We start from the raw sequence: 144,179 nt of genomic DNA, 5'->3' as shown, positions 1-144,179 counted from the left end.
GAAACCACAAAAACTCTAGAATACTGATTATTTTGAAAGAAAACATGCATGTGACTTCTACTTCATACATAAGGGCTGTTAGTTTTCTAAAGTGTCACTAAAGTAACTTCTCTGTTACTTCTCTCTCCTGTTTGCAAAGGCAGAATATCTCTCTGCAGCACAAAGGAAGCAGCTAAAGTCAAGATTAGGTGAGGAACGTGTGGAGAAGCACTGACCTGAAGGATCATCTCATAGCTTTGAGCTTCAGAGCAGAAAGCTTCCATTACTCAGAGGGATTCTGAATTTGGTATTCAGCAGATAGCAGCCTATTCACACTTGGGAAGCTGACACTAGGAATAGTCAACAGGTCTTGTTTGCAGTGTCTGCTCATCTCCAGGGACAAAGGCTCTTCATTGAACAGCAGTACCATGACTTTCCTTAAGTGATTATCTGACCCATAGGAAAAGCTGTTTAAACAACTATGTGCTACTGAAGAAGCCCAAAAGGAATTGTTTATACTTTCATGTCCTTTTATATACTAGCATTGAGGGTTAGTATATGTCTATGGACACCAGCATGCTAACCCTACCAGGAGAACTGATGCTTAACACCCATTGATTTTTATCTCTTTGATCACAGAAGACAGCCAAAAGCTTCCTATCCTAAACCTAACCTTGGACTTTAGTAGATTCCTAAAGAAGGATGCATGGCATAATGGCACTTTTCTTTGTGATAAACGAACCAGTTTAAACAATCCAATTGCCTGTGCCAGTTAAATCAGTGCCAACCAAACATCTAATCCATCTTCTAGAAAGCATTTTTTCAAAGAAGAATGCTACAGAATATTAGAGGCTTTCTTTGGTTCTTTTTTCTTTTCAACACACAGCTGAACTTCTGCATTTTCATTCAACTCACAAAATGTAGAGGATGAGCTAAGAAAATAAGTAATGATAAAGACTACTTACTTTATCATTTGATGGGAAAGACATTGTTATTTGTTTTATTAAACAGTGCATAATTAAAAGTCAATATGCAAGAATGTAATAGAATCTGTGTTACTAGTCAATGTTGTTTTGTCAATGCCAAAATCTAATTTACAGGAAATCAGTAATAAAATGTTTAGTTTCAACATTATCTGAAAAATGATTTGTAATTTATGAAAATAAATCCATATGGCTTTGGGTCAGCAGATAAACATCTGTAAGCAAAGTTCATGGGAAGGTGATCTAGCTTAGGCACTGAACTGAGAAGTGCTATTCAGGGAAGACAAATTATAGTTTACTTCTTCAGGTCTCTAGCACATTGTACAGAAATGAGCTTAGTTCCTTTGAGAGTATCTGTCATATCCAAGCAGAGAAGAATACCTTAATAGGCTGTGCCCATTTCATAATGCATACAAGAAAGATGTCTCCAGAGGAAGAGTGTTACGTTTAAAAGTTTCTGAGCACAAGCTTGTTAAGAAAGTTGGTGGTCAATTATAGAAACTCATCCACTCAATGAATTACTAGTGTTTGTTAGTAAAGCACCATTGCTGTGAAATAATTTCATTAACTATAACAATATGTGTGCTGCACCATGGTAGCACACCCTGGTCTTCATTTGCTCTACAAGTATAGCAGCTAGTTTTTTAAAGTCTGACATGACTCAATAAGTGGCAACTACCCAAATCAAAGAAAAAAACCCTAGTAATCCTAAGGATTTTACTTGCAAAGGATTTTAAAAGGAAATGATACCTATTAGTTCTGGTTCTTGACAGACACATGTAGGATAATAACAAAGGGAATCTACATATTGAAATGGGATACTTCCAAACAGTTCTTTGAAATGCCTGAAAATATTTCTAAGAGAAATTGTTTATGCCAAGAAAGGCAGTCTTTTTTCTATTATTGCTCAAGGTGCCAGGCATGGTAGGAGCTAACAGACAGAGCATGAAGCCAGACCCATCCAATTCCTGCATGGATTGGAAACAAGGTAAAAAGCCATGCCTGATTTACAGAGCTCAGGCTGAGATCTTGATCTAAACCTTCCCACTGCCTGGGTAAGTCTGAAATCAGACTCCTTCTTCTGGACTTCTCCTGAGCTTATCTAGGCTGAATGAATGGGTTTTTTTGGTGGTCCTTCTAAGCAAACATGAGGAGGTGATTTGACATGCAAACAGCACAGCTCTGCAGCAGGAAGCACATGAAAGATAAGAGGCATACTGCTGTAAAGCAAGCACCAGAATTTGTTTGCATTTTGAGCAAGGACATAGTAATTGAGTGTACAGTGTTACAACACTGAGCTAATGGTCCACATTTCCTGGATAGAACCTATAGAGATGGGAGAAACCACAGGGACTGAGTGGACAGATGGACCCCCTTTGATTCCATTGATTCCTTCCACAATCATATTTAGCAGGCTTTGGGAATATTACAGCAGTGTTAACCTGCCATAACAATACTTAGAGCCTGAAGCACTTTCCAGCCCTGCCCCAGTTGTCCCTAAGAGACAGAATGAAATGCCAGGGCTTGAGGACAGACGGTGTTTAAATTTTGTATCACTAACATCCTAATCCTGTTCTAGAAAAACAGGTTTCCTCTGTGATCACTAGTGGGAAGAACCCATTTTGGAAACATATTGAATCTATACATGAGCTTTGAAACTCTGCTGCTCACTAAAGGTGAAAGAGAGGAAAGGGGAGGTCAAAAGAGATGCTCAATTGTTTAAGTATAGAGCAGTGGCAAAGAATTATCCTCATCTATCCTCCCTTTTTAACCTTCTGTATACCCCACAGAAGTTTACACTGAGCTGCAGTAAATTTCTTGGATCCTTCCTCTTCTCACCCACCCTCATCCCCTTCCATTGGCTGCAGTTACCACATCCTTGCAAAGACTTTGCAAAGACTTCCAGTCATAGTAAGAGAGGAAACAAATTATTACTTCTCCAGCACAGGAGCAGAGGCAGCATGCTGGTTTGCTCTGTGGGCCATGCATATCTGTGCTCTCATTAAAGATACAGTAGAAATTTCACCCTACTGAAGTCATCAGGAGTTGGCACTGGATTTTATCCTCTGCAAATGACTGTGCTACACCCTTTTAATGCACTGCTTAATATCTCAGCATCCCCAGGCTAGCAAGACCAGGAATTTCTAGTTTGGAGGAGATTATCTCACAGATGGATTAAGAGGCTTTAGTAAAATCCTCCCGTTATTTCAGATAGGACAGCTTAGCAAACTATGCTCCACATTACATGAACAAGAGCCTGCCTGCACATACACAGTGACCACCTGTAGCCTATTGCCTGCAAAGTGTCTTCATGAGACTTGCAAAAGCTCAGAGACAAAATACTCACCATCAGGGAGTCCGCTTCTGTGTTCAGCACGTTCCCTGCTCCCATGGCACGTCTGCCCAGCTGCATGTCCAGTTGCATGTTGGCTTTGGGAATATGTCCCAGGAAATGTACACAACCTTGCACCAGCAGCCCCACCATGTGTGTAACAGCCCTAACAGAAGATCTATCTTAACACCGTGAGCTGTAGAGATTATTGCTTTCCAATTGGATACAGCTGTCCATACAGCAACATGTGGAGAACAATTCTTTGAAATGTTTTTTTTTCTTCTCTGAGCTTCTTTCAAAGTAGAATTTGTATCTGAAAGGTCCCCAAGCCTGTAAACTGGCCATTCTCTTAACCCAGCTGTTTTGGAGACACCAGACTTTTCAAAACACTGGGAAACTGATTTTTTATTCTTCTTATCTGCAAGCACTCAGCTACTTACAAGAAAATGTATTTTTCAAATGTGTGCAGCAGTGATTTGACATCTTTATGTTAAAATTAACTAATTTTATAGTGTTACCTTCTGGCTGCTGCTCATGACAATTTAGTTTGCAGTTACAGCCCATTATAACAGGGAAGGGCTGCAAGAGGGTGTTAGCAGCCTATTTAGGATATAAAGCATCGTGCAGTACACAGATTTAAATTCAGGTGCAGTATAAGGTCAGCCTTGAATTGTATGTATAATATGTTTGTCAGACACCCCATGTGTAAAACTGACAGCTCTAACCTAGTTGCTACAGGCTGTTTTATACAGTTGGGTATATTATGTCTCTTTGACTTCGGTGATGTATACTTGAAAAGAAAATTGTTTCATTTTGAGGAAACTTGGAAAGCCACAGTCTATTGCAGTAAGGAAATAGAACATGAACTTTCTAGTTAAAAAGCCTATTTGGAATTAATTAACATCAGCTCATGCCACAATTACATGCAATACGTATACATTAATAATAATACTAATAAAAGAATAATTAAACTCATATAATCCAGTTTTCTTTTTGTATAAATTTGACACATATAAGGTCTGGTTTTACTCTGCTACGTTAGAAACGTGAGCTGAATGTCTTCAGCACTCTAGATTCTGCTGAGTGCTTGATGGTTCTAAGAGCAGCTCACAGAGACAGCAGTTCCCACAGCTCTGTGCCTCCTGTCATTCTTGAACCTTGTGTTTACTGCATCATGCTGAAGTGCACACACACCACGCCAGGACAAAGGGGCTAAATTCCCGCTGCTAACTTTAAGACACAAGTTGTTTCCCACCACCACCATTTTATGAAGCTGTGGCCTTACCTATTTCCAGGTGATCTGGCAATAAGTAAACTTTGTTGTCTCTGTTTTACATTTAGTCTCCTATAACATGAACAGAATAATCCAGCCATTGAGTGAAACATGAGTAGTCCATGGCAGAGGCAATATAGCAGTAGAGATCATTTGAATTTAAACACTAGACCACTTATCAACTACAGTAATCCTGACTTTCAGAAAGAAAAGGATAGTGGAAAGTGAAAGAGTAGCTTAGAAGAAGCATGTTGATGAAGAAATTGAGGCACGGAGTAGCACTGTAGCTTGCCAAAGTCTGGGGCAGAACTGTTTTCCAATATACTGCCTCAGCAGAAATCGCACTCTCTTACACCACGTGCAACAACCAGGTTGAAATGGAGGAGGGAACATTTTACAACAGTGGCAGAAATGACAAAGGTATAGGATCTGAAAAGATGAGGACTGACCAGTATTAGTATATTATCTCTTCATTATGCCCTAGAGCTTTCTTCTAGAGAGCAAGTACTGTTTCCTATCAGTTCTCACTCACTTTCTCAGAAAAACTGGAGGGTGATTTATCAGGCCATTGCACATTGATATAAAAAGTCCAGCTCTTTGCAGAGTGGTTTGAAGGTACCAAAGTTTTTTATGAGTGCTCTCGGGAGTTAGATTCTCAACTGGTGTAAAACAACACTCAGTATTTCTTATGTAAGTCTTCTCAATATCTTTCAGTCACCTCCCTAAAAGGTACAATTCAGATTGAATATTTATCATCCTTCTATATTTCTTATCTTCACTTTAAATTGGAAAAGAAAATAACAAGCTGTCTGCCGAGTAATCAGTTGCTATAGTAAACATTTCTTTAGCATACAATGCAGTACTTATCTCTTTCTCTTTAATTAAATCTGTGGCTGTCATTTGTCTATGCAGAGTAAGTGTTCTCATCAACCAGAAACTTAACTCCACCAATTAACTCTTTGGGTTTAGAATAAATTAGGAAAGAGGTTAAACTAGCCTTGACTTTCCTCAGGCAGTTTTCTCCTTTCCCACCTTACTGCAGACCAGTCAGTCTACTCATGAAGTAGATGTGAGTGTTACTTTCAAACATTCAGATAAAGGAATATTCAGATCTGAATTGCTAATGTGTACAGATAGATAAAACAAGTATTGAAGTTATAGGTAATTTCTTCAGCTGGTCCAGATTACTGAAAAGTCCTTGTACATCAGAGAAAATGGTCAGGCTTACATTACCAAAGTGTCTTCTCCTACAGACTGAAGAGTATGAGCAGTATACTGTCTTGAGAAAGTCTCCAGCAAAAAATGTGGCCAAGGGTAAGTTTTCCTACCATTAAGAAAGTGCCTGGAAATGAATTTTAACTGAAGGCTCTAGCTTCTAAACATAGGCATTGCTTAGAGATGAGGAGCCCAGACAGCAGTACACAACAATGATCTTCAGTGAAGTCCTTCTGTTCCAGTGTAGAGAAACTGCCCCAATAGTACAACACTGTGCTCAGTTACACAGCCCAGAAGCTTCACTGAAATTGATGTAAATGAGTGATGTCTCTAGCCATTATTCATAGAGGTTTACGACCTCATTCTGCTCCCAGATATGTGCAGACATTGGCTCAATATTATACCTGAAACACAGTTTGTTTCTAAGCTTATGGCTTCCAAATGCTATGCTGGACCCTGAATAATCCAAAATCGGACTACTAAAAGTGGTAACAAGATGGCACTGGTTGTAAAATATTGCCTGAATTTTTGTCAATGCACTTTACAGATATGTTTTCCTCTTGTGTAACACTTCTAACAGTTCAGTCACTCTACAGAGTTAGTGTATATTCTTGCTACAGAGACATGGAAGACATTGTGTTGTTTCACAGTTGTGTGCTAGGGCCCATGGGCACTGATCTAATTTCACTGCATCACAACAAGGCATCTGCAATATCACAGCACAACCTACAACTGAGCTGGAGTTAGCACAGCCACCACACTACTGGTATAACCCTGTCGTTTCAATTCTTTACGCCTTTTTCACTAGTGAAGTCTCATCTCCCCAGTCCAATAATGTCAGTTAATAACTAGTAACAGTCTCAACAAAAATCTATGGAAAGTAAAAGGAACAAATTGGAACGACAGAAACAGAAGGCCATATTCCTGATCCAATCCTAAGGGTTTTTAGATTCTTAATCTGAGGAAAAATAAATAAGCCATACTGTTCAAACTTCATAGTGACGTTGCTTAAAAATTACATCAGTGTTACATAAAGTTTTAGGATGATAAAACCAAAATGAACCAAAGAGTGAGAATTTCTTTGGTTCAAAAGGTTACAGCTCAATTGAATTGACATTTGGATGTGCAGTTTTTGGTTTCCATGAAAATAATATTTCCCGTTCAATAAATAACAGTGAACTGTCAGAAATGCAGGCTTTGACAGAAAATTTACCTAACAGAAAGATTACTTAAACATAAATGGATGATGGTGTGCTTAAGAATAAGCTCAAATGGGTTTGCTGGGACATTAAAAAAATGAACAGCAGTCACATGGCACATCAGGAATCTGCACATCTCTTCTCCATACTGAATTCTACTAATACTTTTAGTTGTGCAAATCCATCATCTGTTCCTGAAGTAGTGCCCATGAGAAAAAAAGATACTATAACTGATCAGTACAATGGACAATACAGTGGAACCTCCTTGTAAAGGTTTCATGCATTAAAGATATTTTTCATTAAGCATCTCCCTGACTTACCTTTTCCTTTTCTCCACTTACTGTGAGAAAGTAAAAGATCAGCCCCATGGAATCCAGACAGTTGAAGGAGCTTGCAGAAGGCTATGCCACCTGTGTGTACCCAATTGCATTTTCAAGCAATCTGCTTGGCAAGTAATGCAGTGAAGCAGGGAATACAACCCTATACTATCTTCTCTTCAAGGACCTCAATGTGTTACAGAAGCATAAATTAATTAAGTCTCATAACACCTGGAACAGGCAGGTAAAAGATCTGGGACTACTTTATCTGTCCTAGAGCAGGAGCCACTTCAACTGTTTAACAGTAGATTGCAACAGTACACATATGTGAAGAGAAGGGAAAGAATTAATATGCCAACAAAATATTGAAGGGAATTTCATTCAGTCTCATTTTTTATTCTTACAAAAATGACCCCAAAGCTTCTCTAATTCATAGTTACTCGGGGGCCTCTATTTTGTCTCCCATCAGCTTCTCCAGAAGCCAATGTTGACTGCACTACTGAGACACAGCTTCTGCACCAGCTCACAGACAGGAACTGCTGACTCTAACATCAATTAGGCCTTTAACTTGAATGTTTGTACTGCACCTGATTAATTCTTAGTTGTCTTATTCTGTAAGTTGCAAAATAGATCGTTGTCTCAGCTACAGCACCAATTTTTCAGTGCAAGAACATTAGATTTGCACAATGGAAATGGTGATTAGTATCTGCCTGTTCATATTATCACTTGACTATTGTCCAAACAAGCCTTACTTTTTACTTTTTACTTCAGTAGCTAAGATTTTACAATAATCCAGAAAAAAATAACTAAAAATTAAGCTGCTTTATGAAGATTTAGACTACCCTCACACTATTTTATTTCTCTCATAAAAAGCATATTTAATTGTAAGCTGTACCACACAGATGAAAAACATGTTCACAGCTGCCAAAATTATTCTACATTGATGCTAAATAATATTTTTCTATCATTTTTACTTAGTATATAAAACTTATAACTTTTTTTTAGGAAATGTTGTATGATGGAAAAGGAAATACGTTTATTTTTCTAACAACTTCCATGTTTTTTAATCAGTTCAATGTGAATTCAATACAATCAGTCTTCTCTGGATATTGCTAACCTTATTGAAATCAATTCTTCAAAAGTGAAGGCAATAAAAAATAAGAGAGAATGTAAATGTCTGAGTTACAATCAATGGAAACAGTTCCACAGTCCACTTCCGTTTCTGGGAAACAAGCTGACTGGAGGCTCTGCCTTCACACTTCTGCAAAGGTGAAAAGCCCTCTCCCAAATAAAGCACTCAGAAGCGACACACATGTGCAATTCAGAGTCTGGACAGTTATCAAAGTTATGTCTTCTGCTCTTAACATAAAGAAATACACAGCTTTCCTCTCTCTTTGAAAACTGGTACACAGTGGCTGCCTAAAGCCCTTCAGATGATTTCTTTGTCCTCCATGATAGTCTCATAAGTAAACACAAAATTCTTACCTAAGTTCATAACTAAAACACCGTGAATGCGAGGACTTTTGTTTATGATTTAATGAGAAGTTATATAAAATACTGTCAGGCAATATACAGAAGTAAACAGCTTTCACAGTTCCCTGTTGTTGGAAAACAGTCAGTTGTTGATAATTTGATATGGTGATGATGCACCACAATTTTCAATGACCGGATAGTAACAGATCCAGTCAGCTGACTGCAAGCCTCAGCATAATGACTATTGAATCACAAGGGATAAGAGAAGGTGTCCTGCCAAACTTTGTGCCAGTTCAGTTCCATCCCTTTACTTCTATAGAATGATTTTCACACAGCCACAACTATAGGCATAAAGATAATCCAACACTAGAGCAAAGAAATTAAAATAGAAATTCTCTGCAGGGTGGTATCAAACACTGTGACTGATGCTTTAAACAGGCAACAGAAACAAATCTTCTGGGATAACACGACTGTTTAGATTGCCATAGGACTAATTCTGGATGCTTTTGACATTGTCCATGTAGATAGCTTTCATGTCCATGTAGATAGATTTCATACTCTACCACTTAATTCAAGACTCAAATTTGGGCCAAATATTACTTTACACAATTTCAAGTTCAGGTTCTTGTCCTTTTGGTTCAGGGTTTTGTCATGTTGGAAATATTGACGGTTTATTTTTAAGTGTCCTGAAAAGGAAAATAATTGCATGGGTAGGAATTTAAAATGCAGGGTTATCTAAAGAAAATAGTTTACTTCATGATAAACCATTCTGTCAATACTTTAGCTGAACTTCATAATTCTTCATTCCAGTGAAGAATATAATAGTCTGGATCTCTCTCAGATAGAACTCATTTATTTTTTTTTATAGGCGGAGATTTTCTGCCTATTTTAGAGCCTATTTTATAGGCCTTTGCTCTTCTGCAGAAATTTGCCTTCTCATCCACTTCTCGGTGCCTGGATCTCAAACAGCATTTGTAGTTCACATCATCAACTTGCAACGTGCCACTTCCACTAGGGAAAAAACATTACTTCTTCCTTGCACTTAAGAAAATATGTTTATTCTTTACAATAATTAAGAAAAGCATTAGTAGCAAATGGACTAGATGTATGAGAGCATTCATGGTTGACATATGATCATCAGAGGATCTGCATGGCTCTGGAGCTGCAGGATACTACAGTGTAAACCAGTGCACTGTTGTCTGTTTATATTTTGCTAATCAAGGATGGGGCATAGAGGAATAGTATTGATTCTCCTTCAACTCTTCTTCTCCGTTTGTCTCAGTCTGTTCAAATCATCCAGAAAATGTAGCTCTAGCAGCAGACACTTCACAGATGTCAGAGCCAAAGCAAGAGATAACAAAACTAGCTGCATCAAATTTACACAGTTGAAGATTCCCTCTAGCACAAGGTGTATTCTCAAGGTGTTAATCTGGCCACTTAAGTTCATTTTGTACTGACTGAACTTAATGGACTGTAAAATCTGTTTCACTATAAGCAATTCTTATCCAAACCTAAGAGGTAAAAATTATTTATTCTCCCTTTTTGAAGCCAATGCCAAAAGACCTACGAGCTTCCTTGCAAAATGAACTACACTGTTTTCTTTCCTTGTGTGATGTGACCTTCTCCACTTGAGAGATTTTTATATATACAATTTCTGAAAAATAACATGAAAATATTATAAACAAAAAAGGGCATTTATGGGCTTTCTCCTCCTTCCTTCACAGACTCCTGAATTGATTCTCTTCTTGTTTTCTTCAAATCCATTAGTAAGCCAAGAGTCAGCCATGCCAGTATGTTCATGTATGATTTTTTCTGAAGCCCAGAAAAAAATCCTGGATTAAAGATGATTGTCTAAAATAATTTGGCAGTGGAACAGATATCTTCCTTATGAAAGATTTCTCATAATTATGAGAAAGATAAAGTGAACAAAAAGTTGATCCCTAGCAGCAGTCATTGGGAGGAAAGCAGGAAAACCAACTATGAAGATAGGAAGAAGCTTGTCTGCACTGAATGCAGAGTCCCAGAAGCATTCAGCTGCTGCAATGTTTAGCTGCATTGCAAAGTAGTTGCTGAGGACAGAGATACAAGAAAACCCACACAGTAACACAAGTGCCTGTGCTATATTGGGTTCATGTGATTAGCACAGAGACTCACCTGGAATGAAGTATTACCTTTAATAAAGGTAATATCCATGAGTTTATCTTCAGAATCCCTGCTTATTGATTAGCATTCCATTTTTTTATGCATTGCAGGCATTTTTTGATATTTGTATCTTCTGAGAGTTACAGCTGCACTCTCAGTCTTCACTTGAAGGCATCCTCATCATTGAGAGCTTTTTCTGAGAAATGGCAACCTCTTCCCTCATCCAGAAGTGTGATTTTTGAATGGAGTGCAGTTAGATGATTTCAGCTGAATGGGTGCCTTTTACAGCTAGACTCTTACATCTTTTACACTGAGTTCTTAATGTCTTTTTGTGATAGCAAAAGCCTGAGTCTATTTATTCAATTACCATGTGTCTGAGCCTACAGGCTTTGCATACTTCCGCCTAGCTAAAATAACTCGCTCCACTGCTGAAATCTAATTGAAAGAGTTCTGTGCAGTCCCATTATGAATTATTCTACGTTATGCTAAGAAGACTAGAGGTTGTGAAACTAGTTATATCAGCAAAGCTGGCATCTGATTTCATTAGCTTACATTGTAATTGCCTTACATATGATGGGCCTGATGCTACCACTCCTGCTCAGAGAAAATTTCTATTGTCTTTGTTTTAGAGCTGTCAGTTCCATTATGGGAACTTATGACTCTGATCCTGCACTTCATACTACAATATGAATCTAGCTGCCAAAAATATCCCAAGCAGTCATAATGGGACAAGGAATACGGAGATGCCATATATATGTCTTACAGGAAAATGCTTCTCCTAGTCTAGCTAACTCCAGAAGTAGCTGAGTTCATTTTAGACGACTCTTAATCATTACAATCCTTTCATTCCTTAGAGGAGCTTCCATGAAGGGAAGCTAGGTGTTCAACACAGGCATGGTCAAAACGTGGAGAGAATGGTTTGCTCAGCAGAAACAATGTCATTACAAGAACTGTCTGAATTACCCCACGATACTACAGGTAAAGCAAGACTAGTTGCCTCCGTAACACCACATATTGCCAGATAACAAAGACAATTCTGAAAGCAGAACACACGGGTCAGTGATGATACCAAGTAGTGACAAAGTACAAACGTTTCCAATGCCATCCTTTTCTAGGAATCTTGACCAATGTGGAGTTTTCCAGTAGGATTTTGGGATGTGATAAGGCTAATATTAGCATCCCTGTCCCCTAAGATTTTTTGAGCATTAATGTTAATCACTATAGTACTCAAATAGTTGATCAAGTTTTGTCTGTCTTCCAGTGGGAAAGCAGAGTGGAAATGGGATCCCCTGTCTCTGCATTTTGCAGGAAAAAGGATGCCATATATCAGTTATTAAGCTTCACTGCGATTTATGGCATATGTTTGCCATGCCAAATGAAGACATTATCCATGAAGATTCTATGATTTATTACCTGAAGAGATGATGCATCACTGAAGAAAAGGAAACTGTATGAACTGAAGGAATAATAAAAGAAAGATAAGCACTAGCAGCAGCAAGGTTGCAAACATTTTCTTCCTCTGCCTACAGGAATTAACCTTCCTAATCCACGCACCTCTTTTAGCTCAAGGAAAGGAATTGGAGTTCACAAGGATTTCTGCAGGCAACCTCAAATTGCAGCTGGAAGGAAATTCTTCTATCAGTTTCTTATCACTGTTCTCCAGTTCAGCGTAATATTTGCAACTGCCTTTCGCTCTGTTTAAATTCCCCGAGTCTCTGCAGAAGCTATATCATGAAAAATAATGTATCCATCATTTCTGGAAAAGTTGTGAACTTTAGTTCACCATTTTTTTCAGCAGTTAAGACGATCTCATTCCTTCTTCTAGAGCTTTGGAAGACATGCACTTGGTCTCTTCATGTGCTGACTGACTAAGCAGGTAGAACTCCTGGAGATTTAGACCACTAGACCATAACATCACTACTAAGAATCACAGTAAGTATCACTATCAAACATCTCCCAAAATATCAAAATCAGTTCTCTCACAATCCTGGGATAACAGTAGTACAGTTGTCCAGAACACATAACATTCTGTATGAGCTCTCCTTTTAAGTATTTTCTTTGAAAGTGTAGAAGAAAGCATAAAGTTGCTGGCACATTTAGTAGAATGCCACTCAGTTGCCTCTGTCTGCTACTGAATGCCTATAAATTATTTTGATGTAGTAGAAATACAATCATTTCGGTAAAAAATAATTGGGAATCATGAGCATTTTTCAAAGAAAAGCTATATAGCAGTTTGTCACAAACCACCCACCTTGCTGCAGAACACAGGGTGCTTATAATACATACTGTACAAAAAGGTTAAATAGCTGAAGCATTAAAGTAGTTTAATTCAATATTTGCTGTTGTTTCTATTGTACAGGTAGAAGATATCAATATGGCTGGGTACATTTTACTTGATTCAATGTACTCTTGGAATGTTACTTTAATTTATAGAAAGCTTCCAGTTATCCTTGGATTATTCAGCTTTTTTTAAAAAAAATGCTTTGCTGTGCATTTTTACGATGGCAAATTCTTCTGGAACACACAGTATAATTGAGCTGGTCAAGCAACTATGGTTTCCTATAGAAATACATTCTAATGGGGTATAAATTATTGAGTGATCTTGAGGAAAAAGGTGTAATTACATACACAATGCAATATTCCCAACGAAATCTCAGGCTAGGCTTGAGAAAATGAATTTTCAAGGCATTTGACCATGAAGTTCAAAATGTAGAAGAGTGAACCTGAAAAAAAAATCAAAATAGAGCTCCACAGCAAAAAAAAAAACCAAACCAACAACAAACCAGCATTGACATCTGTACAGATGGAACATCACTAAATAAATAGATGCATGTGCTCAGGTCAGGTGGAAAGCAGCTGAAAATAAACAGGCTGGGGTACATCTGAGAAGAACAGCCACCCAACTCAGTTGCAACAGGAAGGCTGACAAAAACACTTCTTTATGACAAGATACATCTTTGCCACAGAGTATCTTGCAAGGAATATCCTCCCACACTGTGTGGACAAGAAAGTGAGAAATGATGCTGAGCAGTCTTATTAAACAGTTCTCTGATGGAGCTGTAAGTCACATCATAAGGTGAAAGGAAACTGAAGCAGAGTCCGTGACAAACCTAAATAACTGGCAGCATTTGTTAGATAAATGGAAGCAAGTGACAACAGACAACAAGCCAGGCTATCTCGACAAAGGCTTTGTATTTCTAAACTTTCAGGTGGCAGAAAAAGACACCAAAATATTTAAAGGCTTTTTTTCCCAGAACTATTGACATGTTACTAGGCAATGTCAGCAAATAAAGAAATATTCTCTTTTTCATTGTAAAGAGAGATATTATGCAAAAGAGGGTTACTAGGAATATTCAGTTATTAGCTAACTTTTATGAAGCATTTGCAACTAACCATTTCTATACTATTTTAGTGCTCAAAATACATTTTGGACACAGAATTGTGGAAGGCAGATTTTACAATGAACATTATTATGAGTGCCAAAAAGACTGCTGGTCTGAGACAATTTCCTATGACTTTGCTTGAGTAGTGACACTTGGGTAGCATGTTGGAGATGTTGAGTATTTCTCACCAGTTCACTGAATCTAAAAATGATGAAAAGCAATCCTTGAATAACAGCTATGAGAGGAAGGAAATCATGGCAGTTCACAGGCACCTTCTGAGCATAAAATTCCAATTAAATAATGTTAATATACTGCACACCTAAAGTTATCTACTTTGCTCCAATCAAATCAGATGTAAGGTCTTTATTAGCTATATTTAACGAAAAGAGTGCAACAAAGGTGAAAAGGGAATACTTCATATTTTTGTATACTTCACAAATATAATCTATGGCTATTTAGCTAGGGTAAATTGAGTCTGTTGGTCCTGACGTGAAACTTTACACTATTTTCTCCTCCTGGAAAAAAAAAAAATCCTCTGTGAAATTCAAATCTCACTCCTAGATCATAAAGTCAGACCCAGTGACACAAGTACCAGCAATACCCTATCAACTTACATCAATGATTGCAAAAGAAGTTGAATGTTCTCAAAGAAAGGGCCATCTGCTTGATTCCAGAAAGACTTCTTGCTGTATAGCAAGGCATTGATGGCAATACCATTGACTACACTAAAGCCAGAACCTAGCAGAATATTGATCTGCAGGTTCAGAATGCATTCTTAAGATAGGTGTCCATCTAAATATCAAGCAGTAAAAACCTACAAAATATGTTCACTGCTTCTTAGTAGACCTTGCTATTGAATTTTTCCACATCCCAGAAAACTTGTACTGAGCTTATGCAGTTTATTGTGGGAGTAATAGAAGGAGTGAATAAAATAAAAGTACTCTATCTTCTGTGTCATTCAAGTGCAATCAGATTTGCTCAAAGAAACAGCACTGTAGCAGTCTCCATCTCCACTATTAACATTCAGGACTTCCTCCCAGGTTTGCTATCTGATAAAAAGCCTCTCCATCTGGAGTCTGATATTAATGCATAACTCCCAGAAATGTGCCGAGAAAAGTTCATGCTATTCAACTAAAAAATATTAAACAGAACATGAAGGGAGGATAAAACCCTTTTGGGATAAAATACGATTTCTGTTTCATTTGGAAAGAGTAACAACAGAGCACAATCTCAAGGGAAATTGTAAATTCTCCAAGGAATAAACAAAATAGCTGAAAACTTTAGAGATTAATGATATTTGAATAAAAGGTTTTTAACAAATTAAATGTTCACAACAACTCTGCTGTTTATTTAGGCCTCAATATTGTAACAATGTTAGATTGTAGCATGGAGATAAACAAGCAATGAACTGCAGACCTCTGGACCTAAATATATCAGCTATTTCTGCTTGAGTTTAATGACCAACCCTGCAGCTAAAAGTGGTAACAGCATATCATATGTGGATTGAGACCTGAGAGGATAAGGAAAAGGTACTGACTGCTGGCCAATAAACACTTAATCACGTCTATCCATCTCTCCTCGGGTTTTACACTGTTGTCCATCACTGTACCATCTGAGCGCCTCCATGTAAAATCAATAGCAATAGTGAAATCCCTGGAGGATGGCACAGAAACTCTAGCATATCTCCTCTTCTGGGTCAAACTCTGTGTTTGCATAGACATATAGTCCTGTTCTTTCATTTTAATGAGAGTATTCATGAGTACTAAGTTAAGGAGACTATCCATAGTGGTACAAACATTAAATTATTCCTCAAAATACTGTTCCTAACAGGTTCAGATATCATTTTTCTTAAAACTTGGAAAAACTAGTTCAAAGTATAACCCATAATCTCATAAAAACCCTAAACCATTTTCTCTGAGTTCCCCAAGAAGTATTAATTCCTTCTGAAGAACTTTGTCTGATTCTGAAACTAATGAAGTTTAAATGGAATTCAGCGCTGATTTGCATCAACTGTTTGGCAATGTTTTACAGAAACATTGACATTTAAAGTATTTCTGTTGTATCTTTGAAGAAAGACACACACAATGTCTTTGCACACTCTCTATGATTTGGTTTGAACATTTGATGAACGAATGATTTTATAGTTTACTCACCAGCTGCACCTTTTTTCCTCATTTATGCTTCAGTGCTGAGGTGAGGGAGCCCTGGTACAGGCTGCCCAGGGAGGGTGTGGAGTCTGCTTCTCTGAAGGAGGTGGGTTTTCAAAATCTGTGTGACCTGATATAGGTAGATTGGCTTGGGAGGGGAGGTGTTGGACTAGATTATCTCTAAAGATCCCTACCAACCCCTGATTCTGTGCGTAATTTACTGTCAAAAAAGGCAACAGACAAATCCAATAATACTCTCATGAAGGGATGCCTCACTTCACAGAGGAAGCAATTTACTGTCTTTTCAGGAGTGCCTGAAGGAGCTAGGTATATTTAGCCTAAAGAAGAGAAAGCTAAGAGATACGATCACTTTCTAGAACTACCCGAAAGGGAGTTGTAGTGAGGTGGGGATTGATCTCTTCTCTCCATTAATGAATGATAGAAAATGAGAAAATGGGCTTAAGTTGCACCAGAGGAGGATTGGACATTAACAAGAACTTTTTCACCAGTTAAGCATTGGAACAGGCTGCCCAGGGAGGTGGTGGATTCTCCATCCCTGGAGATGTTAAAAAGATGCACAGATGAAGTACTGAGGGATATGGTTTAGTTTAGTGATAGGCTTGGCACTGTGAGGTTAGTGATTGGATTCAAACAGTCTCAAAGGTCTTTTCCAACTGTAATGATTCTATGATACCTCCTTTGTCAGTGATAGCCAGTCTTGTATCGTTGTACCTAAATGATGCTAACATCAGCTTCTGTCCTGCTTATAACTCCACTTCATTTTTCAGCACACTCAAGGGATCAGATCAGTTAGGAATAGATGTGCTTACATACTCATATGGACTCAGCTTCATTTACTACCCTATGCAAGACTGAGGTTCAAAAAGTTTGTACCTACGTCTCCCTCTCTGTTCACTGAGAGATGGCAGCAAAAGGTTCCTTTCCTAAGTCTCAGAGCTGACACAGTTTCATTCAAGCATTTTGTGAAGGCAGGAGCTAGCTGTCTTTTCAGATGGATGACTGAAAGCTTCATTTTAATTGCTAGTTTTCTTCAAGAGATAGAGTTTGTCTCTTGCTATTGCCACATTTGAGGAGCAAATAAATGTGACCATTAATGTATCAAACTCTGCCCCCATGAGCTGCCTAAGCTTTTGTGGCCTGCTGGACTGGCATACTAAGAGCAGGCCAACGGCAGGGTTAAAGGTACCCAGTGGAGAATTGTGGTAGTGCCATATGGAGCTGCCTTTGACATTCTGGCCTGTAAACCAAGGTAGAACATATGGGTAAATGAATCCCTCAGACCTTAGAAGAACAGCAACAAAATAGTAGCCTACAGAGGATATTTATATAGGGGAACTGAAATTTTAGAGTTAACAAACAAAAAGACTTGAGGCAAGGAATCCAGGCTTCCTACTGCTCACTTTGAACAAATATGCCAGCTCAAAAGGCTTAACAAAATTAATTTATCAAATTCCATCTGATTGTTCAGCTCACAGTTGAAATAACAGTTCCTTGAGAACAGAAATATTTTCTAAATATGTTCCTTTTCTTTCTTTCTTTTTTTTAAAATAGATACTATTTGTTGTTTTCTTTCCATTAAAAGTCCAGACTAAAAATAAACTGGACTTCATTGCCAATTACATCAGGAAGAAAAAAAAAGTAATGGAATGTCAGTGTATTGACACGAATCTTAGATTTTCATTAACAACAAAGTTAAAGTGTAAGATATATGTCACTAAAGCAGTGGAAAGTTCTTAGCTGAAAGCATCAAGACTCTATACTGTGAATGGCTACAGTTATATCCATTATTTGAAGAACAATCTAATAAAGCCTAATGGTTGAATAATAGTAGAAGACTGAACAGAAACTACTTTAAACTCACTGTCCCCAAGCAGAAAGTCCATGTTCTTAATAAAGCCTGGAACAAAAGCTCCCAGATATGGCTTTAGAGCTACCTGGCTATTGCATCAAACCTGCCCAATAGCCAAGAACTCCTCCTTTCATAGATCCTCCTTAGCTATTAGCAGAGAGATAGCCCTTCTCTTGTCCTCTCTGTTATCCTGATGAATTCATGGGATCCTGGGGGGGAAAAAAAAAAGATAGCCTGAGGTAGCTCCCACTGCAGTGTCTGCAAAGGCAGATGGGATTTACATGCAGGCTGAGTTTAGACAGCCTACGACAACTGTAGGTATGGACGTAAAGTTTTTTATCTGAGCATCTGTCACTCCTGAGGCTGGTCAGTTAAATTACCCTGCAGATATGAACAATCTTCTTGCACTGCTGTGCTGAAACAGAGGAGCTTTTCCTCGGCATTCATTTCAGCATTAAAATAAATCCTGCTAATAAGTTGTTGGATGGGAATTGAGTTCTTAAACCTCACAGACTTAGTTTTCTTAGTTTTATGGTATGTACAATTGTATGGGTATCATTTCTCTAGTCAAATATTTTATAGATTTGTATTAAAAGAAATTTTCTGGATGGTTGCAAGGGAAACTGGTCTGTTACATTATCATTTCCTGGGCATAAAGGAATGCTGGATATGGATGGAGGAATTTTTCTGGATTTGTCTCTTTAAATTGCCACTAACATATATAGTAGTAATTTATCATCCTCCTCGTCTCTCCCTTCGGGAAAAATGGTACCTGAAAGGCTCCTCCTGTTATGCAATGTTCTCTAAGCTTCCTCTCCCTCAACTCCACACTCCTAAAAGAGTTACATTTACTCATATTTGTCTCTAACCACCAAATTTCTTCCTAAAAAGTTATTGAATTTTTCTTTAGAGTATGTCTCAAAACTGCAGAAGGAATCATAGAAAACAATGAAAACATTACAGCATATCCCCTTCTCCACCACCCTGCAATATCTGTAATTAGAAAGTAATTGTATTACTTTTTGTTTTTCTCAGTCTTTCTGGAATAATTCAACCTTCAGCAAAGAACATATCTGTGAATATATTTGTTCTAAACATAGAAGTAAAATGTTCTACTGAAAGTTAAGTTGCACTCTTACCTACAGCATTCCCTACTGTGAAGGTTACCATTTAAAAAGTCTGTTTATAATGCACCATCTGCTTGGCTTCTTTACACTTGCTTTATTCTTTATTGTGTGCTGTAATTAATGAGGCTTTCTGTATTATTACCACAATAGCTGATGTTTTTCTTTATAAATGAGAAGCAATAGTTCCCTGATGAGAATTTCAGCTTACTTCAACAAGTGAGGGGAATTGCCTTAAGACAGGACCGTTGTTTACGTGTCATTGTCATTCTGAGCAGAAGTCTTAGCAATACTGTAGGCCACTTGCCTTGAGACATCATGAGCATTAAGTTACAGATGAGCTGGATGAAGTTAGGATGGCAATCTTGACTGTAAAGGAGATTTGTCATATGTGACTACTGTACCCTTTAGCAGTTAACAAAAGAAACGAAACAAGGTAAGTTAACACCAAATTTCTCTATGAGCTCTTACTTCATCTTCTTTCTGTAGCTTCGAAATACATCACAAAGATAAGGACATGCTGCTAATGCCCTTTTGACTAAGAGGACAATTTCTGTATACTCTTGCTGCCTCTTTTGTTTTTGTGGGGTTTTTTTATTACAAGCTGCAGAACATCTTATCTTTCTGGGGAATGACTGAGTATTTTAGATATACAAAAGCATAATTCTTTGCAAAAAGAGCAGAAATTGCATAACAAACACACATTCTGGTTTGGTTTCACATAGATGAGGAAGCAGAAATGTCACCACACATGAAACAATCCCTGGCTTTCAGTTCACCAATAAGCATATTATCCTAAAAGGAACAACTCTCATTTTCATTAACTTTTGACTTTGTCTCTTTTCTTCAACTTTTGTCTACAATAAACATCCTTTATTCTGCAGAATACAGCTGTATATATCAGAGTTTTCTACTCTTAGCTAAAGCCTAAGAGATAATCAGTTGAGGCTAAAATCATCTCTGATAGTTTCCTTTCAAAAACTTAACAGCCTACCTTCAAAAACACATTTCTCCATCTGCCCATCATGAAAAATCATTTCTGATGGTCTGTACTCACTGTTCATCAAGGACTGATTTTCTCATTTGGGTGGAGTTTTAGGGAGCTGATTGTCCCTCAGCCTTTCAGGTTATTAATATAGACCTGTTCAGTCTGATAGCACATATGCAACAGGATAGGACTGGGCTACATTAACAATTCCATGTAATTTGATCTGTGTTATATGTAACTAATCTGTACATGCTTGCTAGCAATCTCTGGAATATTAGGTATACTGAAACATTCTCAGAATTTTTAATAAGCAGGAAGAAACTAGAGGAATTGGGAAGGAAAGTGACACAGAATTCCTAATGTCACAAAAAGAAACAGTAAAAGAAAAATATTACGTGATATTTTGGTACATATTTTAATATAAATCAGTAAAAAGTCTCCATTATATATATTATATAATATATATATATATATTATATATATATGTACCTACACACATACACACACACATATGTATATGCAGACACAGATCTTCCGTGCTTTATATGATGGCAGAAATCTTTCATTTATTACACCCACTAGCCTGAAAAGAATGACAGACTTCAGCAGGATATGTTGGCAATGAGTTTGTATAAAGTGCAGTAACACTGCTTAAGTCTGTGCTTCTGACAGAAGACAGTATGAACCTAACTGCTTCTTACATTGAAAGGTGAGAGTTAAAACAAAGACTCGTTGCTATTCTTCAGGAACTCTGGACAAGAGATGAATTTCTTCTTAAGCCTGTTTGTTGACTGGAACTTATGCTTATATGCTGTGTCACAAGATAGTGATTAGCACTAAAGCTAAGTGATTAATTTGTAACAATTATTGCCTAGAAAATTCTTCTCCCCAGCAAACTGATATATTTTGCAAATTCCTCAGTTGTTTGTTGTTCTGAAGCACTGAATTAATACTGGTAATTTTCAGTTTTATAGGGTGGTATAGTTGTGATTCAGTTGAAACGTGGCAGTTGCATGTGTCATCCAAGTCATGCAGTACTGTTCTCTTTTAACGTCTGGCAATATTATATGCAATTATTGAAGGAAATAATTGTAACACACATATAAATTCCATGAGAATTTGGGGGAGTATTCATTGGTAATATTTAAATTCTTAAAAATTCTTTCAATTATAAGTAACACTTCATGACTTGAGTATTCCTAAATTATGCACTTGCACTAATATCTGCAGGTGAATTAGTATGTTTAGTATTTTGTCTGGAACTGAACATGGGCCATAGACACTCTAATAATTATGCTCTCAGAACCAGGAGAGATAAGAAAATTTACTCTTGGCATTTATCCCTTCAAACTCTGTTATTTGTCAGGAAGTCTACTCCGAGTTCCATCAAGTAAGCCACATGTAGCCTTGAGTAACACTGATTCATTTAAGTATATAGCTTCAGACTCATTAAAAACATGTTAAAAGTCTAAAGTAGCTAAATCTAAAGTGAATAAAAGAGTCCATTTTCTCAGAATACTACACTTTAGATGAATATTACCTTAATTTTAAACATAAAATCATCACAGCCTTTAATGAGCTGTCCATGTAGATTTTCTGTTGTTTCCCTGAATTTTTATTACAGTATGTATTTTAAGCCTAAATGACTCTCAAAACAAATCACATACCTCCTATGGCAGCTGTTTTTAATTAATTGGTCTTCACTGGTTTTCTACTTAAGACAAAATTCAACATTTTCTGAAGCACAGACTGATAGTACAAAAATAGCCATTGGGGCAGAATTTTGATTGCAGATTTGCTTGCATGAGCAACATTCCCAACTTTCCTAGAGAAAAAAAAACCCATTAAAATACATTTAATAATGACAAATAAACCACATAGCAGAAGCTATACCTAGCAGTGTTAAATTTAACAGCTAAGCCTGTAAATGCTACTTTACTAAATCTGATGGATACTAGAACTATCAGTTGCTTGGAGAAATTTTATTCCAATTTCCTTTTTCACGCAGAATGCAAAAGAGGAGGTTTTTCTAGGCTTTGCTACAGTCAAGCTGATGGCTAAAGCATTCCCATTTTGATCTGTTTAACAAATGCATATTAATTAAAAATATGGTAATTCCTACATAGTTTGTTGAAGCTATTAAAAACACAGGCCACGGGGAAGTTCTTTTTTATTCCTCCTAGCTATATAAGTAAAAAAAAGCTTTCTATTATTGATTCCTGAAGCATGAAAAACCTGTGGTGTACAGGTGTACAGGCACAGAAGATTTGTAGGTATGATTATTTGTGTGTGGTCATATCCATGAATTTATAAGACCAGCTGAATATATATTTCTATATTCTATGATTTTTGTTACAGATTGTGACAATCTTTATAAGCAAAAAATTTTGGAGTTATTCTGCTTGCAGGCTAGAAAATGTTTTAGCAAAATGAAGCTTTTCCTCAGGTTGGAAATGATAGGGTTTCTTTTATTGAATAAAACATATCTATGTAGAAAGAAACCACGAGTTTGAACTCTCCCTACTAATCTTTCTGTATAGATACTGTCCCATGATACAGCCTTTGCTTTATGACAGATTTCCTTTTTTCTCTTTGAATTTCCATGGAATTAGTAAACACCATTCAAACAGCAAATACTAATGCAGCTTATCTACAATTCTCTTCTCTGTGTAAAGGAGGTGACACTTGCAAATGTTCTAGGAATTCTGGTCAACCATTTAGGCTATATAGTCACATAAATACTTACAGTCCACTGTGGGCATGGTCGGTTCTTAATCACGTTTTTATCAGGCTCCTACAGCCCTCTTGCACCTAATTTAAAGGGACCTCTAAAACATTCACAGCCTGTTTTTTCTACTTCAAAACTTTACATTTTCACTACACTTCTGTTTTTGAAGGGCTGATACATTAGCTGGTAATTGCTACATTAGCTAGTGAAAAAGACACCTGAAAGCACCCCTTACCAGTTCTCTCTATAGGAAGGCTGCTCTTCACTGGTAGGTTCTAGTCCAAAGGGAACAGATTAAAAAAGAAATCACAACAATATATATGTGGTTGCACTTGTAGATATTCTTCTCTCCTCACAACAGGTCTCAGAGCTGAGCCCAGAGAGCACATCAACAGTGAAAAAAAATATATATAAACTTTGCTCTTTTTATATAGAAGCATTTTGGGAGAATTCATGTTTAACACTTACATTCTCTCACTGCAAACCCTTGATGATGATACTGTCCACTAATGAATGACATGGCAGTGGAGGAAAAAGTAATAATTAAATAGCTTTATGTCTAAAAAATGAAAGAGTAAGAAATAACAAAACACTGTCTGGAGAAATGGAAAGAGGTGTAACCTGGAAGGGAATATCCAGGCAGTGAGATGATGAACTGTTGAATAAGAAACTCATGCAGGACATCCGGTAACCCAAAATAGCCTGTACTCGGTCTGACAGCATACATAATGTCCCCTATATCATATTGCACAGTAGGTAGTACACACCAGCTCTCTGCATGGTATGAGGTACAAGCCCAAGACCTACATTATATAGACAAGTGCTATTCCAAGATCTCATTAAGGCATTGAGATCTTTACAAACTGCCAGCAATGCAGTCTGTCTACAGCTGGGACTGGAGACAGCACAGCTTCACTGGGTGTAACTGCTCCTGTCACCAGCTAGGGCACAAAATCCTCCTTTATCTTACATGCTCATAAATATCCACTTACGTGGTCTAGACCACAAAACAGTGAGCATATGCATCAAATACCATATTAACAGTTGTTACCTGTTTTATGTTTAGGCAGTTCAGTTTTCTTCAGTGGTGCACTCAGGCTTTGTTCTAAGATTTTTTACACAGTGCTGAATTTCTTCATTAGGCTATTCAAAAAGATTTCATGAACTTGTATGAGCACTGAACCACTTGCTGTTGTCTGACCAATGTATTGAAAGTGAAACCTGCATCCATGCCAAAAGATTTTATTGAAATGGGAAACACAGCAAGCAATCTACAAAATCCACTGAAATAGTACCCCATGACCCCAAACTAGGTAGCATAAAGCTACTTTCAAATCAATACTTAATTCGGCAGAAAAATCAATTTCCCTCTCTCTGCAATCCATAAAATTCATCAGGAAAAAATTACCCCTCACATATTAGCAGCCTTTTCACCCTACAGGTTTAGAAATTAATTACAATAGACAATTTCAAGCCCTGTAACAGGTTGGGAAGACACGCTATAAGGTATTTTGTAACCTGTGAATTAAAACATGAATTAGATGTGGTGTGAACACCTACAGTTTTCCTAATTGGCCTAGCCTCCCATTGGTAAAGACAAACACTGCTTTTCTAGCTACAGGTCTCCACCATTTCAAGCAATATCCAGGTTTCATTCCTGGAAAATGCTCACCCTTTTGCAGATACTGTGCAGGACATGAACAATCCTAAGTAATAAACCTTGTCCTATCAGCATCCAAATAATTCCTCTTAAGGCAGCGACATCTTGCCTTTATTCTTCCACATGGGTATTCCAGCCCTGCCGTGAGATAGTTAAAGAGCTTTACTGCACTGCACTCACGGATTTCTATCGGTGCCCTTGGGTATGGATGTTCTACATTTGACTGTCTGGATTATCTCTTCATCTGAGAACTTTCGTTTACACTTTAGATAGCTTGCTATCAAATATGTTTTTAAATATAATGGCTTACTGTTAAATATGGTTTTAAATACAATGTACAGAATAGTATTGATCTAGCCAAGATTCTGCTTTGTATTTAATAAATCTGTGTTTCTTTTCAGGATGTTTGCCTGCGTAAGAGATTGAATTGCTTAGCACACACATGACAATTGCTTTGCTGCTTTCTATCCTCCATTTCTTTCCCCCAAGTAACTCTTTATCTCTCTTTTTTTTTTTTTTTTCCAGACTGTTAGACATTTCTTTCCTGAATTTGGATTGTCTACACTTTTTAAAGGCTTGAAAGTCTTTGTGGGGATATAGTCACATCTTATCAAAGAAGTCCAGCCTCTGAGACATTGTTTTCTTCTACTCTATCCCACAGCTCAGATCTTTACACTTCTTGTATTCACAGTCCTATATTGCCTCTGACAGAAGTTCAATACAATTGTCTTTCTACCCACAATATCAGGGTTCTCAACATTGCTGGAACTGAGTGTTACAGACCTACAGTCTATCTCTGCTGAGAAACCTGAACTCCCTTGTCTGCCTTATTATACAGCAGGCCGCTGGCAAAAGGTAGCAGAACATCTCTTGTAAATTGATGCATCACTACTACTGTTTTCGGCCAATTAATTTATGTCATAATTCCTGAATGTTTCCTTTTTACACAGAGTCAATGGTTAGATATCAAAAAGGAGGAGCATTACTGTTACTATTGCTCCCCCGGTATTGCCTCTCTCACTACAAATCTCTTTAATGTCAGTTGCTTCACTATTTTTTATCTTTATTCCTACATGTTATTATTTAAAGTCTTCCCTGTTTTAGGCACTTCTTTTCAGTTTTTAGCTTTAACTATATGCCAAAGTTATCACACAGTGTTAAAATGCACCAACTCAGCTGCCCACAGCACCAAGCAGAAAACGTAAAGGCTGTTTTAATGCTTCACTTTGCTCTTTTGTTCATTATCACATCTAAGTTCCACTTTATAGAGCAGAGGTGCATACAATTTGAAAATAAAATAAAAAAAAGAGATACAGCAGTAGACAGAGCTCATCATTCAGCATTTGCTGAAGACAGTGCAATGAGAGCATTTGATCCCACCTAGCCAAAAACCACTTCATCTTGCTTGCTTTCAGGATCTCTTCCATTGCATTAAAATAACTAATGGAAATGTTGTGGCTGTATGCAATGACTAAACTCAGTGACATAGGAGGTAATTCACAATTCTAATGTGCTCATCCTTCTTTTGTTTTCTAGACTTCAACATTGTTAATCTTTTGTTACCCTTCCCTCATCCATTGCTATATTTACCACTTATTATAAATTCTTCTTGCTTCTACATTTGGACACCAGCAGACACAAAGAGAGGGAATGAGGAACAGTAAATTGGGACAGCATCATAGACTGAGAGGTACTTGTACATCAGGACTCACACTGTACAGTGACACCGTAAAACTCAGTGTCTCATCTTGTTTCCCATTCTTTGGTCACCTGTAGTGGGACTATTTTAGTGAATTTGTTGCAGTTTTACTACCCTCTTGCATTATTCTCGAGGATGCTGTGTATAGTGTGTGTTGTGCAATTATTCTCTAGGAAATGTACAGGTTCTATAGCTGACAGAAGAATGTTTACAAAGTAACATGCACATGATGAAATGTCTTTCAGTCCATTGTCTATTTTTTTCTGAAAAAGAGGCTGCAACCCATCAAGATCAGTGAGCAAAAGGAAGCAGAGGTGTGAGAACTCACCTGACTCATGGGTACTCTACTTAAGTTGTAAGACTAATTATGTTAATAAGAAAAGATGTATTTGATGCAATTCTATTTCAGTCTAAGTTACAAGAGTATCCTATCCATGAAAATATAAATGCTCCCTGCTTTGTTGCTGTAATAATGGTTCTATTCCTGACATATACCAGCCTGAGCTCAGATATGTCACTCAGGAAAAATTAAGGAAAAAACCCTCCATTCAGCTTTGCTAGCTATAATCAGTTTGTATTTTTCAAATGGTTTTATGGCTAAATGTAAAGTTAATGATAAATAACCTTTCTGAATACACCATCCATGAGCTGGGTGTGTCATCCATCCTCAGCGAATAATGGTTTGGGAGGTAATCTCTGTGTACGAGAAAACGAACATACCGTGTCACTGCAACCAGAACTGCCGCAATGAAGAGGAAATTCAAATCCACTAAAAACTACACTTTATCTGTGGTAACTTTTTTGTCTTTAACATGTTTTCACTTAAATGTTATCAACTATTTAGGCTTATGGATAAGTTCTTAAGAGTTATGCCTTCTGGGAAGTTTTTTTTTTTTAACTTAATTGCAAAAACATTACTGGTTGTTTTGCATTAAGTAGACTACTGCTAAAAAGCTTAGCTACAGTTTAGCTTTTTATGCATCTTGGGGAATATATGAGAAAGGCACCACTCTCAAATGCTGCAAACCCATGGTAGATACAGTGAGGGATGTTTGAAAGCCTAGAAGGAATGTCCTTTGAAATCAAGGTTTCTTACTCCATTTTATTTTGCAATTCACTCCCCTTTTCATTTGTGAGATAGTGCATTGGAAGTATTCCTTAGCTGTTCCGAAGTACCTACATCCCATGTGAGGTTCCTAACAGTAATTCATGAGTACCTCTTCTCTCACACATCCTCACACATATACTTGCACCCCATACCTCAGGAAAGCTGTCTCTTGCTTACTCTGTTAATTACTTCAGAGCCCCATTCAATCTGAATTTCCTTTGGTTTACACATGCATAGAAAGAAACTGAATGTGAAGACAATCAATCTCTATTCATTTTCTCCTAATAAAGATCAGGTGTCTTCTACTCTAGATATAACCCCCCCCCCCAGTTTTGGTGACTACCCAACGTTCTGCCTGCACAGTGTTTTTCCATTTACTAAATCTAAACAATAAAGAATGCAGTAAAGAAGGTTCTCCACTATTTATATTATGCAGTGAAAATGTTCCTCATAGCATGTAATGATAGCATTGCATGGAATACACACACATTATCTGAAAGCTTATATACCGTATATATATATAAACCTAATGCAGTCAGCCATAATAGCTTGTATAACTAGGAAACACTGTGCTTACTGAACCACAGTCATGAAACTAAAAATGAAATAATATTTCCTCCAACACCAAAGTCAGTATATAATATTCTGAAAGAATAAGTACACAGTAATACCTGGGTTAATACTGGGTACCATACATTATTGCTCAATGCTATCAAAAAGCTGCATCTTCAGATTCTTTATTGAAACATATTACATAAATTGTCATGACAAAGACAAAACTGTTCAATTTTGGATTTTTCTAGCACCTCAGTTTTTATGAAATGGTATATTTTTTCTAATAGAAGTATAATTTATTTGCTGATTAAATTCCAATAAAGGAGTTGTTCAGTCCTGATTTTTTTTTTTTAAACACATTCAAAAGTATAAGTTCTAAGCACTGACAGGAATGGTCTCCTGTGTTCCCCCACACATCCTGGACTAGGAGATAGGGATTTAACTGTTTTGTTTATCCAACTATTTCATCACAAATCACTGAATAAATAATGTGTAGCACAACTAATGTCTACATATAATGCTAAACTCTGCATGATTCAATGTAGGGGAGTTTTATTAACTGTTATAAAATTGCAAGGGTAACTGTTCTGCTGCTCTATTTTGGCATTTTTTTTCAAATTGCCATTGTTAATTGGTAATTTGTGTGAACTATTTAAAAGTCAACTCTCCATTACTCATAGGTCGATAGGTGCATTAACCAGAAACAGAAATGCTCAATGTGCTCACATACAGAATGTATCTATGAAGACCAGGCCATTGACTCTTGAGCTTCCTTCAGATTGTAGACAGGCAATGCCTGTGTCTCCACCAACCCCTGTGTCATTCCCGATTCATGGAATGAAGTATTTTCACAAATTTTTCTTCCAGGACTCACTTTCATGAAACCATAGGCCAGATTAAGAACCCAGATATTCAATCAGGGCTCTGGTCTCAAGTACTGTCCCCAAGGTGGGCCTGCATTCAGTGTCTCAGTTTTGCTAACAGTAGCAGTGGAAAAAGAATAAATAGGTGTTTTACAGGGTTCAGATTGAAGTGTTTATGAGGAGTGTGATGGATCCCAGCAGGGCTTATTCAAGGTTATTAGTCTGAGTTAATTTACTTTTTCCTATTTTAAAAAGTGTTTAGTCATGAAAAAAAAATGAAAGTCGAAAGATCAGTACCTCTAGCACTAGTACCTGCAGTTCAAGGCTGTCACCTCACACTAGCCAGCCCCCCTGCCTATTGTTGCCTCATTATTCCCAACCACTGATGTGGCCACAGAGCCCCTCCTGCTCAAATCCCTCCCTCAAACCCTCAAATCCTCCAAATGAAAGCACCAGACACCATGAGGCTTGGCAGTTATCCCACAACATGCCCGTCCCTCACATGGCCCTCAATCTGTCCCTCACATTGCTGCCCTCATTCTTGCGCCAGCCCTCACACCGCTGCCCTCAGTCTCGTGCCCATGCCTCACACCGCTGCCCTCAGTCTCGTGCCCATCTCTCACACCGCTGCCCTCAGTCTTGTGCCCATCTCTCACACCACTGCCCTCAGTCTAGTGCCCGACTCACACCGCTGCCCTCAGTCTCGTGCCCATCTCTCACACCGCTGCCCTCAGTCTCGTGCCCATGCCTCACACCGCTGCCCTCAGTCTAGTGCCCGACTCACACCGCTGCCCTCAGTCTCGTGCCCATGCCTCACACCGCTGCCCTCAGTCTCGTGCCCATCCCTCACACCGCTGCCCTCAGTCTTGTGCCCATCTCTCACACCACTGCCCTCAGTCTCGTGCCCATCTCTCACACCGCTGCCCTCAGTCTAGTGCCCGACTCACACCGCTGCCCTCAGTCTCGTGCCCATCCCTCACACCGCTGCCCTCAGTCTCGTGCCCATGCCTCACACCGCTGCCCTCAGTCTCGTGCCCGTCCCTCACACCGCTGCCCTCAGTCTCGTGCCCATGCCTCACACCGCTGCCCTCAGTCTCGTGCCCGTCCCTCACACCGCTGCCCTCAGTCTCGTGCCCGTCCCTCACACCGCTGCCCTCAGTCTCGTGCCCATGCCTCACACCGCTGCCCTCAGTCTCGTGCCCGTCCCTCACACCGCTGCCCTCAGTCTCGTGCCCGTCCCTCACACCGCTGCCCTCAGTCTCGTGCCCATGCCTCACACCGCTGCCCTCAGTCTCGTGCCCGTCCCTCACACCGCTGCCTTCAAGTCACGCGCCCTGTCCCAAGATGCCCTCCCCGCGTCCCCCCGAACCCCGCCCCTGCCAGCCCCTCACATCCGCCCCCTGGCTCGCCGGCGGGGGCTGTGCCAGTGCCACGCCCGGGCGAGGGGTGGGCGCTGCGGGACCGTGCCGAGCTTCCGCCTGGGAACGGGGCAGGGCGGAGACAGCGGCCGCCGGGAGGCCAAGCGGCACGGCAAAGATGGCGGCTCCTCTTGCTGGGCAGGCGGGGGTTGTGCTGCGGGACCTGGCCCGGAGATCCGCCCGTCTGCGGGGCAGCTTCCCGGTGAGTGAGCCTGGTCTCTGCCGCCGCATCCTGCCGGCTCTGCTCCTGGACCGGGCGCCGAGGGAGGGCGGCGGGCGGCGCACCTGGCGCGCAGGGGAGCCTCTCCTCGAGCGGCCCTGGCTGTCCGTCTAGTCGACCGCCGCTTCTCGCCTTTCCCCCGCGGCCGGTGGGGCCTCCCCACTCGCAGCTTCCCTCTTTACGCAGCTGTGGCTGGCAGATGAAGGGAGACCGCTCCGGCTGTTGCTCAGGTTCCATCGCCGGGAGGGTGCGCTAAGCCTGAAGCAGCGCTGTGTTCTTGGCGGTGGAAATAACCAGAGCACGTGGCCTTACTCGCTTGTGCGTGGCGCTTTGCGGGATCAGGGCCAAGGTCTGGTAACGGCGCTGCAGCCCCGATGTCCACTGTGCGTGATCGGGGGTGACCAAAAGTGTGACCTGAAGCGCCAGCTCTGAAAGCCTCCCAGCACCTGAAAGTACTTTTCATTATTTCAGCAGCAGAACTAGGTAACGCTGTGCATGAAATATTATCATTTATCTGAACACCTTTTGGGTGGCAGCATCAGTTTGGCTTGACTTTGTGCTGGTGGCCAAGTGAGGTGGCTGGAGTGAGGATGCTCACTTGTGTTCACCTGGAAAGGCCAGCTGTAGCTCTCTCATAAGTATGATGGGAAAGAGTAAATGGGCCTCTGTGAAGGGCTCACTTATCAAGAGCTCTCTTGAGGTATAATGGGAGTTCTTTATTCAACTCAACAGCAGACATGTTAAGGTAAAACAAGATATGTACATTCTAGACAGCTCTGGTGCCAATGGCAACCAGCCTACTTTGGCTTTTTATCAAATGAGCAGTTGAATGGGAGCCTACTTTGAGCCATACTTTTGAGCCTATGTGTTTTCCTAGAAGGAAAAGCCTCTGGAGCAAAATATTTTTCTGGCTGATTATGCTCTGCAGATGCCGCTGCTGGGGTTGTTCATGGTGTACAACTTCATGGGCCGACTGTTAGATAAAGCAGGGTGTTGGTGCTGGACGAAACTTGTGTTGCACATCTACTTTTGTGTGGCTTATCTTTTAACCTGAAGAAATTTACCCAGTTTGCTTTCAAATCTGAAATTTTTTGTGCCCACCTTTCCTTTTTTAATGGTATAGTATTTGGTAATTCAGTACATTTGAGTAATGGATTTAATAGATACATATATATGCATATACAGACTGGGAGAGAGTGTGTATGTGTGTATATATCCCTACACATAAATGTATATATACATATATTTGTCTATATATAGTGTATAAAAATATCTGTGATCAACACAGCAATCCTGTCAGTTCCAGCAGTGCTTGTTCTGTATGTGTTACATTGTTGAATATGCTTTCCTGCCCTCATGTCTTACGTGGCTCTGATCCAACAATAAGGAACTCTGAGGTAACCTCCCTGCCTTGTGCGCATCCCCACAGTTCATGTAGGGCTCTGATATGGAGGGCATCTGTAGGGCCTGAGTATGGAGTGCTGTCTGGGTAGAGTCATCCCAGAGTGAAGTGCTTTGGTTAGGCTTAGTTTTGAGCCCTGTCTTTATCTGGTGCTGCAGTGTGGATTTGAGGTAGAAACGGAAATTAGGAGTTCATGCTTTATTCTGTCATCTCTTAAAGCGTGGACTGATCCTGTAAGTTAGCCCTCTGAAATCGCTGGATCTCACTTCAGATTATATTCTTGGGATATTAAGGTGGACAAGTTTTACACAAAAAAAAAGATACAGGGATTTTTAATTACTTATGAAATAGAGATATCGAATTTTTATTACAAATTACATTTTATTATTGTGTTTCTGAATTCTGATAGATTTTTGAGACCATCTCCCAAGGTCTGTGCTTTACAAGTAGACTATTTTCAAGAGCCATGACAATACTCTATAACAACAAATCAAGTTCATCAAAGTAAAATGCTTTCCTGTAGAAAGGTCTCTTTTTTTTTTGCCATGTTACACTTCAGAATTCCCTTTTAAATAACCTCATAATCTTCCACTGTCTCATACTTTAAACTGCAAATAAATTCATCAGCCAGAGTCTGGATTTCTGTACTACAAAGTAGGGTAAAGCATCTGAGTAAGAGTACTTCCATTGAAAGAGTTTTTCCCACTTGAATCATTCATTGCTTAGCTCAGGCTAGAAGTTACATTGTTACATTTACTCATTCATTTGCTCAGCTCAGACCAGAAGTTACATTGTTACATTTATTCATTATTTGCTTAGCTCGGACCAGAAGTTACATTGTTACTTTTATTTGATTCTTTACAGTAAATAACAATATTTGTCTTCAAAGACTGTTGTGGTAGAGATAGAGTTACTAAATGTTTTGGTAACCCTGTGTGAATAGATACTTGGTGAAATTTAAGAACATTGCTCCTAACCTTTGTGAGTAACTGTTGAAATGATGTTCGTTGCAAAAGTTCTTATTATTTCAAAACTGTTGCTCTTGTTCATAGCTGTGTTGAAACAAGCTTTTTGAGAAGTTTTGTTGTGTGTGGTCATTATAATCTACCAACATTTTTTCTATGTAACTTCATTTTAGGGATGGACTAAATGACACTTGGTCCTAGTGGATGAAAATATTTTATCACCCTGCTTTCCTCTTGGCTCTTTACCTTTTTATAACTGTTAAACATTTTTTATGCTGTTCTGATAGATTCAGTTCTTTGTGCTTTTGGAGTTTAAACCTTCAAGAAGATAAAAGATAAATTTCAGTTGTCTGCAGTGCATGTGGACAAGCGTATTTAGACCTGCTCTTACTGGAGCAATATTTGTAAAGAGCTGTGACAAATGCTCCAGGGACCACTCTGCAGCAGAATTCAATCTTGTTGGCTAGCAACAAATAGGCTCCATTGAAGGCTGTTTATTTGAATGGGAGTTGGATTGGGCCCTTTGGGAGAATGCAGGATTTTGAAAATAGCTTCAGATGCAGTGGATTTCAGCAATGAATATAAATGAGAAACAATTAAATCAGAATCATAAAAAATAAATTCTTAAGGTACCTCTCAATTTTTCTAATACAATGGGCAGATTGACTGATGCATTATGCAGCTCTGTCCTAGCCTTCAAAATGGTCCTGACATCGTATTTCCAAATTTCATGCATGTTGAAAAAACTTCTAAAAAAAAGAAGGTGTGGGGGGGAAATATGGAATTAAACAATATTCATGTTATAAAACCTGCAAATGCTATATGTGTTACAAATAGGAAACTGTACAAGATTGCTCACTGCAGATGCCTCCAGTTCCTGGACTTGAACACATATGAAGACTCGTTAATACTGAACAGAGAAAGTTCTGTCTTTGTTAAGAAGCTATCAGCTGTGAGTTTAATGATCTTCCATTCAACAGAAAACATTACTGAAAGTAACTTTCAATTTGTCAATACAGAAGCTTCTTCAATGCCAAATTCTTACTATCTTCTTGGCTTTTGTGTTTTATTGGAAATTTCTTGAAGGTTTGCCCTGTTTCCCTATTTGGATTTTCCTGGCTGACACTCTAGCTACAATTTTTAAGACTTTACATATAGAGGCAGGAAATACATGAGCCTGCAGACTTTCACAGTTTTTCTGTAGGTACCTAAACAAAATGACCGGAAAGCCCTCTTCAAACTAGATAAAACTGAAATGTCAAAGTGAAGCAGATGTTTGGCCTGAAATATTATCAATGCATGTGTCATTTTCTTAAAACTCTTTTATTTGGTCCTTTTGGGTGATGATTGCCATCAAGGATGCCACGAGGAATGTGTTGAACATGTAGAGATTCTTTTGGGAATACAGAAAATTGAGATGAGGGTTTAGAAAGATTTGGAGTTTGTTTGTTTTCTTAGAAGCAGATAATTTCTCCACTGTATTTCCACCTCTTTTTTTGGAAGGTTCATTTTCAGTAAAAATTGGAAATTTATGTATTTATTGCTTAGAGATGTGATTCTCCCCTTCCCTGTTTTGGGGACTCACAGGTAGACTTTCAGGGTGATTTAATCCAAGATGATTATTTTTTTTTTATTGCTGTTGATCGTATCTGTAGCAAGTAATTCCAGTCATTATTAGTTAGCTAATACAGTCTTCCTATACGTTTGAGCAGCTTTGAGCATATATCCTAAGAATTTTCTCCAGAAAATTTCCTTCTTTAATACCCTCTGCTGCAAAAGCCAATTTCTAGCCATCTGTGAATCAGTTAGTTTTATACTCATCTCTTTCCTACTCTGTAGCATTTCAGTAAAACACGGGACATTGAAATCAAGTTGTCTGTGCAACTGGTTATGACAGTAACTTTGGAACTGGTAATTAAACATAAATCCATAATAGCTGGCTATTGATCTTATATTAACTAGATAACACAGCAGGAGTAAGCATGAAACTAAAAGAAATTAAGATTGACTGTTGTGAAAAATTCCTTAACAGTGGAGGTATGCTGTGCTGTTGAGGCATGCTGTCTCTTGTTGCATGAGTTACTCTTGAAACAGATTCTGAATTGTAATCTGAAGCCCTTCTTTAATGTGATCATGGAAATAAGAATCCAAGATTGGTGTGGGGTTTTTGTTTGTTTGTTTCTGAAGGTGATGTTATTGTATAATTAGTGGATCCAGTAGGATCTGCTCGATGATCCTGCTGGGCACAGAGGTGAGACTGACTGGCATGTAGTTTCCTGAGTAAAAATCGATCAGCATATCACGAGATAATGGTACTCTAGTGTGCATGAACATTTTACCCCTATGTATGTATTCCCTCTTGTTCTTGTATTTTACTTGCCAGCAACATTCAGAGAAGCTCTTTTATTGCTTGATTTCTGGCTGCAACCTTTGAATTGAAATTGAGCTATTAGCTGACTCACAGCATTCACTATCATTTCACAAAGAGCACTGTGTGGTGGTCAAATGCTTTATTACTGGCTGTATGTGCAGGGTGTATGTCTAGGGACACAGTATGTAATCGCTGAGTCAGATCTACACCTTTTTTGGATGGTTTCTGTGCTTCAGACAGTGGGAAGTATCTGCAAAACTGGAGGCAGCTGGTGGAAGCAACCTGTGACTTGGCCAAGTAACCATCACTGTGGTCCCCATTGATACAGAGCATCCTTTCAGGGAAGGAGACAACCTGAGAGCTCTCCTGCTTTCTCTTTGTTTTATACCTTTAGTTTGGAGCCTCACAAGAATATTACGAATTTTAAGGCATTGTAGACAACTGATGACTTAGGATCCCACTTTTCTCTCAGCCTTCCTGCATGATGTATTGGTTTTTATTATTATTTTACCACAAGATTAAGTTTCTGAAAAAAATATCAGCCAGCATCAGGCATATTAAAAGAACAGCACAAAGGTTACATCTTCTGCCTGAGTTAAGGGACTATTCTTCAACTGTGGAAATTAATAAGTTCCATCACACTCTGAGTAACAAGGCTTTGAGGAAAAGGTTCCTTTCCTCAGAGCATGCTGCCCACAGCCAGTTAGAGATGGAAAGCAGTTCCTCGCTGCATATACTCCAGCCCTAAGGGATGTTCTGAGGGATTTTGATATGCTGCATAGTGCCTTATTGATTGCTCCTTGAGAGCAAAGTAGTTTAAATTTACCTCTATAATTTCTATCTTTATATAATGAATGATTTGGATTTTAGTTTTCTGCTTTCCATAAAAAAAGGGTACAGATTCATCTTGTTTACAAGTTAAGGACCAAAGGTTGCATGCACATCCTTATCAGCTAAATTAGTTTGTACAAGAGGCATTTCTATGTTGCAACTTTGCAATGTGCTTTCTGCATTTGTACAGTGAAGATGTGACTATGTATAAAGCACCTAGGCATTTTAAATTAATCAGTTTGCTGGTTTGTCTTAAGGAAGGTGGAACAGGGAAGATAGTGACGTTCGGGACTCAGTGGGCAGTAATTCAGATTGGAATAAAAGGATTATTTTAATTCTTTTTAAATGATTATAAATGGAAGAGTTATTTGAAAATGGATAGATATTTTGAGTGTCAGTAGCAGCAACTTTAAACACCCATTCATACAATGTGCATTTAGAATATTTCTGGAGCAATAAGCAAGCTCATGGGAACAATAACTGGGAAAAATGGAAACTGGCAAGGTATTACAGAAATGGATAAACTGAAGAATATAAGCAACAGTCTCAGTTTGTGTCAGGAGGAAGAGAGAGTCACTCTAACTGGTTTATCTTTGATATCTAGTTCTTCTCCATTTAAATTCTTTGTGACATGCAAAAGTGTTGTAGGAATTGTCAGGGATGGAGAATTGAGGGGGATTTTTGATCATGTTTGATAGAGGTTTGTCTGCTTGTCCAAGACTTCTGACTAAAAAATATAAAGCTGCAAATTAAAAACCAGACAAAGTTTACTAGTGGAATACTTCATCTTTTGAGATCTTCCTCTGAGTGATCCATGGACAAAAGAACAGTTTAATTTGACATCTGCAAATTTAGTGGCTGCCAAGAAAGCAGTTATTGCCTTCTGCAAATAAAAAAAAACCCACCCAAAAATTTGCTCATATACAATCTTGACATAAAAATGTCTGGAAAATTCCAGTTATGAGCAGTTGTATGTGCAAATTATAGATAACAATGATAGGTGTCTGTAAAAGATATATTTGTAATAATTATAGATAAAAGGGCTATTAAAAGCAACCACATACTTTTTATTGTCCACATTTTACTTGCTTAAGGTCTGAAGATGGCATGAGAAATTTATTTTTCCCTTAAATTTTCTAACTTCTTCAAATCTGTCACTCCAAACACATTGGAAATGGAGAATCTATTTAATTGAATTCTTTCATGCCGAGTTTCAGTCTGCATTTGTTTTTCAGTTAAATGGCTCAGATTATAAGAGTCTAAAGTAGTGCCATAAATTTGGGGAATAGAGGAACTTGCTTAAACATGATATCAAATGCATGAGGGAGCAGCTAGAATGCATGGAGCTCCATCTAGGGAGGGCTGATGACCCAGCTGAGAAGCCTATGGGTCAGGATTAGCAGGCAAATCAGTGTTATTGACCCTGCAGAGCTGGCACTGCCCAGCTCGTGTGGGAGGTTGGCTGGGGGGCTTCTGACTGGTTACAGATTGGAATTCTGCCAGCATCCAAACAGATCTTTGTATTACTTTGCTGTCTCTTACAGACAGCCACTTAAGGTCTGCATTGGTTTGCTGGTCACCTCTATCACTTAGTGCCTGATTCACGTTAACAACTGACAGGTAGACCTTGTTTTTAAAGAAGTACTGAAGGATTGCACTCCTCTACTCCCTTTTGATCAATGATTAGCTTTTATGGTACACCCAGCTTCCATGTGTCTGCAAGTCTCAGTCATTCCAAATGCCCAAGCACAGAATGTGCTTGTGTTTCCAGGAAACAAGCATTCTGATTGCTTTGTTTTAGAGATGATTTGAAGCAGGCATTTATTTGCCTGGAATGTTTGATCAGGGATTGTTAGAAATGTAGAAATCCACTTCGGGGTCAGAGTCTTTGATGATGAAGAGATGCTGCTGCTGCTTGTAGCATCCTAGGCTTGCTTTGAGGTTTGAGAATGGCAAAAATGTCAACTTCCAGTGTGAATAATGGGGAAATAATAAAGAAATGACGTGCAAAGGAAGGAAAAATGTTCATAACTTCTGACTTCCCATAAAAGATTCTCATTATATATTAATTATTCTAACAGTTTCTGATTTCTCCCCAACTGGGCTCAAGCAACTAGAAGGCTGTCATCTTGTATGTTTGTTCCTTTGAGTTTGGTTCTTGTCAGACCAGAGTCTAATGATCTAATTAAACCCAAGATTTATTAACGATGAAAGATGTGAGGCATTGATATTTAAGCAAAAATTATGTACCAGGCTTTTTTTCTGTTTTCTTTTTCTTTTTTTTTTTTTTTGATACTTCAGGATTAGTCCATTCTGCACTAATTTGATAAAGCATCTGACATAGGCATGGAGCAGAACTGTTTCTGTAGATACTTTTCTATATTTCCTATTCTACTGCTGTGGATATTTTCATCTTTATTGCCTGGGAGTGTTGTGCTGCTTAGTGCTCAAAGTTGTAATCTTCCATGATGACTGGTAGCATGGAAATGACCGTGATTTGACTTCTAAGTATTAAAGAGCTGAAACAAAAAAACTTATGTTTCATACTTGCTTTTTTGTTATGAGAAATGGAGCTCAAATTGTCTAAATTGACATTTTATTGATGTTTTTCTTACTCATAGTGGCTCCTGACACCTGAAAAAGCATTCTTTTAAGGTATGGTAGGTGTTAAACACTTTTTTGATAGATAGGATTAGTTGAGACAGGAGTTCAGAAACATTTCTAATCATCCCATTGACCATGCTTTGAGTTTCCTAACGATTCAGGAAGCCTAATTAGGATGAAGTGCACAAAAAATTGAAAATGAGGATATGCAGAAAAGCATAGTTTTGTATCTCATGGTTAGAGCTAAAAAAGTTCTAGATTTTTTTTTTTCTGTGGTTATATTAATATTTAAAGCATTTCTTCATAGTTGCATAAAAGTGTAATTTTAATCTTGTGGAAAATTAGGAAGTTAAACACATTCCCCTCAAGATCTTTCTGTTTTATGTGGTGAAGATAGCTTATTTAACTTCTTGAATATATAGTGCATATCACCAACAATCTTCTTTTATTTGCAAAAGCAGGGAATGTCTTACAGTATTTTGTGCAACTGATTTTGCAGTTGTGTATGGTAGTAAGTTTATTTTCATCGGATACTTCAAAGGCCTTACTTTTTAGGTCAGGAAAGTATGCTTTTCCTAAAGCTTTGAAGTTTTAAATAAGCAAAATGAACATAATTTTACTACAATTAATTACTAATGCAAAGCAGAGCTACTGGTGGCTAGCACATTGACAAAAGCAGTAATTGAATCGGTGAATTCATGTTCTTATTTCTTTTACCTAAGCAAAGGCTTTGAAAATTGATTCCAGAAGTCTAAAGACTCTGCAGGCATATTTGCTTCTTGAGTACATGGGGATACACAATAAGCATTTTTAATTCTGTTTTATTCTGCTGAAGTTTACCTAAGAATGCAAGAGAAGCATGTTTTGCAAATGTTTTCTGAAGTAAGTGGGGAGGATGTTGCTTGCCCATTTGAGTGGACTAGCAGCTTTGTGTTTGGGCAGAGTACTTTGTTTTGACATACTATTTTTCCAAATGGAAAGCTTTTGTGTTAGCTCATAGACTAAGGAACCAGCTGCAGTTCACCCAGGTTTGTAGAAGCTGCTAATGATTCACTGCTTAGGTGAATGTTGGTTGGATTGGAGTATGTTCAGCTCTCTTCAATCAGCCCTTAAATGCTAAGCAGAATGCATCAGAACTTCTTGGTGTCAAAAGTGTGCTGTTGCTTAATTTACAGCACCTTCTGTTTTGGTATTTGCATGTAAATAGGAGCCTCAGTATTAACCTAGATGGAGGGTTATCTGAAATTTGGTGATGTCCTCCTGAATTTTGGGGTCAATTTGTAGCAGCCTGTCTGAAACAACTGAACAATAGGCTGGCAAGGTATGGGAAACAGAGTAGCGAAGTCAGGGGTCTTGCTGTTAAAGAGGATGCTACTGTCTCCTCTCTTACCTTTGATGATATAGTCCTCACAAAACTGCACTGCAGATACTGAGATCGTGCAGGTGGTAGCTGCTATGATCTGCCTTGTAGTGCACAAGGATGTGGGCTCAGATTCTGGTTTTCTGAGATAAGGAGAATAAGGATAACAGAAGGAGCTCAAGCCTGACCCTGTGCATGTTCCTGGTAGTTTACAATGGAGCTTAGTGGGTAGGAGAGTGTATTTACAGAATAGCTGTCGAAATCCCTGTGTGTAAGCAAGCTGTAAATAAGCCTATAGAGAATGATCATTACTGGAGAGTTTTAAATCTGCAATGAGTGAAGGACTTGCTTCAAGTTCATTCTTGCTTCTGCTTCCTTGCATGAGAAGTAAATGGATAAATCAGAAAGCTGAGTTTATAAATATGATTTAAAGGCACAGAATTAATTGAATTATGTAATTTCTTTTATTTTCTAGATCTAACAACCTAAGTGAATTCTGCAGTGTAGGAACATCACATCATGCTGTGTCATTTCCAGAGGAGTGCAAAGGTTAAGTGTGAGATCAATCGGCTTGCAATCAGACTGATTATAAAAGGACAAGGACGAGTACATGGTAAAATCAAAAGGACATAGTAGTACAGAAGGGTATAGAGACAAACCTTTGGGAACTCTTGAAGTAAAAGGACTTCTTGCAGTAGACAGCTAGCAGGAACATTCAGAAGAACTGTTAAGAGCTGCATTATGATGTTGTTAAAATAGCAGTTCAGGATTTTCAACCCCATTTTCCACCCTGAGTATGTTTTCAAGAGACTGGCAATCTGCAATACTGTCAAATATCCAAGACATAACTGAGATGCTTCTAAAACTTTGTCTTTTTCATGTGCATATTGCTGTGACTTAGGAAAAAGGGAAAGGTTTCTGAATAGATACTATTTCAATTTTTTAAATCCAGTCTAAGTGGCTTTGTAAATTTAAGTTTTAAAATTGTGACTAATATGTGAATGAATTTGATCCTCTCTTCTGGAGTCCTCTTCTGTTTCTGTGGTATTTGTTGAAGCACAGTAAAATTGTAATGTTTCATGTTGGAGCCTCCGTGGAAAGATTTAGAAGGTGAGTTTTAATGAAAGAGATAAATAAAGCGAAGAAAGCCTTGACAGCATCCTGCAACTTCAGAACTGATGGATGTACTCCTGATGTTCCTCTTGCCCAGCTGAAGGATCTCACCATTGAGAAAGGAAAGAAAATGCTGAATGAAAAATAAAGGCAGATGTTTAAGAATCATTGTATGTTTCTATACAGAATACTGATTAATATGTCATTACAGTTAAATATATATTTTTAGGGGCAGGGAATGTTAGTTTAGAGGTGGAAGAGACAAATAAATCCTATTGGGGAAGAGTGAGGGACTTTGACTCATGACTCCACTTTTGAGTCAGATCTGGTAGGCTTATTTCTTTAGTTAAATCATTCACTCTCCCAGGTTAATTTTAACATTCAGGGCAGGCTGTTCTGGTTGAAGGTGAAACTCTTCTGTTTCTAAATGTTTTCTGCAGGCTCTTCTGCTTGGAACTGTCCTGTATTACACATAAATACTAGACCTTCTTATTCTGACTAAAAGTGCATGCTGCTCAGTCTCCCGGCTGACTTTGTGCTTTCTCTTTAAAAAGCAGAAGCTTGGCTTATACTGCCATGTTATGTAGAGAGTTTTTTAGAGGTGTTTATTTGATATCAGTCACTGTTCATTTCTGTGATATTACTGAAATAAACCTCCTTTGGCAACACCTGAAATTTGAAGGAGAAAGTAATACTGTTTCTCATCTAAATTGCATATGAATAAATGATTACAAATTGTCAGATATTGCTTGTAGTGAATTCTTTCTTGTGTGAAAAAACAATTTCTGTTTTCTCCTTAATTTGGGAACTTCTTAAACTATCTTAAGAGATAAAAAGAGAGACCAGGTACAGCCCCAACACAAGCAAAGAGAAATTATGAGTTGAAAGTTTAATGGCGGCTTTTGTTTTCATGTCCAAGTTGCACTGCACTAAATCTGCAGATGGACAAGCTTTTACTATGCTATTCCTGTAGGCAGGTTAGAATTTATTAGTAACAGCAACAAAAAGGTACACCAGGTGGTTGTGTGGAGAATGCAATGTACCATATTCTTCAGTGTCCCTACTCTGAGTCCTTCAGTGTCTGCCCTGATGAGCTCAGTAGACCTGGTGTATCATCTCAGTTTCTCAGCCAGCCACTACCTGTTTGAGCAGAAGCGTGTTAACACATTGCTCAATTCAGCGTGTCCCTCTGCAAGGGTTTATAAAGTGCTGACGGTTGGGCAACTTGTCTTACTTGTGCTAGGGGAGTCAGAATCCCTGTGTGTAAGTTCTCGTGCCCAGAGATGTTAAGTCTTCTGCTGCAGCAGTAGGTTTTTTGGTCTGTAAAATTCTGAAAGCTTGGGCCTTTTTCAAAGAGCTCATCCCGAGGACTCACTCATTACCAGGCTTTTATTATTCCTTTAAATAGCATATAGTATGTTCTGGTTTAATTTGTTTTGAAACAATTCTGCCATACTTTATTATGCCTTATTGAACTCATCAATACTGCCTGTGTATCTGTCTACTAAGTATTCAGTAAATTAGAGTATTCATTAATCAAATTCTCTTTCTGTTAATAATTGGTGACTCCATGTTTCTCAACAGACAAGTGATGTCAACTGGCATTGATTAGTTTTTATTGTGTTTTATTATTTACAGGTAGGTAATCCATAGTTTATATCCTTGCTTTATTATGTTGTGTTAGAATAATTACTGCTGTCTGGCAATGGAAAAAAAGTAGTTTCTCTTAACTAAAAAGGATGAGATGACTAAATATACTTTGTTTAGCTTTACAGTTAAAATAGCTTCCTTTTCTAAAATTGACATATTACTCATGGAAGGAAGCTCTTCCCTTTCTTTCTTGGATCTTTGTCACCATCCTGATGTTTCCTGCTGTGATCCACTGTGATTCTTAAGATCTCCAGCTATATCTGTGGAAGAGTTAAAAATCTAGTGTTGATGTTCAAGGTCAAGATACAGGCTTTTGATATAAACTATAAGAAATAAGCAATTTCTAACTGCTGTGGACAAAATATGTAAACTCTGGTTTTGTCAGGAAAAGACTTCTTCCTAAAGTAATTCACAGAATCTGTTTTATCCTTTTACATCACAAAGGTCTAGATTGAGACTTGGATCAAAATGCTCAGTGTTGGATGAAGTTGATATTAATTCCTACTTTGGAAGTTCGAATCATTGATTTGTGGTATCCAACAGGACATTACCTGAGAAGGACATTTGCAGTCCTGTTTTTCATAATACACCTGTAGGTATATCAATCGTCTTTGGAGAGAATGGGATATATGGTTTGATTTAATGCAACAGACATTATAGCTGACCACTCTTACCATGAGTCCATTTTCTTTTGTATTTGAAATACTTGCTTTCAGACAAAATAAAGTGTGAGAATCTCAGTGTGTTTGCTTTTTACAACTTTACATTTGTGATAAACTTCTGTTTAGTGTGGTGCTGTTTTTCTAAATTGTTGGGTTTTGTCAGACTAACTCTGGGTATTTATTCTTTACATCAGCACTACCAGCAAACTGAAATAAGTGGTTTAGTTTTTCAGTGGCTTGTGTGGTATATTTCAAATATATGACCTAATAAAAACCTGCAGTGGTTTATATGAAGGTATGCCATTTAGTTGTATTTCTGATGTTTCCTTTTTGATAGGAACTTCTCTTACAACTTTGTCAATTACAGTAGCTGTATGTCAATACATATAATAAAGGTTTATTTCTTATATTGATGAATGGTATACTGTTTCATTGCTGTCATCTTTGTGTATCTATTTTCTTTCTTATGCTCTCGAAATTGTGTTACAGGTCAGAGTGCACAAATTGAATAAATTGGAATGTTATAGAATGTCTTGGGTAAGCAAACAGTTTTTGGTGAAATTCTTTTAGATCAGATACACTAAACACACTTCTTTTTTATTTTGGTTACAGAATCCATCTAAAAGACCTTGCAGACACCATTGTTTTTCTGTCCAAATGACTTATTTTCAGTATAAGCATTACAATATACTCCATATTTATGGAACTTGGTACTATGTACGTTTGATACATAATTAACATCCATGCAGAGATAAGTTTGCATTGGTAGAGCTATTTTATACTGGCATAAAATCTATTAGCATGGTTAAGCTGCATTATTTCAGTTGAGCTGGGTGAAGAAAGCAGTATGTGTTTATTTTATCATCTTTACTGTCAGGTGCTTTTAAGAGATACAACCTTGTTTCATGATGTTATTACCAGTTTCCACTCATACTATGAGTGAAGAAGACTGTTGGATGTCACTACAGTGTGTATTCCTTTTAGCAGTCGTGCAATGAAATGCATTAAGCTAGATTAATGTAAAGCGAGCTGCTGAAGTTCTGTAGTTCTGAATTTCTGTGTGTCAAGGGGTATTCAGTTATCCCAGAAATTTGCTTGGTGGTGCTGATGATGGTATTGGTTTTGATTTCTTTACTAGTGCTGATTATCACTGCATTCTCTTCTTCTCACTAGAGTTATTTGGCTTTTTTCAAAAGTACAGATTTTACTTGCTAAGACAATATAACTATTTAAGATAAGAGTGGGGTTTTTTAAGTGAAATTGTCTGAACATGGTCACTGCACTCAATATGTCAAAGTACTTGGTTGTGTATTCTAAGCCAAGGTAGTTCCCTGCAGAATTAGGCGTGAAATGGCACAACTGTTTTTGTAATTAATTTTCTTAAGACCAAAGGATCTTGATTGTAATAGCAATTAAATTTTGAATCTTTGTTTGTCAGACTTGTCAAAAAGAACAACTGAATGGTTAGTTTCTTCACATCCTTTTTGCAGAAGAGCATTAAGCGATCATTCATGTTTAAAAAACATGGTGCTTAACAGATAGAATTCTGGAGTTAGATTGCAGAGCCTGCCTGAAAACACTGCCCTCCAGCCCTTGTTGCCATTAATAAAAGTTATTTTACTTTTATTTTGCTTTTTGGAAGAATGCTATGTTGTAGTAGTAACTTATGAGTTGAAAGGTAAGTGGAAAGTTACAGGGATTGATAGTACTGCTAGCTAAAAATGTTTCTATCATAAGCTTCAGTTCTGCTGACACAGGTAATTGTAAGGCTCTGCTATGAGCTGATTCAGCTTCAAAAAGACACTGATTTTTTTACATGCATGTGTGTCACCATGGTATTTTCTGCTTGTTGTTTATTAAAGCTTGTCTAGTTATCTTGCCTGCTTATCTGCTCCAATGTGTCACTATTTGGTATCAGCTGCGTACATGGTATCATGCTGTACAGCAGTCTTTATGTGAAATCATCAGTCTTGGAGTCAACCTTAGAGGTTTTAATAGGGAGACCAGAGTGAAGAAAACATCAGATGAAGCTAATACTGAGCCTATAAATAATAAATAATCAATAGTTAAGTTTGATAAAACTTTCATTTACTGATGCTGCTCTTGGTTTATGGTTATACGGAACATTTATTTCTAAGCAGAGTTTTGCTGAAGTAATTAACATGCAATTTGCAAACTTTTTTTGTGAATACATTAAGAGAATTTCTCCTGGTTTTGTGTGTGATCTTTTTTTCAAAAGCAACTCTCAAAAGGTAGCTCCTGGGTCATCTGAAAGATGTTGCACATCAGAGTAGTGAATGCTACGTATATAAGGACAAAGCTGTCTCATTGCATTGTTTTCTAAATCTGGGGTTTTTTACTTGTATTGAAGCAGATTTCTGCTATAAAATGTACTTTCACTCCTGTTTAACTGTGTTATAATTTAGTCTGTATTACTCAAAATATACAAGTTATTTTTTTTCTTGCTGTGTGTCAGCTCAAGAATTGGCAAACTGAGTAGTGGAAGAATAATGCAAATACTCTCCAAATACATTATTTGTGCAGAACCCATGGCATTTTATAGGAAAAAAAATAAGAAGGTGGTAAATAAAAGATTATGCAGGTTATGTGAACAATCAATTTTTTTCTCTTGCAGTAGTCAATGAACCACCAATACAGTTAAGCTACACTCAACCTTGTTAAGGTGGTCAAAAAGAGATGTTTCATTTCATGATGTGTATGCCACTCATTTTAATGATGCTGGATGTACATAATTGGACCAAATGTGGTATCTGATTATATAAAGAAGTAACTTTGAACTAAAAAGTTTGTTCAGAACAAAATGCACAGTTACTACTAACAGTAGTTTTTGGAAATTTTTGTCATTCTCTAGACTTTTGGTGCATATTAGTGTGATTCTGACTGGTAAGAAAAATCCTGGAGGTTGAAGAAGGGAAAGGAGGTTAGAGGTGAATGGCACCCATAGAAATTCTTTGTGCTTTTGGAAAATGATAAATAATTCTAGCCAGCAGGACACAATCCAATGGAAAACATGTACTTGATTAAAGTAACTCTGCATCTCATTTCATGTTATTTTTCAGTTGAGGTCCCAGTTCCACTGTACTTGAGTTTTGGGATTTTTGATGCTGCTGTCATGCTCTAAGGGAACATCATCAGTTGTAATAGATCACTGTTAAAGGATATTAATCCCTTTGATAGGCATTTACATTAGAAATTTAATCTTAAGAAATATCTTATTAGGAAGAATTTAATTCCTCTTTAAAACCTGATTTTAAATAGTGAGTTATAGAAGAACATTGATATATGCTACTAGTGATGTTTTTCTTAGTTTTATGAGTTGGTTCGATCTTAAAGAGTTACGATTTAAAATAAAGAAAAAAATCCTCCTTTCAACTTACCTGCCATGTCTGAATCTCAAGTAAGAGCCACTCATGTATACAACATATACACAACACACATAAAGAACTGATATGAAAGCTGTCTTTTTCTGCTAGTAATATAAATCTGGTGAAAGTCTTCAGAGCTATGAATGATATTTTAGTGTTTTAATAAGAACTTTCTTACAAAAGACTAAATCCTTTAGTTTGATTTTTTTCCCTTTCTTTTTTTGTTTTCCTCCTGCATACCATTCTGTGGAAACATACTGGCTGGATTTTCATTCAGGCTTGCTAGAGGGTTTTTTCTTTGTTATAACAATAGTAGCTAACATGCTAAGATGTAAAATGCAACTTAAAAAAAAAGGTTTTGAAAGATATATTTCGATCTAAAGCCCTTCTTTGAGCTGTTCAGAGCTTGACAGAAGCCACTATTCAAGGTTAAGGTGCATTTGCAGTAATAAGAATGTGTGTAAGTTTAGTAAGGAGTTTTTAAACTTTATTTTTGTTGTTAGAAAAAAATATCTTGAGGTGAATTTCTAGTGGAAAATTTTTTGGTTCTTGCCTGTCATCTTATAAAGATGAAACATGAGATGTCACATAGGGAGTCAGGTTTTACTGAAGTCCACATACTACTACCAGTCTTCACCGACTGGCATGACACAATGTATTCCTTGTACTCCAGTGCAATGTTGCAATAAAGAAACAGATAAAACACAGATGTATTTTAAGCTGTTGGAACATACTGTGTTTCAACTGTAGACAAAGCTGCATGGAAGGATCTGAGAGAGGTATAGTGTTTTCCAGTATCACTTTCTGACTAGTATGTGGGGAGAAAAGATTCAAACATGGAATAATCTGGGAACAGAAGATAGTGAGAATGGTAATGAAAAGAACTTCTTTAAAAGGCAGCCTCTGCTTTCCTGTGCTTTAGTTTTACATTTGATTTGTTTTCCCCCCACTCCTTTCAGATTGAAATTATTTTTTTGGGTGGTAATTTACAACCTAATTCCTCAGTCTGTTTCATGAGAGACAGGGCCACATTGGTGTATCTAACTGATGTTTAATGGTACAATTTAAAAAAACCAGGTTTTTGATAAAAGTAGAGCTAAAGAATGGTAAAATAAATAATACCGAGACCTGTGACACGGGAGTTTTATCCTATGCCATCTTAAAGTGTCCCCCAGGTAAGTTTCAGGTGGAAGGGCTGGATTATGGCTCCCTGTAGAAGACAAGTTAAGGGAAATTGCTTTCTTTCAAAACTTTGTAGGCTCTTCTGTGGGCTGTCTTAAGTCTTCAGCTTTTTGCAGTAGCACTGTTACAGTCTGTCTCAGGTGTATATTTGAAGCTGTTCTCAAATTCTTATGAGTGCTTGGTATAAATGTATTTGGGCAGATTGAGAACTTCATCAGGCAAGGATTTTATAAGATTCTTGTACTAACCTTTATGTTGTGGTCTCTAAAATTTTTCAGATATTTATTGTAATCAAACAATCTTTGAACTGGGGAAACGTTCAGGGAATTATTTGTTTACTCACATTTGTAATATTTCCTGGTCACTTTTTTTGTGCCTTAAGCCTAAAACACATATGTTTGCTTCTGTTTTTATTTTTCAATACAGTCTTGAAAGACTATTCATCTTCACAGATTCAAAGCTTTTGCTTTATTTCATCTCTTGTAACTGCTTTATTTTGCCTGCTCTTCTCAAGACGTGATGTGTATACAGCAAGTGCTTTAACGCAAGTTTTTCATCTTCCTTGCTCTTTAGAGCTTCTGATATAGACTCAGTCACAGTTGATTTCTTAAATATATTGTACTCTTGTATACAGCGGTATGCTTCTCTTCAGTGTGCATAAATGTATGCATTATATGCATCTATCAGAAGTGATGTATTCTGAAGTCCTTATTACAATATTGTTTTTATGGGTTAGTCTTCAGAGAAATAGTGAAAAAAGGAAATGATTGTCAGGGATCAAACTGATATCCAGTGATGCTAAAAGCTTTCTGAAGCCTGATAGAAATTAAGGACTCATGGCACCAGCTTTTGATTGCAATTCTATGGCCTTTTTTAGTAAAAGGCTAGAATTGACCTTCAGGGTCCCTCATGGCTCCTTGTGTTAATCCCTTTGTGGAAATGATCATGAAGAGCAAACTGTTAGAGCCTAACAACTTCGAATAGGAAAAGAGATGTTGACGGTTACAAAAGTTACTTTAAGTTTTGACCCTATACTTGAAGGCATTGCATAATTGTAATAACATATTCTTCCATGTTAGTCACAGAAAATATGAAAGTACTGAGGTGCATGTGTGATGCCTAGAATCAGAGGTAGCTGTAGAACATACTCACAATATGTCATTTTATTCTTCTAAAATATATTAACCAGGTTATGGTTAAAGGAATTTAAGAGATGTCATTCTGAGCTATTTGTGACTGTTTTAAGTTCTGTGGGGGTCACTCCTACAGAAAACATGTGGTTATATACTGTAGAAGATGGGTTTTGTATTTCTTTATGCATCAATCTCTTATGCTGTTTCAATGGGAATAAATAGGAACAGACAAGTTTTTGCTTTTGATACAGCAGAGCATTTAAAACTCCAGTATTGTGAGATGGGCATCTAGTATTGAAAAACGTCAGCATGTGGGTTTTTTCTTTTCAGTATTAAGATGGAGTAGCATAATATCTTTTATCATGCTGTTAGAGATTCAATTATTAGTATAGTAAACAATCCTCCCTAACATCTAAACATGCAGTGCTAGCTTGCATACTGTGCTGCTTGCTTCAGGAAAAAGCAAAAATTGGTTGTGGACTGGCTGCCAGAAGGACAACAGTTTGTCTCTCCATGTGGGAAAATCATCTTTTGCCATCACAGAAGGGGTTTATACTATTGCCAGGAGTTGGCTCCACCTTTGCCATGATACCATTGCCAGCAGTCAGTGACAGCTCCTTAGTTATTGCTTTTGTCTGTAAAAATGTATAGTGTGGAGAATGTGTCCTCTATTAAAATCATTAAGTAATGATCCTATGACTCTTATAGTCTATATTCAGTGTTTGCCACCAAGTTGAGGGAATGTGATGGTTTTGTGTGTGTGTGTGTATATAAAGTACATCAACTAAGCATAGATAGCAGACACTGAAAATGCTTATGTTACTATATATTAGTACATATATGATGCTAATTCCATATCAGTTTTTCATTAAAAAAATCACAAAAGAATGAATTTGTTTTAAGATAACTGTCAATATTTTTATAGGACATAAAAACACAAACAGATTTCAAAGTTCAAGCCAAGTTTGCCAATCTCTGTTGATGTTAAATGCAAGACATTTTGTCTAACTAAGATCACCCAGTGAGCCTTGTATAGCTTTTAAAAATATCTGTAGCTTTCAGAGGATTTTTGATGCACAAATGTTAAGAAAAGGAACTTAGGTAAATCAATACATATTTTACCTTTTCTCTGAAAGAATTTTATTCAGCTGCTGGTTTGAGATACCTATAAGGCAGAAGAGCTCAGCTGGCTGTCTCATGAACTGTTCTTAATGAGCATTATGTTATTTTCCCCTCTCGTTTTTCTAGGCTGTTCAATTAACCCCTAGACGATGGCTGAACCTGCAAGAGTACCAAAGCAAAAAAATAATGGCAGACCATGGGGTTACAGTTCAGAGATTCTTCGTAGCTGATTCTGCAAATGATGCCCTGGAGGCTGCTCAGAGACTAAGTAAGTAGACTGGTAATGGGAGGAATCTGTTTCACTGGATAGCAACCTGGAAAATAAATTGTTTTCTAATAAGTTGTATACAGTCTTCAAATTGATGCTTATTGAAATGATTGGATATATTATCCACACCATAAGTGTATGCTTAACTTCATATGTAAACAGCAGTATTTCTTTAGCACTGTATTTCTAAAACATTTTGTATGCAGTATGTAACATTGGAGTCATTAATTAACATTATTTTTGTAATTTTGAATAATTCAGATTAACATCATGAATGATTGCTGAGGAAAATTATTTGCTTTATACTTGATATAGTTTGAGGAACTGAAGTAAACGAACTGTGTAAAATTTTGTTTTCAAACAAAAATTTGCTCCATTAAAAAGCAAAGGAAGAAAAAGGTTGTAGACTCTCCATATTAAGAGTTTTGGAACCCAGTTGGACATAGGCTGCTTTAGCTGACCCTACTTTGAGATGGTGAATTGGACTAGGTGATCCCCAGAGATCCTTACAGCCTCAACTGTTCCGTGATTCTGTGAAGAAATAAAATATGTGCAAGGTAATTACAGACGTGTATGTGTCCATATGGAGAGAAAAGAAAAAGTGTTTTGAGTTACCTGTCATCACAGAAGGACTTGATAGTGTCTGGGAGAGAAGACCATACTTCTGGAACTTCATTTTGGTTCTCTACAACATATTTATTTTAGTGTGGTGAACATAAGATGATGACATGGATCAGAAATGAATTTATGTAATATGTTTTCTCTTCAAAGGAAATGCATTGAAGTATGTTTGTCACTCAATTTGAACTCTGAAAGAAGTTTTCTACTTTTTGAAGTTGATAGTAGTTTGCATAACTTTCCTCTTTTCATGTACCTTTTGTTAATATATCACACATCAAAGTGCTAGAGGCCAGACATTATTGTAGTCTAATTGTGTAGTAACAGGAACTTGTCTTGTTTTAATATTTTACATAATGCACAAGGCACTTAATTAAATGCATTTCAGTTTTGTACCCTGGAAAGTAAATTAACACAACTTATATCAAAGACCTCAAGTAGCTGAATAGGATTAGCATAATGACTTGCTAAATCTCTGTAACTTTATTGAGTTTATAGATTTTTGAGTAATCAAAACCTTGTTATGACAATGGGCATATTTGAAAATATATTTGAAAGAAAAACTTAAAATGCAACTGTTAATGGTCATTTGACAGTGCAAAATGAAAAATGCTGACAAAGAAAAGCTCAGAGAATTGAAGGTTTTCTTCATGTCTGGGTGTCTGAGAAAATCAAGAAATGGTAACTGAAGCTGTGGCAGGTTTTTCACAAACCTTACAGCAGTTAGTCTCCTCATGATTGGACTCATAAATGGATTGGTCCATCCAATAAATATTACTATTCTCAATCTCTATAACTATTTGGAGAAATAAATGGCACCGTTAAAGGCAGTGAACCTTTTCTGGTTTATGATGCCAAATTTATTTTAAATAACCTCTGTAGCCTGCTTGCTTTGCAAATCACAGAAATATTGGTCTATAAAAAAAGTGTTGAAGTTTAAGTGATAAAAAGTTAAATATGAAAACAAAAATCGCATTTCTTCTTTCTAAAGAAACTTTATCAGGTAGATTGTATGTATTTTAACTGTGTTGGCTTGTTGCCACTTCAAAAATTATGTCAGTAGTACCTTTCTCCTTTTTATTTCATTGCATTCAACCATCCTACATTCCTGGACATGAAAGAGCTGTGGTTTATAGTGTGGAAGCTATTTAATGTTGAAATGATTGACACTCCATTGATCCACTAAATAATTAACAACATCCTTGTAATCATTCTCATAGTGTGCTGTTGTACTTCTAACATGCGCTTTGAAAGCTAAACATGAAGAACATGAGTTTTGCTACTGTGGTCATTGTTGTTGCAAGATTGCATCAGATTTATCTTCTTTATGATCCTTCAGGCTAGTAGTATCTCTGTCATTCAGGTTTATCTGTACAATTTGTTACAAGCTGATGTCTTTGGAATATGCAACAACACAAAGTAAAGAGCAAACCAAAAATCATTCAGCCTACAGGAGGCACAAAATATGTCAAAATAAAATGGCCAATGGAGGCAGCTTTGGGATGTTCTTGATACAGGCATTCTGCCTTGAAAGATGGTGAAAGGAGAGGCCAATCACCTCTGCCAAGACTTGCTCAAGAATCTGGGTTTTTAGATGTTGTATGCCACTTTACAGCTGTCAGTAACTTTTGTTTCTGCAAACAATAAAAGATGCTTGCCAACTTTAAAGATAAAAATAGAATAAAGTTATCAAAACCTGAAGGTTAAAAGTCTAGAGTTTTTTCCCGTGAAAGCTGATTCTTTCTATTGACCTGTCATTAAGAACACAGGGGAAAGAATATTTTTCCTTGATGATCTTACGGCGTTACATCACTCATGTGGGGCCTGTATGTGTGGTAAAGGGATATAGATATAGGGATAGAAGTTGCTGACATGGAAGTCTTTACAAAGTATAGTATTCACAAATTGATTTCACCAAATACTACACCCTTGTCAGAGCTGTCTATAACTGCTACAGTGCCTGTAGTCACAAATTCTGCTGTTGTTGAGTTTCCTGTTGATACAATGGAAAGTGATGGAATTAGATAATTTTTGCTGCTGTCTTCACTTGTCAGGAAGGTGTTAATAAATGTATTCTTGAAAGGGTTTGCCTCTATCCAGTATCAGCAGTTTTGTTGTAATTGGCTCATTTCCCCTGTTATTCTCTATTTATTAATACGTACACTGAATACACTGAATGATAATTGCCTCAAAAGTTTCCAAAACCAACCACCAGCAGAAAAGGCGGTCTGAAAGGAATTTTTAATGGGATTAAAGGATTGGATATTTTACTTCTAAGGTAAGAATGGCAGATGTGAAGAAAATTAAAATGACATCATTAATATTGACTTCAAAAGAAGTTGTACACAATAAGGAATACAGAATTAGGCCCCCTACGTGCTAAGCAAATTTCAGGTGTAACTGTTGTAGAGAAGACGATATTTACAGAGTACTAAGAAACACAGCCACAGACCAGATTTGTGTTTCATGCTAGAACTTGTAGGTATTCATGAGAGGAAAGAAAAAGGTGGTGTCCTTTTTTCCTACAACTGTATTATGTTGCTTGTTCTGCCATCTGAAGAAACAACCTGTAAACAAGTTCTTACAGTTCTAGTGCAGTTATTTAACAGAGCAAAGTGAAATATTTGGGAGCTGAGTCCACATTAAGGACTTGTTTAGCTAGAGGAGGCCTTTCCTTTTTTGCTGTTACTTTTCCTCATACCCTAGTACAGATACAAGGAAAAAATCCTTACCTGTGCGTTCGTATGCCCACATGGCTAGGGTATGTGCATTTTCAGTGCTTGCAGGGCATTGTCTCTGAGTCCATTTTCTTTAGCCTTCTCCACTAGAGGCCCTTGAGTCTACTTCAACTCATGCACCATTCTTTATACTCTGCCTGATGGGAAGTTATTAAGGGAACCATCATCTTAAACTAGTAGGTGGATAAAGCTGAGAAAGATTATAATTATACTGGAGGGTCTTACCCTAGGTACTGTTGATTGGCTCTTTGAATCAGTAGAAAGCTTACAGAAGTGGTTGAAAATGCTGACAATCCTAAATGGATGTGAGAAGTTTGGCATGCCTTTCTTTTTCTGATTTTTCTTTAACAAAAGCAGTAGAGTGCTACTGGTTGCCATTTAAAGTGTTTCATTACATTTTGGAATCAGTCAGGTGCAGTGTTCACACTCTGTCACAGAGAAATGCAATTGAATTGAGTGCAAGGCTTTTTTCCACTCTTCTTTAAAAAAATGTATAACAAAATATAGTCTCTGCATGTCCTATTTCTATTGCCTTATGCATGAGGGAACTCATAAAATTCGGCTTTGGACTGAAGGCATGCTTTTTATATCAGGCTGGAGAGGTAAACATGTATTTTATAAAGAACAGAAGAGGTTTATTGAAACCTCTTTCAGTGAGGTCATTTGCCTGTCACTTATTACTCACTATTTTTTAGAATATTGAAATATCTCAGCCTTGTGATCACCAGTCTCCTTCTATCTCAAACTGCTGAATTTTTCCCTTGACTGTGTTTAATTTAGATGGAACGCTGCATTTTTAGTTGTTTTTAGATCCCTTATCCACAAATTCATCTCTCCAGTACAAGTTGGGGAAACAACTTGAAAGCAATTATGTTTAGAAGAAATCAAAAATTGTTCTTTAGCTTGATAATGTCCTTTTTTTGTATAGATTATGAAGAAATTGTTGATGGTAGTGCTGTTGTCATTTAATCTAAGCTTTTATGTTAGAAAAAAATGAAAAAGATCCTTGAACCTGAGGTTTCTGAGGATATTAGAAATGTGAATTTAGATTCTTTTTTTTTTTTTGTATACGAGGAAGAGCTTTTCTATTATTATCTGTACAGAGCAGCTCTCGTGAATTTACTCCTCAGTCTTTGAGTTTGTTCCCTATTTAATTGATCTTTCTTTACTGTTGTCATGTGCTTTGCTTACATGATTTCATTCCCTTTCTGCTTCTCTCTGTCAGGATAGGTAGGAGAGGAATTCTCTCCTTCAGGATTTCTGTGACTTACATATTTCTTTCCATTGTATGGTTTGCTGTGTAGTAATAATTTTTCACCTATGCACAATGAGTTATTTCTCAAAGAACCCCCCATGCATTTAGTGGCTATAACTAGTTATTTTTTTAGAGCTCGCTGGATTATGCATCTCTGCATATATTGAAAAATCATGTTGCTGCAATAGTGTTCCGTGGAGCTGTACACAAAACTTACTTGCTGTTACGAAACAGCTCTCCCATAAGTCCTCTTATTTTCTCTGACAGCTTTTATTAAAGTTCTTTATATTACAGCTTTCTGAAACTATCCTTTCAGGCAAAATAATGTTATAAGTTACTGACTAATATGATTCTATTCTCAAATGGGTAAGTATTTAGAAAACAACCTTTTAAATTTAATAGAAAGCTAGTAGTGGGTTTGCTGCCTTTGGACCATGTTCAGCATTATTGAGTATTAAGTATTTCTCTGTTCTGTTTAGCAGGTTTTCAGTTAATGGAATTTACCATGTCTGCATGGTGAAATCTAAGACTAGAAGGAATCTGAATTCTCCTGCAACTTCACAGTAATAGGAAATACCTGTTAACACTCTGTTTCTCCCAGTCTTCATAGGCATCTCCTGAATGAATCCATTTCTAAGCTCTACAAAATTTGCTGTCATCTGTGGTTTTAATCTTTCTGTCATTCAATTTCCTGTGGTTTCTTAGAGCCCTTTCCTCATACCCATTTGATCTTGTTTCTTCCCAGTGCTATCTTCCACATTATGAGTTCTGATTGAGAAAAAGATCTGTCTTTTTTTTGTGCCAAATAGTCAGTTGTATCTTACTCTGCTTAAAACAGATATTTAGCAGTTGGGCACTGCTGAAAGCCACTATGTGTTTGTGTACATACTTTAATTGTCCACTTGGAAATGACTTGATTTTTGTGCCAACAACTTTAAAAGTCTCACTCATGTCTGAAAATGGTAAAAGTCATAAACTAATGTAAAGTTCCAAAGGCAACGCCTTATTTATTACACTTATGTAAATAATTCTGTGTAGGAGGCTTAATAATCAATACATCTGATCCAATTTATTTACCACATCTACTGGATTAAAAAGTCAGTCATAGAAAATCAGGAGGAGGTAGCAAAGGTGTTAGAAAGTTGTGTTCACTCAAACCTGCTTCTTGAAGGATTGGATTAGAAAGTCATGATGAATTTGCCGTGATACAGCTGCGGTGCAAAGCTGGAGTGTAGTACATGTTTGATAGCTCTTTTTATGGACACTGTTTATACTCTGATTGCTTTTAGGTGCTTGAACTTAATATGTGTGGAAGCTAAACTATATAAAGGTACAGATAATGTGAAATTAGGGTTTCAATTTGAGGATTTAATACACAATGGCTGTTCATACTGCTGTGTAGCAGGGCCTTTCTCCCTGGGCATGAGCCCTAAAGTACTGCTTCTTTCTCTTAGTTGTGTATGTGTATTGGTTAGTTTTAAATCTTCTAATTCCTGCTTGTTCTCACTCTCCCTTGCATCTCTCCTTCCTCTATGTTTTGTGCTAAGAGTCTGCTGAGAAGTGGCAACATTTTAAGTGCAGCAGTATTTAAGCAGTGCGTTATTGTTGGATATACCCTACAAGGGACCTCTCGCTTAGCTTTACTGCATGCCCCAATCCCTCTCTCCGCTTTAGCAATGTTTTCCCACGTAAGCTCTTGGCACCTGTGTGGAAAGCAGGCAGCTGTCTAACAGCACACACATTTGTTGGTAATGGCCACATGTGTTGCATCCTGAATGCCAGAAAAACAGGCAGAAAAACTTCCAGCTTTCCTAACTGATTTTGAGTTTTACTGGTTTTGAAACAAAATGAATAAAAGATTTTTGTCAAAGCTTCCCACTGGGTGTTGTGTTTCAAGTTGAACCTTTCTGTTTCAAGTTTAAATTACAAACTGTTGCTTTTTTAATGTTTTAGATATGGAAATTCTTCAAAGAACCCTCCATCTCATGAGGAATTACAGAAATAGTTAATTTCAAATGCATTGTTATGAAAACCAAATCTGTTTTGTTTTTCTTATCTATTCCCTTTGTTAGAAAATTACATGTGGAGTGTGAGCCAGTAAATGCAAGCTTGAGACTGCTTACAATAGTTGGATATTTTATAACCGTTCTTCGTCACCAAATGTCTTCATATTCAATAGATTTATAGTAATATGAGTAATGGCTAGGGGGCTAACAAATCAAAATCTCATTTCAGATGTTTGACAGTAATGTTGTGCTGACTTATTGTTCTGTGTTGCATTTCTGATCAAATTACCAAAATAGCTACTTGGAAGTAACAACGTAAAGTAAAATACCCTAGAAATGAGGTACTGAATTTTATGTTTAATGTGTGCCACAGAAAGCGGTCATTTACCAATTTCAGTTGTGTTAAATATATTAATGGGGTTTTTTGTTTATAAAAGGAGGAGGTGACAGAAGCTGTAGCTCTTGATTCAGGAATTTTAACAGGTGGTTAAAAAATGCAAAATTTCACAAAGAAGGTACAAGATGACTTCTGGTATTTATTCAAGACTTGTCACACCATATTTTATAGTGCTTCAAGGTAGTTTTCCAGCTGCAAAACAATAACCAGATGCATAATTGAGAAGCAGCTGCATGAAATTTTCATTTTTTTGTGCATAAAATCAGAACTGTTAGACACACTTTATGTATAAGGTATGAAACACTAAACAACATTGTTTTCTCTGCAGTACTAGCAGCTGTGTAAAGGAGAGAAATCATACCTTCTACACTCTCTAGGTGCCCATCTCTTTCTAAATATTTGGGGGTGATTACTGAAATTGAATCTCTTTCTTTCCTTTTTCCCCTTGTTGGTTACCCTAGCTCATGTTGGAATATGTGTGGCAAAGCATTTGCTTCGGTTTTAATTTGTAAAACTCTGGGAAAAAAAAAAAGCCATCTGTGACACTAAATGTTGATTTGTTTGTTTTTCAAATGACCTGTATTTAGAGTTGCTGTTTCTATCTAAATGTCACAGTAATTCCCCTTCTGGAGATATCCCTTCCTGATGAAAGATAAAGGTGTTGTGCTGGTTTGTTATGAGCCTGACATCACTGACTGCACGTGTTTTAAGGAAGAACTGAATCCAAAATTTTCATTTGATTTAAACTACAGCACTGTTGAAAAGAAATACCAGCTTCTTTGAACACTCATTCAGTTGGCACTTGTATTTTAACAAGCTGTATGGCACATGGTATAAAACAATGGTTATTGTTTAGAAGCCATGTGACACTTGAGAGTTCTTATTTCCTGTGAAGTCCAATGTATATATTTATTTAAAAGAAATCTATGTGTTGATGGTTATAATAGCACAGCACATTTTTGGTAACAAATACTGCAAATATTGTGGGTTGAACTTGTGACAGGAAAGATCAAATGCCCAGCTGGCAGTCTGTAGTTTCTCCTCTCAGGACCTCCTTACTCTGGCTGTATTGTTGGTGTGATCTTTGCAGTGGCTGTGATCAGAAGAATCACATGGTAAAACTCTCACCAGGAGACGTGTTTTAGATATTAATTTTGAAAGATTGTGTATTAGGAACTTAAAATTAGATGATAAAGCTTCTGAGATTGATGGGTTTGCAGTATATAATGCTGCATCCTCTATGTGATCGGTCTTGGTATGTAATCCCTTGTACAGTCAAATATGTAATTGAGGCTTATGTCTATAAAATGTGAGATGTAGAGTTTTTAATTTCATCTTTTGAAAGGAAAAACTAGTGGCAAAGTCATATTCTGTATTCCATACCCTGAACATTTTTCTCTTTGAAAAAGATTTTATTTGAGGCTCCAGATTCATTTGGAAAAGCCATAAATATGATACTAGCTCTGATTACCCCCGATTGCTCCTAAATGTATGGAAAGATCTTTTGCTTTGTAGTCGGGCCTCAGATAACTGGCATGTTAAAGAACAGGAGGAACTGGGCTAGACTTAGAGAGCAGAACTTGGAAACTTTAATATCAATGAAGCATTGAGTGGTGATAGTTTTCTTCAAATTAATAGTTAAATTTATTCTGAATAATCAGCTCTTACTCGAATGCCTCTTTAACTGAATTCTGAATTATTGCTGTGTTTTTACCATTTCTTTCTTTAAATGTTTTGAATGACAGTTCTGGATATTGCCCAACTTTGAGACTGTTGTAATTTCACTGATCTCCACTAGTGTCCCCCGGGTGACGCAGAGTGCAGCAGGAAGGTACAATTGGTAGATAACCACTTTCTGTGTATAATTCAATTCGGGAAGTTGCATTTTTTTTAATCTGTCAATTGTTTCTGTTAAATTTGTTATACCTTTTGTCTTTATGGAATAGATGGTTGTTCAGGATGGGCTGTGATTGATGTGTAAGGATATTAGCTTGTACATTTGCTATAAAAGCACATAGTTTTGAACCAAGCCAGAAATCTTCTCTCACAGCTGGCCTTTCAACTTGTATAAAGCTCAGAGAACACACAGCATACAGCTTCCATACCGTGATTCCCTCCTGCTCTTTTCTTTCCTCAGCCTCCTCCAGTCTATGAGGTAATCTCAATTGGTGTTTTGCAGAGGTTTGTCTAACTTACAGGAGCTTGGTTTATATTTAAAGGAGCAATTTACAAACTGATGCTCTGAATACATCAGCAGTTGAGAGGTATGATCATAAGATGCTGTGATGATGATTTTTTTTGGTCTAGAATCTCTACCTAAAATGGTAGAGCAGATTGTGAGGCTGCTGATGTTCTGACGTCTTGTTAATCTACTACTTCATATTTGAGAAAGTGCTGTGAATTTAAAATATGTTTATCTACATTTCTTCAAATATTTGCAATTTAAGAAAAGTAAAATATTACAACACACTTATTAATATGAAATGTGCTTTTGTCACCCTGCTGGATTCCATTGCGAGATGATATCTGACTCCCTGTCGTAGCATATTTTAAATGAGACTCTAACCCTGAGAATGTCATCACAAAAAAACATTTACTGAGAATCACGTTCGGGTTGGTTCCATAAGTTAACTATGGTCTTATTTTAAGGGATTTTTGTTTTATCAAGAAAAATCTGAAGCTGACAGTTCTATGTGTATGTGGTATACTGTACCCTGCCCTACAGTTAAAGTCAGCTAGTGTTTCTTGTGTCATTGTCAAGGAGAACATTTTTCTTGCTCCTCCCCTGGGCTTAGTCAGACTTCTCACCTGAGTAAGATAAATAGGACTAAACTTGAGGCTATAAATCTTAAATATATTTATTGTTCTAAATGCTTAAGAATAGCCTCAGAATTTTTGCAGTAGGTGGAAAGGCAGCCATGAGATGTGCTGTATAAATAGTTAAGAATATGAAGTCACTGGGAAGATTCACCATTACTGCACTGTGCTTCCCTCTACTCCATTGAGTGACAGTGGAACAAGAAAGGCTTGAGGATGGTTACTGCAAGTTTAACTGTCTGAGAAAAAAATATTCTTATCAAATCTTTCCCCCTATAAATGCAGGCTTATGTCTTGTGCCACAAAGTAATCTACTGTTTGAATATAGTGATGGATATGTCCTGTAAATAACTTGTATCTATCTTCGGAGTGGTACTCTTACTGGAAGTGCAAATGAAGAGACTTTTTACTTAGTTGTTTCTTTGAGCCATAAGAAGCTCAGTTGGATGCTTAAAGGTGCTTTTGAACTGAAAAGTTATTTTACAATTTTGTGATGAAAAAAGTTCATGTATTTTCATACTTTATGTTGTTGATTTCCAAAATGAGACTCCTATGACTTTTAAGTTTATTCAACATTGTGTCAGCTTCAACAATTTTAATGTTATGGATTCCTGTTTATGGTTGTTTTTTACGTTGAGTTTTTGACATTTAGTATCCTGTAAATAGTGATATGTACACACTTCCATAGACTGTAGTAAGCATTCCTTCAGAAATCTCTAGGCTGATAAAATAAATGAAATAAGCCAGTTAACCTAAATACTGGAGAGATTTTTAAGGACTTAGATCCAGAGGTATTTTAACAGGAGACATGTATCACTGAAGGCATTTGTATGATGTGATACTTGACAGTTATGCAGAAAGGAATGCAATTAGTTCAGTTAACAGCAGGTAAGGCAATGATAATTATAGTTCTCTTGTGTCTCTATGAATTGTTTTGACTATTTAGATCCCTGTTCTTTTGCATCTTACTAGATAAATGATACCACAAGAGACTTTGAGAGTTAAAACTATGACCGTTATTTACACAGATGTAATTTATGCTGCCTCAAATACGGGTTCTGAACTTGACCTCGAAGCGAGAAGGTTGGGATTGAAGAGATGGCAGAAGAATGAACAAAACATGCAAAAATTTAGCCTTATAAAGAAAAATTATTCTATTCTTTATCTGGCACTTCAGTAAAATCTGGAATTATTTTCTGCAGTATAGAGACAAGTAATAATCTACTGTAACATTCTTTTCAGCCTTTACCTATTCTAATTTGTAAACCAAGCAGACACAATTAAATGCCCTTGTGAAGCAGCTGAAAAGTGGGTTTTTTGGTGTGGTAAAACAACTTATTGACCTTAATGAAATATTAACTAGTTCTTAACAGTTGTCAGAATGTCAAAGAGACCATCTAGTTTTGAGGAATCATGGAAGGGACCAGTGGAACAGTGCTTAGGTCATATATTTGTCATTTGAATAGCAGACTAGCTGAACCTACAGACTCACAGGTAGACCATGGTTAGGAAGCTGGTGTACAGATATGATCTTCTGCTGGTGACAAGTTCAACACAGATTTGATTCCCAGTCCTGCTCATCTGAAGCTGAGAAGTTGCTGAACAGCACTGCATAACGAATGTGAACGTTTGAGATGTTCTTGCTCACCTGTTATGTCAGTCCCTTTATACATTCAACATAGGTTCAAAACACTTAAATCATCTACACATTGTATTTCAATGTTACAAAACCTGGAAAACATGGAAGTCTAACTGTAATGTATATAACTACATCTTTACTGCTGAAATAGTGATTTGAGCTTGAGATACAAATCCCAAACTGTTAGAAATGGTGAGTGAGATATTTGTATTCACTCAAAGGGCTTGGAAGGGTCTAGATGGGACAGGCTATTGTATGAGGATGGCACATAGACCTCTGAATAACCAGCTCAACACTATTAATAATTGAAACATGTGCCATATTCCTAGTGTATGTAAGTGTAGTGCTCTCTATCTTTTAACCAACTAAAAAATGCCTTATTGGATACTAGAATTTGGTTCTCTGAAAAGGTAATCATATTTCTTAAGAATTACAGTTTGTGTTCTTTGGGTTTAAACTCACCAGTGGATTGGCCTCACTACATACTGTTTTCTTGTTATTAAACAGAACCTAGTATGCTATCCAGCAAACTGTTCTGAACAAAATCCCATGTGACAAATCAAATGCTGAATTGATTCAAATGAAAGGCTTGGGCAAAGCTGTGTAAGCCTTGCCAACTTCACAGAAAAAGAGAGATTAGAAAGACTGGAGCAGTCAAGAAGAGCACTGGAAAGCAGGAGGTTCTTGTACTTCTTAGTAGATGTTTGTGAATCTGTGTCCTCAGCTTTCCTGTTAGATTCAAGAGCAGGTCAGCAGTTTATAAGTTCAACTTTCTTCTGGGACTTAATAAGAATTTATACAGATAACAGAAGAAACTTGCAGTCCACAAGTACCATTAAAACCCATAGCTGTTAGAGAGCTGCTTTGTTTTCTGCCAATAACAACACTTCATTCTGAAATGCAAGTTTTGATCACAGTTAAAATTATTACATTTAATAGTTTTGATCACACAGTGGGTTAAAGATATGCTTTTAATAATAATGACTAGTCTATTAGAGCACACAGTGTTTCTTATACAATGATTATGGCATTAAAATGATAGGTAGGTGGCATTATCACTGGATGAATGGTGTCCAAGGGATTGACTACATGGTGACCATATGGAAACTTGTTAGAGGTTTCTCTTTGAGAATTATGTGAAAGTATAACATTGAATGTAATTTGTTTTGTTCTAGAAATCATGGCTTTCTGTGGTGACTCAAGATTGTTCTTAAAAGGTACTATAGTTTTCAGTGAGACATGGGCCCAGATGTTCTGTTAGTTTTACTTATTTATTAGTACCATGTAACAGTGAGTAAAATCGGAAGCTTTCCTAGTATCTAATGCTTCTCCCTGTAACTGTGTAGCAGAACTTTTCTTGACCTGCTCACAACTTTGATTTACTTGGTTTAGCTGTAACAGCTATGAGTAACTCACTAATGGCTATTTAAAGAAATGCAGACCACAAGCAGGATAAAACAGGTGGTAGCAAGGAGAACAAAAAGCTGGTATGCAATATTGGTAAAAGGCACTGTATTCAGTAAATTCAGATGACCATGAACCACTGGGGAAAAAAAAGAGATAATTTTAAAAGTGTTTAGATAGTGGAATGACGAAGAGGAAGAAAACATCAAAATGAACATAATATTCCTTCCAAGAAAGGACTCCAGATGGTGATGACTTGCTCCAGCAGCCACAGACCAGATTGAAACTGTCAACCTTAGGACTCAAAAGAGCAGTGGAAGGATAAGCATAACACCAGGAAAAGAGATAGAAATTAGTAAATTGTTGTATGCCAATTTTTACTGCATTATTATAGAAACTTTTTCACATATGAGTATTCTTTCTTGTTCTAGAACTAGTAAATCTGGAATAAAAATTGTTTTATTAGCTTAAGATGATTGTTAATTTACAGTATATTCTTGGCTTTATGTGTGTTTAAATACAGAAGCTGTGCTTCCTCTTTGCCTGTAAACAAGGTGTAACATTGCTAGTAGTGTAGGTTTATGCAGACACCTAACAAGTATGACTGCCACTTCCCTGAAGCTCAGTTTCTGCAACTCTAGAAGATTCAGGAGGGATGTGTGCTTCTCTTCAGGAGGCAACTATGTGAGATTTTGAAACGTGTCCCCCCCATTTTGTTATGAAGCCACAGTCGATACACTCAGAGTGTTCCCCACTTGAAAATACTTTTTTTTATCAGAACAGAAAGAGTTTCTTTTGTATATAAAAAAAGAAATAGGCTTATGTGTGGGAGTGAAGGATCTTAAATAAAACATTGTCCTTTTTCTACTTTAGTTCAACTGGGAAAATCAATTTTTGGTTCTTCAACTGCAAAGAAAGATCAAAAGGAAAAACTGACAATCTAAACAAAGGGCAAGGTGATATGGGCTGCTTGCACTCCTGTTCCCTGGTGTGCTTCATACAGGCACTTTTCCAAGCAGAATACATTTACAGAAAAATCAAGGGTATTTTTTTTTCCTCTGAATCAACGATGTTGAGAGTAAAAGTGACCTGAATATAAAAAGTAAAAACATACTACTTTGTATTAATTTTGTGGAGTTCTTTGGTGCTAATATAGGCAACAGTTCCCAGATGCATCAGGTTCCTCATACTTAAGTTTTAAAGAATTGTCATTGATTTTACTTTGCTAGAACCAGCTGAAGCTATTGCTTTTTTTAAAGCATGTTATGTAATGCAAGAGAAAAAATATTCATTCCTCTTTACAGTCAGAGTACTGTTATTCCTGTTTAAATGACTTGCTGGATACATATTTGAATCTTAATATAAAAACTAATTTCAGTCACTGTGGAGGGAAATTTTATAGAGATTGGCTTTTCTGCTTTCTATTGAATCATATTTGTACCTTTAATAAATAAAATGTGATTTATTCTTATAGACTTTTATTTACAAGACCAGGAGATTAAAGTGTCAGCAGGAAAAACAGAAGGAAGAAGTGTGAAAACTTTAAAACACACAAATATAAAACAATCCCAATGTGAAAAACGATGTGGAATACCTATTGCAAAGTATGTTCATTATCTTCTGCATAAATGTAAGAAGCTGAAAATTGTTACAAAAGTATTTGACCTCAATGTATTTCCAAGTATAGGAAATAAACTGTCTGTGTCTGACTCAAGGTGAATCTTTGCAGGAAAATATTTTATATATGTGTTGTATTGGTACATTTGGGTTGTTACCCATACAGGCAGAATTACAGTTGGGACTGGCATGTCTTGGCATGGGAGAGATGCAAATAACTATCTGCAGAATGCTCATTTCAAATACAGATGGTGTGAAGTTTCAAAAACAGTAATTGTAGCTGGCAGCTCTGGGATACTTCGGAGAGTCTGATGTTGTCAAGGAAGGGTACTCTGCACCATAGCATTTTAACAACAGAACCTTTAGAAAATGCTTCAAAAGATTGCCACCAAGGACTAGTGATTTATAATGTTAAGGTCTTGTGAGGTTTTTTTGATCAAGTTTACCTCAAGCACTGAGAAGCTCCAAGACCTCGTCCTTTGATTCAGGTGTGTCCAGTGAAAGCTTTGAAAGCAAATACTAATTTTATATCTCAAATTTGGGTGCCTGTGTAAAAGCTTCACAAGACTAGTGTCAGTATTACCTAAGCAGTAAGAATCTGTTTGTTTGATCTGTGTAGATTTTAAGCCACATCAAACTTCTTGCAGACTGTTTATGATGTTTATTGTGTGGCAGTGGAAAACAGCCAACTCTACTGAGTCTAGGGTGTCACAAAAGTAGCATTGTGGTACTTCACCACTTCTTAGTCAGAAGAGCAGAAGTTCACTCTACTGAAAGTAATCCACTCTTAATTTTCAGTTTTACTTGTTGTCCTGTTTCTTTTGTTAGACTAGGACAGTTGAGAGCTTTACCAAAAATTTATTGCATGGCTAATATGGGTGGCCAAGGTCAGAGCCTCAGATGTCTTGTTCTTTCTATCAACACCTTTTCTGTGCTGCTGGCTGAAACTTTTCTCTAGGGCTGCATTGTACACAACTATGAAACAACTGGGGCCTGGGGGAAATTACTTCGCAAGATGGTTCTGGTTCATCACTAATACCCTTCTCTTGTTTCCAGTTCCCCTGTCTCTCTGCAGTTTTCCTAGGTTACAAGCACATTGACAGTGGTTTGCTCTGGGGGTGGTGCATGTTCATGCTTTGTTCACTCTTCTGGTTTGGCCTTATGGGATACCATACAGGCTTCCTTGAAAGGTGCAACATTTCACGTTACATAGGCTATTGTTCTGTGACATGCTAGGGTTTTGTTCAAATCTATTTGCCTTCTAATAAATATGCCCTATGCTGAAAACTTAGGAAATTGTTATCTTTCCATTTTGCTGGCTGCAAGTGAGTAGGACCTAACCTCTGTTTAGTTGCAGCTGCTCAAAAATTCCTTTAGCAAATGTAGACTCGGTTCTGCAAAAGTCAGCAGAGGTAATGTAAGAAAAGCAGTTTGGTATTAGTGAATTGAAAGGCATGATTGTAGATGTTCGGTTTCAGATCAGTGATAATAAAGCAAAATAAAATTATTGTGTGTGTTATCTGATTTCATTTCTCATATATCCAATATATTTGGCTTTAAAACTCCAGTCCAGAGGCTATGCATCCAGTTTACTTTGAAGAAAAATCCATTGATATCAGAACAGCTACGTTTGTGATGAATTTGAAAAAGAGTCTTCTCTTGTGAAACAATAGGCATCTGTATATACAAAGAAAAAAAAAATAGATTGTGTTAAAAAAGAAAGTGCCAGATAAAGAGTGGTTTAGATTCATGTGGATTTGTTCAGGACACATACTAGAGATAATGTTTCTTAGGGGGAAGAAATTGGAAAAAGATGATTATGGTTGATAATTATTTTTATATCCTTAAATGAAACAAAAGATTACTCTTAAAAATGTCACTTTTCTCTACATCAAGCCACACAATTTTACTAGCAGTGTTTCTGTCAGTAATTTAACAGGTAAAATGCTGCTCTTGAGTATTTGTTGGTAGTTAAAACGTTAATGAGGTTTATAATGTCACTAATGTACAGAGAGTGAACTTTATCCTTCTTTAGTTAACATTTGGGCTTTCAAGAGATTTTTTTAATAAGCATTTTTAATTTTCACTGTGGCATTGTTAAAAGTCAACCACTGGAACTGTATTATTCTTTCATGCTTGGGCCTGTATTAACAACTAAAAGGAGATTCTGGCTTTGCACTGCAAGCAGACAACACAGAATTTGAATTCTTTTCCCTCTCTCCCTGGTCGGATGTCTCATTACAGTACATCTCTTAGGAGAAAAGTAATGTGCAAAGGTGTAGAGTCAGAGTGAGTCAGATCAGAAATTCCAGTCTCAAAATTACATTGCAGGATGCACACTTTCCTATGGTATCATTAGATAGATAGAGCTTGGAATAAAAAGCCTTAATCAGCTAATTAGTTACAGGCCTCTTAAAAGAGCTTCAGGAAATACTTAAATCTATCCCCTGTTAATTGCTGAAATATGTACTTACGTGGGGTTACTTAGAAAATTACTGTCTTCTTTCAGACTTCATCTATTTTCCTAGAAAAATATGATATTTTAGTTTGAATACTCAGCTTTTAAAAACAATTCTGAAAGTGAAAGTGGATAAATGGCTACAATTGTTTGAGACAGTATATCCTGCTAAATGGTTGGAGTTCTTTTCTTATGCGGAAGCATCTGTGGAAAGCTGTTTTGCACGCAGATTGCTGCCAAATATTTTCTGTTGTGTTTCTGCGTCATGTCTTAGCTTGGATTGAATTATGTAGACCTGTTGCAGATTCTTGAAAATCTAAAGCAAATACCAGCATGAAATGCCCAATGGAATACCAAGGAAAGAAAATGCAAGCAGTGGACTGTGAGTCCTTTGCACCAACAGGTGTGTATATATATATATGAGTGTGTGTGTATGTGTGTATATCTCCAGGAAGAAAGACCCCAGTGCCAGGGCTCACTTTCCTGTCTGCAGCAATGTACTTACAAGATTAGTGATTTAAAGCAGATTGACTGTAATTCAGAATTTCAGGTATTCATAGTAACAGGAAGATCCACATATCCCTCAATAACATGGAAGCTTTTTACAACATTCCATTTCTCACACTGTGACATACTGTCTACAAGTCTGTATGCATTTGACATTGCCCTTGCCTGACTGAGCAGTAAGATATAGCAGTAACTATGTCTGTTGTGCTTGATGCAGGTTGGATAGATGTATTAGACCCACTCACTTGTAATATGCTGTGGAAGTTTAGATTTTGGGAAGAGATCATTGCACTGGAAAACAATGTTGTTGAACATTCTGTTGTGGTGTATATATGTGTGTGCGTGTGCCTGTGCATTATTTTGTAGTGTGCAGTTTAATAGTCAGAAGTTCTTGGATATGTATCCTTGCTAAGTGCTTTTAGGTTATAATTGTATGAACTGAGGTTACATGCCTGACACTAACTGGATATTTCTGTATTTGCTTATGCAGACAATGTAATTGAATTCTTTTGTGTTGTGGGTTTGGTTTTCTTTTTAATTATTATTAAAAAGGAGAACCATTTCCCCTCCTCCTTTGCCCTGTAATTTTTCAGTATTTTAAAGCATGTGTATTCTATTTTAAGTTTTTAGATTAATGAAATCTTTATGCTGTTCTACATGTATGTGTGTATATATATATATATATATATATAAGTAGTACATAGATGTTAGGGGGAAAAAGTATTCCTGTGAATATGAATTTGAAAGGATTTTACGTTTTTTTCTCTTTGACTTATCTTCAGTATAACCTCAAAATGTCTTCCCACAAAAGATGAATTTGACAAAATCACACTCTTGAGAATTGTCAGAGATCTTTAAGTCTTTCTTTGTGCTCCATGTTTGAAAATATCTTCTACTACAACTCTTTTGTGCTTAAAAGTGAATTATGAAACAACTAATGCGTTTTCCTCGGTTTTATATTTTCCCCACTATGTACAAATTTTTCAAATTCATCTCTGCAATAATGGATAAAAGAATTGGAATCAGTCAGAGAAGATTTTTGTCTTTTGTGCCTTGTACATAATCACAAAAAAAATGAAATTTTGAAAGCATTCCAGGAAAACAGGTGTGTGTATTGTTGCAGCTAGGGGCGAGAGCTGTGTTTGTTCTTAATGACTGCTTGACTTCAACACGACAGATTGCAGAAAGCCTGTTGTCTGAATTGCATAAAAACAAATGGTGTTATGGTATTGAATTGAGAATTTAGGACACACTTGAACTTCCTGACTCTGCTAACTTTAATTTTAAGTTTTTGTATTTTTTTTAAAGTGTTTTAAAAAATGTTTCTAGGGTGTTTTGGCAGCAAAAGTTGAAATCCCTGTAAGCTTTAAAAGATGCAAAGAAAGCAGTATAATCATTTCATTGTAGCATTTTTTTGTAGTTTAAGGAAAAGGGAACAGTTTAGAGAAAATTGCTAAAAATCTGGTAAAATGTCACAGTTTTGATGACAGTGGTTTTAGAAAGCAAGTGTCGTGATGTGTCTGTATATTTTATGTTTAGAGGAAAAACAAGTGTACTGAAGCACATGGTCTTGTGTGCTAGAATTTCTCTCTCATTGCATAACTGATTATACTAAGAAGCTTCCACGGTGGGGTGTGACCATAGGGATTGCAACTGATACAGAAGGAGGAGTATTCTTTGCTTTCTTCTACAGTCTCTCCAAGTGGAATCATTAGAAGAGAAAAATCACATTGACTTGGACGTAACACAGAGTATTATGAAGTCTAAAAGTTGCGAGTGTGAAACTGGTGGATATAAGGATGGAAGAGCACTGTAGCAGTTTACATGAATTTTTCCATCTTATTCAGTATTTACTCTCCAGCATGGTGCAGGATTCCAGGTTGACAGTTCAGGTTACAGAAAGTGGCCTTCTCTGTTTTACCTGTAGAATTGATGTTGCCTGAGAGCTGGCAGAAAAAGCTTTTGCTCATTTGTCAGTAGGCTTCAGTGCTCTTATACCAAAGAACTTGTTACTCTCCTGATTGAGTTTCCAAACTACATCTCCTCTTGAGTCTGTGAGCAAATGTGAGTAGTTTTTCTAAACCCTGTGTCTATTACAGAGGAAATTTATGTAAAAAATAAAGAGAATTCTAGGTTGTCAAAGAAACTGTGTAAAGCTGGAAAAGATCAGAAGTAGGGTATCCCGTGGAGTTTTAAACAAGCACATATAATGAGTAATTTTAATATGAGAACTATTGGTTGGATCACTGCCTTAATGTGCATATTTTTCTCCTTTTTTAATGTATTACAGTGGAACTTCTGCACTTAGTGAGGCTCTGTTTGCTGTATGAGTAATTTATCAGATTTAACTTAAATGCAGGACAACTGAAACTTATTACTTTTACTCTGAGAAGGTGTAAGACTCCAATATTAAGAGTGAGCTTTAGCTTAGCTGATTTTGTCTGGCTTTAAATATTTTATCACTGGTGAAGTGTGTAGTAATGGCTATGAAAGCAATTAATAAAAGTAGTGACAGAATCAAGAGACTGACTAATTTATCATTATAGATTTTAATGAGGCTTATAATCTAGCAATAAATATACAATATATTCAAAAGTGTGGAGTTATAAAAAGGATGATTTATTTAACTTTAATTCTAAACTAGACTGAAAACCAAAGATTGTAGAAACTAGACATGTAAGAACATAATTCTTGGTGTTACAGAGCAGAAGAATGAAAATAACAGAGGAAGTGAGTTTAAATTAAAGGAGGGAAAAATCAATTTATTGCCTTCATTCTAAAGACCTTTAAGCACAATAGTAGTTTTGTAGATGTAGGGTGTATCTTACTGTGGAGAGCTTTTTTTCCCTATCTCAATCTTCTTTGGCAGAGCGTGGGAACTGTCTTGGGCACTGCCTCTCTGGACTTCTCAGAACATGGGGGAAAATGGAAGCTGTAGCCATACTTGCTGCTTGGAAAAAGCTGCCTCAGTTTTCAGAACATGTTCATGTAGAGACACCAGAAGTGAAAAGTTACTGCAGCAACTTCAAAATTCAATGCTCACTTTGGGAATTAGGCTTTACTAATGTTTGGGTTTTTTAATTATTGTTGTATTATGTTTATTATGATCTTTCTTACAGCTTTTATTCTTCACCTTTCTTTCTCAGCCTGAAGTATTGCAAGTGTCCCTGGACAGGAATATTGTTAAAAAGTAGCTGACAGGATCGTGCCTGAGAAGTAAAAGGTGGCTGAAATTTGGAAAATTAATTACAGCTACTCTTCCCCAAAGGGAAATTAGAAATTTGGGTGGTAGTGGTAGCATTAAAACAGAAAAAAAAAGCAAGCAACAGCAATAGAACAAGACCTCAAGAAGTAGATTTTCTTAAAGTTGCATCAGCTAAGGATAGGTAAAAAAAACCAAAACAAATAAACCAGAACTTCACCCTTTCAGAGCTTCTAAAGGGAACCTTATGTTTCAGAAGACAAGCTCTGAGCTGCAGGGTTGCAATTTGAGAGAAGTTATCTAGAACTATCACAGAACACTTGAGCATTTGTAGTTTTCTGTCAACACTGGTGAGGAAACTGAAGTAGGAATGGCATGTAGGTGTTCTAGGGTTTTGTGACATCTTTCAAGTTCTTGTGCTATCCAAAGTGAAGTATAATTGCTGTTGGAAAATGACACCATATATACCTTGTTCTCCTCAATTCCCATATTATAAAAGCTGAATTATTAGGCAGAGTAGGGGAACAAAACTTTGCTTCAGGAAGAGAAGCACAGAATGTACTGCTCTGTTTTAGGAATTCAGTGTCCAGCATAGGTGGTTGGAAGTTGGAAGAGGTCATCTGGTGGGAGTCCCAGTGTGTGATATTCTAGGCAGCCGTGAAAAAAGATGATGACTAAAGCTTGACAGGCCTAAAGGAAGCTTAGAGTTTAATATGTCCAAGCATAACAGTGATTTTTGTCAGGACTTTAGGAAAGAGGATGTGTTCAGACCGTTCTGCTCATCAAGCACAGCTTAATGACTTTAGGTAAAGAATGGTGTCTAGGACAGTTCTTGAGTCTAGTTAATATCTGCCTATCCACACTGGGCTGGGGTCCTCCCATGTGTGCTGATGGACAGAGGAGTCTCATTAACCTCTACTGACTTTGTGGAAGCAGCTCTTGGGTCTTTAGACACTCAGTGTTTATGCTCATGTTTGGATCAGTAAGGAGACAGAAAGCACTGCCTCCTTACTGAACTGGGTTGCCTCCATCTACTTTGCAATGTGTGCTGAGCTCTTTACAGGAGAGATTAGTGCATTTTCCAGTGAAACTTTGCTGCTGCTGGGATACTGATGGTGCTGCCAGGATTTGGAGTCAGCTCTTCATGATCACTTGCCTTACACTGGAGTAAAAATACGCTAGTGTGACACAAACGGGCAAGAACGAGGCCTGTTCCTATACAGTCTTACATTGTCTGTTCTTTACAGTAGTTTATTTTTGATAAGCTACAGCACATTTTAATGTAATTGTTAACACACTCAATTTGAAGTCACACAGTCGTATCAATAATAATGGAAAGCTGTTCACTGGTAACAAATTAGCATACTGGATAACTAGCAGAACTGTAGTGCTCAATATACTGTTTCATGATCAAGAATTCAGTAGTTAAATATACACAGCAGTGGGCTGAGAACAAGCTGTTCATTTCTTGCTGCAAACAGTACCAATGGACCAGAGTAATCATAGCTCCCAAAAGCAGGACTGATTTTATTGATTTTAAATAGGCCTTCATTATAGAACTCAGCCTATTACAATTGCAAGGAGTATCACTGCTGTTCATATTCACAGTGCTGACTGAGGGAAGGAGATGTATAGTTAAAGGCAATGTAGAGGATGCTTGTCCCTTGGAGTGTCGTATTCTGTTCTGCTGAAACATCTGAATTTATTTTAAAGAAAAGTACTTCAGGGTTTTTTCCTATGTGATTAGATTTCACTTTGGTTTGTTAGAGATGTGGTAAAATTTTAAACTCTGAGGACTTTTCTGAGCAAAAGGTCTTGCCTAATTATTGCCATCTGACTGAGGGACAAGGTGTATTTTGTTCCATTTTTCCAAAGGACTCTTCAGAAATGTTGATGTCTCTCTCTTTCTATAGATTGATATAAAATAGACAAATGTACGGTTCAGTCACTAAACTGTGAAGTCTGAGATATTAATGTATTCAAGTTATAATTAGGTAAGAACACATACTGTTACCAGAAAGGCATCATTAATCTGCATGGAACAGTTTGCAGCTATTTGCTGCTAAATTAGTGACACTTTAAAGCAGTCTCTTTTTTTTGTATTGTTTTGAACGCCAAAGAAAATTTTAAGTCTGTGACAAAAAAAAACCCAACAAAAACTCCACACAACCAAAAACTCTGCATACTTCAGAAACAACTTGCATTGTTCTTTGGATCTGGTTTTTGTCTTGTGGTTGGGGTTTTTGTTGTTTATTTTTTTAATTTACACAAAGGCTGGCTGGTCAGTGGGATGAAACAGAAGCTTATGGAAGCCTTAATGACCTTAATAACAGTACTGCTGTTGAAAATGTACTGTAGTTCCTGGTGGTGTACAGACATGTTCCTAGTGCTAGCTGTTCTTCAAATCCAGTATTTACAACTATACAGCCCTGCTTAAACATTCTTCCAGTGTTAAACCAACAGTTTGAAACAGTGCTAATGGAAACTAATTACAGCTTTTTTGTTTTAATGGGTTTTATACTAACTTTACATGCTACTTTTTTAGATGATGTGTTTATTAAATTGAAGGTGAATTATTTTGTATATTCCAAGTAAAACCATATTTCTTTTTTGGGATAGACTTTCATAACATAATTTGGGACTTGAGACAGGAGACTGCATAAAAACTTTGTGTGAGCATTTCTAGGAGGCGACTCTTTAAATGAAATGTTGATGTTAAGTAGTGAATCAGCCTGGTTAGTACTGAATGATCAAGCCTAGTTACTGTAAAATAAGATCTGACTGGTTTACTTAATTTTACAGAGCTTGGATAAATAACTATTGAATTAAATTGCTTCCCTTTGGTTTCCCCCAAGGCAAGAACGTGCTGTACTGTGCTCTGCTGAGCTGATGTATTGATTAATTCTTCAGGTCTAATCTTTACATGGTTATGCCTACTTTCTAGTGTGTTTGTTTATGGTTTTGTTAGTTGTTTTTTCTGAAGTTATTGTATTGCCTTGATAGTCCTCTAGTGGATTCTGAAAGTGTACACATTAATTCCTTTCTCTGACTTCATTTGTTGTAGCCAAATGAAGATAATCAGCACTCGTGCAGCGTACTGGTTAGGAGTGAGGATAATGATCACTCACATAATTGATACCACGTATCACTGACAATCAAAACTCACATTATTGGGATGGCTGGCACCTAAAACCAATCTAATTAAATGCTTGCAGCATCTATTAACAATACTGTATTAGATTCTTTATTACAGCAGCTATTGTGATTTTAGAGTTTTCTACTGCAGGCTGGAAAGTGATTTATAGTTTTAATTCATCTTAATAATTCCTGTGCTTAAGAAACACTTGATATAAAACTTTTTGTTGCATTTAAATTTCCTTGTTATCTGCCTTGCAGTGACATGAATAATAGAGAGCCCAGAACATGAATATATTGGAATGCATGAAGTACTTTCAGGGAGAGTGCTTTTAAGGTTCAGAGTGATATATGTCAAATGTTACGGAATGGATAAATGTGTGGAGGGATTTTGCTTAGAGAAACATGGAAATTAGGCATCTCTTAGTACAGTGTTGTCAATAGATATATTGAAAATGTGTTCCTGTCTTAATATAGGAAATAGAATATTTATTTCATAATACTTATCCTAAGATCCAGCTTTTTTTCTGTTGCTGAAATTTATTAGATTGAAACTTTGAAATGACACTGTGTCAGAGCTGGTCTGCACCAAAGATTGTCACACCTCTGAATTTATGTTTACTCACTTGTATATTTTTTTAGTATAATAAGAGTTTAGAAAACCTATGTGTGTTTAAATTGAAGTTTCTGTACCCTCTGTACTTCCTCTCCTCAAGTGAATGACAAATTCTCATGTTTTCTGGCATACTTGCATAGAATGTCACGATTCAAGGTGTCACCTCATCCAGACATCACTGAAATCAGAGATCTCCACAGACTTCAGAGTAACAACAGGATAACAATGTTTGTCTTTTCTGGGCTCTGCTTAATGATGTGTTAATTTTATGATCTCAGACTTTGCAAAATATCTGCCAGTATTATGATAAATGTGCAAAGTGACAGTACTGAGTATTAATGAACATCTTATGAGCACCTGTCAGGTCTTTGTGGTTCCAGAGGCTGCTGTGGTCCATGGAGCTGCAGAGATTGAGTAATATCTGGGGGTTTGTTGTTTGAGGGTTTTTTTCTTTTCCTTTTTTCTTCTCATTTTACTCTGTGTGTTCAGGATTGCTTCTCTTTGGAACGTAAGTCTGGATGCAATTACTTTGGTCACCATGTCTTGCTGCACTTTTTTGTTACTAAGATACAGTTGCACTCACCAAAGATTCAAGTGATGCCTCTCAAATAAATGTGTTTTCCCAACTGCTTCTCTTCCTCTACACTCACCTGTCCTTTAGAGACAGAGATTTCTTCTTCTAGGACCATTTCCATAGTTTTGCTTACATGTGTTCAGAGCAAGGAATGGAATTGATTTTTCTCATTGGGTATTTGCTTGTTGTGCTTTCAAGGCAAAGTATGATGTGATTCACGTTTTAAAGACTGACCCAGAGTGTAAGCTGTCAAGCTGTATGCTGATTATGTGGTTTGTTGTGCATTAATAGCCTGACTTTGATCTAAATAATGACATGTTTATCCAGCTAGTAAGCAGTGTATATTTATCCTTTAACTTCCTTGAACAATTGTTTTTTTGCAAGGTTGCTTTAAAAAAATGCTGAATTGACTATTGTTTTACTACTCAATAGTTATGAGCAATATTTCATTATTGTGGGGTCTTTGTTTTAGAGTCTAACCTGGATGTGTTTTTTAAACTTGGACTAACAAGCTTGAGAAATGACACACAATAGAATAGCAAAGTGCTTTTCTTTTACAGAGGCAAAGGAGATTGTTCTGAAGGCACAAATTCTGGCTGGAGGGAGAGGAAAAGGTATTTTCAACAGTGGATTGAAAGGAGGAGTTCATCTAACTAAAGAGTAAGTCATTAAAATTGAAAATGCATAAATAAATTGCTTCTGTTTTACTACTTAAGCTGTTTACAAAATCTGTTTGGCTGTTTCTTTTAATATCTTTCAATAAACTAACTTTTTTCCTTTGTTTGTAGCCCTAAGATTGTTGAACAGCTTGCTAAACAGATGATTGGGTACAATCTGTCAACAAAGCAAACTCCAAAGGATGGTGTGACAGTTAAAAAGGTAAGGTTTCTGCCTCTTGAAAGTTAAGGACTGTGCTCGGCAGCAATTTTGAATTAATTTATGGGGTGTATGACACAGATTTTTTTTTCATCCTTTTCCAATGCCTAATTGATTGCATCTAGTTGATGAAAGGAAATAAAGTTAATTTTTCTTTCTCTATGTGTATATATTTTGTCTGTGAATCCTAGAGTCATTTTGGGTGGCAAAGACCTTTAAGATCATCAGGTCCAACCATAGGTCACACTGCCAAGCCCATCACTAACCCCTGTCCTTTCACCCCAGCTACATGTCCTTTCAATATCTCCAGGGATGAGAACCCCACTCCCTGGGCAGCCTGTGCCAGTGTCTAACAACAACTCTCAGAGAAGAAATCCTTCCTAATCTCCAATCTAAACCTCCCCTGGTGCAACTTGAGGCCATTTCATCTTGCCCTATCACCTCTGCTTGGGAGAAGAGATTTATTCCCTAGATACAATGGGTTTCTTTCCAGATTCTAACTTGGATGTGCAAACATCCACTAAGTACAATGACAGCCCCTATCATTGTACCTAGCAGAGGATTAATTCAGTTTTACTGCCTGTGTTGAAGGGAATCCTTTGTCATAGCTTCATCCTTCATCAAATCGATATTAAATGCTAGCAGAACTATAGCATTAACTATATGTGCTTGTTGACATTTTGCTTAGAGAATGTATATATAATTACCTCAAGTAATAATATTATCTGTATTTCATGCATTGTCAGCCTTGGGCAGCTGTTACTAAATTTAGTGACAGATGACTTTGCATGACAATTATCTCAGTTTAATAAAAAAATGAACCCCCAAAAACCACAAAAAAAACCCCTATCAAAAAGCAAAACAAAAAAGTGTGTCTTCAAGTGGATTCTTCCTAACTTCTCGTGAATAGAGTAAAACATGGTTAGTGGTTCAGCTAGTATGTGGTAACTGATTTACCTATGATGTTATAGGTGCTATCGGTGCTATATTTCAGCATAAATGTATTGCTCTAAATAAACATGCTGACCTAATGAAGAAAGCCCTTCAGCAAGATTCTGCTTTACCTTAGTAAAATTCTGTAAGTCAAGAAATCCTAGTGATTGCCTACAAGCTATATATATATTTATATCTTGCTTTGGTTTACTGAGCAAGGATCTTCATACAGGTATGTAGTCAAGAGCTACACTGTATTTGATGCCAGGAGATAATTTGGCATGAGCTGAAAAGAAGAGCAGTTCACTTTTAATATATTGCAAACAGCTTGTATATTAGCATAGAAGGGGAACACCTCTCTGGAAAGAGACTGTCTAATGAGGGCTGGAGGAAGGTGCTCAGGCAGTTCTTCTCTTGGGGAGCAAGGACAGCAGATTACCATCACTCCTCATAGTTGTTAAAAAGAAATACTTGATATTAAAAAGAAGGAACACCATTACTGATAAGGCATGTCTGACAGACCTTGCTAATACTAAGGATATCCAAAAGGATGTATGCTTTCCCAATTAAGACATTCTGCTTTGAGAAAATTGTATTGTGAAAGAAGCTATAAATTCTTTCAGTTTATTCTTTTGCCTTAGTTGCCTTACTTTGCTTACATCAGTACATGAAATTGCACTCTTGTCTGAGGGCAAGTCTGTTCATTCCAAGGCAATCAATGAGGCAGTGTCAAGTCAGGGAGTGCAAGTCACATACCTTTGCTTGTATTTGTAAGGAAGGAATAAAAGTAATTTTCTGCAATTAGAATAATTGTGGAGCAGAAAATGGAGTTTTCATCTTGCTTACTCATCTTGTGCACCTACTACAGAATTTAAGGCATGTTTGTGCTTCTTTAGATTGATGTTTCTTAAATAAATATCAGTCTCTTCCGTTCCCTTGTAACTTGGAAGCTATTTGGTGAGTTTACTTAAAATCCTCTTATGGCAGCTTGGAATTTGGAGAGCCTGGTTATCTGAGAAGACAGTCTTCTCTTATCATGACAACCTGAGAATTTGCTACCTGTGTTTTCTCTTCAAGCAATAACAGAATTAACATTTTGAAGATTTGATTCAGTATAAAAGACTTGTTATAGTTGCTCTTGTGAAATTAGATGTGTGACTTAAACTTCTACATAATGATTGGATTTTAAGATGGAAAACATTAGGTAGGTTTTTTTCCTCAGGACATTTTTAAATGTACACCTGATGTGGTAAACAGATATTGATCCTTCACTTTCTTTATCATTGTTGTGGTTTATCAATGCTGTTTTTCAGCACAAATCCAAACTATGGTTCTCTACCAGCTAAGAAGAAAATTAACTCTGCCCCAGATGAAACCAGGACAATCGTAAGCAAAACAGACTAACTATGAAAAGGCAACAGTCTGTAGATTCAATTTCACTACTCCTAACTGTTCAATAATGTGTTTGCATTAGCTTTGTCATGTCAATGATAGGTAGACTTTAACAATTAATACTTGAAGACTCTTGTCACCAGTCTCCCTGGTTTCACTCTGCATCAATCCGAGAGGATGGTGTGGATTTTGCTGGGAGAAATGAGAGACGTTGCTCAGTCTGACAATTTGTGCACTACAGTAATCTTGCCACTATGAGGTATGTGGGCTCTCACTAGTTTTGGGTAGTAAGACAGAGAAATATTTGACAACGTTGAAGTAGTTAATTAGCAATGGTGAGGACAATCGGTTACAGTGGAAGTAGCAGTTGAAAAGATTCTTGATTTAATAATCTAGGTTGCACCTGCTGTGATTGCAAATGTATTCCTTAGGACTTGTTGGGTGGTTTCCCCTGATAAGTTTGGCCCTGATCCTAAGCATAATGGAAACTGTCTGAACACCTCAGACAAAATCCAGTAGGACCAGTTGGTTTTATTTGATCTGTGTCTAAAGCAATTGACTCACATTTTTCAGATACATTGATGCAAGATATGTAAGGAGGTGAAAACATTCATGCAGGTAAAAAGACTAATAGTAGTTAATCAAAGATGCTTTCTATATCTTTGCTTGGTAGTTTGACAAATTTTGGCAAGTAGCTGAGCTGTGTTTCTGAAGTTGGCTTTTATCATCCCTTTATAGTAGCCTAAAATAGGCAGCTTCTTTTAAGTAGTGTGGTAGTTTTCTACATTCTTAGTCGTCTCCTTCAGTCTAGTTTTCTTTAGTTTACTTTGGAACAGTTAGTATTTGAACTTTTCCTTTACATCACCCTCTGTTCTATGAATAAAGCAAGGAAAGAGTAGAAGGAAACAAGATTACTATAAAGCAAATTTTTTCTAAGTCAAAAAACCCATAAAGAAATAGCATTTTTTCCTTCCACTTTAAGCACAAAGAGCTTTATTTAATTCCTTGTCTCTTACTCTCCTTTTCTGTTCTGTTAAGATGTACAGCCACACAGAAGGTACGTACATTCTTTCTTATGTACTCTCGAGTTGAATGTCAAAAAAGCAGCTTGGGTGAAATTATAGAGCATCTTTCTTGTTTATAGTCCTTGAACTATGAAAATCCCAGGAATACTTATTTGATGGAACACATCTCGCCGAGTAGGCAGAGGTTTAAGACTGCAGACATACACATGCCTCTCAGATCTAAAGAGTTTGAACTGCTGACTGATAGAATGGATTTCACTTTCTGTTTCATTCAGAGTGATGATCTTTGTCTACAATCATTGTTCAAAACTGTCACTTTATAAACAAACCATGTTAGAAAGACTTTGCCACTTAATCCTTCCTAATTATATTGGTTGTAGGAAAATGGTTTTCCTGATTTCTACTGCTTCCATTGAAAGATAGGAAATAGTAGCTCTGCTAAGGAAGAATGGAGTTGATTGTCGTAAGAAGAGGCTGTAGTGCTAATTAAATTGCAGAGCTGGCTGCAAAACTTCTAGGTTGAAAAGCAAAACTGTTTCGCAGAGCAGAACTAGTCTTTGCACCTGACATTATGGCACCTCTTAGGATCATAAGGAACAATTTTATAATGATCATATGCAGATTTTTTTGGTCAAAGAACATTTGGAGGAATTTAGTGGTCTTGCATTAAAACAGTTTTGTGAGTCATTTACCAAGTGTAAAATTACTTAATCTTTGCAATTGCATGAATAGCTACTGCTAATCTATTGTAAAAGTTGACAGATCAGATGAAAAGGAAGGTACATTTACTGTAATATTAAAGTGGGAATAACTTTTGCCATGTTTTTAGGAGGAAAGAAAAAATTGTAACAAAGAATTTATATAGGCCATTTCTCCCCTGATTTTGGTGTTAATCCATGGAGATTCCAAACATGTGGGATTCAAATCATCATTTCTGTTGCATGATGAAGTATCAGTCAGATCCTGGTATTGATGGGCTCTGCTGCTTATAGTAATAAATTGAAATTAGTAGCTCTTTGGAAAACTAAATTTTCATCTCTAGATTGTGCCAGTATCTGAAGGTTGCATGTCTGTGTGTCTCTAAACTGAAAGTAAAAAGCTGGATCACAGAATTATCTGTAAACCCATTTCCTTAGGAAATGCTGAGACACGGCAGGAATTCTGTGCTGAGAAAAGTGTCGGGTGGCATTCTGTCAGAATGAAGGAGAGAACTTAAGCCTGAGGCATTACTGGTGAGGATCAGCACTACTCATGAGCTGCATCTGAAAGCCAACGTACCCTCTCTGGCATCTGTGTGAATTACAAACTGTACTCCCTTGTGACTCAAGTGTTTCTTGGGGCAGCATGGTAAAGTGCTCCTTGGGAATAAAAAAGGTAACATGGAGGTCCCCTTGATGGACACAGCAGCAGCTCCAATTCTCTTCTTGGTAAAACTCCAACAATTAGATGTTCCTGGTTTATCCTGCTTGTTACATGCCCCAGTGAGAGCAGCAGCAGCAGAGGAATCTCATTTAGGGACAGGGGATTTCTTATCACTGGGTTGTAATATCTTGTAAAAGCAGTGAAAGAAATACTGCTTTTCAGGACAGCAAGGATCAAACTGGTGCATTTGAAAGCAATACAGAAAATGGGAGCTACAATGTTTTGTTTCACCAGCTAGAAGGACCAGTTAAAACTGTTGCTAACTGTTTTCTTCCTTCCCTGTATTCATTTGTAGGTGATGGTTGCAGAAGCACTGAATATTTCCAGGGAAACATACTTTGCGATCTTGATGGACAGAGCCTGCAATGGACCTGTTATGGTTGGCAGCCCAAAGGGTGGTGTTGACATAGAAGAAGTTGCAGTTACTAGCCCAGAACTTATCTTTAAGGTATTACAGTATTTTAAATTCCAACTTTTCCTTGTCCTAAATCTACAAGAATGTATTTTTTCCCCTATTCTCCTTCTTCCATGTATGGAAAGCAGACAATAAGAACCATTACAATTTTGTTTCACCAGGTAGAGTATCAGACCTGTCATGTAGTGGATGAACAAAGCATGTTTAACACCTGGTTGTTAGTGTTTGTGTCTCCAGCTTAATTAGAAATAGAGCTTCAATCTGGCTGTGATATGTTAAAGTTAAGAGCTGAAATGTGTTATAAGGTTTCAGGAAGACACTTGGGTTTCTCAGAAGTGGATCAGTGCCAATGTGACTATTGTTTCTGTGGTGGGTCTTGTTTTTTTTCTGATTGACAGAGTTGTTATTTCTTTGTACCTGGATGACTTTTGCATCTGCAATACAACTGTTGTAATTGCTTTCTTAACAATGTCTACATTTAAATATTTTTTTATGTTACAGTGGCATGGTAATGAGTAGAGAAACTATTCATCTGGGAAAATAATTGATACAATCAAGTGTAATTATTCAAAAGATTGTAAAAATATTTAATATGTATTTAAAAATTATATCAACTTCACAGTGTTACTGGGCAGTGACACTCATTGCCTTGAAAAGATTCCAGAATATGTCATAAAAATTAACAGACTAAATATTCATCAACGCCATCTGTACAGAAATTAAAAGTGAAAACTGGTGTCACATTGTCTTGTCAGCATGCCACCCTGAAGAATTATATATTTTTTGGAAGGACTGTTTCGTGGTTGGTGTGGTAATTATAACATACCCTATAGGCAGCTGCTATAGCCTCAGTCTGAGAGCTTTGGCAACCAGCCATGCTTTAATTACTAATTTGCAAATGTATACTAAGTGTTTTCCTTTTGAAGTTGTAAATCTCCATTCAGATTGATTATTTAGTTTTGTTTATGCCTGTTGTTGTTACAGGAGGAAATAGATATTTTTGAAGGCATAAAAGATCATCAGGCATTGCAGATGGCAAAAAATTTGGGCTTCAAAGGACCTTTGCAACAGCAGGTAACTTTACTCTCTTGGTTTTTACTGAAGACTTGCAGCTATAAGATAAATACTTTCCTAATAGACATGAAAGGCTCAACAGCCATTAGATAGGACCCTTTTGACATTTTAAATACTACATTGCACCTATATAATTGTCATCCAGCTTTAGCAATGTGAATAAATTCCTTATTGTTCCCTAGTCTTTGAAACAGTTAATGACAACATGCTGTTACACTGTGTGGGATTGTTTTGATTTCATTGCAATTCCATTGGAGCTCAGTGAATTCTCATGGGTAGAGCTTCTATTTGAAAATTTGACCCTTAATATGGGGAGAAGTAAAAAAATGTATCTCTCTATTAATTGAAGCCTTTTTTTTTTCATCTTTGATTCAAAAAGGCTGCCAGCTTGTTTTCTTTTCAGTGTGTCTTTTCTATATATATTGGTATATTGTAAACAAATATGCAAGATATTTTGCCTTTATGAGTCATTTTGCAGAGAAGAGAAAGCTTTTTTAAGCTACTTTTGCCTGTTTTTTTTCCATAGGATCAAACTGTCATTTTTGTAGAACTCCTTTATTTTTAATTCAGCAATTTTAATTATTTTCTATTCCAACCCTGCAATTAACAAATGCATTATCATTAAGTTGATTAACACACATTTGAAGATTTAGCTGTATAATGAGGAGGAATGATTCTGTAGAACCTTTCAACCCTTGAGGAGTTTTGCTACTTAATAATTAACAGTAATATATGGACTTTTCAACAATACATTTACATAATGCTGCAGTGAATGCATTTCTTGTGCTATCAACTCAAAAGACATTTACTGAAGCATAGGGACAGGTTTTATTCAGACAAATCCTAGTATTTAGTTACACATTCACTGTTTCTAGTTTGAGATTTTCTGCTTTGCCTCAAAGAGACTTAATACTTGTAGACCTGATAAGAAACATAAGTATCAAGTTGCCTGATTCAGAGATGTGCTGAAAGATGGAGCAGCCTTTAGTAAAAGTTAATGGATTCTGGTTATCTGTTAAAATTACAGCAGTGTAACAGGGCAACAATGGTTTTTCAACCTGCCCAGAATCAATATGGGGTTGCATGGTGGGATTTCCTCCCCAGCATCACTGACATGCTTACCCATGTGGTATCTGAATATAATGTTTGTCAACCAACCTGTTTGTTTCAAGGAAACTACTGCCTTGGTGGGTGCAGATTTCCCTGTCCCTCTTGAACTGGAGAGCCCAGAACTAGACACAGGACTCCAGATGAGGCCTCACCAGGACAGAGTAGAGGGGGAGGAGAACCTCCATCAACCTGCTGCCCACACTCTTCTTGATGCATCCCAGGATGCCACTGGCCTTCTTAGCCATGAGGGCACATTGGTGACTCATGTTCAGTTTATTATCAACCAGAGCTCCCATGTCTCTCTCCAGCAGGTCAATCCCCAGCCTGTTTCATGGGGTGAAACTCTCCTGTTCATATAGTCTTAAATGCACACATTTAATAAATGTTATGCAGTATCATAATGCTATGTTATAGCTATTTTACATGGTATAGAAATATTATTAAGAAAACAGGAATAAAACTAACAGTTATCTTGAGCTACTGTGTACAATTCAGTACATTTAAAAAAATCAATAATGGTTTATCTTTGCCTTGAAAACGTTCTTTTGTTTTTCTGTGTGGTAATTGTAAATCTTTTGATCAAATTTAGGCAGCAGATCAAATTAAGAAGCTGTATAATCTTTTCTTGAAAATTGATGCCACTCAGGTTGAAGTGAATCCCTTTGGTGAAACTCCAGAAGGGCAAGGTAAGAAGTTGAAGGAAACAAATGAATGCATTATAATTCTTTATTTATGCAAACTATAAATTAAATTGCATAGGAGGCTGTACCAGCATCTTTGCACTAATTTCATTTTGTAATTTGAGCAACATTCATAAACATTCCCATGGCAGATTTTATATTTCAATACCTTTTGTTGTTTCATCCAAATACTGAAGTGTCAGCTTCTGCGTGTTTTGCTTCATGAGCAACAGCAACATTCTCTGCTCTTCTGCTCTTTGTACAAAGTTCAATTTGTCTGGTTTGTTTGAGTTACTTTTTTGTTGTTGTTGTTGTTAATTCTGCCAAAACTACTGAGATCATGTGGAAAGAAACTTGTTATTTTATGTCTGTAAACAGATGGGTAAGTTAAAATTGCAACCTACTAGAGCACAGGAGAACTTCTGGCTGTAACTGACACTTAGCTATACCTTTTGAGAAGAAAAAGGATAATTGATCTGCTTCTACTATGGATATAGTGTCTTTTAACTCACTGAGAATTTTCCACAGCACTGTGTGCTCCAATTTCCAGCACATTTGAAGTACAATAATAATGTGCACACTGAATCTATAGTTTCTGTATTGTAAACTTTCCTCAGCTTAATAACTTTTAGTCAAATTCTTAGCAACTAAGTCTAGTTTCATTGGTTCTTATGCAATTTGTTAAACATGTAATGGGAAACAAAAAACCCTGTTGCTGACCAGTGTAGTTCTGTTGTAGGCTGTATTTTAAATAGAAGTGGAAAATTTGTCTTCAGAACCCAAGAAAATATTACTTTTCCCTGCCACTTAAAAATGGACCTCATTAAACTAGTTGGGGATGAGGTGAGAAGGACATATTCCTTTTGTGTTGTACAATGAAGTTAAAGCTGAACAGTGAAATAGGACCTTGTAAAATGAGTGATCTGGAGTCTTCAGGTTCTAGCAATGTGCAACACATGACACTTCTGACCTTGTGAAGATGAATGGGACCTTTAAAATACTTGCAACAAAAACTACTGCAGCTTTCCTGCTGATTACGATGTTCACTTCAAATTCATCGATAGGTTTGTCACCCTGTGACTCTTGTACTTAGCAGGTTTATTTTGTGGATTCAAGACCACTGATATTGTAGAACCAAAATTTCTTTCCTTAAAACTTCTTGAAATCATTTTTTTTAAGTAGAATAATTGACCAAGATACCTTCACACTACAGGGCAATATGAAAGGCAGCCAGTAGTCACTTTTGCTCAGATGACAGAAATTGGGACATCTATGACAACTGCCTTCAATTAGGTAGAGAAATGAGCTTGAGGTGATCTCTTTGTGGCATGACTAAGCTGTTCTGTATTCCTACTTGCTGGGTCAAAACTAGCTGAGATGTAGTAAAGATGCACTTCACTATTCTGTTATTTTGATGGAGCAAAGGACAGAATCCCCAGTTCTGTAGCTACATCATCTTAAATGTATGTTATAGACAGTGTAGACACTGAGAAGGAAGTGAGAAGGGGTGAGACAGTCCTGTTAGGTAAAAGCATCAGGGCATCTTTGAGGTGATGAGGACATATTTGTCTGGATACCAACAGAGGGGAAATTTGTAGATGCTAGTGGCAAGTGAAGGAGAGGACATTTAGGAATGAGAGGAAACAAAACTGATGGTCCTAAAAGATCCTAAAGAACTTTGGTGGTACTAACTTCGTGTCCTTGCTGAAGCAGTGAGGTCCTACCATGGAAAAAAATGAACCCATTTGGATAAGTTGCCAACTTAGATTTTCTGGAGTGACTGCATATTTAGTGAAGAGGGCTCAATCTGAGGGATGGTAGGAGTTTTTATGCTGTTTTCTCTGAGGTTTTTCCCCATGTGTTTTGCATCTAGGAAGCTGAGGAGCAGAAACAGAGCAGGTTTCAAGCTGTGAAAGCTATCTTACTAGCAGACATTCACAGAAGCCTTCCTGTGCTTATTTCTTTTTTGCTAGCAGTTTCTCTGTCTGAAATGTCTTAAAGATTAAACAAATGGAAGAACACTTGAGTAGCTCAATGCATTTATTTCTAATGATAAAATGTAAGTCTCTGTACAAAGACCATTATTCCTGTCAAAGTAGCGGTTAAAATGGAATTATTTCTTGCTGTGTTTTGTGTTTTTCACTTTTGTGAATTTCCATTAGAAAATACATTGTCCTATGTCTTTTGTTTATTTTTGTAGCAAACTGTTTATTAACATTATTGGGTCAGAATCCTGTAAGTGCCAATATCTTTGGATTGTTTTTGTTTTGTTTGCTCTCAGCATAAGCTGTTCAGTTGGCAGATGACAAAAATCCTACACGGGTAGCAAAAACCAGAAGTCCTCCATGAATATAAGTATTGGAGCTTTTTTTTACATTTCTTTAGAAGAAAAATTGATTTGTGTAATCTATCATGCATGTAACAATATGCTTTTGATGGTGAAAATGTTTTGTTAAATATTAATAGGTGTTTTTGCAGCTGCTTTGTACAGCCTGGCCTTTGTTAAAGATGAATATTCTGTAGAAATGAGATTCTATTAATGTGACATTGAGGATGTTCGTGTCTAATGTAAACACCTCTGAAACAGCAGTTTTACTCTTGCTTTGAGCTGTTTTAGCAATTTAAGGAACTGAAAGCTTGAAGAAGAAAAAAAGTACAGGACTTAGTTCAGTGTTTAAAAAAATGAAGCAGCTCTAGTACAATAGAAGCTTGTTACGAACGTCAGACATTACTCCTGTTGGCAGATTCTCACATGACAGTTGACTGAGTGAGATCTGCGGTCTTCAATATGAGATTTATTATACACAAACACTCATGGATGGTTTCCTGAAACTGCAGTTACTGAAATGAGATTTAATCTTGTTTTAATTTAATCTATCATTGATTACAAATCAAATTTCTTGAAAAACAAAAAAACCCAGCAACATCAGAAGACAAAAAACCAAGAAGCCTCAATGCAAATGAAGACATACAACTGAGATTCTCCTATTTGTGCAAATGTTTTGCTTGCTCTTTGCTCAGATGTTTTCTCCTAAATTCAGCAATTGTATATTGCAGAAGAAAGAAAAGATGAGGAGGTATTTGTTCACCAAAAAAGATTGTGTGATTAGTTACTGTAATTGGTGGGTATTTGTATCAAAGACTAAAAGTATCTTTATGATTGTAGTTGGCCTCTAGTTGCAGAGACATGTGCTATGGTCATGAGCACATGGACATATACCATGTATGTATTTCAATGGCAGTATGATTCAAAACACAGCAGAAAGAACAACTATTAGGTTTTCCTGGATGCAGCATTTAAAGGCACTTAAATCTGACTGGTTTACATTGAGAAATCAATTATACTTCAGTCACTAATTATAATCTGGGTATAATACAAGTGAAATTACTGACATAGTGAAATAAGTATATAGCCTTATGTTTACTTGGAACATTACAATCTAGTGAGATGTTTGCCTATGCAAACCATTAGAAATAATGGGTCAGTACATAGGCAAATAACCAGTCCACTCTACCTGTTGCTTTTGTGTGAATATTAAGTTTCCTTTATTTTTTATGTAAAATAGTCAGGTTTAGCTACATCTGAATTTATTTTTACATCCATAGTGGATGTTGAGGTTGATGAGAAATTTTGTATTCCCTTGGAAAAATTTCTTTATTTAAAGGTCATCTTTTGATCATTTTTAACATACATTGGCTTAAAGTTGGTTTAATTCAGAACTTTAGGGAAATCATGTTTATATAGCTAATAACATTATAGATTAAAAATATGGGTAAAGAAAGCATTTTTTTTATTGCTCAACTATAAATGATTACATGATGCCAAACATTGCTTGGGATTGCTGTCCTGATACCTGTTAGAACTGTTATACTTTCAGAACATTGAAAGTAGATTGTTATGAAATTACTGCAAACCACCTGTGTACATGAGAAAAACTGCCTTAACTTATGGGAACTTTGTTTAAAGCAAACACAGAAGGTCATCCTGTGACAAGGGTATGTGATACTGTAGTGTGGAGAAGCTTGCTGTACCCTCAATATTGGAACTTCAACTGATCATGTTGGAAGCAGCATCAGTCTCTAAGCAACCTTCTCCCCCTGCCTGCTGTTGTAATCCTAATGTTTCAGGAGCTCTAACTAACTGTAATCTCTAAATGCCTGTATGTTGTTTTATTTTTTTTCTTCAGTTGTCTGTTTTGATGCCAAGATAAACTTTGATGACAATGCAGAATTTAGGCAAAAAGAAATATTTGCTATGGATGACAAGTCTGAAAATGAGCCTATAGAGAATGAAGCTGCCAAATATGACTTAAAATATATAGGACTGGATGGAAATATTGCTTGTTTTGGTAAGAATAAATAAATCCAAAAGACATTTGAAGAGAAATCTGTACTTGTTCAGTGTATAGACTTTGTTTACTTTCTGACATTCAATTCACCCTTGACAGTATTTCAATCTGCTTTGCTGAGGTTGTCTGTCCTTCCACAAGTTCTTGCAGGAATGAAACTAAAATTGTTGAAGCTGTGCTGAAGGCCGTAGCAGACAGGCAAGGCACGTGTGGTGTCAGACAGACAGCAGGCTAAGGGAGAAGCTGGTGAGGTTTCTGAGTGCTTTAAGCTGATGCAATTGGTCTTTCCATAAATAAAACAAGAAAAGTCATCAAAATTCAGTCATTAATTTTCAAAAATGAAAGTGTATTACTTACACTGCAAAAGTGTGTATGTAAAAATCTGATATTCCCACTTACAAATGCACATGGAGCTCTGTTTTCCTCTAAGGAAAGCTGCTAAAGAAGCTGTTTTGTTGTTGAAAATACTAGGTTTGTATTTTCCTGAAGTTTCTGTAGAACAGAAATTACTCTTGTGTTTAGAAGAGATAAGAAAAATAGTCAACTGTGCTCTCAATAATTTCATTTTGTGAAAATTCTTTTAGCCAGTACAATATTTTATTATGAATCTAATTGAAGTAGGCATTTTATCTCAGCTTGGTGAGACAATGTCCAGCATTTACATTGCTTAGATGTGTACTCTAACCACAGATCAGGAAGATAATGTTGTGTTGCACTTGATTCAGCAAGTGACAGTGAGACTTTAATCTCAATTATAAAAAGAAACAAAACTTCCCAAACCCACAAACAATAATTTCTTTCAGTATTAGGTATCACTATTAATTACTTTGTCCAGCAGGAGCAACTTACTGGGGACAAATAATTCTCATCTACCTTTCCCAGCTTAGAGGATGTTTGTGCCCATGGGAATGCTGCTAAGGCTGATCTAAGTGCAAAATAAAAGGCAGTTTCAGGAGCATCTGCTATTTGGTTGTCTGTTTTATAGTAATACAGAGCATTGTTTACTGCTGTCAGAATGATGGGAAGGGGGACTTAAGGAGTCAATTTGTCCTTGACATCTTGTGATGTGATCACTATTCCCAGAACTTCTGCGTCTTTTTTTTTTCAACTCAGAAGTCTTTGCATTTCCACAATTAGCATTCCAATGCTCAGACTTGCTTAAGGGCACATGCACATCTAAGTCCTGAAATTGATAACAGTCATAAGGAATCGTAAATGTTGGTGTGTGTGCATTAGATTTTGAACTACTTGTTACATTGGATATAATTGAAGAGGTACTGACCTGGTTAGAAGTAGATATTTATGTAATGCTGTGAGCCACGTTAATGTGGTTGTGCTGATAAGGTTTTTGGTCTTTTCACAAATCTTACATATCTTTTATGTGAAATATAAGCACTTGATGTTTACAATTACAGTCAATGGAGCTGGGCTTGCAATGGCAACATGTGATATAATATCCTTGAATGGTGGAAAGCCAGCCAACTTCTTGGATCTCGGTGGAGGTGTGAAAGAAGCACAAGTATACCAAGCATTCAAGCTGCTGACTGCTGATCCAAAGGTAAAAAAGTTGGGTTTGGACCAGAAGCTTTCCTGTACAGCAATACAGCTGTGTTATAGGGCTGTGAATAGTATGTTTAAAATCTGGATAATGGTGGGAACATTGAGGATGAATTACTAGAGGAGCAATCTGTGAGGAAAATTACTTCACTGTGAGCCACTGAACTGACTTTTCAGTTCCTGATCCACACTTGGGTTTACTGGTTGGTCTTCAAATGAGTATTCTGTCAAGACAGTTCAACTCAAATTCACATGTGGTCATGCTGGACATTGCAGTGATCAACTTTGAACATCTGGCTCCTAAAGTGGAATTTGTGAGGAGATTCAGAGATTTAAAATATCATTCCTGACAGTGTGGTGCCACAGTAGAGCGAGAAGGAAAATGTGAATGAAGCAAATGGCAATTTCTAAAGGCTGATTTCTACTCTTAAGCTCAGGGTTTCTAAAATATCTGGTTCTACCCTGCAGGATAGACTGTGTTTAATTAACATTCACAGGCTGGAATTGTATCCTGGAAGGTTCCTCTTGCACATGGAGGTGCAGTTGCTCTTTTATTTTTGAACAACAGAAGATGACATCAGTCTGTGTATACTGGGTAGAAGTTATTTCTAGAGATGCATGTTAGCATGCTGAGGCCATTGGTCCCTTTTGGAGACAGAAGTAGAATACTGAGAGGATATTGAAAAGGTGCAGGGTCTGGAACAATGACAGCTGACCAGCCCTACCAACGCTGAGTTATGCTTTTGTGTACAGCCAGAACTTAAGTTGCTGTAGATTTTTTTACTAATGAAAATCTGTCAAAGGGTTTTGATCATCTTTTCCATCTCCTGCACCCAAGGATCTCTGCTGAAGTCCCAATTTCAGCATTGTCCTCCTTGTTTTGGATTTGGCTTTATCTCCTTTATGTCCCTTTTTCTGTACTTCCATCCATTTTCCTCATGTTTATTGTGTCTGTGATATTAGGTGCTCTAAATATCACTTTCCTGTGAAAACTGCATCACTATAATTGTATACCTTGTGCAGCAGTAAGTGGCAAAATGTTATGACTCTTCAAATAGAGGTGGATATTGTTTGCAGCAATATTGTTTGCTGACCTTTTGTTTTTAGAGGTTCAGGTTTATGTTCTTCCCAAGACCCACAGGGAGAGAACTGATTGTCTCTTGCTCCTTAGTAATTTTATAAGCTTCTAGTCATTACTATGCCTAGAAGAACACAGACCTCAAGACGTAAAGCAGCAAGATATCTTGCCTGAGGCAGAAGTTTCATGCTAGAAAACCTGATAGTTTCCTTCATTGTCTCATGCTAGTAGATACTGTTATGCTTGTCTTCATTTGTGAGACTTTTTGCAGTTCTCAGGACAATACACAAAGGTTTGTGTGTGAGTTGTTCTGCAGTCCATGCTTCCTGTGATGATCAAGGTTTTGCTGATAATGTAATTTAGTGCTAAAACTTGTGTTAGTGGTGAAGAAGCAGGTGCAGTAAAGTCTTAAATACACAGCTTAGCTGATATTATCCCTATGCTAAATAGGTTCTTCTGTCTGCTAGAGCACAAACAGCAGGTATTAATTTTGGTGATGAAATTGACTGAGTTTAAATAGTTTTAAAACAAAAAGGCATTTCAGTAGCTCTCATCTATGTAACATCTGGATGCCCAACATTAGACTTGTAAATGTGTCCTCCCTCTATTATATATTCTGCTTATATATGACTGCTTAACACTAGCTGCTGAGACCAGGGCTAGTGGAGCTATGCTAATTGAGACAGTGGGGCAAAGTAAAAGGTAGCATGCAAGGGACCTGAGAGTAGTTGTTTATGTTTATGTCTATGCACAGCTGTAGCTATACCATTCCTGACTTTGGCTGAAGATACAGAATGTGTTAGCCTAAATGCAACACAACTCATTCCTTATGAGTTTGTTGCCTCTAATTTTTCTTTTGAATGCCTGTTCTGATTTTTTTTCCATTCATGTTAGTTCTTTTGAGCCTACCCAGTCACACCACAGCTCTTAACCCTGAGAGGCTTGCCAGGTTTCAGTGAGGCACCTGCAAAGGGTTGACAAGAAACAGTTCACATTTGACTGATTTTGCCTGTATTTTATGTTACCGTGTCCTTCGGCAGTTTCAGTTCCACATGACATCAGGTGAGACATTTCTCTTAGTGGTAACTGATGAAAAGTATGTGTGAGATTAAATTAGCATTAGGGAGGATGAGCTGATGTCCTAGTACATGATAGGAGACTGTAGCAGCCCTGGCAGTTATATCAACCTGACATCAAACCCTTGTTTTTCTTTCTGCTCTGCAGTTGAGTGTTAGTATGTTTACTAGCTATTAAAAGAATAAACATTTCATATTTTATTTCATTCTGTTCAGAAGAGATAGTAAATGTCTGCTACTTCCTCTTCTAATATGCCATGTCCATTAGCTCACTAATACACAATAAGATAATTGAATGAATCCTCTCTTCTTAAATAATAGTAGACTTTCCATCCCAAGAGTCATTGTGGCTAACGCAGCATTCAGTTTGTATCTGGTCAGTCATTTCTCTGTAACCTTCAACCTGATTCCCACCTTGTTAGAGAAAAGAAAAATTTGCTCTTGGGAGCTTGAGGGACAATTAATTGTTGAAAATGTCTCCAAACAACATTGAGCTTCTGGGGAAAACTAAACAAAAAAACACCCCAAAAGTCTGCAGAGCTGTAATATGGGGAAGCACTGTCTTTTAGTTGTGCCAAAATCCAATCCTGGCAGTGTTGAGGACATTGCAAGAGAAGAAATGATCCAGAAGGAAATGTTCAACTGCACTTTCAAATAGATCTTTGTAGTTGTCTTTAAAACATCTATTTTGTGTTAAAGCAAAAAAATACAGGTATGCCATGATTTGATTTAGTGAACTAGGGATATGGTTTTCTTGAGAAAAATGAAGATCTCAGCAGGTTTGCTGCTGGTTTAATCTGGCTGTTGTCACTATCTGTGATTTTTTTAAAAAAGAAAAGAAAGAAATGAGGGGTTTTTGTTATGAAAGGTTACTCACTGGCTTTTGCATGGAAATGCTGTCTCTGGAGTCCGTGACTCTTTTATACTCTGCTGGTCTTGTTTGCAGTCTGCCATATGCAATACATCCTAGGTCAGACAGGTCATTGCAATGGTTCTGATTTTTTTTTCACTATCTTTCACTATTCTTGACTCTTTTGATTGGTTGAGTTTCTTTTCCTTTTCCTCCTTCCTGCCTGTCTTATTTCTGTACCTTTGTGTTGTGTGTTTGCTTTGGCAGAAAATGAACCATCTTCCCTCTTCAGGTAGTAACAGGAAAGGAGAAGATGGTTTGAGTCTGGGTGTTCAGGCTGCTGGGAGGCACTCCAAGAGCTTCATTGCTCCTCTTTATCCCTCAGTCAAATAGAAGAACTTGTTCTCCTTAGTATTTCAGAGGATCTGAATGATGTTTGTCTCTCCCTTGCATGTATGAAGTGCTCTTTCAGTCGTCCTCACTGAAGTCCTCATCTTTGAGTACTCTCATATTCCTACCAAGCTCAATAGATGCTAATTTTTATTCATATTGAAGACCTGGACTGTTATATTTACCATATGATGACCATTTGTAGGATTCAACAAGGTTTGGGAAAGACTAAAGCTGAAAAAAACCCAAGTTTTGTCAATAAATCTGGTGTTTGGGGTACTGAAGCTTTGTTACCATTTCTGACCTCTACTTTGGCCACATATCTAACACTCCTAAATACCTGCAGGTTTTTCTCTCAACTTTTTTATACACATTGAAGAGAGAGTCAACATCAAGTTTCAGGTATTGGGCTGGCTGAATCGTGTTTTTGAAGACCCTAGTGAGTATGAGAGTCCATAATGACTCATGGTGAGATGTATTTATTGACTCTAATTAGGCAAAGGCCAGAAGCATCTTACCTCCAAGGTGAAACAAGTCACATCATCTGCCTTTTCTCCCATGCTGTCTCAACTGAAATAATATTGCATAGGAAAGTTTCCCGTTAACACTGACAGAGATGGTATGTGTACTTCAGATGTGACCCAGACATAGGACTGCATAGACATTCCTCAGGCTTTTGGCTGTATACAATCCCTTTCCTTTGTAGTTCTTTCTTCCTAATGGGAGCTAAAAGACAGAAATATGAGTAAAACAAATGAAGCTGTAGGCTGGTTTGGTTTACCATTGATTGGCTCTAGTCCTATTAGAAAGCATCACTAAAATATGGGCAGTTGAAGGCCAAAGTTGTTTCTTGTTCTCCTTTTCCCCCTAAAGCTCCTTTGACAACTTTTTTGAAGCCTGTCATTGGCGATATGACTAAAGACTTACCAGATCAATTGATGTTAACAAATGTTTGCTTGTCATTTAAGCAAAATGCTATTGACAAATTGACAAACAAGCACCTGGAAATAAATATTCCATATTGACATCTGTTAACTCATATCCAGGGAAGAATTTATATCACGCACACAAACCTTTTTTTTTTTCTTCCCCTTTAGCCACTCTTTAGTCCAAATTCAAATTGCTGTTTTATTAATATGGAAAAGGCATTCTTCCTCCTGTCACTTTGCCTCTTTGCTTATGTCAGATGCATCTCTCTATCCACCACAGCGACAGAAGTGATGGCACTGATGTGTCTCGCCATTAAGTTGAGTGTGAAGCAAAGGTCTTGGGGCTTTTATTTTCCAGGCATCAGAGTAAGCAAAATCCTGAAAGAGGGTATCATTAAATCATATTTTTGCAACTCACTTCTTTTTCAGCTGTGCTTGATGTGAAAGTAATACAGTTTATCCATCCATTTTTATCACTGGTTTATCTTTTGGACTTGAGGGACTTTTATGGGTTTCTTTAACTTTGCAATCCATTATGTGGCAACAGAAGGACTAACATTATGCTAAGAGAAAAGAATTTGGGATATTCTTTTCGTAGATTTCAGAAACGAAAGTGAGGTAACATTGCATCAATTATTTGGTCTTTATTTCAGGTAAATAAATTCAGAACTGGGTGAGTTCAGTTCATACAGTTTGGAAAGTTTGCAACCATTCAGGCAGTTTGGAGTGTAGTAACTGTAGCTGTGTTACTGGACTGTTGACTTTCACTCTGCAACTTTAAACAAGGACATGCTCCCAGTTTTAGGGGGAAAGGGTTCCTATGAGTGTGGTTTCTAACTAGGCTTTCTGAGGGGTTTGTCTTGGAAGTTGTGCAAAGATCTGTTTTATTCAATGAGTCTGTGCCTAGGATTTAACTGTTGGGTTACAAGCCTGAGCCAAAAAAGAGTTTTGGGGGATAAGCTGCTTCTATTTCCAATCAGTTATTCCCTGCATTGTGCCCACTGAGGCATCATTTCAGACAGTCTGGGAGAAAGAGAGTGGAAGAGGAGAATGTTGTCACATGGTGTTTCTGATCCAGGATTGGACACTGAGACATTATAGTCACATCAAATAAAAATGATGTCGACAGCCAAGCCTTGAGTGCAGTCCGTTTGCATAGCTATTTAATGGGATCTGCAGAGTGGCTCTTGAAGTATTAGTCATGTCAATCAGTCAGGGCTATAAAGTCTGTCCTGACTAGGAGGGAGAGAACATCAAAGACAACATCAGGAAACAAAGAACCAACTCATTTGATTTTCTTCTAGGGTAGCACTTGCCCATTGAAGTGAATGGTTCTTATTGCTGTCAGTCCTGGAAGTTTTGTGTAGAGTGAGAGGAGGGTGCTTTGGAAAGTGGAAAGGGGACTGTTAAGCTTTAAAATTCATAAATAAAAAATAGTAGAAGTTTTAAAGGAAGATAAAAATGAAAATGTCCACAGTTGGTGTGATAATGAACCTTATCCTAGTTAAAGCATAGGCTGCTTATGAGGAGTTTGTCAGGCCTTCTGTGTTTAACTCATTGTCAGTGGTGGCTTTTCAGGGTTACAATAATGCAAAACCATGTATCAATGGGATCAGGTAGCCCTCTCTGCCTCACATACAGCCAATGCCAGTGTGTGTATAATGTTGAAGAAAAAACTTAAATGTGAATACATTCAGTTATGGGCATAAATGAGTGTTCACACGGGATTTGTTTGAATTGTCAGATTACATGTCGTTTCACATAACGTGTTTCAGAGGAGCCCTGTTCTTCCATAGTCATTACAAATCTTTTTGCTTTCTCATTCAAACATCGTGCATCTCTTACACACTTCATTACCCAGCTCTTCTTTACACAGCATGAAAAGTCTTTATGCCTTGTGTGTTTTTCTGATTGTTGCAAGAGGATGAAGCATCATATTCTGGTTTGAGTACTCTAAAACTTGTCGCTGAAGAGTTATTGAGGTGAAAAATATCTGTATGTTATAGAAAACTGTTCCACAAGTGCTAGCTGCAAGTCCAGTGTTCACAGCTCTGCAAAGCCCACTATAGCTCCACGTGGGTACCTGAAAATGGTGGCACTTGAATTTAGTGGATGCTTTTGAAAGTTCAGGCTTTGACTGCTCTTTTTCCACCCTCTGTGTGAGCTGTGGTTTGTAACACTCATCTTCCACAGATGGCTGCTCTCAGCACTGATCCAATTTTATACAGTCCGTTAAAGAAATTCAATGCTATGTAAATGATAAAAGTTATCACTGTTCCTTATTACAGAGCCCTGTCCTACCAGCAGTTTTGTACTCAGCATTGTTTCTGTAGAAATGAAATACTACACCTTGAAAAAGAAAGTAATAATAAACCCTTTGGGTCTGTGTCACAGTTTTGACATTTGTGTAACACCATGTCTAACCAATCATGAAGTATGCCACAGAGTTTTCGGATGACACACTTCATATGTGAGATCTGACTATGTCAATCTTAATATTGTAGCATGTAGAGATTTCCTTGAGGGTGTGTAAACATGTAGGGAGAGACCACCCTTTTCTATTATTTAAAATATATGAAAGACTTAAGGTTTGAAGGAGGAAGGAGATAGAAAAAGATGCAGAAAACCTTCAGTTAACCTGGGCAGTTTGGTGAGTGTTGTAGGTCATTGCCTCAGTAAAGCAAGAAGCAGTAAGTTTTAAATGCAGCAAAGAAATCTGGGTTAGCTGTTCTGAAAATTGTCCAGCAGAAAAGGTAGTTGAGTCCTACAGCAGTTTATTTTAGGAACTTACAGGTTATCCAGCACAAGTTTTAAAGAACTAGCTAAAGAGAAATTCTTCCAGGGTGTGTCAGGAAGAGTTGCTTCTGCCTTGGAGAGAATTAATGGACTGGAGATTTCTTCTCTTTCAGCCCTAAACCTAGAGCTGTGATTAGTAATTTTATATGGGCAATAATACCTTGGCTTTCAAAGCTTGTCAAAGTTTGATTATTGTCATAGGATGACAGTTTGTAGAAGTAGAAAAGACCTAATAGAGCAAAGAAACACCGTGTAAAGCTGGGAAAAGTTGACAAAGGTATATAGTATGTTCTGCCTGCAAGATTTGTACAAATGCTTTGCCTTTAAAGAAGGGTATTGGAGCAGCTCATCGTTCTTTGATAGATACTCTAGGATTTGAGTTTATAGGAGTAATTTAGGAGTTTCCCCACATTTTTATTAGCTCTGCACTGGTGAGAAAATATAGAGTAATAGAACTTAAACAAGGACTTCTTCTAATGTGTCGTTGCAGTTTTGCAGGAATTAATGTGAAATGGCTAGTCATCTTTTAGAGCACTTGAAGTATTGGAAAGGCATTCTGTCATTTCATGGAAGTGTTTTTATGGACTGATAGCACATTGCCAATATTTATGAAAATGTGAACACAATTATGCATTTTAAATGCATAATTCAATTGCCTTGATTTATTCTCAAGAGTAATGTACTTTTTAAGAGCATGTGTAGTATTGAGATGTAAGTAATTGATATGTAAATATGCTTTAACATGAATCTCCCATTATTTATAGGCACTGACAAATGGAATGCCTTTTGGCATTTTAAACTCAGCTATAATGAACCTTAAAAACTGGATATGAAAATAAATTTACGAAGCAAGAGGAAAACTTGCAGAGATTTTGTAATTGCCTCCTTTGTGGTGGAATAAGGAAAAATCACCAACATTTCCATAGAAGGTAAATGCTGAAAACTGTGGAAGGACCACAAAATATATTGAGCTATTAGGTCTGGATTGAATTGGAAATGTTTGTGTGCCAACTAGCCTCTCTGTAGCAGTATCCCTTCTAAGATGGGGAACAGAAAAGCAGCCACTTCCACTTGCATGGAAGGCAATCTGGCTCATCTTGAGATAGCTGCTGTGTGGTCAAAGATTTTTGCATTCTCCTGCTTGTTTGGATTAATGATGAAAGTGATTAAAGGATTTTTTTAGTGGCTACTTGGTTCATTACTGCTAGAGACTGAAGAATCTGGGCTTTTCTGGGGTATCCAATGATAAGCCAGTATGGCTGAGCCTGCATAAGAGAAGTTATAGTATGTTTCTCTTATAATGTCGTAACATGGTATCACTGTCTCACTCCAAACCAGGGCCTAAAATGAAGGGTGATGGATACAGACAGTAATTCTCCATCTTGAAAGTCTTGCCAACCTCACCTCTAACTGCCAAATGCCTGATGTATCCAGCGTGTGCAGTATAATGTGCAGTTAGGTCTGTGTGTTTTAGTGTTGCCTAGTAAAAGGAAATGCCACGCATAATCTTAGAATGGTAGGGTTGGAAGGGACCTTCAGAGATCATCCAGTCCAACCACCCTGCAGAAGCAGGTTCACCTAGATCAGGTCACACGGGAGCATGTCCAGGCATGTCTTGAAGACCTCCAAGGAAGAAGCCTCCACACCCTCCCTGAGCAGCCTGTGCCAGTGCTCTGTCACCCTCACAGTGAAACAGTTTTTTCTTGTATTTGCATCAGAAAAGTGTTTAATCCTTTACTGTACTTTAACAATTGATTACATTTTGACAATGTATGTGATTCATTTCACAGTGAATGAGGATAAAAAGGGAAAATATTTTCAGAATCTCAGTTTGATAATTCATCTTGGTGGGATGAGTAATTTATTATGAATCTATTTGTAGATCATCTATCTAGCATACAGGACAATGAGAGAGAAATCATTTGGTAATATAGGTAGAAAATAGTCTATTAAAAGAAAAGTTGTAGGTGTCCTTACTTAAGCTCTTCTGTAGACAAAACAGCATTTTAATGCTCATTATTTTGAAGTGGTTTGAGGTGTTATTGGCTGTCTAGGAAAGTATTTGTTCTTTCCATCAAAATGAAGAAATTTAATCACTTCACCTCCATCTGTTCCTGATAGAAACAGACCTAGATGATTAACTGTGTATTTCAAGTAGGTGCTTTTAGCCATGTGTAAGACATGCTCCTCTTCTGACAGTGGAATAAATATCAACCAGTTTTGCTTATAATTTCAGAAGCACCCTTGATGAATGTAGCACCAGTAGGTAGAGCATAGCTTAGTTGAAGGATAAGACTCAATTTTGGGAGAACAAACTAATAAAACATAACAAAATTAATGAGCATTTTCCTACCATAAAATTACATTTTAAAGAATAAGCAGATGAATAAAGGGACTGATCTTGACAAGATTTTTAGTGTAAAGGTATGTCTATACGTTAGAAAAAAAAAGGGAGGGGGGAGAGGTGCACAATTTGAAGCAGTTTTTGCAAAATGAGCTTTTTGTGTCTAAGCTGAAGAAGTGCAGTGTCAGGTTCAGCAACGTTGTTATTGGGGAAGAGGAGAGTCACATGAAAAAGTACAGATGTTGCACTTAATCCTATGTGCCACCTGAAATGACTGGCACAATGTTTTGATCAGGAATAAAACGCAGATTTGGCAGATCTGAAGTTTTTTTAATCATTGGCATCTTTCTAAGAAAAAGATCTGTTAGAACATCAGCCCATTTCTGTGGAAGTGGCATTTTGAGGTGCAGTGTATCTTCTGACACTTTCTGTATTCCACTGTAAATGCCATTTCTTTTTCTCTCCTGTTTGTTAGTGTTAAGGTGGGGAGTGTGTATTTCTTTACCATATGAACTTTGTTTTAAGAGCAGGATACACTCTGTCTGTCCAGTCAGAGGAATGTATTTAATTTCTGTTTTAATAAGAAAACGATTGCTGTGCCTGTGTTCATCCATTCATTTGCACAGCTGAGCTTATGTTGATGAAAAGGCTTTGTAAGAGACAAAATTTTTTTGAAATATGGCTTAATGAAAGAGGGAAAAGCTATTTCCCTTCCATCTCTGTTTTGTTTCAGGTAGAACTGAATTATTTCACAACTTATTATTCATGCTACACTTCAACAAGATACTCAAACTTGCTTCAAGTTTTAATGTTTTATTATCTGTTATTCTGAGTGGATGCGTAAAGATGAAGTAAATGAACCTGTTCACCTTTAAAGCTTGTCATATGCTGAAATACTTGGCATATCAACAACAAATGAGTAGTTCTTACTCTTGTTACTAGAGATTTAGTTTCATCTTCTAATAGAAAAGCTATTCCATTATAGGAAGATGAAAATTAGTCCCATTTCTCAAAAGATGTTGTTTGTGTGTTGTCTTCCAATAATTTGTCATACTAGGCAGTCTCTAAAATCAGATGCTTTCTTTAGAGTAGTGTGAAAAGTGGAGAGTTTATCTCACACTTTTGATAGCAATCTGCAGGAAACAGAAGTTGTTCCATCTCTCAGTGCCTAGTTCTGTGATGTATGTAGTTTTGAGAATGCAGAGGAATAGAAGGAATATTTCAAACAGGCTCTGTGGGCATCTAACCACAATTCCTTTAGTTGCACAGGAGTTCAACCGATGGAGGTGGCTCCAATGTTTGTGTTACCAACTGCAAGTGTGGAATAGTGTGTAGTCTGTGGAAGGAAACATGAGTGTAAATTAGGGTGTCCTTACACTACTTCAGACAAAACTTGGGGGCCTGTCTTTGTGACTGTATTGAATTTTGTGGGTTTTTGCCTTCAGTGTTCTGCTGTAGCTTGAAAATTTTCTGTTCTTTTTCACTTGTGTGTGTGTTATACTCATCAAACAAGTTAGGGGCAAAAGAGAAATAGAGGGGTTTTTTTACTTAATTTTATAATTGCAGTTTGCTATAGGGAGGTGTAAATGGCAACATTTATGTGTGAGCATCTGCATATGTGTATGATGGCTGCTGTGACCCAAGTTATGTGCATGCTTGCACAACCTTTCTTGTATACAATGTTGGATATTGCAGTAATTTACCATTTACTAATTATTGAAGAGTAAGCCTGAGCAACCAAAAGAGCTGCAGAGCAGCAGATGTTCATTCCCTGCAAGCGCAGGGGAGAAGGAGCACTCTGCTACTGCTAGCTCAAGGCAGAGGAGCAGCCAGCTGAAGTTGTCATGGCAGAGAAATGCTTTCCTCTGACCAAAAACCTCTGAAATGCCTCTGTAAGCAGCACAGCAGTGTTGCCACCAGTGCCATAAAACTATGTTTCTGAGTGGATGACGTTTGGGCTGACTGTGTAAGCCAGTATTCACTTTACCAGAAAAGGGAATGAAACTTCTGCTCGGCCAGATTGAGCTGAATTTACAGATAAACTACAGCTGAGAAACTCATTAAGCAAAAGTTAACATAAAACTCTTTTCTTTGACAGAGTAATGCCAACTTTGTGACTAAAACAGAAGCCTTTGTGTAAACTCTGGATGGTTTATGTACGTGATAGATTTGGAATTAATAGTGGTAATAGGGGAAAAGAGCAAAAGCATCTCATTAAGAAAATAGATTACATACATGTTTCTGTGATGTAGACAAGATTAAAACTTAAAAATGCTGAGGATCTCTCTTTTTTCCTTAACTAAAACTGAAGTCAGCCTCCCAGAATACTGTTATAGGCCTGTAACTGGCAAAAAAAGAAGGAAGAAGAATCCATTATTGGGTAGCAATGAATGAATGTACAGTCAATATTTTATAGTAGGTGGTGAAAGCTGAATGCCTGATGCCCAGCAAATCATTTGATTTAAAGATTTGGGACTGCAATGCTTGACTTCTCATTGAAGAAATATAAAAGAGCAAATTACTATTTGCTGAAAAGTCACAGAAACCTTATCAGAATTGTTTAGTTCCTGGAGCTCCCTGAAGGTTTTCCTCTTTGACCATTGATTGTGTGCTCTCTGGATTGTGAAGGATTTGCCTTTAATCAAAACTTTCACGGGGCCCTGTACAGTTATTTTGGGAGTTTTGTGTGTATTACTTTAAATCTCAAATACATTTTTGTATTCACTTAGACATACAAACTATGGAAGTAATTGAACTGAAAAGATGAAAGCAGTTAAAGCAAAGGTGGTGCCTACATTTGAGCAACATTCATTTAATTCCCTTGATAATACTAAAAGTGTGTTGAACTTAAGATAAGCAGATGGGTTGAACCTTCCCTGCACCAGTGGAACAGATTCCATCCAACTGACCACTGCAGTTTTGAGCTTTTTGTCAAAGAACTTCCTTCCTCTTTCAGTATCAGTAATCAGCTCTCACTCCCTTTTGTTGAGGGATCAGGTCTGTGGCAGTTTTAGTGTATTAAAGACAGTATTCCCTGGCTGAACCTTCTCTCCCTTTGCACCCACGCTCAGCCGACCCTGCCGTGAAAAAGCTCAATGAGCTATGTTGGCAGAAGACTTAAACCATAGAAACAGAAATAGATTGAGTGGCTGACCTGGCTCATTACTAGGCCAGATGAGTAGTTCCTGAGGAACAGTGCTGCTCTAGATCAGCTTCAATCCTTCATCACCTTTCACTGGCCCCTTGTTCACACCAGACCCTCATGTTCCTTCTTGTTCTAAGCAGTGCTTCCATCTCAAGTGCTCCATTCAGGGGGATTAATCATTTCATGTTGTTGATGAGAGTGTTGAATTATATGTAAAAATCATCTGGTGTTAAGCTGCCCAGCAAAAAAACAAACCAAAACAAGCCCCTCAAAAAAACCAACAAAAGAAAGCAAAAGCCCTCAACAAAACTATGCAGCCATTGCTGGCCCCATACTAGATTTGAGCTCTGATTAGAACAGGCTTCATTTCATAAATCATAGGTACTCTGAGTACTGGGAGTTTTGACTCAGATCCAAGAAAAAAATGAATTTTGTGTGTGTGAATATATTTACATATTTAATGTCCTCAAAAAAAATAGAATTAAACATTAAATCCAGAGAGAGATTCTCTGCAGTTCACTCCTGTTAATGATCAAATGTGCTGTATGCTTCTACACTGCATTTGACCCCTGACTTGATATTTATTTGTTAGTCTTACTGAGTTCAAGCAGTGTGTTTTACCATCGAGCACTCCATAGTTTCCATGATCAAGGGCTAGTCACCAAACTTGGATTATTCATAGTTTGCCTTTTAAAACAAAGGAGCAACTTGGACACAAATTTGAATGCAACAGAAACTAGTATTAGTGGCTTGCTTGTATAGGTGCTGCTGTTGTGCATAGTGACCAATACCAATAGGAGATTGTCCTAGCAAACCCAGAAGAGCAACTCCACTACTGAATTCTCAGCTGCAGAATCTTGGCATATAAATCAGACCTTATCTAATTCTAGTGCCAACTTATTGGTCAAAATCTTGGCCCCAATGTTGAATTTAATTACACAATAGATAAAGAGCATCAAGTACTTTCATGTTATTTAGGAAGTCGTGATCATGACTACTAAATAGCTTCTATTATTCCCAGAACATAGTGCAGGGTTAATTGTTTATCACTCACAAAGTCCCTCATTTTCCCACTTCTTAGAGTCAGTGGTGCTGTAAGACCCCACAAGCAGTCACAGTACCCCCCTCAAGAGAAGAAGATGATATTCATCAGAAAGAAAGGGAACTTGGATTTGAGCTAAAGTGCTGTGAAGGTGGTGTTTTTCACTCTCAAGAGAAGGAAATCATCTTAGTGAAAATGATTGCATTATCTCAGTTCCTTCTCTGGTTTTGATGTACTTTTATCAGCTGATTTACTCCAAAATAAAATGCCTGAAATGAAATTACTGTAGTATAAGAGAAAATACTGTTTTGGTCTGTTCTTCTTTCTCCAGCTGCATTATATGTACTAATGCAATTTTTTAGTTAGCTTGGGGAACTGTATTTGCAGAAAGTGGGGAGTTGTTTTGGAAGTCAAATATTGCATTCCCTTTGAACACTGGGAAGGAAGGGTTGGTTGGGATTTTTTTTAAAAGCATTTGTCAGGACAGAATAGCTCTAGAGGCTTTAAGTAAAGCACTGATTGCCCTGTCAGTCAGGGTGCTGAGGAACTGGGAGCTTCACAGATTGATGCTTGACAGAATAATTAGAAAACTGTCACTTGAAGTAACCACTCTGGTGTTCCCTAAAGAAATGTGCCCGTGCCAAATGTGTGCTGTCCAAATGTAGAGGTTAAATGTTCAGTAAGACAAAACATAGCGTGTCACCAGAGAAAATTACTTGCAACATGCTGTGGAAGTGATGCTCCTCAGGCCTCTAAACAGTGACTACACAGTTTATTGAGCTTACCTGCTTTGATCTGCTCACGTATTCAAGAGCTTTTCAGCCCTGGACCAGGGTCTTTAACTTAGTAATGCACTGAGGCATTATCTAACATTTTAGATAACAGAGTCTTGAAGGGTTTGAGGCAAAAGCACTTAAAGCTGTAACAATTTTTTCCAATTCTTGAAAGGTTTTACAGCAGTTCTCCCAGTGTTTTTGAGTACCTTTCACTGAAGTAAACAGAGGCAAGTAGTGTCACGTGGTTCTTTGTAACCCTTGGGCCATAGGGAAACCTGGATGTATTTTTCTGGTTTGGGTCAGGCTGGTTTGGACACTGCTCTGAGGAGTGCAGGACAGGGGCTGTGACATTTGTGTGCTTTTCACTTGTGTGGTTTTCATTCACTTTAGTGCTACATTGTCTGTGTGGGGGCTGAAATAACAAAGAATTTAGATTTGTTCTGGGAAGGATTGTTCTTAGTATGTCAGAATCACTTCTGTAACCTCAAGCTGGAAAGATCCATGGAAGGCCTCTTCAAGGATGAGATTTGCTGGTAGAAAGCTCTGTTTGTTCTTGGCAGTGGAGCTCCTGGTCCCAGCTCTGCTCTTACAGAATTAGGAAAATCAAATGTCAAAGCAGCTTCTGCACCTTGAATCTACATACCTGTTGCTTCATATTAGTGGTCCAGGAGCTGAGAATGGATCAAGTGCAATGTTTGTTTTCAACTAAATAGTTCAATATGACAATGTTCGGTGCAGTTTCTATCTGGGACACTTCTCCAGAATGAACATGGTAGACTTATCTTACACCAGCCAGACTGTTACAGTCATTGTGTTGAGATTGGTCTGATTTGCAGCTTGGGAATTCATTTTAGTATTTTAACTAAACTGCTTATGAAGTCTTTCAAGTCTTTAAATACAAAGGATAACTCGAGACTTTAACTGGAGGCATGCATTGTCCTATTAATTTGTAATCTGGTAGGAACATGTGCTTTATTTTGTCACTGATGCTTAAGATCATTTCATATGTGACAGTGCTTTCCTGATTGTTTGGCATCTGTAGAGCTGAATCTTGAATTGTGCAATTCTCTTGACAGTGGAAAAACTGCCTGAATAAGTTAAAATGAATGAGTTGTGGCCACTCAGATTGCATTTCTCAGTGCTTACTCTGGAGCTGCTGAGGCTGTATTTGCAATGGATCTGTCAGTCAGAAGTGGAAGTGTCTTTTCTTTGAGCGTTATAGATCCTGAAGGTCAGTGCTTCCATGGATTTCGTGGAAAATAATTTTCAAATTTCTTTTTTCAGTTATAGATGAAATTTCAGAACTGTCACAGGAAGAGAAGATTGATTTCCATGAGCAGTCAAGGTCTGGTTCTTTTCATAGTGAGATATTTCTATTATTTATAAATTACTGGTACTGGAGAGTTGGCCACGTCATGCATTAATCTAACTAAGATCAGATTGAGTCCTTCCTACCTGTGCACTTCTTGTGCAGAGAGAGCAAACTGATTTTTATTTTCCAGGTGGTGCACATAGGTAGTTATGTACATGTACTTCTACAGAGCCCTAAGTAGTGTTCACATTACTGTGGGTGCTTTGAGGCCAAATATTATTTCTTGCTGGCATGGTGACAGTTTGAGAATGTGGGGTTTGTTTTCATAGATTCCTCTTTGGTTTTATTTTCCAAATAGCATTTGTGATGGTAATTGTATAGGGCTTTTACAGCTTTGGGTTTCCAGAATGAAGCAGACTGCAGCAGGGACAGTAAAGTAGGGCCACTAAGGAGTCAAAACATCTTGCTTCCTTAGTGAAAGATTGGGGCACCAGCCTCCTTGCTAAAAGAGGAGGCTGGTGCTGTGCCTCCCACAGCTGGTGCAGAGCTGTGGGAGCCTCCTTGCTCCCACAATCACAACAGCTCTGTAGCAACACTTCTTCCAAGATCTTAGCAGGGAAGACATGAAGAGGTGTCTCATACCTTTCAAGAATAATTGGAGTAATTTGATTCAGATCAGAAAAACCATCATGAGTAGATAAACAGGGATGACCTTGTTCTGGACACTTGGGATTAAAGGCAAATAACTTGTTGAATGCTGAGCTTCTCTCTTGCAAAGGGGGATGCTGGGTCAGAATCCTTCCTTTAGGAGTGTGTCTGAGAGCTTCAAATTCTAATGGAGTTGGAAACTTTAGAAATATCGTTCTTTCCCAGCAACTGTCTATAGAGGGAAGGGAAAAGGTTTCCCCATAGGTTGGATACAGTACAGTGAAGCATTGACTGTCCCCTGGGTAAAGGCAGTTGGTACAGCCACAGATAGAACAGACGTTTCAGTACAGTTTGTCTCGTTTGTTTTACCCAAACCACCTTCCAGATTTCAAAATAGTATGTAAACTAACTTTTCACTGACACAACTCCTCACGTGCTGCACCAGCGACAGAATTGTTTCTATAGAAACTGATTTCCTCAAAAGGCCAACATCAAAAAGCTGAAACCAAATAAATGGCATGAAATGAAATGTGGTGGTGCAGATGCTGGATCTTTATGATTATTGTTGCTCATGGAGGGAAATCCACGTAGGATATTTATATCTCTGGCACTCAAAAGAGATCTTGTCACTCCAAGCTCACCATAGGGGAACCTTTAGAGGTCACCACACTATCTCCTATTAATTTTTGTTCTCTTTTCTCAAGTCACATGTACCAGTTTTCCATGCATGCTCTATACACATTTTTATCATAAATTTCAAGTAAATTTCCCCTATCCTGCTGCTGTTCTCTGGTTCAGGGTTTTTTAAGCTCTATCATACCTTTCCTACCCTGAGGTACAGTAAAAGTGTTTTAATTGTTTTTTAAGGGAGGTGTTGAATTTTGATTGCATTTGGTAAATATGTGAATAGGAAAAAACTTTTATTTCCTACCTTTTGAAATCATTCCCATGTAGATTTTGATAAATGCCTTCATTTCCCCCTCCTGTAAAACTTCTGTGTCTGAATAAATCAAAGACAGCATCAAAAATAATGGGAGGCAGGAGGTGAAAGGGTTAGGGGGAAGCGTTAAAGAATTATACTCCCTGGGAAGAGGGACACGCTGAGCATTTTGAAGTGTATAAAAGGTGTAAACATGAGGGAGGGAGTCTAGTCATTTAATCTTAGAAAACCTGGAACTAAACATTTGTAAAAAACAAAGAGCAGGGAATATCATCAAAAAAATTCCTAACAGCAAGAGCTGTATTGTAAGACTTTGATCCTGAAATTAGCTTGCTATGTGCCCTTCCTAATGCAGGCAGGGACTCTGCTGAGAAGGTTCTTCACTTACACAGTCTGCATTTCTCTTTTCAAAACCCTGAAATAAAATCGTGGAATCATAGAATCATCTCTCTGGAAAACTTTAAAAGGAAGTAGGTTGAAAAAGGAAAGATATTTCATGGCCCATCAAGAGAATAACTGGAACTCCTCATAGGAGGTTTTTGGTTTTTAATTAGTGTTCATGTTGCATGCACAGAAGATGACAGGTGGTAAATGCTGGTTTCAGAGGCTGTGGCACAATTCCAAATTCATGTCTGGTAAAAGGATCTGGCTTCAAATGTGTTCTCTCAGTAATTCCAGAGTTTTAGAGCAATTACCTATACAGTTCCTCCAACTTCATCCTTTCCCACGTGGGAACCTATATTCTTAACTTCTTTTTCTTCCACCTCACTGGTGGAGCAACAACTATCACTATGAAAGATTAGTAAGGAAACAGCCATAGTGTCATTTAATGCCAAAATGTGTCTGGGTGAGGGTTAACTGGTGTTTGAAGTTTGGGTTCCAGCTCTGCTTGGAATTGAGAATTAAATTTATATGATACTTGGAGGAAGAGTTAGTGTCAAAGACTGAAGGTCTTTGAGTCCCAAGGTCGGAGACCCAGAGTGCCTTCTAGAAGGTCACAGACCTTTTCAGTCTCTGGGGCAGAATCATGACATAGACCTGTCCATGCTGTTTTCCTTTGACACATTTTTGGATATTACCTCTTTCAGAGTTAATATTTTGGGCTTAATCTCTTTGTAGCTTTTAGTGCAGAAAAGAAGAGATAAATTTCTGTCTATGCTTATTAATTTTCTGTCATTTTTTTCCTGGTCAGCACGCACAACACTTCTGCCTTATCTTAAAAGCAAGCTTTTTCAGTGCTGGAGTAGATTTTCTAATTGAATACATCCAGTTGGCATTCTAATAGCTTGTGAATTTGCACATGTTTGACAGCGAGCCCTGTTGCCTTCACAACTCATGCGACTTGAGTGCCAATAGAAAAGAGTATGATAATAGTGTGATATCATGTCTAGTCTCTTTCTAAATGTAATGTCAACGTTTTTCTGAATCTGTTGTGGTGATTTCCTCAAAGAAAATGATGGAAAAATAATGAAAACTTGCTTTGTTTGTCATATCTGTGGACATTGAACCCTACAAAGAATTTTATATGTCACAGAATTCAAGTTGGGAATGCAATGTAAACCAGGTCTTATTAGCCAGAGGGTGACAGTAAGAAAATAATGTAAAACTTCATGTCCATTTAAAAGAATAAGAGAAGGGGAAAGAAAAAGGCAAAGAAAGGCTGCCCTTTAAATGATTGATGGGCTGCCTAGATCAGGTACAGTCTAAATTAGACACATTTGGATAATTGACCTTCTGAATGGACATAGATGAAATTTGATTGATGATGTCACTATTTGAATAAAGACTTTGTTTTTTGCCATTTTTACTGGTTTGTTCTGTTGGCATCCAGAGACAATAAAACAAGTACTTTAGCACGTATCATGACTTTCCAAAAGAGCAATAAATGGTTTGGAGGAAAGGTAATTTTTACATGCTGTCTCACTTTGGTCTACAAAATTGTGCCCAGGTGAACATCGAGTTTAATGGGCCCTTGGAAGAGATTTGTTGGATTACAGAAGAGAAACCCAGGCTGATATCCAGATCTTTTAGTCAGCATCCTGCAATAGAGCTCTTCCTTTTCTTAAGCAGTTTAATCTAAACAGGTAAAGCATGAAAAGAGAAAAGCCTCCTGAGATAACAAGACTTTCCCAAGGTTGCTCCACAGTCAGTGGCAGAGCCTGTGTTAGAAACCAGACTGTGTGGCCATGACTTCTGCAAAGCCACGTCCTCCAATATGCTCTGCTGCTGCAAATGCTGCTATGCACTGGTGCTAAGGTGGAGCAGAGTGCAGGTGTATGTATTTACACAGGTAGCAAAGAGTAATGACATATTCAGCAGAAGTGGGGAGTATTAGTAATTCCTCCATGTTGTTTTTTTTCCTGCAGCAGAAAGAAACTAATAAAAACTGTTCTCATTAAGATTTTTTTTCCTGCTGACATGCTGACTGAAGAAGGTTTGATGTCAGCATTTTGCCAGGAAATTTACTGAATTGACAGGAAAGATGTTATTTGTGTCCAAAACAAATACATGCAAATAAGCATAAAGAAATGTTATTGTTTTGCCAACTTGAAGAGAATCCCCATGAAATAAAGTCACTTTCATTTCATCTCATCTGTCTGCTTTATTGAAATAGTGGTCTATGAAGAGAAAAAGGTTACTTTTTGAGATTTAATGCCTTGAAAACTTACAGGCTTGATGCTTAAGCAGTAATAAGTGAAGCATTAAGGCATTTCTTGGGGATTAATGACTGGCTGGGAGGAGTTGATGGCTTGAAGAATAGCTGAGGACCATTAACCTCCACTGGTCATTAATCTTCAAAGGCTGACTTGAATACTGAGGTCATTATTGCTGTTAGAAAATAAATATTTGAGGAAGGAGGGAGAGGAAGGATCATAGAGCCTTCTAATATACATGGTTTGAAGGATTTGGTAGCTGCCTTGTCCATCATATGTCATGCTAGGTGAATAGTCACTAGTGTTATTAATTCACAGGATTAATAATAGTTTTAAATTTCCACTGCACAGGTTGCTTGTATTTTAATCACTAATTCAAGCTGTAAAGTCCATCAGGATAAATGCACTTCTAGAAATGTGACTCAGTTGTGTACAGCTGCATGGAGTACAAGCCTTGTCACGCAGCTTCTACCATTGTTTTTGTGTTTAAATGCCCTTAAATACCATTAAACATCCTTTGTTCTGCAGCTCCATTCCCTGTTTAGGCATGTAGTAGTTACATGCTTGTGTTTCATTTCCTCTCAAGAGACATACCTTTCCTTGTCTTCAGGTGTTCAGCAGTGGTGTTTTTCTACAATTCTTTGCAGACTACCACAGTGTAGCATTTTATTTCCTGCTAGTCACACTTGTTTTGTGTATGAAAAGATCTAGAAGTGGCCCTCTGTGTCTCAAATACAAGTGAAAATAAAGCTAGTGATTCTGCTGCTGTTTGCAGTTTCTGTCCTTCAGCAGCAAGAGGGAGAACAGTGTCACCTGGAATAGCAGATGCAGAGTGTTCACTGAAAACAGGTATTTCTAGCAACCTCCAAATGTACTCCTTTCATATGCTGTTTGTCACTGGAGGAGTGTTTTGCATCTTTACCACACATTGTGCTATTAAAGGGGTACTGTCAGATGAAAATCAGCTCATCTTTGTTAGGGTTACAATGCCTAGGGTTACAAAACTGAGCAACTTCATAAACAAAACATTTGGGGTTTTTTCATCATATTTTGATACGTTCAGCATAGTTTTTTGTATAAGCCTAGTTCATTTTCTAGGTTGAACTTGCCTGCTCTCCTCTCATGTCCTACCATCACAATGAGCTGTCAAGGGAGCAGCTGATGGATATACTGATCATCAGTCACCTGATGTTTGTTGCTGCTGTTCACTGGGATGATGCTGTGTCACTTTCTTACTCTCTCGGTGCCTTAAATTACCCTTGACTTCTTAATTTTACTACATGTTGCAAGGAAGGTCACTGAAAATGTGTGTTCCTTTGTAGTAGGTGCCACCTATGGCACAGCATCTCCAACCTTCTAGGACTAAAGGCCAGCAGAAGAATTTGAAGGGATGTCTTTCGCTATTAGACATAATTACTGCTGAAAAGTGTATTAGCCTTTGCTCACATCCAGCCCTCACTTAAGTCAGTGAAAGATTCTCTGTGGACTATGGAAAGCTTTCAGATGAGGTTTTTGGAGTGGCACATAGAAACTACATGGCTCATTTTCTCTCTGTTTCAGCCCAGGAAGCACCTGCTAAGTGCTCCAACCAATAGATATTCACCCACAAGGAATCCTTAGGGAAAGCAGAGCAGGATGCTGAAGGCATGTAGGGAAAGAGATCACTAGGCTTTCACTTTTAGAGTGTTGTCTTCATGTTTTGCAGAAGCTTGTACTTACATAACTTAGTGTCTGCATTTCTAGAGCATAGAGGCACAAATACTTGGTTGCTGGGTTTTTTTAACTTTAAATTATTCATAATACTCATTTTAGAGGCTTGGAATTAAAGCTTCTTTCTGTAGTGATTTTGCCCTTCTTCTATTTGGCAAAACCAGATTTCTTCCCTAACCCCTGTGTTTCTAATGAATCCTGAAATTACTGTAGCTTCTTCTTGTAGCTACTGATGCACTTTCAGCATCAGTATTGCAGAAGATGTCCTAGTTGTTTCTGTTTCTATGACTTCGAATGTATATCCAGGGAAACACTAGCTTTGATTTACTTTACTTGCTTGAGAGTCTCTTTCAGTTATTGTTTTTGTTATTAAGGTACGTATTCTTTTTGCATGGTGTCAAGTATCTGCCATTCCAGTTCATTGGTTTTTGAACTCAGTTTCTTGTATATCTGCAGTACTTTAATGAGACCAAATTTGTTTCAAACACTGTAGGTCAACTGTTAGTCTGGTACAGCCTTACCAAAATGAATGCAGGTGAGCAGGCTTGTATCTGCCAGTTCTACACCTATAACTAGTTATGCAGCCTAAAGCCAAGTGAAAGCTACCCTTTTACTCTCTCTGTAATATGCTCAATGTGTTAAGGTACGTGGAGGTTATACAAAGCCAAATCTGTATGTGCTCCTTGAGACAAGTTTGAAGATTAGGAAAGACCTCTAAAAATTCCTACCTCGAGTTCAATGTCCTGTAATTGAATTAGCAAGTCTCCATCTTCATATACATACTACATTGCTTTAGGCAGATATCATGCATATACCTGTGAGCTTTTCCATAGTTAATGTGGTTTTATGCTTGAGATTCATTTGTATCCATTTGAATTTCCAGAGTTTGTGCTTTCTATTGTAGTATGTTGTTACCTTCTACAGTGTTAGGTATTTCCTATTAAAAGTCATTGTGTAATCTTCCATTCAGTAATGTCATAGAGTTTAAGTAAAGCTTTGAGCTTCTGAGTGGCTTTTACAGTTACTTTCTCTGACTCCATTTTCTTACCAAAGATCTGAGAATGTGAGAATTAATCTGAACTGGAGAAGAAATGACTGAGATTACTTTTGCTTTGTAGTCTTCATGTTTTGCACAGGAAGGAGTATCTGAAAACCAGGCATTTAATGTAGGTTGCAACAGTAAAATTAAGGTAAAGACTTCCTTAACATAATACCAAGTCTGAAAGCGTGACAAAGGTGCTGAAAGTCCTCTTTCTGGTCCACTTTGTAAAATCTACCTATTCCTACTATAACATTTTTGGTGGAAGACTTTACCACAAGTGAAAGATGAATTAATCAATTTAAGCCTAAGGCAAGACAAAGTGTATGTGAAGTTAGATGTTTTTGGTGAAAAACTGCTGCTCTGGTTGATGTGTGCAAGTTGCATAGCAAGCTATGCAATGAAATTGAAAACTTAGGAATAAATACGTGTCTAGTGTTGAAAAGTGAATGAAACAGACTTGCACTGCCACTGAGTGCTGCCAGAAAAGACTTTTTCTTGTAGAAGTGAAAAATTAATGAGAAAAAGGTGACAACTTCAACATCATGTTATAGTGAAGGAAACTGCTACCTGTAGCTTTTCCATAATTGGAAAACCAAAAGAGCTATCAAAAAATCAATAAAATGTTCTGATTTCTTCAAGGGTTTTTATAGGAGTCCTATCATTTGCAGTTGTGTGCAGTGTTGAGCTGTGTTCATGCATACTTTTTGACATAGGGACAAACATGCTTTTAGAAGAATACTTCCAAACACATGCCATCCAAGTGAAGGCCCAAAAATCACCAGTGAATGAACTGACAGTCCTGGTGGCATCCATATTCAGCTATACAGAAGATGAACTGTTGCAGAATTCTGTTTGAAAAGTTTGTCCTGCCTGTTGTACAACCAATGGTTGTAGCTAAATGTATTTCATGACCACAGCAGTTGTCTGATTTTGTAAACTGACAGTAAGTAGGTTCTTAGTTGTTTGACTATAAAATACTTGAAGGAATTTCAATGTCTTCTTCATGTGAACCATTATTAAGTGGGAGTGTTCAGAGCTCTTGACATTAGATGGGTTTGTGAAATTCATTAATCCAATAATGTGGGGCATAAAGGAGGGTTGCTTTGGAATGGTAGAAGTAGAAGAGTTCAGCCAGATACAAGCAGTACCTGCAAGATCTCACTGTGTTTTCATTTTAAAACCTGAAGAGTAAAAAACTATTTCAAAAGTGGCTTTGTAGCTTGTGCATTAATTTTATACCAAAGGGAAAGCAGCAGCTCTCAGTCTAGAACTACTTCAGCATTTTCTACCAGTGTTTTCTAGAAGCCATCATCACAACTGCAGCCATACGAGGAAATCAGTGGTATTGAATTTGCTGAGGTCCTGGTAATCAAAGCCTAGCAGGTAATAATAGAGGCAGGCTATGATGGTGATTAACTGGACCACGGTTGTTTTGCAGGAAGGGAAATTTTATAGCAACTTGAAGTCCAGGTCAGAAAATAACTGAAATGATGACATTGAATGAGTGCCTATTGTTAATAAGTGCAAAAAACAATGGCCAGTTTGAGGTATAACTGCTTAGACTTAAGAACCCAAGTATCCTGGTGACAGTAATATGTCACATTTTTGATCTTGTCTTGGCAATTTGTGCTGAAGGGTGGTGTTAAATAAGGCTCAAAACACTAATGCAGTGAGCTTTCTACACCCCAAGCAGCCTGTCCTTCAAGGAGGAGAATACAGAATGAGTAAACACGAGACATGAGAAAAGTGTTAGTAGTTTGGATCAGAATTATCACCTCTGATAGTCTTATGTCTGACAGAAGGCTACTGAAATAAAATACCACCATGTACAATAATCTTAGTGCTCTACATGAGCAGAGGAATACATTCATACATAAAAGAGTGCAGGATCTGGTAATCTGAATCATTTGAATATTGCTGCATCATTATTCCTGCTACTTTTTGTCAACTCCAGCCAATAAATTTGCTTTTTTTTGACCACTGACTGTATGACTTTTCACCTTTCTAGAGGACTTGTGCGTACTTTAAATGAAACCCTGAGACATTCACTGCTAGATATCTGCCAAAATGAATGCTGACCCTTTCATTCTGCTTTTTGATTTCTGAATCTGATCTGTCTTGTTCTTAATCCATGACAGTGCATTTTTCTTCCACGTCTAGTGCAAAGGAACAAATGCTTGTGTATTTTAAATATAATGCATGAATATCCACAAGTTACTGACAAAGTTCATTAGTTCTTTAATTCTGAATTCCACTTGATAAATTGTTAATCAAATATTAGGGTTTGTCATCCAGCTTGTTGAAAAAATCAAGACATGGGGACAGTAAAGTGTTTGGGTATTTATGAGAGAAGTGTAGTGGTTGTTTCAACAAAGACCTGTCACACTTTCCAAATGCTGCTCCTTTCTGATTTGCATCGGTTTTGTCTGGAGGAATGATCTGCCTGGAGTTGGGATTGGTAATCATTGCATCTCTGAGATAGCTTTGATCATGTGCTCATAGCAGATTTTATAAGGATTCTCTGATTCCCATATGATCAGAATAATCCCAAATGCAAGGAGGGATGCAATAATCACTGTACCATTTGTCTTGGCTTTAATTTGTTGAATCTTTTTAAAAATACATATTCCTCTTCATGCAGTTTCAATAGTGTCTCACTCTTGGTTATGGAACAAAGAAGAGAGTTTATGACCCTAAAAAAGAGAAGTATTTTACTTCATTGATGTGAACAGCAATTTTCCCTTTGTTTCAGGCAGTTATGTTGAGAAGGAGTTACAGCAAGTGGAACAGATTTAAAAACAGTCTTTTTTTTGTACTCTACTGAAAGAAAGTCCTTGGAGATTCAGATATGCTTCTAATTTGGAGCAAAATTGGAACAGTTCAGAAGTTTCTCAGTACTTTACTTTTGGTACTACTTAAGTTTTTCATCCAGATTGTATTTGGCTCTGAAGAGATCAGGGATTCCAGCAAACAGCAGCAAAGAGCCTGTTGGTCTTTCTGTTAGGTACAATATAGGACTTTCAGGGTTTCTTAAAGCAAAGTTTTGAAACATTGCCCAGTTGTTTGTGGAAAGAATTAACTTCATAGACTCAAGTTGAGGAACTAATTCAAAAGAGTTTACTAGCCTGCAACAGGCAGAGGATTATAAATGAGTATATCTGTCAGCTGCAGACACTGAAGACAAACAACAAAGTGAAACTTTGATAATGAATGTATTATCTGTTGTTATTCAAGAATCATTCAGTCGACCTCATGAATTAGAAAGTTAAATTGTTCTCCCGCTTTCCATCACAAGGCAAACTACTTTGCAACATATTTTACATGAATTCCAGATATCTAAACAAAGTTGGTGATTTAAAATATCCTGTATTAGACTACAGGAGCAATGTTGTATTACATCTGTAAGAAATGTGGTGGCTTGTTAGTTCAAGGGTGAACTATAAGGAAAAAGAGTATTTAGAAAGAGGTGGCATCATGGTATTCTAGTCTAGGTCTTGGCACATCTTTTGTGTCCTTAGTTGTTTGCATTGTGGATTTTTTGTTGATTTATTTTACCGGTAGAAGTGTTTTTCTCTGTCAAAGGTGTCACTTGTGCAATATGCCTGTACATTGCTTCTATTCTAGTTGAATGTAATGAGCTTATAAAGATCTTGTAAATTTACTTTTCCCATTTAAGTGGAGGAAAAAAGCATACAAATGCTGCCATTATATCCTCAAACCATAATCAAGCAGTGAATTACATTTCTGGTCTGTTTTTCATTAGTATAATGTTCCTACAAATAACTTAATCTTTTAACACAAGCAGCATCGTTTACTCTGTCTTCATATTGACTCCTAATTGTTGCCTTTCTGAAGAGGAAAACAAGGTTTTAGAGGAAATGTAATCATATAGTCTTTCAGATCTAAGCATCTGTTGATATGAAGGTGAACCATTCTTGCAAATTATTTACTCCTGTGAAATTAAAAAAGATCTAACAAATATTTTTTTGGTATCTGAAACTCAACCTTTATGATTTCAGAATAAGACAGGTTTTCAAGGAGTTAATTCCACTGACAAGTTTTCACAGCTAAAAGAGTTCCCCTGTTTTACAGAATTAGTCTTAACCCATGGCCTTTAATATTTTTTTACCCACTGATGCAGGCATTTTTCAATTAGAGGGCTGGCATCTTAGCAATGAATATAGATAGAGAAGCCTGCAATTAATAGATAACCTGGAACAATAGTTTTAATAGTCCATGATTGAGCTTATTTAATATGTAAGGAGATTTTCTCTGAAACAAAGAATAAGTGAATGTGTGCAAGATTACCAGCATGCATCAGGGGTATGGCATTGTCTGGGCTGAAAAGAGCTGCACATCTGTAGATAGTTGATAATTCAGATAATTATTCATTTATGTGTAATTGACTATTTCATAATAAGAGAGAGGTGCAAGTTTGGGGCTTTATTTTGTCTGAGTTAGATAGGGAAATGATTAATTAGAGAGCAGTATTTCGTGTCAAGTTGTGAATAAATATGTTTAGCATTCATGTGGTTGTTTACAAACAGGAAAGCCACACTGCTTGCCAACAGTTTGATTAAAAACCAAAAAATCATTCAATTCATCACTAATTCTCTGTAGGAAAGATCTTTACATTTGTGTAGTTTGTCATATTGTAATTAAATTCTTCTAAAACGTTTTAATTAGGCCGAAGTAAACCAGAGGCGAAGGTGTCAACTCGAAGGTGTCACCGAGGTGAGAGCTGTTGAGTGCTGCAGGGTATCTTGACATGTGAAAAGTACTCAGCTTGAGTTTTTAGTGTTTGTCCACAACTCATTGGTGGATGGCTTCATCAAATAAAATAATAAATTAAAGAAACTTTTCTTCAGTTTAAGTTCTTCAACTATGTGTTCATGCCCTAAAGTGCAAATATAGTAGAGTGGGCTGACATCTGACAGAAATGTGAGTATTTGTGATGTTTTCCATCCAAAAAAGAAAGGCCTTCTGGAACAGGGACTTGTTGCAATGATAGGCAGTTTGTCCATCATCTGTTTTGCAAGCACCGCTGAGAACCACTGACTTCCTATCCCCTCTCAAAGGGCAGGGGTAAGGTGGACTGAGCATACCTCCATGTATCATCAGCTTGCCTCCCAGAGCTGTAACTGGTCTCTCTTTAGGGCCTGCACCGGTGAGCATACAGCCACACATTGCTGTGCTAGGTGGCAGCAAGTGCCTGCATTTGTTTAAAGTGGTTTTCCATGGAGATAAATTATATCACTAAAATGGCAACTACAGTAAATTAAAAGGCAATAGCTCAAATCTTGGGTGGATTTGCTTTCAGAGCCAGCATATGAATTTGTAGTGGAACCACAGGCATTTTGCAGCTGCTGGAGTAGGTTAATTGGTGTTACAGTACAGTGTCATTACTGCTGTTACTGGTGGTATTTCTCCTTCTGTATTGACTCTTGATGGACCAAGGACTTCATTGTGCCAGATGGAAGGACTTCAGTGCAGCATGAAAATGAAGTCTCTCATTCAAAGAGTTGACAGTTCTAGGATATATGACTTTGCATTACAGCTAGGTCATTAGGTGAAAAGGCAAGGTCTTGCTCCTCTCTCCTTCCATTCATGCTTTAATTGGATTGAAGGCATTACAGGAACCTGTGCCCTGAGGTTCTGGTAAGGTCCAAGATGGAAAATGGAGACAACGGCTACAATCACAGTGGTTTCAGGTTGCCAAGAATATTCCTTTTGTTAGCCCATGACGTTTTTTGGGAGGGTTGTAGATATCATCACTGAAAGGTGTCAGAAAGGTGTCAGTGGGAGCAACATGGGAGAATCTAATGGAAAGCTTCTTTTAGGTATGACAGAGTGGGTTAAGATAGCTGTTTAGGTTTAGCCAGTGGCTGCCATCAACTGTCAGGACAGAATGTAAGCAGGAACCTATCCTGTTGATGCTTGAAAATAGAGTGGGAATGAAATTATGTCAGGCCATTAAGGGCCTTGAAAGTAAAGGCAAGGCTTTCCTGATTAATCAGTACTGCTATGGCAGACTGTGGCTCAGCATGAAACACCCACTTGGAAACGTTTTTATGTAATCTCTCTTTCAAATTCTCTTTAGCTACTACTGTGCTTAAGTACTTAAAAAGTAATTAACAAAAACTACACGCAATACATGCACTAAACTGTTTCTGCCTGCATTAATTTCCTTGCTTATAACTGTTTGTATTGCTTTCATTTGAGATAGAGACTTTGAATTTGCTTTTACTTTTACAGCTTAGCCCAGATGCTGATTGGTTCTCAGTACTGTGTGTCTGAGAGAATAAGGTGTGGTTTTCAAGTGATGAAATAGACTCTGACAACAGGAATTTTGTCTTTTGTGCATCACCCAGCAGTGAAATTAATAAAAAAAGTAGTCACAAGAACATATAAACCTGTAACTTCACTTTTATACTACCAAATTGTAGAGTGAGTAATCTGCTTTGGGTGTACTTGCTAATAGGATTTTCAGATCAAAAGGTATGAGACACTGGTGGGTTTATCTGTTTGCTTAGCATTAAATATTGCGATTGAGTTTTGCTTAATAATAAGGTTCTGAAAGAGTTTTGTTTGGGACATGACTATTTGTATGTTTGGATTCCTGCTCCAAGGACCTATTGATAAGTTGCCAACAGATTTTTATAGTTATTCTAATATGTATTTTAATATTCTATCTATACCTATATGTGTAGGTAGATATATAAAGTTGCCAGTATAACACAGATCACTGCAAAAAGACTGAACTTAGAAAAAGTCTGTTACTGAAGCCAGGTGGCAGCTTTTGGCTGTGTGATAGATGATTGGTTTAATAACTGAATATTTGCTGGCTATTTGTTTTCATCATGCTTATTTTCAAGTGTTATGACTGCATACATCTGAGACTCATTCTGACATTTTTTGCACTTTAATGTGGGAGTTTATATCCTTGTAAGAGTTTTTTCCCAATTCTCATTGAAGCTAACATATCTAGGAGTCATTTTTTGAGATATATATTTTCCTTGACCATACTGCAAAATCACTTTTGAAGCAAGGGAATCTGGTTAACAGAAAGACCTACAATTCTGTGTGATGTTCTGTACAACACTCGCTTGAGAGATAAGAAGCAGGCGGTGATTTACATGCATTTCCTGTTAATTTTAATGCACACGACTCCCCATGGTTGCCTTGAGCATCTCAACCTTGATTAATATAAAGTTAAGTTCCTTTATGCTGGCTTATCTGTGATTCTTTTATGTACACTCCATCTGTTTCTTAATGTAGCTCTAACTTTTTTCCCAGTTCAGATTTGCTGATTGTATCGTTTCAGGGTTGTAGTTAAAATGTTTCACTGTTTTTATTACAAGATTTGTGAAAAGTGGCTGGTAGATCATTTCAGAATAATTATTTCTCTAAAGGTGGTTTCCTTTTTTAATGCAGAAAATACATGAAAGCAGCTTACAGAAATTGAAGATGATAGGTTAAGTTATTAGGGGTAAAGTGACACCACTGATTTGTGTCTGTCAAAGAATCACGCCAATCTTTTTCTGCCTTGTTCTAAGGAAGAAATGTTAAGTTGTATTTTATGACTTTGCAAGTAGCAAGAAAAACCAAAAAGTATTTAGAATCACTTTGTCAGCTCCTGAGTCATCCTGTTTTGCAGTAATACAATTGTTATTGGACTTGATGATCTTAAAGGTCTTTTCCATTGGTAATGATTCTGGGATTAGCTTAGTATCCTATTTTGGGGGTGTTATTACTCATCATTAATTTTTAAACTGTCACCTTTTTTTGTTTAAATTACTTTCTATAAACCTTTTGGAAGATAAAGATCATTCTTTATATTTCAGCAGTCCTGTTCCAAGTTGAATGTCTTTAATATATAAAGCCAGAGCAGCCATTCTTCAGAAGAGACCGTTTGGGAATGGAAGTTCTTACGTTTAGGTGTCAGCAAGTCCTGATGCTCACCTGCTGCTCGTGTAGGCTGGCAAGGGGTCTGAGCTGATGAGCAGCAGTCTGCCCCACATCTTCTGCTGGTCAGGAAACATTGCAGACTGAGTCTGGCAAAGTGGAAGGAAAGTGGCTTATGTTGCCTTCCATCTAGGGCTTGGTACATCCTAAGAGAGTTAGCTCTTCTCCCTCTGGTTGAGCACCAATTAGTGAGTACGCTTCATGAAGCAAGAGGAACAGGGCATATGTAAGGGTCTTCTGATACATCTTCTGATTGGACTTCTGTCCTTGAAAGGATAGGAAAGAGCAAGGAGTTAGTCATGTTTAAATGAAAAAAGAAGTAATCAAAGTCACCTAATCACTTGTCTGGTGCCACATACCTGCGTGATATCAAGTAATAACTGATATTGGACAATGCTGAGATTGGACATCATTGTAATCACTGAAACTGCTAAAGGAATGTATGACTCAAGCACAAATTATTTTGTTATTTACTTGGGGGAGAGTATGCAGAGGTATAATAAAGAAATGACAGATATAACTGAGTTGACTAAGGTTTAGACCTGTCTTGATCAGATCTTTTTTCTCCAGTAGCTGACAGAAGCAGGTTCTTAGATAATAACACAAGAAGAGGACAATTGTGTGAGGGTACTTTCTCGATACATCCCCTCTTGATTCTCATGATCTTTGATAGCCTTGTATTTACAAGTCTTTGGAAATTCCTTCCATGAATTTGTTGTCATATATTCCCAACTCATGCAAGATTTTGGTATAAACAATATCTTGTGGCAGTGAGTTTCACAAGATAGCTATATTCAGTATTTTAAAATAACAGTAAAAGGAATCATTTTGTATTTTCACTGTTTCTGGCATTACAAGAGCTAAGAAGTAAAATTACCCGGAGGCAGATACAAGAGAGTTGCACCCTGTTCCTTTTTTCTCTTCCCACTTGCAGTCTCTGCTCTACATCCTCCTTCAGATTTCCTTTTCTGAAATGGAAAGTCCTAGTTTATTTAGTCTTTTTATATACAAAGCCTGTTTAGTACCTTTGTCACTCTTCTGCATACCTTCCTCAATTTTACTCTTTCTGTTTTGATTTACTTAGGTGTTGATAGCTACCTGATTTTTATGTGGTCGTAATTCATAACCTAATGGGCACAGTAATTCGTGGGTTTGGTGACTGCAAAGTGTATGTGTGCAGCTCAGTACCCATGACAATGCGGTTTTATACTTTAATTAAGATTCTTGAAGTACAGTATTCCCTTTTAAAAGTTTCCATTGCCTCAGTAGGAAAAGCAGTGTGACCTAGATAGGAGCTTCTGCAGCATTTCATTCTCTTCTGCATGGGGAATACATGTCAGAGATGTTTCTCAGGTGACAAAATAGGAAGATCCCAAGTCTCTCTAGAGCACAAGAATATCTGTTTGTCTCTTTTCTCCCTCGTGAAGGGTACAATCACTTTGTATTTTGATACTCCACATAAATACAGTATTTATATTTCTAAAGCTATTTCTAAAGAGAGAATAAAGATAGGTTTTGATGACTCTTGGTTTTAGGAAATAAATCCCATGGCATTATGGCTTGAAAAGTGATAGTTGGGTCTGTACTTTATCCAAAACAAGGTGTAGAGCTGAACCTGTAATGATGGGAAAAAGAAATGACAGATGACTGTGGTGCTGTGAAAGTCTCGTGGTGTCAGTCTTTCAACATGTGGGGTCTCTCTTAAAACTCCAGCTCCCAGATTCCTGTGTCTTCTATAAACAGAAGAAATCTTCCCATAAAGTGAGTTTCCAACTTTCAATATGGGGAGAAAAATCAAAGTCTGGTTTAGAGATTAAGAATTACTTTTTTCTTCTTCTTCTGAGCAAAAATGCAAAGTCATGATGATTGACTTGCTCTCTTATTTTTTTTTAATCTTCCTGGGAATTAGCAATATTCATCAGGCTGTTTGATTGCTAGCTTTGTATACATGGCCATTCCTTTAGGACCTCATGTTCCTGTCTGTTGAAACTGTTCCTGATGCTTCCTTTGCAAATCATTTTCAAGGTTAACGTTACTTTTTTTGACTGTTTTTGGGGGGGACTTTTTTGTTCATAATGCAAGGAAAGTGTAAGCATCAAGCATGCCCACAAAAAGACCTTTTACTTTTCTACTTGAGAATTGTCTCAGCACAATTCTTACTGTCTAGATTAGTCTAAAAATTGCCAGACCTATAACAGACCTCAGGGAACTTGTTTTGCATCAGCCTTTGATTTGAGAGTAACCCTTCCCAGATACTTAGAGAAAGGTGTACTAACATTGCCATGAGTAAATATTTCTTCAGTATCTTGTAGGGCAAATTAGTTTTTATTGTTTCCAGTTAGTGGATGACAGACATTTGAGAACACAAGCCTGAGATTTGGATACCTAGTAGCCTGTGGATATTCTTCTCAGCCATAGGTGTGTCTTCTTTTGGAGAGTTGCTGTATTCACAGAAATCTTCTTGTCTCCTCAGATCACTCCAGATAGGCTGCATTGATAATATCCCACGTGCCTTTTCAAGGCTATATAGGTATCAGATGTGGAGGGACTCCAGAAACAAATAAAAACCTTAATGTTTTACAATAGTTTTAAAGTGATGTCTTGAAATATTATGCTTTGTTTGGAAATTTCACCAGTGGTCCTGAAACATTCTGCCTAAAGGTCAAACCAGTGATCAACAGGTAGACAGAAGGCACACCTTAAGATATTTCTAAATTTATAATATGTGTCTTGTTAAGTGACTGTTGAAATAAACATGAAGACTTGAGCTAGTCATCAAATCAACAGTTGTATTTAGTCAAGCCCATTTGGGGACATTTGTGGTTGTGTCACTTGATAGCATCAATTTGTAATTTACCCAGTGTCTCTCTGACCTGTGTAATTTACTGTTTGAACAAATTCATCTGAGAGCAACGCATACTGTGGATTGTAGACTGCACCAGTCCCATTTTGATCATATATCCATGTTATCCAGGTACTGCTTCTTTTGGGGAATATTGCACTAGTTTAGTTCAAATGATATAAAATCATTTGGCCTTTTGCCTTCTTAACACTTCGACAACTATCATGAAACTTTACCCAGATGCACACCAGGGCATAGCATGTTGCTGAAATAACAGGAACACATGCCACCTGCTAGATCCTGTTGCTTACATGGTGATCACATTGCTACGTTATTTTTCAGAAAGCTGATTATTGTTTAGCAAAAACCTCATGTGAACTTCAGACCCTCAGAATGCTGGAGAAACTGTACTGTGTGCCTTTGAGAAATGAATCTGAAGTGCAGAGGCAAAATTCAGCAAATATTGGATCAATTTCTATAGACTTTGCTGTTGTGGAAGAACTGCTACTGTATAAACTATCTTAGATCAATGGGTTTAGAGGATATCTTTAACTTAGTGTGGTAATGTGGTGTAGATAAGTCACATGTATTTCTCAAGTACTTAATGGCCAGTGCTTACAGGATAGGCCTACAAGAGAGGCAGAGTGAATGCATCTTGGTTTTACTGGGATAAAATGCCCCAAATCAGACCTAAACATGCAATTACTTTTAGTTCTGAGTGCACAAAGAAGAAATTAAAAGAGATCTGGAGCATTGCACTCTCGCCTGACACACAGGAACTGGTCAGTTGTGGTTTCTTTCAATCTTGCAATATGTAGCCATGTCAGTAATCATCATCCCTCAGTTTCATACTGGTCTTCATTCTGATCTATTCATCCAGAGGTTTGATCTCCTTGAAGCTCATATATTTAAATGACAGAACAAATTGATGTACTTTTATTTCTTGTACCCATGTTCTGATAGAGTTATCTTCCCATATTGGCAGCAAAAATACAATTGTTCTAGCAACTACCAGCTGGCATTTTGTCCCCAAAACAATACTAAAAGCTGTTGTCTCGATTCTCAAATACACTCCAGAATAGTTCTTTGCAGTTTCAATATTTTTCCTTCCCTCTTTTTCCTTATTCTTGTCCCTTATTATCATAAATAAGGATGACGGGAGGTGGTTGTGCTTCCTATCAGTAAAAGAACACTCCTGCATGGTTGCAGACACTCACTTACCAGCTCTGCTTGTACTCTGAAGTAGGATTATTCAGCTCACGCCCTGGACTGTATTAACATGGTGTATATGGTTTCTGGACAGGAGCTGACTGATGCCTTGCCAGAAGGTAGCACAGGCATAGAAAGCGTGTGACGGTTTGCATCTCCATAAACCCATCTGAAGTGTGATCTCATAGCAGGGGCTGCATGGGCATGGCAGCATTATTGTGAGGAGTGTGTGCCAGGGCTCAGGAGGTGCAAGGGGCATGTCCTGCAGAGCAGGAAATGTTCCCACAACTGGCTTGATGTGAGACTTGTCTTACTGAAAAGTGATATTGAAATGAAGGTTCCTGAGGTCATGTTATTGTCTGCTATCAAATTTTAGGATTTGAAGGAGACTCTGTGCCTAGAATTGGAATATTTCTGTTCTCAAAACATGGGCTTCTTGCAGCTGGGCAAAGGAAGTTCTCCCAGGATTGTTCCCAATACCATACTGTGGTGCAGAGTCTGCCAGCCCTCATGTCATCTCTTAATGAGCTCTGATCCCTTCATTTTTTTCTTGGTGCTGCAGAGGAGTAAGAAAAAATCCCAGAGCAGAGATTTTGCTGGTGATCTATCAGGCAGCCATCAGAGAACACCAGAGCTCTCCCTGCTCCAGGACCCTGCTTACCTGCATCTTTCCCTACTGAAGGGGCACAGCCAGGATCTGGTCAATTAGTGGAGTATTGCTGCTGTACCACTTTCAAACCAGCAAAAGCCAATAAAATTGCATCCTCTTCTAGATCCTGAATTTCCTATAATCAGAAGACTGTAGGCTGATTTTATTAGCACATCAGAAACCAGAAAATTTTGTTTTTGCTAAACTGTGGTATCTGGGACTCCTGGCTTGGCACCAAAGGAGTGGCATGTCTGAAAGACCTGCCTCCCACGCTGGGCTGGTGCGCAGGACACGCATTGCCACCTCACCAGCCAGTTGAGAAAAGGTTCTAGTGTAGAACAACTGGAAGGAGCAGAAGTGAGGCATTCACTCTTTATGAGACTTGTGTTCCCCAGGAACCTGAGGAATGCAGGCCAAACAATAGGATTGGAGAAAACCCTTAATCTGCTTTTCGTGCTTCTCATCTGGAACCCCTAGACAGAAAACACTGAGCTTAGTTTTGGAGGTTAATCAGAGTTCCTTTCCTGCTGTGGCATAAGAGTGCATTACTAGTGAATTTTAAACCTTGACCTGTTTAGAATGGGATAAAGCATTAAAAACTGCATTATGTGAGTATTCCTCCACCTGACTGCAAGCTTTCCTCCTTTGCTTTTTGTTGATTCAGCCTCTTTAAATGTATCATCTTTAAACTTTCAAAATTCCATCCCAAAGACACAAAATAATATTTTGCAGCATTTTTTGAAAGTGAAAAGAGATAGTTTGGCTTTAAGTAGAAAAAAACCCTCCTGATTGTCTCTGCAAGAGGATTTTGATATTCCTTTTGCACATTGAATTGCACTGTCCTCTAGTGGAAATATTAAGCAATTGAGGTCGTGTCTGTAAATGTTTCCTATTGCTCTGATACGGTAGATTTCATCTTTATTTTCAGATGAACTGTAAATGTTGTCTGACATAAAAAGCTAGAGAATTAGAGTAGTATTTCAAAATTAGGTAAGAAAAAGTAACTTTTGACCTGTGGTCCAAGTTCTAATGATACAGAGACATTAGAAAGTGTTTGTAGCTGACTTATCAGTTGGAGCATAAACATATAGAGAGAAGACACAAGCATATGGCATCTGTGTTTTATTATGTTTTATTACCTTATATTGAGAGTTGGAGATAATCTGCTTCTTTCACATTGAAACAAATTTTGTCAGCTGTGAACAAATGAATCATAAAGACTAGTGGAATAATAGGAAAGATTAAATGCACATTATTAGATTCAAAGTGAAGAACTGTGCATCCCATTTTACCTAGGGGTTTGGATTTTTTTCTTAGTATTGCTACCACCTCTTAAAAGGCAGAGGGAATAGACCTTTATCTGGGACACAAGAACATTTGATTTGAATCCAGGTAAACTCAAGCATCTCCAGAGGATTTGGGAAATGTCCTCACCTTCCTGCCACAGTGTCTGTGTCCCCACAATAGCTAATGAGGAGATTCACTTTCTCCATGCCACGCTGAAGATTTCATTCTTAATAAGAACAATGTATAGTCTCTAAGAAGTGGAATGAGGGGAAGTTCCCTGCTTATCTGCAGCTAATTATACATATGTTCCTGGAAGTTTCTAATCCTGGCAAAGCTGTGTTTATGTAAGTGTGTCTTGCTTTTCCTGCCTCTCAACTGCAGCAGTTCTTGAAGCTTTGCTCTTGGTAAAGGTTCTCATCATCTACCAGCTCTGTGAGAAAGAAGCTCTTGCTTCTTTCCACTGGAAAGCCAATGGATCTTTGAGAGAGCAAACAGCAACCTGGATATCTGATTTTAGAAGTAATGATTACCTTTCTTTTTAACTGGGGTGCCCTGAAAGTTGAGGTGCTAAGCATCTCTGAAGATAGGAAATACAAATGTCTTAAGTGACAGTTTTTTGTCAGGCTTATGTATGTTTGCAGTACTGGATGTGTGAATCCAGCTGTAGGTTACAGCCCTTTTACTTTCCCTCCACAAGCTGGGCATACATCTGCATCTTCAGTGCTTATGTCCCAGCATCCTGCAATGTGAGCTCCCTGCATTCTTTGATATGTCTGATATTTGAGATATCATCCTTCCACTGATGTTTATTACATTGAAGGAAGGAGAGAAGAAACAAATGCCTGGCAGTATGCTGCTGGCTTGCTTTACTTATTTTCTGGCAACTTAATGATTCCATTTGGTAAAATAATGTGGGTTTTACAGGCACAAAATTAGACTCTGCTGACCAGAAGAACTAGGAGACAAGATACATGTTTTAACCTCAAAAAATGCTAAAAGCCTCCAGGCAGTAACGTGTTTGGCAGCTGTACCATGCAAACCCACTGTCTTTTGTGTAACTGTGACCTGTGGCATGCTGGAGAAGAAAACATGACAGATACAGTCTGCTTCATACTGTCTGGGTACGCTTTTAGCTGCTGAGAGAGTTAGGAGTGGTCAATAAATAAATGCAATTAGTTGGAAATGTGAAAGTGTTTTTTTCCAATTTCAATCAAAACAAACTGTAAGCAAATTCTGAACTAGAGTAGCTTTTAATTTCCTGCAGATATAGTTGCTGAATATCTTGTTTTCAACTAAAATAAATGGATTGAGCTTCAAAGCATCAATTTACAGAAAGGTTTGATTATATTGCTAGTTTTACAGTATTTGTAGTTCATTGTGGGAGTGTTCATGCATCTGTGTGCACAGAAGGGAAAAGATACATCCCAGGTCACAAGATACTGCTAATAGTTGTACCTATTGCAAGTCTTTCCTGCTGTCAGAAGATGAGATTGGAGGGTGTGGAGGTGTTTGAAAGAGTGTCTCATAAAAAAAAGCACACTAACAGAAACTTTGATTAAAGAGATCTTAATGTTGGAATAATTATGGAGTTTTTTAAAGGAGCTTAATATTGGTTTAATTATGGTTTTGAGCTATTTTTGTGTTGGATACCCTGAAATATTTTGTTCAAACACATTGTAAAAGACATATTTAAAAAATCCCCAGGCTTACGTTCCTGTATACATTTTCACTAGACTTCAGAAGAGATCTGTGCTGTACTGCCATGGGCTTGGACATTTTGATTGGACAGTACTCTGGTTGTATTTCTGGCCTCACATTTTTATACATATGTAATACTCTGATCCTGAAAGGTAATAGCTAAGAAAGTGGTTTCACAATTGTCTCACACATTCCCACCTTGTCCCCACTGTTAGTGCATGTTAGTTCTTCCTGGCTTGAAGGCAAGTGTTTGTGTGTCTGCAGGGTTCTTTGGTAACTGCCAATACTTAGGTCATCTTCAAATGATTATGAAACTTCAGCCTAAGGTAATTTGCTTTCAGATCTGTTTTATATGAGATTCAGAGTTTTACCTTGTATGAGGTATCTGACATTGTTCAGTGCTACAGTCATTGTTATCCTAAGACTGTTGTAATTACTCTCTGATAGTAACAAAGGTGCAAAATGAAGGAGAAATAACAACTTGCAAGTGTCAAGTTTTCATCCTCTCTTGTTTTGTGTACAGCATTTGTGGTGTTAGTGCAGACTCTGAAGGTCAGCAGACTGGAATGCAGCAGCTGCAGACAGCGAGACGTCCTGTGTATAGATTTATAAATGGGCTGCAGGAAAGGTGGAATGTTTTATAGGTGCTGCCTGAATTCATCCCTAAGTGTATGATGATCAGATGTCATTGTGCATTTTGTTAAGGCTAAGAACATTTTAGAGGAAAAAAAAAGAGAAAAATCTAGTAAATGCACATACACTGCATCTGTTTTTTCGAGTGCAGACAGGTATGCTAAAGCTGCTTTTGCTGTACATAAAATGTGTGCGACCTGGCAGCCTTGTGGGTTGTGTCAGTGATCCAGTTCCATTTTAATGGCAATCCCCTGGCACTGTAACTTCAGTTAGTGTAAGTTACAGTTTTGGGGGTTGGGGTTTTTTGGTGTGAAACCTTCAAAGCAGAATTGAAGCCTTTGCCAAGGCTCACTTTAACAGAAATACACTCTAAATTAAAACTATTCATTTTATTAGCAAAGAAACACAGATTTTATCTAGCTGTAGCTATACATAAATGTATCTTCTTATATGAAGAGAAAAAATGGCTGTATCACGTGTTCATGTAGTATTTAGAAGCTGTGGGATTAATGGATCTTGCAGTACTTACAGAGGTTCAGTAACAAGTCTAGTATGAAGACAGCAATAATGCAGCACATGCTTAGTTTCTGTCACTTTTGCTTCCCAGCATTGGTGCTCAGACCTGGCAGCCTGCAGGTTTTCACCACCATTGGTGGTGATGTCTTCATGCTATTGTGGATTCCCTTATTTCTCCAGAGGAGTCTGTAGTCAGTCGTGACTACATTTGATGCTGGTCTCACATCACCAATTCTTTTGGCGGATATACTGCTTTCTTTAGTTTCCTTAATAACGTTGCTGAAGTACAAAATAATAAGGCACACTGTTAGGTAAAAATGGTTATTAGAATAATAATGCTATCAAGTAACCTTTCTTGTATGTTGACAGTTTGCCCTCTCCTTAGTATGTCTAACAGGCCATATGCATTAGCTGCTGAGCATGTTACTATCTAATAGTTCTGGCATATGGTGAGAGGTTTATTTTTCTTATAGACTTAAATAACACAGAGATTGTGCATTCTCGGTGCACATGAAATACTGAAAACCTTTTCATCCATCTACTGGGTCTGAATGTTAAAAGTTCTTTCAACTGGAAATGCAAGATCTAGTCAGGCTACAGAAGCATATACAAACAACGTTCACAAATTTCAGTGGAGTTAAAGCGAATCTCAGCATCATTTGGACTGATCTTTTGGCTTATTTAGAAGATTACAATAAAACCCAAGATTGAATTCTCTACTTGATTCAGTTTCTTATTGATTGAATCTTTTTAGACTTCTCTCTAATTTAACAGTGTATTTTTATTAAAGCCAAGCATACAAACATCAATTATCCAAGCTGCATCTAATTTCCTTCAACATTTTTTTTTCCCTTTTGCTGCCAATGGATTAGAAGAACTGATTAGAATTCAGCCTGAAAGCTGAAAAGCAGATCCTTAAATGAGAATGTCTGCATTAGGAATTAAAATATCTGTACTGAGCATAAAATCCTCCTCCTTATCTCTAATAATGTAAACACACTTGGTTAAGTTGATCTGTCACATGCCTGGTCTCTGAATTAGAAGCACATATTAAAAAGGGTGGAGTAGTGTCTGGGGCTTGTCCCACTGTTAGCATCCATCACTAGTATATTTTAGCATCAAAGTGCTTTGCATAGATATCTCTCTGCCATAAGGGTTAATGTGAAAAGAGTTTGAAGGCAGATTCTGTGATTCTTTGCTTCCATGGGTTTTTTTCTTTGCATGCTTTTATCTTCTATCACCAAGAATGTTTGTGTGTGCACAAGCAATAGGAGTGAGGCAGAGAAGGGACCTTCTAAGGTTTCACTGCTGGTAGCTTCTAGAGAGTGAGGGATTTTGTAAGGATGCAAAGGGGAAATAAATAATTGCAATGACAACACCAACTTAATATCCAGGAAACCCTAAACTGATAAATGCATGGAGTTAATGTGACATTGAAGTGTTGGCCCATGTCTCAACTGTAAGAAGGAGTTATAAAATCAATGAAATTGAATGTTCTGGTTTGACTGGATTCTTATCTTCCTTCTGATACCTAGTGTGCTCTGCCTGTGGGGAGGAAGCTGTGTCATGAGCCACATACAGGCTGTTACAGAGCAGGCTTTCTGAGCTGCAGCAGTCAGTGTTGAGTCGTTGTACCTAATTTCAGCAGGTGAAATTTGGATATCAGAATTTTTAAGGGAGTTTATTATTATCTATGGCTCTATTTCTGTAGCATTAGAGGTGTTTTGTGCTTCGAAAAGGCACATGAGAATTCTGTTTATAGCATCAAGATGCCCAAAAGAGTGAACAAATCTTAACTGGATGACTCCACTGTAAATAGTAAGAGGAGACAAGCAGCAAAGGCAGGGGCAGGCAGCATCCTAGGACATCAGCACTGCAAAAGGAGATGAAAGAGTTGCTGTCTAATCAACTTGAGAGGTGAAAATGAAACCGTGTCTCACATGGTCGGATAGGACCAGTTCTGGCCACTTTTGGGTGGCATCATGAAAAGTCTTGCAGCTGGAAGAAGCAGCAGGTGATGAGAGATGTCAGTGAGGAGAACCCCTTGCCATCTTCATTTTACAACTGTTATTCTGGCATTGGAGTTTAACAGTGGAATGTACACACTGCATGTGCTTCTAGTAAGTGCTGGTTTTGCAGTCTAGGGTGCTGCTTAAGGACTGAGGTGATTTCTTATGGGAACTAAAGTATTTGTTGAGTCTTTTTTGTATTGCTGCATTGTGGATGGCAGTATTGCTAGCAGTGGTGAGCCTTCAATCTGTGTGTGTGAGTGCACATCCCAGGAGTTGTCACGTTTTGACTGCAGAGAAATATTAAAGCTGATTGTGCAGAGCTATAAACGTGCGTGACTGCAGGGAATTTTCTAGGTGTTGGTATGAGTCTGGCTAGCTGGAGGTGTGCAAAGTGAATCTCTTCATCTTGTGCAATGAGTTAAGCATAATTGTGGTTGACATCATGCACAAGTGAAATCCAGTGATATTTCATTCCTTGAAACTTAATCCCCTCTTTGTCTTGTTGTGTTTTGAGTTAACGTGATTCTGGCAAAGCTTGTTTGTGACACTCAGTGAAGCTTCTGGTAGAGTTCCCCAAATGTTGTGGATTAGCTTCAAACAAAACCAGCATAGCTCTGTCTGTTGTGTCCCTCTCAATAAACCATGATGGGAAGTGCAGTGTCTAAACTTGGGTTCAAGAATTGACCTCATTATACTGCCTTACCAAGGGGAAGGTAACCATATTCATATCTCCTGTGTGTATTAATGCCTTGGATGTTGTGAAGGGTAATTTAATTGTGAATTGACTTCATGAATTTCAGTTTCCAGAAACTGATGAAAAGCAGTTTTTTCAAGGGTATCAGTTTATCTGTTATAATGAATGTTCTTCATTACATGCATCTCCTTGTTCATTAGAAGGTATTTTTACTCTTCTTTATCAAGTCAGGGCAAGTATATTACCTTTTCCTCTGTCCTGCTTATGATAAAGTGTGTATCCAGATTTTGTGACATGTCCACATGAATATTTCATTGCATGTGCCTCCACACATCCATACACTGGTTTCTGAGCTCCAACCTCCAATACATTGAGAAAAACACAAAACATAAGTTGCTTCATCTCTTTTTCTTTTTACTCACCAGTAGAAATTTCCCTTTCCTATATAATAATGTGTTTATGGCATTAACTACTATGCCAGTTTAGACCAAGGCATTATCATAGAATCATAGAATGGTAGGGGTTGGAAGGGACCTTTAGAGATCATCTAGTCTGACCTCCCTGCAGAAGCAGGTTCACCTAGATCACGTCGCATAGGAACATGTCCAGGCGGATCTTGAAGACCAAGGAAGGAAACTCCACAATAGACTCAGTATCAAGTTCTCTGAGCACAGAGGTGATGCTTTGACCTTCCATAAATGAGAACCTGCCTGACAAAGAGAAATTTGTACCCCGGTTTCAATATTTTACCTGTATTTCTTTTTAAAACCAAGCCAAACAAAGCCCTGCCTATTTCCTATTCTCTCTCTTTCCTACAGGTTGAAGCAATACTTGTAAACATATTTGGTGGGATTGTGAACTGTGCCATCATAGCCAACGGTATTACCAAAGCCTGCCGAGAGCTTGAGCTGAAAGTACCTTTGGTGGTCAGGCTGGAAGGTGAGTGCTAATGGTTTCAGCCCAAAATCATCACTCATATGTGCAGTAATCCACTTTGGCTTTGTTCAGCCTCTAAACTCTGAACAGATTAGACTCACACAATAAGAATATATCCAATTCTTCATCCACAGCATGACCCAAAGTCAATAAACTCTTTCCTTACATATTTCTGTGTTCTTGGTCCCTGGTGGTACTTGAAGCAATGAAATTTTGTAATGAAGGCATTATGGTTTTGCTTGGAAGATTTGCAATGCAAATGGTAATTATTTTGATGCAAGTTTCTGTTCACTGCAAGGTATTTCTTTTTCAAATGATTTTTTTACTGAATGCAATTCCATTATTGCTAAACCTGCAGTAAAATGTAGTTTCCTTACATTTATTCCAGTATCATAATTAAAAGATGTTAGAAATACTATTTGTGAGAGAGAGATTACTGTAATGTGTTCTTATTCCCAAATATCCAGTCCAACTAAAATCCATTAAAAACCAGATTTGGTAATGATAAGGAATAATGGGGTTTTTTATACATCAGCATTCATAAACTGGAAACAGAAAGTAACAGAGAGGTAAGGAAAGGTGGGTTTTGGCAGTTCCTGGCTCTAGTATAATGTCAGTGGGCACAGAGTGTTGTCTCTACATTTTGAAAAGTACCCTGAAGGAGGAAGGGAAATCCTTCTTCTGCTATTGAATGGAAAAATGCTTTGATTGAAATCAGCACACAATTCATTTCTTTCTTGCTAAGTTTGGAAAATAGAGAGTTTTATGTTTGGGGGTTTTTGTAGGGCCTGTTTGGGTGGGTGTAACATCCTATCTCTCAGCACTGCTGGTGAAAAGGGGAAATACATCCTTCTGTATGCTTGAGATAGAAAACAGTAAGGTGATTTTTATCACTATGCTAGAGGGAGGAGGAAAAGAAGTTGTGGGTACATCAGGCTTTTTCTTTTTCAAAAAGCAAGTTACAGGGACTGATGAAGATGCACACGTGAAACCCTTTGCTTAGAGTGAGCCTTGTGTTGCCTTTCATGAGAACACAGGGCTTTCCCATCCCTCTTTCTCATGTTACACTCCACATGGTACATAGTTCACATCAGGAGAGTCCACAGCCTATGACATGCAGTTTTGTCCTAGAAAAGTTTTCCCATGCCTTTCACTGCAAGGTTCAAACACTTTCCAGCACGCATTCTTGGTTTAACATGGGTAGACTTTTCCTGTGGTAAGTGAAGGAAAACTCAAATACTCTAAAATGAGTTTTAGAAACAAATTATGAAAAATTTCTTTTCTTTACCTTAAGAGAGTGAGCAGATAGTTTAATATGGATGAAGGAGAGACTTATGGATGTTGGTTAGAAGCAGGAAAGTTTCATAATGCAAAATCTCATTGTTTATCAGCTCTAGGCAGTGTTGTTCTGTCATAGCAAAAAAACTATTCCTGTCTGTCATAGCTGGGAAAAAATATATCTGTCAGATCTGCAAGACTTCTTATCTATTGTAGCTGTTATTTTTAAGTGAAGATATTGGAAAAGCCAGAAGTTTTCCTTATGAACAACATAGTTATGAGCTGTTTCTATTGCAACATTTGAAGCTGGTGTAAGAGAAACAATAAAATCAGCTTGCTCATTTTAAACTGCAGTCTGCTGGGTCTGGTACTGGGTTTTCTTGACCTTTCTTCAGTACTTTTCATACTTCTGTGATTGTACAGAAGGAAGAGTGAATTTGGGTTTTTAATGTCACTTCTGGGAGACTGCAGGAGGCAATGCAGTCCCTGGGCTGAAAGAGAAGAGTGCCAATGCTACTGCTATGTGAAGTTTATCTGGAAGAGAAGGTGTGGAGCAGGAATAGTTCTGCCTGAAAGTTGCAGAAAGTGCTGCAGATGTGACTGCATGATGTCTGTTCCTCTTGTGCCTGTGACCTTTATGAGTCGTGTGCTGCATCATCCACAGAGATCAAAGCTCAGCCTCGGGAACGTCAAACGCAGAGTTGAATGAATGCGAGTGTCTTTTCTCTACCACCTTCCCATGTTTGTTAACTGTTTACTAGTTTTGTGATAATGCTGCTTCTAGACTAGTTGCTGACTCTGGAGATGGTGATCCCACACCTTCTTGAGAAAACTCTGTCCCAGAATAATTCAGCAAACTCCTCCTTTTCATAATATTCATCTTGAAAGTTTTTAGCTCCTCCACTGGTTCCTACCGTTACCCATCAGTTCATCCTAACGGAAGAGCTACGATCCTTACAACCTTTAGATGTACTTAGAAACTCCTGGCTTGTAACTGCTGCTTTCTCTGCCTCCTTTATCACCCAACCAAGGAAAATACATATAGATACACATTTTGTTCTTTCAGCTTTTCCTCAGAAATCAGTCACTTTGGATCTTCAATTGTCTTCGCTGCTCTTTGAACTCACCCCAGGTTATCTAAACACATAAGGACTTTGAGTGAGTAGTGGAGAAGTTCCGTGGTTACACAAGACTTTTTAAGATGTCACTGATAACATTTTGCACTTCAAAAGAAGAAAAAGGGACAAAGACCTTTTTTTTAGTTACACTTTGAATATTTTTCTGACAGAAGGTTCATGATTATTCCCATAAACCTGACAGATTTGTGACCTGCACTTTAAAGACTCTTTCCCTGCATGCACTGTATTACAAATGTCTTGATGACTAGAGTTTTAATCAGTCAAATCTGTCTCGATTTAGCAGGATTCTGTGGACAAATCTTTGTTCTCAGTTGTATAATAATTACAAGCTGTTTTACCAGTGGATAAAGAAAGGATTACTCTCCTCTTTGAAAATGGTAACTTTATAATTACATGTATTTGCTTGCCTTATCAGTAAAGAACTCACCAGCTGAGACACGGGATTATTGTTGTTTAAACGGCTCATGGACAACTGGAGAAACCACATATTCCAAAATTTATCTTTTACAGATGTAGAAAACTAACTTCTGCTGGTTTTACACAGGATTTTTCCCCTTTAAAATGCAGCTACCTCTGTTTGTTGAAGTACATTACATTTGTTTGTCATTTATGTAGCTCAGAGTTAGAAAAGGAAACGATAAAAAAGAATTGTGAACTAGGTGTTCTCTTCCTGTTGCAAACACACACAGTTTCATTCATATCAACCTGTTGAGATATCCTGGGTTTAAACATGAACTACAAATTTAAGTGTGGTCTCTCCCAGTTAGAATGTAAACATGAGGCAGAGGAAGAGATGAAAAATAGAAAAGGGTTAATGGGATGGACAGAATGGAAAGGATTTGTCTCTTACAAGTAGATGATGAATGCTGATTTCTTTTTGACTGCAGAGTCCACAGCTAGAAGATGCCTCAGCCACCACAACTTCATAGATTCCCTCGTTAAAGATGGTTGGCTTATCGTTAGCCAAATACACTTGACTGAAGGTTAGCTAGAGATGAGCTTCAAACCTTGTCCCTTATTCTCCAGTACCTCTGTCTGAGCCCTGAGAGGCTGTGAGTGTCCAGCTTGTGGGCCATCAGAAATGACATAACCTGGTTCCATGTGTTAAGACTCGGCTCTTAACACGCTCATCGATGCAGCGTATCAAAGCTGAAACATTGCTGTTGTTAATGTAACACGGGCACAATGTGTTCACATCAATCATTTTCAGATGTAGTGCATATTGCAAAACATTTTATCATAGCAGAATGGTTTGGGTAGATCAGATTATTTTTATGTTACTGTTCTATTTGCTAGGATATACCAAATGTATATAAGTGTCCTCTCCCCTTGTATCCTATTTACACTGAAGGGTAGAAGTGGCATTGCAGAATCTTGTGTCCTCTCCAGCCATCAGCATTAAACAGTGACAATTTCCCTGTTCCTGATGGTTTTATGACAGTGGGAGGAATTAATGAACATCATCAAAATCTTGTTGGTGTGTTTGGTTCCATTTAACGTGTGCCATCCTCTTGATTCATTTGTGTTCGTGTGTACTAATAGAATCTTACCATTTATAGAATCGTGCTTAGATAGAATATTTTTTACTAGTTGTTTTAGGTAATGAGTTGAATAGATTTTCCTTATTGCTAGTGGTGGCAGAGACTGCAAGGCAGCAGAAGTGAAAAGTAAGAGATTGCATATATACAGAGAGAATGGTTGTTTCAGAACCCAGTTTTCAGAAGGATGATATTTAGATTTAAAAGCCAAAAGGTATTTGCTGATAAAATGACATCTTTGCTGATTTTCCATGGAGTGTTATTGACAGTAATATGTGTCAGAAGGGAAAACAACCCAAAACCCTTCTTTTTCTCGTTAGGAAGCAATTCCTGTAATAGAGTCCAGTTTACAAAAACAAACCAAAGCCCTGTAACCTTCAGACCTGTGAATTTTCACAGTTTCTCAGTTGGCTGCAGCATAGGTGAAGGGCAGGTTGTTTTGACAGCCTATGTCCAGGGTTCTGTTTACAGTTCTCTGCCACCATCCAGTGGCAGGAGGTTAATGTTCCAATAGTGGGATTCTTTGTTTGTTGATTTTTAATGTCTGCTGCAATAAGATGATACCTTTTGTAGAGTCTTCAACATTTCCAGTGTTTTCTGAATGTTTCATTTTAAAACTCTTCCCCTTGCTTTCAGTAGGATCACATTATAATTTCCTTATTCTTCATATATCTAAAATATTTATCACAATGAGATAAAAAGTTACTATTATAAAAACCCAACGTGACAGCAAAGGAAATGCTTGCTGGAAAATATGCTTGGTTGGATGACCTGCCTGTAAAACAGTATTTCAGTGTACCCTTACTCTTTTAACTGCAGGCAGGTTTTTTTCAGCTTTCATATTTTCATTTGCCTGCATAAACTCTCTCCTTCTTAGTGGACTGTTTCGTATTGATTTTGTAATGCATGTTAGACAAGTGGTGTGTAAAACAATCGATGCATTGCAGAATAGATCCAATGTATTGTTCCCACTCTGACCTGTTAGTAACTTAATATTGGCCACTTAGTGAAGAGCAAAAGCAAGTTTTAAAGATGTGATTATCACAAGCATCAGAATATTTTTCTCTGTGGAAAAGTTTCCAGGAAAGTTTTTCCCTTTTTCTATCCTTTTCTCCTCACAACACTTTGTCTTGTAGAATCCTGTTTGAGAGATCACTACGGTCTTGACTGTTCTAAATGTTTTATCACACTTGTATCTAAATAAGAGATAAAAGCTTTAGGACTTGATGGGAATTACTATACATATTTGAGGAGTTTAACAGAGAGCCCTGATAATGCCTTCTGACTGCCCTGTACAGTCATCCTGTATAACAATGTATAACATTCTGTTATATAGGATGATTGGAAATAAAATATCAAATATTATGATCTCTGGTTTTTTCCCCTGTAACATTCTGTCTTTGTAGGAAAAGTCTTGTATAGTTCTGGATGTTGTTATGCATCCAAATCCCCCTTCTGTCAGAGACTTCAAATGTCTGACCTTCCTACACAAGTCCCACAGCGTGTCCTGTGCATATCGATGGAAGCATGACCTCTTCTGCTGGTGCTTTTAAACAGCTCTCAGATGGGGTCCCACCTTCTACCTCCAGACACTTGCCTCTCCCATCACAAAGTGCTGGGCCTTGCTGCAACAGAGATGTCTTTAGTCTATTTCAGTGTTGGGAGTGGGAATCCTGACTGGATGAAACAGACTTTTGAATTTCTCTACTTCTGCTGTACAATTTCAGATGTTTTTATAAAGTCCACCAAAAAAACCCCAAATTGCCCTTTAAAATGAGCATTCTGGGAGTTGCAGAGTAAAGAGTATGCTCCTTGCTTGGTTAATAATTAAGAGTATAATTGGTGTATAGCTCCAACTATAATTAAAATTCATTTTGCTAGGTCTAGGAATTACAAAGTAATTAAGCATTTTGACATTGCAAATGAACAAAGAACTTGAGGCAAGGGGAGAGGAGGTGCTGCAGAAATGATCCTTTTGTTAGCATGGGTGAATGTTAGTGATTGTTGACTCACTCACTCCTGATCAGCTGTAGCTGATAAATAATAAATGAATGCATTAAATCTTCTCAATGTCTCACAGACAGGAGAGGTGGTCCATATCCACAGTGGAGGTTGGATTGACCCTCTAATCTTCACAAAGCCCCTCTTGAGGATGTGAGTGCTGTTATCAGATTGTGTTGTCTGTCAAAATTGTCACTGAAATTAAGAGTTCTTTCTTTTCAGCCCAGTCCAAACCACTTATTGAATCTGTTGTTAAACTGAAATGATGTGTAGCTTGAAGCAGTAACTAATTTTTAGAGAGATTTACTATGTTCCTTTTCAATTTATATTAATTACTAGTTACAGTCAATGTTCTTTTTTTAGGAACAAATGTTCATGAAGCCCAGCGTATCTTGAATGAAAGTGGACTCCCCATCACGTCTGCAAATGACCTTGAGGATGCAGCAAAGAAGGCAGTGGCTAGTGTGGCCAAAAAATAACAGCTTGAGGATTATTCTGATGAGAAAGTTTGTTTGTTTCACGAGGTATCATTCCTGTGGTTCTTTCAGAGAGGAGTAGTGGTTTTTCTAAGCAGTCATCAGTGTTGATGGACTGAATTTGTGATACAAGGCAAACTCGGGCCAGAGGCTTGCAAGAGGCGTCAACAATTTTGCAGCTACAGTCTTGAAAAGTTTGTATGTTTTCATCTCATTCTGGTCATTTTGTTACTCAGAATTGTTATAAGTAATGCTTCACTTCCTAAAGCTCTTTTTCAGTTTTCTGTCTTGAGATTGTCACTGATAAACTCATAATTAATAATTGTCAACAGGGTTGTTCTTTAATCAAACACACGTAGGTCACCTATTTCACAATATTCTCATTCCTCTTTTATATTGTAAAGAGCAAACTAATAATGGGGTTATATTTTGTATGGACTTTTACAGTAATGTAGAACATTGTGCTTGCAATATCTATTTTTATTCCAATGAATATGGGTTATTTTCTTTTTCAGAAATGACACGTTTTGCCTTAAGGTGTTTTTCTTTTGTAGATGCCAAAGTATACCTCACCACGGGAAGCAAGGGACCGAATAGTTGGTAGTGAAAGGACCTTCCATTCTTATACTGTGCCCATAAGCTGGCCAAATGTGATTCATTTTATTTTCTGGGTTTTGGAAATGAGGTGCAGTATTTCTAGGTGTAACAGTGCCATGCAGAGAGCACTAGGAGGATGAGCCTGCCAGGAGGAAAATGGCTGCTAACTTCTTAAACCAACCTCTTTCATAACTGTGTGTCGTGGTTTTGCCCAGCCGGGAAACAAAGAGCCACGAGGCTGCTCGCTCACTCCTCCCCTCCCGGTGGAGTGGGAAGGAGAACCAGAGAAAAAGGGGAAAAACCCGCGTAGGTTGAAATAAGAGCGGTTTAATAGAACAACAATAAGAATGAACAGGTTCAGGGGGAAAAAGGAACAGTTTTAACAGTACACGAGGGGAATATACAAAAGGAATGGCGCGTGCCGCGGCTGCTCACCACCCAGGACCCGACGCGACTCCCCCTCCGACCGGTAGCCCCGCCTGTGCTCCCGAAGCCCCGCCCCCGACTAGCTCCTTGCTTCTAGGTACTGGGCATGATGTCAGTATGGTATCGAATACCTGTTGGCCAGCCCAGGTCAGCTGCCCATGCTGTGCCCCTTCCTACTTCCTCATCAAAGTTAACTCTATCCTAGCCAAAACCAGGACATTCCACCCCTTATTCTATACCATCTACATCATGCCTAGTTTCACAATATACAACATCTGGGCACATTTCCTCTCCCTGAAAAAAATAGGGGCACACACAGAGAAGTATATCATTCCCTCAGTTTATAGGCCACCCCCCTAACACTCCCGTTAAGTCCATTTAGCCGTTTAGTTCATAACTTCAGGTCTTATTCATCATAAATCTTTCACAGCAGGGCAGATGGGGTGTGTGTGTGGGATAGGTCACTGCATGCAGTATCAGGATTTTGCAGTTGGTCCTTTAGGTGTGTCTTGTCTGTAAGTTGAAAGCACTGATCTTGAGGACGTCACTGGGCACCAATTCACATTCTGCTCTTCTGTATCTTGCTTGTCCATGTCCATCTTTCGGTGATCTGGGTGGTCCTTACTGTAGTGTCAGTGATATGGCACAGAGCAACTATGGTAATGACGACATACAACAACAATGTTATTTAACAACTAACATAATACAATTTGATTCAACGAATTCACAGGCTATTCTCACCCAAAATCAATTTTCCTTGAGGTACACACTGGGTTGTCCCATCCTTACACATCACCCACCAAGTGTACCCAGGTCCCTGAGCAAAAACAATCCCACGAATGGGTTTACCTTTACCCAAGGTAGGACTCACCCATACTGCTTTCCCTAACAGATCTTTTACGTGCACTACAGGGACTTTATCCCCTTCTACAGTATGTAAAAGTTCCGATTGGGCAGGGCCAGCTCTGTTCACAGATCCTCTGGAGTTGACTAGCCAGGTGGCCTTTTCTAAATTTGTGTCCCAATGTTTGAATGTTCCACCCCCCATCGCTCTCAGTGTGGTTTTCAATAGTCCATTGTGTCGTTCAACTTTTCCTGAGGCTGGTGCATGATAGGGGATGTGATAAACCCATTCAATGCCATGCTCTTTGGCCCAGGCATCTATGAGGTTGTTCCTGAAGTGCGTCCCATTGTCTGACTCAATTCTTTCTGGGGTGCCATGTCGCCAGAGGACTTTCCTTTCAAGGCCCTGGATGGTGCTCCGGGCGGTGGCATGAGACACAGGATACGTTTCCAACCAGCCGGTGGTCGCCTCCACCATTGTGAGCACATGGCGTTTGCCTTGGCGAGTCTGTGGCAGTGTGATATAATCAATCTGCCAAGCCTCTCCGTACTTATATTTCTGCCATCGCCCTTCATACCATATGGGCTTCCACCGCTTGGCTTGTCTGATTGTAGCACACGTCTCACACTCATGGACAACCTGTGCAATGGCATCCAAGGTTAAATCCACCCCTCGATCACGAGCCCATTTATAGGTGGCATCTCTGCCTTGATGACCTGAGGTGTCATGGGCCCACCGAGCTAAAAATAACTCCCCCTTGTGTTGCCAGTCTAAATCTATCTGAGCTGCTCCAATCTTTGCAGCCTTGTCCACTTGCTGGTTATGTAGATGTTCTTCAGTGGCCCTATTCTTAGGTATATGGGCATCTACATGGCGCACTTTCACAACCAGCTCCTCCAGCCGAGCAGCAATGTCTTGCCATATTGGGGCAGCCCAGATGGGTTTGCCCCGTCGTTGCCAGTTGTTCTGCTTCCATTGCTGCAACCACCCCCACACAGCATTTGCTGCCATCCACGAGTCAGTGTAGAGATAAAGCCTTGGCCAGTTTTCTCGTTCAGCAATGTCTAAAGCTAACTGGATGGCTTTTACCTCTGCAAACTGGCTCGATTCACCCTCTCCTTCTGCAGCTTCTGAAACTTTGCGTAGGGGGCTCCACACAGCTGCCTTCCACCTCCGATGCTTCCCCACAAGACGACAGGACCCATCGGTGAACAGGGCATACCGCTTCTCATCTTCTGGAAGTTCCTCATATGATGGGGCCTCTTCAGCACGGGTTGCCTCCTTTTCTGGTGATATTTCACTGTCTTCACACTCTGGCCAGTTCGTGATCAGTTCCAGAATTCCAGGGCGGCTAGAACTTCCTACACGAGCTCGTTGTGTGATCAATGCGATCCACTTACTCCATGTAGCATCAGTTGCATGATGTGTGGAGGAGGCCCTCCCTTTGAACATCCAGCCCAGCACTGGCAGTCGGGGTGCTAGGAGAAGTTGTGTTTCTGTGCCGATCACTTCTGATGCAGCTTGAACCCCTTCGTATGCCGCCAGTATCTCCTTCTCGGTTGGAGTGTATCGGGCCTCGGATCCTCTGTATCCCCGACTCCAGAATCCAAGGGGTCGGCCTCGACCCTCCCCAGGTGCTCTCTGCCAAAGACTCCAAGTAGGGCCATTCTCCCCAGCTGCGGTGTAGAGCACATTTTTAACATCTGGTCCTGTCCGGACTGGCCCAAGTGCCATTGCATGAACTATCTCCTGTTTAATTTGTTCAAAACTTTGTTGCTGTTCAGGACCCCATTCAAAATCATTTTTCTTCCGTGTTACGTGGTAGAGAGGGCGCACAATCATACTGTAATTTGGAATATGCATCCTCCAAAAACCCACAACACCTAGGAAAGCTTGTGTTTCCTTTTTGCTAGTTGGGGGAGACATGGCTGCAATTTTGTTGATCACATCTATTGGGATATGGCGACATCCATCCTGCCATTTTACTCCTAAAAACTGGATCTCCTGCGCAGGCCCTCTGACCTTATTTCGTTTAATGGCAAAACCAGCCTTCAGAAGAATTTGAATTATCTTCTTTCCCTTCTCAAGAACTTCCTCTGCTGAGTCACCCCACACAACAATGTCATCAATGTATTGCAGGTGTTCTGGGGCCTCGCCCTTCTCCAG

The 144,179-nt window shown here is 37.8% G+C and overlaps 1 protein-coding gene across 1 annotated transcript; it reads left to right on the top strand.

The window, feature by feature from the left end:
- Positions 1-30,541: 30,541 nt before the first annotated feature.
- SUCLG2 (succinate-CoA ligase GDP-forming subunit beta) lies at positions 30,542-142,269 on the top strand. Its single transcript, XM_062008085.1, has 11 exons — positions 30,542-30,658; positions 50,584-50,725; positions 76,269-76,368; positions 76,497-76,587; positions 81,652-81,804; positions 82,756-82,845; positions 84,545-84,641; positions 88,823-88,984; positions 90,400-90,542; positions 133,597-133,717; positions 140,034-142,269. Exons 1-11 carry the CDS (start codon positions 30,575-30,577, stop codon positions 140,147-140,149), a joined length of 1,299 nt encoding a protein of 432 aa, XP_061864069.1. The 5' UTR covers positions 30,542-30,574; the 3' UTR covers positions 140,150-142,269.
- The last annotated feature ends 1,910 nt before the right edge of the window (positions 142,270-144,179 follow it).

Source organism: Colius striatus, chromosome 15 (assembly GCF_028858725.1).
Source record: "Colius striatus isolate bColStr4 chromosome 15, bColStr4.1.hap1, whole genome shotgun sequence".
NCBI classification, from domain to species: Eukaryota; Metazoa; Chordata; class Aves; order Coliiformes; family Coliidae; genus Colius; species Colius striatus.
Note: the sequence above shows the minus strand (reverse complement) of the source record. Positions and strands in the feature narration are given on the sequence as shown.

Excerpts from the sequence above, each read along its gene's own strand:
- SUCLG2 (XM_062008085.1), top strand. The coding sequence starts at position 30,575 with ATGGCGGCTCCTCTTGCTGGGCAGGCGGGGGTTGTGCTGCGGGACCTG. Across the intron at positions 30,659-50,583 it reads GTCTGCGGGGCAGCTTCCCG|GCTGTTCAATTAACCCCTAG; the intron begins GTGAGTGAGCCT and ends TCGTTTTTCTAG. Across the intron at positions 84,642-88,822 it reads TGAAACTCCAGAAGGGCAAG|TTGTCTGTTTTGATGCCAAG; the intron begins GTAAGAAGTTGA and ends TTTTTTCTTCAG.